Source organism: Equus quagga, chromosome 7, assembly GCF_021613505.1.
Source record: "Equus quagga isolate Etosha38 chromosome 7, UCLA_HA_Equagga_1.0, whole genome shotgun sequence".
In the NCBI taxonomy this organism is placed as follows: domain Eukaryota; kingdom Metazoa; phylum Chordata; class Mammalia; order Perissodactyla; family Equidae; genus Equus; species Equus quagga.
In genome coordinates, this window is record NC_060273.1 from 87,664,598 (window position 1) to 87,808,776 (window position 144,179).

General features: G+C 37.0%; 1 protein-coding gene across 1 annotated transcript; it reads right to left on the reverse strand.

The window, feature by feature from the left end:
• Positions 1-34,345: 34,345 nt before the first annotated feature.
• On the reverse strand, positions 34,346-93,511 carry SLC27A6 (solute carrier family 27 member 6). The gene is made up of 10 exons (XM_046668410.1): positions 92,136-93,511; positions 81,931-82,134; positions 73,423-73,581; positions 71,869-71,993; positions 54,290-54,484; positions 45,748-45,838; positions 41,230-41,428; positions 40,078-40,175; positions 38,778-38,908; positions 34,346-34,924 (listed from the first exon to the last, which is right to left on the reverse strand). Exons 1-10 carry the CDS (start codon positions 92,614-92,616, stop codon positions 34,748-34,750), a joined length of 1,860 nt encoding a protein of 619 aa, XP_046524366.1. The 5' UTR covers positions 92,617-93,511; the 3' UTR covers positions 34,346-34,747.
• Between the last annotated feature and the right edge of the window lie 50,668 nt (positions 93,512-144,179).

A 144,179-nucleotide genomic window follows, 5' to 3' on the forward strand; every position in this document is an offset into this window, starting at 1 on the left:
ATTATAATTATTTTCAAGTTGTTTTTATTGTGACTAATACATGTGGTTCACTGAAGTGATTTCTGGGGACAAATGTGTATTCCACACAGATAAAGAAAGACAAGCCACTGAACCTCTTGCAGTTCACCTTCCCTGCAGCTAAAGACAACAGAATCTAAACATGCTGCCAACTGTGAGGGATTTTCATACTGCTCATCCAGGCTTAAATATCTGCTAATTTAGATAATGGCTGCAGTCCATCAGTTAATAGTATTTACAACAAAAACATATGGCCAGTATTTGGAAGGCCAGTCGTTAGCTAATGTGAGTCATTTCCAGATGATATAGAGATAATTTGCATTGTCAGTGTGAATTCTGTTTGAATATGGCATCTACAAGGGGTGACCTTACCAGTAGACACTGGCGACTACCTATGTGTTGACGGTTGAGGGCCTCTGAAAAAGACTACTCACCTATCACAAATTAGGCGGTACAGACTGAAACAAGCACTGGAGCTTGAGGGAGGTAAGGGAGAGATGAGAGAAAAAGAAAGAGTCAGAAAAGGCTAGGAGGACGGATTGAGAAAATCAAAGTCTACATTAGTCAGAATAGGTATGCTAGGTTATGCTGCAATAACAAATAATCCCTGATAATAATGGCTTAACCCAATAAAATTTTCTTCTTGCTTACTTTACATGAGTCAGAGAGGGCTCTGCCCAATGTAGTTACTCAGAAGGCAGAAGCTTCTGTGATCACCAGGGCTTCTTCCCCAAACTGATATATAGCATTTCTGATCGTACTTGGTTGTCCACAGCAAATCCCATGGCCATCTATAACTTCCACAGGAACTGACGTACCTTCTGTGATATGCCTGGAAAGAAGTGAACTGGAGTATTTGGTAAGCAGCATCATGGTTATGACATGTTGGTTCAATTGGTTCACTCTATCCCACAAACAGAATATATCTGCCCCTACTCCAAGGAAGACAAGCCCTAAATCCCCCTCAGTCATGGCATTAAGCTCAATATCTTGGACCTCCACGTTATATGCATCAGTTTCTACCTCCACTTTGGATGTAGGTTCTTTTGAATGGAGGTCTAGCAACTAAAAAGACAAGTTAACAACTTCCAACACACAGACACACACACCCCCTATATGTTAGCGTAACAGAAACGGGTAACCGTGATAAGGCTGGAAGCAGTAGGAAGCCGGTTCACGAAGTTAAGAACTGCTGAAAACTGCTAGTTCAGTGATTTTTCTGTGAATCTTACCAATGAGCAGGGTCTGGAGGCTGTCTGGCATTTCATTCATCCTAAACTAGGCCTAGGGTGATACCTGGAAAAGAAACACACAATGAGCTTCTACTTTACTACACTCAGTACTTTGCCAAATTAGTGTGATGAAGTTAAAACCCTATGTAGCATATATAAAGATAGACAGGATGACAGTTTACTTTTATCCCAGGCATGTCTGTCAGTTTCTAGATCTGCAAAATTAAATTCCCTGTGGGCTGACTAAATTTAAACTCCAGGACTCCTCTAGCAAATGCATTTCTCTTCTATTTCCACCTCATTTTCTTCTCGCCTGTGTGGTCTGCAGCCCCTGAGCTCATTTGGACTGAAGTCTAATATCTGTGCTTCTGGCATCTAGTTTGTTTGGTCCCAACTGAGTCTTTCCCTTACAGAAGAGAGATCTATAAAAAGAAAGGGGATATTTTTTAGAAAGATGGAAAACTTTCATATTACAACTGTTTTCAGTAATTGATGGCACAATTGGCCGAGAAATCAATTATAAATGAGAGAGTATGAGGGTATCTTTTAGTATGTAGATTATACTTCAAGAGGAATAACACTAGGAAATAGTGAATCAGCCTGAGAAGACGTACAGAATACCAAACACCAAAGGGAATAAGCAACTGGAAAAAAAAAGGCCCAGGGAACTGTCAAGCAGGAGTCAGTGATGGAGGCTCACCTGCTGTCAAAGCATAATCTGTGCACTAGCAGCATGGCCATCATCTGGGAATTTGTTACAAATGCAGAATCTTGGTCCTGAGCCTTACAGAATCAGAGTCTGCATTCTAACTGCATCATCTAATGATTCATGTTTGTGTTAATATTGGCACTTCTCTAGATTGTAATGAAGTTATTTAAAAAATATTAAAAAATCATTGTTTGTATATTCTGGTATTCAGAAAGCAGCACTTAAAGTGTCTGATAACTAGGTGGTTATCAGTAACTATTATTAAAATCAAACTATACCTTCTGTACTGGAAACATTATTTTGCTGTGTAGAATATTATTGCTGAAAAAAAGAACATTATTGCTAAAGTTTATGTGGATGGCAAAGCAGTAAATATAAAATTTGAAAAAACAATTTAGGTAGAGTAATGTCTTACCTTTTAGATGTTTACATATTTATGTACATGTACACATACATAAATCATGTATACAAACATATAAAATGTAACATAAATAAAAAGTGTAACCTTTGTCACATAGGTGTCATTATAACATGATAAAGGATATTGAGGCACAGAAGAGTTAAGTGTATCCAAAGTCACAAAACTTGTAAGTGGCAGAATATTGAATAGCATCTAGTTCTGCATTGTATCTAATAACTTTGAGGCTTAAATATTTTTATCAAGGTTAATTACAGTAGGATTCCATGATGAATTTCAAACAAGAATCAAGTTAGAGCTTGAATGGGATGGGATTTATGTTCATGTTCTTCTGGAATTTTAAATTAATAAATGAAATTTTAATCTTGCAGTTAAAAAATATTTTTCATAATTTATATTCCTATACTTTTAAATGTTTATTTTATGATTATGGATTTACTCTTCTACTTTCTAAGTAAGATGGGGTAAATTTTTGTGTGTGTGTGTGTGTGTGTGAGGAAGATTGGCCCGGAGCTAACATCCGTTGCCAATTCTCTTTGTTTTTTTTTTTTTTTGGCTTCAGGAAGACTGGTCCTGAGCTAACATTCATGCCAATCCTCCTTTCTTTTGTATGTGGGTTGCTGCCACAGCATGGCTTGACGAGTGGTGTAGGTCCATGCCTGGGATCCAAACCCATGGACCTGGGCCACCAAAGTGGAGCATGCCAAACTTAACCACTTTACCCTGGGGCCGGCCCCAGACGGGGTAAATTTAGTTTAAACATTAAAGCTTTACTTCAGAAACTTTAATGTCACTAAAGTTTATCACAAAGTTTTAAATCTGAAAGTTTTTCTTACTCTTGATTTGTTTTAATCTATTCAGCTTTGATAATGGAAACCGTAAAGCATATAAAATGGTAAAAACTAATTTAGTATCTTCTATTTGTTATTCATTTATGCCACGCTTTTGCACCAGTAAAAGTTACTTCTCTTTAAAATATTAATATACATTAGCTCCAGCTTTTATTATGCATAAATAATACATTATTCATATCTATGAAGACTAAAAATAGAGAATGTAGAAAATTAAAACATGTTTATGTTAAAATAAAATAATCCAAAATTGCATGTATACCATGATTACAATGTAAAGATATGGGTGAAATACAAAACTAAGAAGTTTGTTTTAACATGGGGTTATAGATTTTTGTTATTCTAACACTTAATGTTGAATATTTGTTTCAATAAAAAGTAAGTGCTCCATGAGCACACACTCACAACAAATTTTTTCTGTGAATTGAGTTTTCATCTTCTTAATGATGAATTTAGGGAAACATAAGGACATAATTTCAACTGAATTAGAGATATTAGTCTTCCAGACTAATATCTTGTCTTGGTTCTGTTTTAATTTTTTCATATCCTGAGTTCATATTCTCTCATCTTCTAAAAATTTTGTTTTTACTTTCACATTTAGATTTGCAATCAATTTGTAATTGATTTTTGTTTGTGGCATGATCTTGAAATACATTTCATTATTTTCACATATGGACATCCAATTTTCACAACATTATATTTTGAAATCAATGTAATTTCCCCACCACTCTCCAGTGCCACTTTTGTCATAAGTCAAATCTCTATATGCCAACAGGTATGTTTCTGGATTCCCTATTCTCTTCCTTGTTCTATTTTTCTGTCTTTGTGACACTATGATAATATCTTAATTATTGACTGTATAATAAATCATTAAATCACAGATTGAATTTACTTAATACTTAGAAAAGTATTCAGATTTAACATTTCCTATTGTATGAGTTTAAGTAAGTGTAGTTGTCTAAAATACATTTAACTAAAGTCCCAGAAGAAAAAAAAGCGAAAAAGGGTGGGAAAGAAAGAATATTTGAAGAGATAACAGCTAAGAATTTCCCCACACAGATGAAAGGCTTCAATTCATAAGTTCAAGAAACTCAAACTCCAATCAAGGTAAAATTTGTTAGAGGCAGATAAATGGTAAAATGATTAAAGAAGTCACAAAAGTAGAAAAAGGAACAACAGAGTGGCAAAATATATAGAAACCAGGTATCAAGATTACAGGTTTCAACTCAAATACTATTGATACTAGTTATCAATTCAAATACCTGTTACATTAAATACAAATGTACTAAGTGCTAGGACTGGGATTTTTCAGAATCTCTCAGCTGCCTTAATAAGCTATTCTGCAGTCTCTGTAAGAGCTGATTCATTTGCAGTTTACCCTGACTCCTGGAGTGCAATCTTTTGAGCCCTAATGTAAGGGCATTGTGGGTTTACAAGGGTCCCCACCATCGGTGGGCTCTGGAGTAACGCTGTTGTCCTACGTCTCCAAAATTCTTTCAATAGTGCTGCTCAGCTTCCCTGCCACCACTTCTGGGTTAACCAAAGAACCCTGGGCCAAAGCAGCCCCAGAGGGATGCTGCATTTCTCTGCATTCCTGTCAAAATTCAATTCTCTGCATTTCTGTCTTCTCATCCAGTAATTCTGGACTACTTTGTTAGGATCCTGGTCACTTCAAGTAAATTTTTTGCAAACTATTTTATGCAGGTTTTCTAGTTGTTCTCAGTGGGAAGAGTGGTCTTAATTACCTAGTTTGCCACTATCAGTAAAGTTAATTCCCCTCTTATTATTATTTTTTACACGCATAAAGGTTGTCATTTCACTCTTTCTAAACTAGCTAAAATGGTTTCTTCATTTCTTAAACTTATCAAAAATTCAAGTTTTAAGAAAAACAGCATAAAAATCACATTAAAAGCAGAGAATCTCTGAATTCAATCATTAATATTATATTTAATATTTGTAAGTCAAGGGTTTCATGGATTCATTGTATTCATCGTCCTAGTACCCAATTTCATCAGTATTCAAATGGGCATCACTTTTATGCAAGCATGTTTAACATCAGTTTCCTTTAGCTTAGCTAACTCTAAGGAAAAACAGTAACAGATATAATATCAGGGATACGGGGCAAGTCAATTCCAAATATTTATAAGCTGGAAGACACAAGAGAGCCAGGAGCACTATGAAACTGAAAGGAAGGACAGAAATAAAAGTAGATATGTGCAGAAGACAAATTCCACTGTTTATCAATTTTCCTAGGATCTACTATGGCGCTATGGAGCCATTCACGAATAGCTGGCAGTTCTCCTAGTATGCAAATAATATTGAATTGGGGGTTCATGTGAATATTTCTCCCATTTCAGTTTCATGACTGTTATGCTTGGTTATTCTTGATAATGAAAACAAGGCCAGATGGTATGGCCAGTTAACAAGCTCTATGAGACAGCTACCAGAACTTAAATGGGAGTTCATCTTAAATAACTCAAAGTCTTTCAGTTGCTTTTCTTAGTATGAATGAGAAATGTGCAGTCGGTTGGCAAGAGATGGACTCAGTTACTTTAATACTTCAAGCTTTGTTTAATGCAGTTCTGTTCAGAAACTGCTTATGGAGTAGGAAAGATTTCCTGGTAAAGACAAAGTCTCTGATTACTGTTGAATAATGAGTATGAATTAGCAAGATAGAGAAGGTTATGGGAGAAGGGTAGTCAATGCAGGGAGATATTTAAGAGATATCTATTTATTTATTTATTTTTTGAGGAAGATTAGCCCTGAGCTAACTGCTGCCAACCCTCCTCTTTTTGCTGAGGAAGACTGGCCCTGAGCCAACATCCATGCCCATCTTCCTCTACTTCATACGTGGGACGCCTACCACAGCATGGCTTTTGCCAAGCGGTGCCATGTCTGCACCCGGGATCCAAAGTGGTGAACCCTGGGCCGCCAAGAAGCGGAACGTGCGAACTTAACTGCTGCGCCACCGGGCCGGCCCAAAAGAGATATATTTTAAGATCTTATGTGAGAAGCAAAGGAGCAATTTCTAACTCTGTAATCAGATAAAAGTTTCTGATGTGAATAATTGGGTGAGTGGATAATGGTACAGTTTACTGTGATCAGAAATACAGTAGGTTGAAATCCTGAGATGCATCAATATTTGAGAAATGACTTGAAAAAGAGGAAAAGCACTTTGAGATGAAATAGAGGAGAACTCAGAGAGGGTGAGTCTAAGGTGTCCTAGAAGTCAAGAGATTCAAGAGTTTCAAGAAGAAAGAAGTGTTCAAAGACGTCAAATAAAGCCTGCAAATCTAGGCAGAAAATACTGAAAAGCCATTGGATTTAACAACATCTTTTTTTTTTTTATTGGGTTATTGATAGGTTACAATCTTGTGAAATTTCAGTTGTACATTAATGTTTGTCAGTCATGTTGTAGGTGCACCACTTCACCCTTTGTGCCCACCCCCCACCCCACCTTTCCCCTGGTATCCACTAAACTGTTCTTGGTCCATAGTTTTAAATTCCTCATATGAGTGGAGTCATACACAGATTATCTTTCTCTTGCTGGCTTATTTCACTTAACATAATTCTCTCAAGGTCCATCCATGTTATTGCAAATGGAAGAATTTTGTTCTGTTTTGCAGCTGAGTAGTATTCCATTGTGTATATGTACCACATCTTCTTTATCCATTCGTCTGTTGATGGGCACGTAGGTTGCTTCCACGTCTTGGCTATTGTAAACAGTGCTGCAATGAACATTGGCGTGCACAGGACTTTTGGGATTGCTGACTTCAGGCTCTTTGGATAAATACCCAGTAGTGGGATGGCTGGATCGTATGGTAGTTCTATTTTTAGTTTTTTGAGGAATCTCCATACTGTTTTCCATAGTGGCTGCACCAGTTTGCATTCCCACCAGCAGTGTATGAGGGTTCCTTTTTCTCCGCAACCTCTCCAACATTCGTTGCTATTACTTTTAGATATTTTTGTCATTATAACGGGTGTAAGGTGATATCTTAGTGTAGTTTTGATTTGCATTTCCCTGATGATCAGCGATGATGAGCATCTTTTCATGTGCCTATTGGCCATCAGTATATCTTCTTTGAAGAAATGTCTGTTCATGTCTCCAGCCCATTTTTTGATTGGGTTGTTTGATGTTTTGTGGTTGAGTTGCGAGAGTTCTTTATATATTAAGGATATTAAGCCTTTGTCAGATATATGACTTGTAAATATTTTTTCCCAATTAGTGGGTTGTTTTTTTGTTTCAGTCCTGTTTTCATTTGCCTTGAAGAAGCTCCTTAATCTGATGAAGTCCCATTTGTTTATTCTTTCTATTGTTTCCCTTCTCTGAGAAGGCATGGTGTCCGAAAAGATCCTTTTAATACTGATGTCAAAGAGTGAACTGCCTACGTTTTCTTCCAGAAGCCTTATGGTTTCAGGTCTCACCTTTAGGTCTTTGATCCATTTTGAGTTTATTTTGGTGAATGGTGAAAAAGAATGGTCAATTTTCATTCTTTTACATGTGGCTTTCCAGTTTTCCCAGCACCATTTGTTGAAAAGACTTTCTTTTCTCCATTGTACGCCCTCAGCTCCTTTGTCAAAGATAAGCTGTCCATAGATGTGTGGTTTTATTTCTGGGCTTTCAATTCTGTTCCATTGATCTGTGCACCTGTTTTTGTACCAGTACCATGCTGTTTTGATTACTGTAGCTTTGTAGTATGTTTTGAAGTCAGGGATTGTGATGCCTCCCGTTTTGTTCTTTTTTCTCAGGATTGCTTTAGCAATTCGGGGTCTTTTGTTGCCCCATATGAATTTTAGGATTCTTTGTTCTAATTCTGTAAAGAATGTCATTGGGATTCTGATTGGGATGGCGTTGAATCTGTAGATTGCTTTAGGTAGAACGGACATTTTAACTATGTTTATTCTTCCAATCCATGTACATGGAATGTCTTTCCATCTCCTTATGTCGTCATCCAATTCTCTCAGAAAGGCCTTGTAATTTTCATTATATAGGTCCTTCACTTCCTTAGTTAAATTTACCCCAAGGTATTTTATTCTTTTTGTTGCGATTGTGAATGGTATTGTATTCTTGAGTTCTTTTTCTGTTAGTTCGTTACTAGAGTATAGAAATACTACTGATTTATGTAAATTGATTTTATAGTCTGCAACTTTGCTGTAGTTGTTGATTACTTCCAAAAGTTTTCCAATGGATTCTTTGGGGTTTTCTATATATAAGATCATGTCGTCTGCAAACAGCAAGAGTTTCACTTCTTCTCCCCCATTTGGATTCCTTTTATTCCTTTTTCTTGCCTGATTGCTGTGGCCAGGACCTCCAGTACTATGTTAAATAAGAGTGGTGATAGAGGGCATCCTTGTCTTGTTCCTGTTCTCAGGGGGATGGCGCTCAGTTTTTGCCCATTGAGAATGATGTTGGCTGTGGGTTTGTCACATATGGCCTTCATTATGTTGAGGTAGTTCCCTTCTATGCCTATTTTGTTCAGTTTTTATCATAAATGGCTGTTGGATCTTGTCAAATGCTTTCTCTGCATCTGTTGAGATGGTCATGTGGTTTTTATTCCTCAGCTTGTTGATGTGGTGTATCATGTTGATTGATTTGCGGATGTTGAACCATCCCTGTGTCCCTGGTATGAATCCCACCTGATCCTGATGTACGATTCTCCTGATGAATTGCTGAATTCTGGTTGCCAAAATTTTGTTTAGAATTTTTGCATCTATGTTCATCAGTGATATTGGACTGTAGTTCTCTTTTTTCGTGGTGTCCTTGTCAGGTTTTGGTATCAGTGTGATGTTGGCCTCATAGAATGTGTTAGGAAGTGCTCCATCTTCCCTAATTTTTTGGAATAGCTTGAAAAGGATAGGTATTAAATCCTCTCTGAAAGTTTGGTAGAATTCCCCAGGAAAGCCATCTGGTCCTGGGGTTTTATTCTTTGGGATGTTTTTGATTGCTGTTTCAATCTCTTTCCTTGTGATTGGTCTGTTCAAATTGTCTGCCTCTTCTTGAGTGAGCTTTGGGAGATTGTAGGAGTCCAAGAATTTATCCATTTCCTCTAGGTTATCCATTCTGTTGGCATATAGTTTTTTGTAGTATTCTCTTATAATCTGTTGTATTTCTGCAGAGTCTGTTGTTACTTCTCCTCGCTCATTTCTGATTTTGTTTATTTGAGCTTTCTCCCTTTTTTTCTTTGTAAGTCTGGCTAGTGGTTTGTCAATTTTATTTATCTTCTCAAAGAACCAGCTCTTTGTCTCATTGATCCTTTCTACTGCCTTTTTCGTTTCAGTAGTATTTATTTCTGCTCTGATTTTTATTATTTCTCTCCTTCTGCTGACTTTGGGCTTCATTTGTTCTTTTTTCTCTAGTTCAATTAGGTGTGCTTTAAGGTTGCTTATTTGGGATTTTTCTTGTTTGTTAAGATGTGCCTGTATTGCGATGAATTTTCCTCTTAATACAGCTTTTGCTGTATCCCATATGAGTTGGTATGGGATGCTATCATTTTCATTTGTTTCCAGGTATTTTTTTATTTCTTCTTTAATTTCTTCAATGATCCATTGCTTGTTCAGTAGTGTGTTGTTTAGTCTCCACATCTTTGTGCCTTTCTCAGCTTTTTTCTTGTAATTAATTTCTAGCCTTATAGCACTATGATCTGAGAAGATGCTTGTTATTATTTCAATTTTTTTAAATTTGTAGAGGCTTGCCTTGTTTCCCAACATATGGTCTATCCTAGAGAATGTTCCATGCGCACTTGAGAAAAATGTGTATTCAGCTCCTTCAGGGTGGAGTGATCTATATATGTCTATTAAGTCCAATTGTTTTAGTTTTTCATTCAGCTCCACTATTTCCTTGTTGATTTTCTGTCTGGATGATCTGTCCATTGATGTGAGTGGGGTGTTGAGGTCCCCTACTATTATTGTGTTGTTTTTAACATCTTCCTTTAGGTCTGTTAATAGTTGCTTTATGAATCTTGGTGCTCCTGTGTTGGGTGCATAGATATTTATAAGCGTTATTTCTTCTTGATGAAGTGTCCCTTTGATCATTATATATTGTCCCTCTGTGTCTCTCTTTACCTGTCTTATTTTGAAATCCACTTGGTCTGATATGAGAATTGCAACACCTGCCTTTTTTTCCTTGCTATTTGCTTGAAGTACTGTCCTCCACCCCTTCACCCTGAGTCTGTGTTTGTCCTTGGGGCTGAGGTGTGTTTCCTGGAGGCAACAAATTGTTGGATCTTGTTCTTTAATCCATTTTGCCACTCTGTGTCTTTTTATTGGAGAGTTCAATCCGTTCAAATTGAGAGTGATTATTGATGCATGTGGACTTAATGCTGTCAATCTGTCGCTCATTATCTTGTTTTCCTGTGTTTCTTTTCCTGTGTGCTTTAGACTACCCATTTAATACTGCAATTTCTTATGCTGGGTTTCTTAGATTTTTCATTATCTATGATTTGTGACTCTGTTCTGTACTTTATTTTAGTGTCTACCTTGAAGTTTGTATCTAGAATCTCGTGTATAATATAGTCTATTCTCTGGTGGTCTCTTACTTACTCGACCAATACTGATTTAGACCCTTTGCTCTTCCCCTCCTAAATAATTATTTTCATTTTTTATTCCAACTCGTCTTATTAATTTGTAGTTAGAGTGCTAAGATCGTCCTTGTTTTGGTAGTTTCCTTATTTTCACCCTAGTGCTATAGTTGAATATTTGCTATCCTGTTCTGGTTCTATCCATCCATCTTCCTAGTCTGTGGATTGTGTCCCCTTTCTCCCTTTTTTCTTTTTTCAAGTATGAGAGCCTTCTTGAGGATTTCTTGTAATGGAGGGCTTTTAGTTACAAATTCCCTTAACTTTTGTTTGTCTGGAAAAGATTTAATTTCTCCCTCATATCTGAAGGAAATTCTTGCTGGATAGAGTATTCTTGGCTGAAGGTTTTTATCCTTTAAAGCTTTGAATATATCACTCCATTCTCTCCTAGCTTGTAGGGTTTCTGTAGAGAAATCCGCTGACAGTCTGATAGGGGCTCCTTTATAGGTTATTCTCTTTTTTTTTCTTACTTCCCTGAGTATTCTTTCCTTATCATTCCTATTTGCCAACTTTACTATTATGTGCCTTGCGGTGGGTCTTTTTACATTGACAAATCTAGGAGATCTAAAACCCTCCTCTACACACATTTCTCTGTTGATCCCTAGATTTGGGAAGTTCTCTTCAAAAATTTCGTTAAGCACACTTTCTGCTCCATTTTCCTTTTCCACATTCTCGGGAATTCCTATGATCCTTATGTTCTTACTCCTCATTGAATCCATTATCTCTCGGAGATTTTCCTCATTTTTTTTAATTCTTAGTTCTCTTTCTTCCTCTGTCTGGCGCCATTCAGCCTGTCTGTCCTCGATTATGCTGATTTGCTCCTCTAAGTTGTCTACACAGGCATTCAGGGAATCCGTATTCTGTTTTATCTGGTCCATTGTATTTTTCATCTCAAGTAATTCTGTTTGATTCTTCTTTATGATTTCAATCTCTTTTGTGAAGTAACTCCAGAACTCGGCTTGTTTCTCTATCTTTCTCTCCACCTCATTGAGTTTTTTGATTATAGCTGCTCTGAATTCATTATCACTTAGTTTACCTAATTCCAAGTCCTCAGGACTTAATTCTGTGTTTTTATTGTTTTCCTTCTGGTCTGGGGCTTTTATAAATTGCTGGATGGTAGAGGAGCGGTTTTTTCTCATGGTGGTAGAATTCAGTTGCAGTTACAGCCTGTCGCCACTAGATGGGGGTCGAGAGCGGCGTGTTAGCTCTCCGCCTTCGGGGCAAGATGGCTGCGCCCACTGGCTTTGTTGGGGGGAGGGGCTGTTACTCACACGCACTGCTCTGGGTTCAGGTCAGTTCTGTTCTCTGGTCTCCCAAAGCCCTTGATTTATAGGGTCCCCGCGGACGGAAGCTTTCCCCCCGTCAGCGGGTCTCCACTGAATCAGTGGCAGCAGTCCTGGATGATTCCCAGGTCGCGTGGCCCCTCCCCCGCTCCTTCCCGACCCACGCCGCAGCGATCGCAGACTCCAGGGGAGGGAGCGATGTTCTCTCCTACCGTTCCAGCGCCTCCGAGGGTGTAAGCAAGGTTATGATCTCCGCCTTCTTGGTATTGTAGGTCTCTAACGAGCTGGCATTATGTTTATTCTCTGAAATTCAGTTCTTCCAATCTTTTGTTGTATTTTGGAGGGGAGAGAATCCCGGGTCAGCTCACCCCGCCATTTTGCTCCACCCACCCATCCTGGATTTAACAACATCTTGATCATTATAAGGAGCAATCATTAGAGAACAATTTTGACGTTGCTATGGTCCCCAAAATAAGATTTCAGCGAGTTAAGATGCAAAGGAAGTGGAAATAATAAGGGCAGAGTAGACTTTCAAGAATCTTGGCTATGAGGAGCTGGGATGATAGATATAAAGGGATGCAACGTTGAGGGAGCATCTCCCTTTTTTGTTTTCCCAGGAGTAAACTTAGCAACTGAGAAAGACCCAGGGGACCGGTAGGATAAATATAGTATAAAAAGTGCATAATTCATGGAGAAAATACCAAGTGAGAAAGGGGAGTCTTGATGGAAAGAAATGGGAAGCAGTTGGCCATAAAATGAAGGGAGGGTAGGCAAAAGTTGCACAATGAAGGTACAGATATGAATATGTTTGTAGAAGCTTAGCTGTGTAGATGGTGCATGATCAAATTCTACACTGTGCAAGATACATTGGTTAAGCTGCACTGGGAAAATTCGGTTGAAGTTGATTTTTAATACAAATGTTATAAATTGTCTTATTTCTCTTAATTATAATAGTCATCCACTTAATGAAGACTCTAAATAAGATAAATTGTATTGTGAACAAATCCAACAAGAAGATTTTAATAAAAGAATCTTGCACTCAAGACTGAGCTTGAAGGACAATTACAGAATGGAAATGAGTTGCTCATGTTCCACAAGGCTATGTTTTCATCAGTAAGACTGCCCTTAGACTTCAAGGACATCCAATCCATCAACTAAAGAAAATGCCAGTGGTCAGAATAGGGGGAATATTTGAGATGGCAGGAGTAAAAGAGGGGGACATGCCTAAAAATACGGGTTTTGAAACATTCACAATTTCTCACACCTTGTAATCTTCTATTTCTATTAGCCTGGTGGATTTAGATAGAGATCACACTTCCTCATTTTCCTGGTTTACATCTGTTGTCACAGTATCCTTTCCTGCTTCATGTTTATCATATGGTGATCCTAGATTTAGGCACACCTGCTTGAGCATTAAAACTAAGAAAGGTCATGCTGGATGTGAATGAATATGTCAAGTTAGGATAGCTAAGAAATATTAAAATCAGATTACTGTGTCCGTTGGTGTTTGCCCTAAGCCACTCCCAGCGAATGCATTTTGCTTTAATCTAATTTAATGTTGATATGCCTGATATTATAAGCTTAGCTGTTCAGACTACAGGAAATTAGCTAAGGCTGAACTATTGACCTGATGATAAAAATCTAACCACAGGGAAAATGCCTAAAAGGCTCATAACCCCCTAAAAGCTTTCTCATAGTCTCCTAGTGGTTCCTAGGTTAAGAACCAGTGCCCCAGAAAGAAATAGGTATTTGTAATATTATTTTTAAAAGGAAAAAAAGAAGAAGAAAGAAAAATCAAATTGTCTCCTTTTCCTATTAATTTTCTTTGCCTTCCTTCTTTTCCCTCCCTCTTTCCCTCCCATTCCTGGAAAACTAACATAATTTGAATATTGTTTCTTGAATACAGAGTCAAAGCAAAATGCTCCATAGGCAGATAAGGGATTTTATACTTTAGTTCAATGATTCTCACACTTTGGCATTGGAAATACCTGGAGGCCTTGTGAAAACACTGATTGCCAGGCCCTGCCTCCAGGGTTTGATTTCGTACATCTGGAGGGGAGCCAGAGAACTGCATTTCTAACAAGTTCCCAGGTGATGTTGATGCTGCTGGTCCAGCGCCACACCTGAGAACCACTGCCTATCTATAGGGAACTGTTGAAAATACACTCTTCCTCGTGTAACACTTGAGAAACTCTGATTCATTCTTCTCCCACCTCATTGCTTCCTAGATTCAATGAAGATTCAGGCCTGCATTGAAATCCCAGCTCACTCCTGATTAGTCACCTGCCTCAGGAGGCTATAGCCCTCAGGGGGCTCTTGTGAGTAGCAAGAATATATTAAGTTAAACGGCTACTAAGGTGCCTGATAACAAATCCAAAAGTTCACTGGTTACCAACACAATGCCTATAGTCATCAGACAAAAAGCCTAAATGAAAGCATCCTCCTTTGTCAAGTGTGTTCAACTGGGACACCTGAGCCTGAGCGGGCCAGAAGGGACTCATCTGCGGTCATTGAAACATCATCTTCTTTCGTATCTTCATATAATTGCAATATTGATGATTATTGGCCATTTTACAGATTTCTTAACAAAATTGAACAGTAAACCATGGTTCTAATTTAGTGGTTCTTAAACTTTTCAGGTCCTGGACTGACTTTGAGAAACTGAGGAAAGCTATGGACACTTCTCCCAGGTAAATACATTCAACTTGTCGGGGGAACAGTTAGCGGTCTCTTAAGGGATCTGTATTCTCCAAATTCAGAACCTCCTGCTCTACGTGCTTCAGTCGACCCCTTCCTGGTGATTGTGCGGTCTTGCCATCCTGTGATATGAAGGGCTGCTTCCAAGAGGATTTCACAGTCAGGATGGGATAGGCTCCTATTGACCTTACATAGTTTCTGTCTGTACCTCAATCTTCTTTTTTCCTAGAACTTGGCATCTATGTTAGTTTTAGCTGTTATGAGAAATTACCACAAACATTGTGGCTTAAAACAATGCAAACTTACTGTTTTACAGTTCTGGAGTTCGGAAATTCTAAAATCAGTGTCAGCAGACTGTGCTCCTTCCGGAGGCTCTAGGAGAGAATGGATTTTCTTGCCTTTTCCTGCTTCTAGAGCCCACTTGCATTCTTTGGTCTACGGCGACTGCCTCCATCCTCAAAGCCAACAGCCTAACTTTGTCAAATGTCTCTGCTGTCACCTTCCTATCTCCAGCTTTCACTCTGCCTCTTCTGCAGCCCTCTTTCCCTTTATAAGGGCTCCTGTGATTACACTGGGCCCGCTTGGATAAGCTAGGATAATCTTCCCATCCCAATGTACTTAACTCAATCATATCCGCTAAGTCCCTTTTGTATTTAAGGTAACATACTCGCAGGTTCTGGGAATTAGGACATAGACATCTTAGGGTGTGTGTGGGTGGGGGAATGGGACATTATTCTGTCTACACAGCATCCATTTATTGTCATCTCTCTAACACACACTAGTTCTTGGTTGATTATCATTACTGTCACCATCAGTCAAATAAAATTAATAACTGTGGACGTCAGTTAAGCAGTTTCAACTTCTAGCATTTGGTAGGACTCCAATAGCCACTCCATGAACTATGAAAAACTTCTGAAATTAGATATTTATACCCATTTAATAATGATGTTTCCAATCCTCTAATGTAAAACCTGCATACTATGGAAACATGGTCAAATGAGCCTGTATTTCGAGACCAACTGAAAAAAGATAGAAAAAGAATAAATTAGCTTACCTTAAAGGTACATTAAGTAATCCATCAAAAGTTCTTGCACTTAAGTGCAAAAAATCACCCTGAACACGCAATGAGAAAGACATAATGTTACAGACATAGTGTCAAAAAGAAAATCTTATGGCTTTTTACTTGACCCCATGTACAATATGAGTTTTTAAGGTAATGCAGTTTTAAGCTGCATTAATCGTAATATAATATTTAGAAAAGGAAATAACAGTCATTCACTCAAAAAAGATTGTTTTTAAAGCATCTGTGTGCCAGACAATGGAGATACTCTCGTTTTTGTGCTGTTACTGTGTCCTCATTTTTTCTAAATTTTAGGTTCATATAGCTTGCATAAAAAAATCCCATTATAGGTATAGGAAAAGACAAACTTTCAACTCGGTAAAATCTTTGTACCACAGTTTTTCTAAATCATTGTATCTGATTATGCAGATTTATTAGCCAAAACCACATTTAAAATTGTTTATTATCATGTCGGTCACACATGTTAAGGTTTTGAACCATCTGCTTTTCCAAATGTTCAAACATCACCATCAGCACATTTAAAAATTATTTCTTTTAATTTTGCTTATATTTCACCCAAACATCTCTCACTATGAACTATAATAATTATGGAATTTGTATTCTAATATTATTTTTCACCAAACTTTTAATATATTGCAATTTTAAACTGCAATAAAGCTAGTAATGGAGGTATAAAAAATAATTTTTAAGCAAATATTTATGGGCTCTAAATTGTCTCAACCTTTTCCAACAAATAGACTCCAATCCCTGTTTTGTTGTTATATTTCAGATATATACATATTCTCAAAATTCATAATGATACATAGGTAGGCAGAAGCTATTTGTGTTAAAAGGTTTGTGAGAAAGAAGTAATTAGTTCCTTTTCTTCAGCAAAATAAACCTAGAAGAAGATGGAAAAACATGGGCAGTGAGCGCTGAATGTATCAGGCCGCAAACTCAGATGCAAAGGAGGTGAATCCAGTCCTTGGTCACTTTGGTCACTTCATGATGGCATTTGCTGAGTTGTACATCATTCCATTAGCCCATCTGGTCTACAGATCAGACCAGTGGCCTATCAGTGGCAGCTGAGTCTTCGTCCTCCCCAGATTCAAAGCTTTTTGTTCCAATTCTTTTACTACTACAATGCACCTCTGGAAGGCTTAGAAAAATACTTGGCTGTGCTCCCAAGCCATGCTGGCATAAGAATTCTTTCAGGCTGTCTCAGATCCTTTTTGCCTAGATATTCAAGAGGCAATTCCTACCCACACCACACCATGTTGGATGGAGGCCCCTGAGGTCTTGCTGCCTCCCAGGACTTAACTTGAACTGGAGCTCAGATCCCCACCCACCACCACTGCTCTAATTACGGTTTCTAACATTCTTCTCTTTCCCGGTATTGGGCCCCAGATGTCAGCCAGGACACAAAGCCCATTCTTTGGGAATCACACCAGTATCTAACCCTTTTGTATCTGCCCTTCTTCCAGTCGCAATCTTGAATGTCATCTCCAGAGACAGCCAGCAGTGGCTCTGACTGTCTTTGAAGCTTAAACTTCTGAAGCTCAGAAGTGAAGTACTGACTTCTTTGTTCTGTGTTCTGCTATAATTAACAGTTCAAATTGGAGGTAATGGATGCCTCTTGCCCTAGCTGGTTAGGAGAGTAGTGAGGAGGGAATGAGAGGGCTGAAAGGGTCACTCTTGGGATAACTAGGAGGTGGATACAAGTGCAGAGTCTTAGTTTCAAACTCGTCTAGACAAGGAAAAGGACAAACATGAGAGTGAACATTTAGAGGGAAAGCTCTTAAACTGTGTGGAATTCTTGAAATTAGATGAATTGTGAAATGAAAATGTCTCTACTTGAGAGGGAATAGGATTAGAGAGTTAAATCCAGGCTAAAATAGAAGCATCTACTCAGGTGAGAGAGAGAAAATTGCTAGTTAATTACCCAGTTTTTTAATGAATGTATGATTTTATTTATTGTAATTTTTCTTGATCTAAGTTAAATTTTAGATTTTTTTTAATGCTTTGACGAATGAAACGTGCTGGGGCAGAAAGAATTCACTCACATTTTCATAGTCTGTTCTCTTCTGGTCATATGGTGGTAGCAAAATTTTATCTCAGGGACCGGCCTCTTGGCAGAGTGGTTACGCTTGCACGCTCTGCTTCAGTGGCCCAGGGTTTCGCTGGTTTGCATCCTGGGCGTGGACATGGCACCGCTCATCAGGCCATGCTGAGGCAGCGTCCCACATGCCACAACTAGAAGGACCTACAACTAGAATATACAACTATGTACTGGGGGGATTTGGGGAGAAAAATCAGAAAAAAAAAAAGAAGATTGGCAACGGTTGTTAGCTCAGGTGCCAATCTTAAAAAAAAAATTATCTCAGTAAAAAGTGAAATAAAGTACAGAGAACTCACCCTCATAATCCTCTCCCCTTCTTATTGTACACTTTTAATCCTAAACCTCAGATTCTGCCAAATATTATGAGAGGGGGTTCTATTTCTCTTTCTTTTTCTTAAATTTCTATTTTTATATTGTTGCTAAAGTAATACTTGTGTTTTGGCAAGACAATTATATTTTTGAAAGCACAATGTAAATTGTATTCTACATGGTAACAGGAAAAGTATCCAGGCACCAGCTCATAAGGGCATTATAGTTTCCTTGTATAAGTCAATAATCTGCTTAGTCCTATGGAGAGTGAAATGCTATGATTCTGTAAGAGGAGCAAGCTGAAACTGACAACCCGGGCATGCTTGCCTGGGCCACAGGCTGACCCCAGCAGATACTGGGCACTCGGGAACTAGGCACCCAGCTACTGATACCCAGAGAGCAGCAAAGCAATATAGAGATATCCTCAGCTGTGTAATCTATTTTGGCATTTGAAAGTTTATTTAATCCATCTTTTAAAGTACAACTTACCTAAGGTAATATGTAGCAAAATTTGTCCTTAGAAATGATCTCTTTACAATAATGGCCACTTCTTATTTTATTCTCCTTTTCCTCTTCTGGTTATGGCTTAGTACTGCTGATACTGTCAGGCTTTGTGCTTGACTTACCTATGAACTTGATTGAGCTGCTCTCCTGGAAGTCTCTGATGTGTTTCCTATGATAAGCTCATGAACATACTTTCTATGACAAGTAACAGGAACACTACTCAAACTAAAGGGAGTTTATTGCCTCCCAAAACTAAAAGTCTCGATGAAGAACAGACGCTGGAGTGGTCCAGTTAGAGATTTGCTTGGTTTCTCTGCAATGCTTTACTCTGCTTGTGTGTGTGTCAGCTTTTTCCTTATCTTGACCCCCTCGTGATTGTAACACAGCTGCCATCAACAATTAGGGCAACCCTGCTTCCTCATTCACATCTGGCTGCAGGGTCTGGCTTTCTGTTCTTCTCCATTAAAACTAAGGAAGGACTTTTCCAAGAAACACCCAGAGAAATTGCCCTTGTGCCTCATTAACCAGAATAGGCTTATTTCCATTCTTAACAAGTCTCTGGTAAAGGGAATTCCAAGACCAGCCAGTTCTGCCATGAGCTGAGGTCAATTACCCAAACCTTACTGTTCCTTATAAATGGAAGGAGGAGAAAATCATCATCATCCTGACCACCACGATCATCATCACTTCAGATAGGTTTAGGAAGTTAAACATATTGGCCTTCATTTATGGGCATTTTTTTTCCCATTAGAGACTGCCACCACTGCATCTTGCCAGTTACACTCCAGTGACCTATTTGCTCATCATGGAGCTTCAGGTGTTTCCGAACTTCTTATGTCCAACCCTTTCCTTCTCATGCACCTTGTGCAAACCTTCTGAATCAAGTACATTCCCTATTCTTGGGGTCTGCTAAATAAAAGTAAATGAATATACTGTATGCTGTTCATTCCTGTATTAACCTGCTGATCGATTGATATGCACTTTAGAAAGCTTCATGATGAATAACATGAAGGAATATCATTTATTAATGACGATAATTGATGCCATGTTTAAATTAATAAAGTTTGGGAATCCATCTCTTTAGGAATGTAACCGTCTACTGAGATCATGTTTCCATGAAAAATGAATTTATCTTTCATCATTTCCACTGCCATAAATTCATTTTTATTTGAATTAGTAAATGGTTCTAAATTTAAATATCAATTTTTCTAAATTAATGTGTCCATTCATTCATTCAATAGAAAAGGTAGTGCACAGTATAACCCTGAAGTTAGGAAATGGGCGCCTCTGTTTTTACAAAATGAAGGCGACACACAATTTTGTGTATTCTGTAGATGAATGCAACAAATATTTTTTTCTTTTTTTTATTGAGTGTACTCAAGACCTTCACATTTGTTGTTCATTTCACCTTCACAACATTTTTGTAAGGTAGATTTATAACTTCTATTTTACAGATGAAGAAAATAAGACTTAGAGAGGTGACTTGCCAAAGGTTACCCAGCTAGTTAAACGGCAAAGCTCTGAAAGGACAGAAAGCAGTAATCCTGACTCCAGTTTCCCCTATGAGTTCAAATAGGAAGTCATAATGGCTGGACGCCAGACAGAGCAAAGCCAAGGCGGCAGTGAATTTAATTTCCGGAAGTCATTTATTAAAAGAATATTTTGCCACATTTTAAACTTATGCATCTGCAGTTTGGGCCGATAGACAGATACTGTTGTTTGACCAGAAAAATTCTAAAGAAGTAAAAAATCACTACAGATGAATAATTAGGAGGGATTGCTCTTCTCTATTCTACAGAGTTTATAGAATATGTTAACCTGATATCTTTCCTAGACAAAGATAATTTTCCCAAAATTGCCCAATATGTAAGCAGCAGAAATTTAAAATTCCAATTATGGACATAAATGTCAACCCACAAAAACAGAAACCAGTTTAAGAGGCAAAGCGTTTATTGGGGATCAAAGAATTGCAATTCGGGGAGCACAAATTCCAGTAGAAACCCAAACAGTGTCCTGATTACAGGAGAGGGGCTTAGGGTTTTTATGGGAAAAAGGGAGGACAAGGTGAGTTGTATGAAAGAAGAGTTCACTGGTACTAGATAAGGGAAGGCTAGGTTTGGATTTCGTAGCTTGGCTCAAGGTTAGATCATCAGACAAAAGGCTAGACTTATACTTGATTGATTGATTAGCGATCCAGTCCTCAAGCAAAGCCCAGGTCCATCAGTTCTTACAGACAGCATATTCTTGTACCTTACTGACTTCTTGAAATATTGGTGGTTTGGTTCAGTTTGGAAGATTAAAAAAAAACAAGACATGAAAGGCAATTCCTCTGAAATGGCTGCTCTGGCTCTATTTTAGTACAGCTCCACTCATGTCATCTTTCACACAACTTTATACGTTAATGTCCATTTTTCACAAAAAGCATCTTGTAACTTTAGCTGTTTTAATTGAAGCCTCCTTGTTTTTACTGACCTTGATAGTTTTGAGGAGTGCTAGTCAAGTATTTTGTAGAGTGTTCTCAATTGGGATTTGTCTCATGTGTTTTCTCATGATAGGACTGAGGTTATCTACGGGTTATTGCCCACAGTCTTTTTCAGTACAATGTCAATGACTAAAGTCTAAGAAAAGCACATGAGAAATCTGAAATTACTGCTTTGCTCTTCTCATATACAGAAATTTCCCCATTCCCTGGAAAAAAATTGATTCATTTTACTACAAAACTCCACTTGATCTAAATGTCTTTTCGCAATTAGATCATAACAGCTTCAGATAATGTTCTCTTTTTGGATTTAAATAGGGACTGAAGTAATTAAATAGCAAAATCAGGTATTTTGATGCAGATCAAAAACAACTGACCATTCATAGACTTCCTTTTTAAGAATAATAACTTGGCTTGTTTATCAATCACCAAAATATTTGACTAATGCAGGATTTACAGGAGTAGGTTTGATCATTATCTTTGATATAAACCAATTAGTTCATATCTCTCCCATACGGGTTTCTTGGCAACATCAAAAAAGTATTGCTTTTTTGTTTGCTAAACTCAGTCTGGCAGAAATTTGTTCATTGTGTTATTGCCCTTTTGGCATAAGCTTTCATGTATCGTCTTCAACATTTTTAGCTTGTTTGCAGGAGAATACAATATCCAGTTTCAATACTGAAGCTCTTACTATATGGAGAATTTACTTTAATTTTCCATTATGTCATTGACAACTTATAAAACAGGTCTGTAAAAAATGGCATTTTTTCACTCAGATGCCCACTTATAGATAATAGTTCTTTTAAGAAATAGTGTGAAGAAGAGGCACAGTGAAAAAGATAGCAAATGCTTTACCTAACTATTTCAATTCCCAAATCTGGCAGCTCAGTGTCAGCATGTGTCTATCTTTGACCCACCCATTACCAATTGTATAGGTCCCTTGTTCCCATCCTTCGTGCACACTGAGATCAAAGCAATCTCTTAGCTGCTTTTCCTGTTCCAGCCCTAATTCACAAACAGGTAGAAAGAGGCAAAATATCTCTCAATTCTGAGTTCTGCCTTGTGACGCATACTAGAAGACCCCAAGAAGCACAACTGATGGACAATCCTTTGAATATTATCCGTGGAGATCCTTTTTTGCAATTTTTATTCTACGTCAAGAATTAAAAGTTAGGGAATTTAAATTTCAGTTCAAGCCAGAATTAATTTAATTTCCAGTTTGAAATACAAGATAGCAACACTTAATTTCAGGCAATTTTGGCTTCTCTTCCACCTATCATTTCCCTCCACTTTGGGTTTAAGTTCTTGCAAGTGTGCTAAGGACACTTGCAGAGGAGGAGGGCATTGTGTTACCTGCCATGCAGTTGTCTCTCAAACACTCATTGTTTCATTCGGTCTCCAGTAGAAGAGCCATGCAGTTAGCCTCTGAGACATCCCTTATTCTCAGCCATGAGGCCTCTGGAAGCCCAATGGCTTTCTTACTAATGTCCTGCTAAAACTGGAATCATGGCAACCATTCTATTTCTAAAATACTCTCTTTGCTTCTCTTATATCTCTGCTTCTCTAAGACCAGAAAATTTTCACTCTAGATGGAAGCCCCATTCTTCTTGAGCTTCTCTTTTCTACATTCTCCTAAGGACTTTAGTTTTTTAGAAATTAAAATCAGAAAACCTCCTTTTCCCCCCTGCTTTTGTCCTGACAGAATTGACTCTTGGTAGGAATTCCATTCCTCGTATTCTCCTCCCCGCCCTCATGACCCCCACCCCCCACTTTCATACCACTCAAGGATTATTCTGGGAGGCCAATTGGCATTTCTTCCTCTTGCTTCGCTCTCCCTGAAGAATTTCACTATAACCCCTTTTGGACTAGAGAGAGGCTGGGTCTCCATGAGGAAGGACTCTGCAATACTTGGGCAATTATGTACCTGAGTAATTTCCCGTTCCTCTAAGGGACCGATGACTGTTTTCTCAGGTAATCATACACTAGGGAGAGGGAATACCCAAACTTTTCTTAGACTGTAGAATAAAAGGTTCATTTTAATGTCCTGGGAACCTAGAATAAATCATGCCACACCCATTAGAATAGGAGTAAATAGGAATCAGGAATTAAAGAGACTATTGGTCCAAGTTCATCTCACAGTAGTTCTGTGGGGTTCACAAACACATACTGTGGTCATTTCCCTAGTTCTAGAATGTACAATAGGAATGGATATTTTAGGCAAGTGGTAGAACCAACATATTGGTTTCTTCACCTGTAGAGTAAGATCAACAATAGCAGGATAATGCAAATAAAAAACCTTGAATTCTACTCATTCAGGCTAAGATAGGATATCAAAATAAATAATAATAATGCATCCCGAGAGGTATGGCAGAGATTTGTGCCACCTTCAAAGACTTAAAAAGTGCAATGTGGTGTTTTCCATCATATCCCCAATCAATTTACCGGTTTGGCCCCTGCATAAACCAGATGGATCATGGTGGATGACAATAGCCCACTGGAAATTTAGCTTAACCCAACAGGATAATCAAAAAATGGCAAATATGTTGAAAGTCTGGATAAGATACATGCATTTAGAAGGTAGAAGGTAAATCCTACAAAGATTCAAGCACCTTAATATCAGTGAAATTTTTAGAGATAAAGTAGACAAGTCTTAAGGAATGTACTCTCCAAGGTACAGGACAAGTTATTCCCTCTTGTGTCTCCTACCACTGAGAAAATAACAGAACACATGATACATCTCCTAGGGTTTTGGAAGCAATATATTCCAGATTTGTGAAATTGCTTTGGCCCATTTATCAGATGACGCAAAGGCTTCTGGTTTTGTGTGGGGTCTACAGCAAAAAAGGATATTGCAGCAGACCTAGGATGTTGGTACAAGCAGTCCTGACACTTGCACTGTATCCAGCATGTCTTATGGTACCAAATATATCTTCAGTAGAAGACACCATATGGAGGCTTTTCCAAGCCCCAACAGGAAATTTAAAGTACAGACAACTAGAGTTCCTGAACAAGGCTAGGGAATTTGCAGCAGACAATTATTCACTAAGTGAAAAAACAGCTGCTGGCCTAAAATTGGGCCCCAGTGAGGACAAAGTCTCTGTCTAGAGGGCAAATGACCATGCAGCTAGGACTGTCAATCATAAATTAGGTACTGTCAGAGTCATAAGATTGGACAAGCCCAGCAGCAATTCATTGTAAATCTGCAATGGTATATCTGGGACCAGCCTTGAGCAGATCCAAAGGACGCAAGTAAGTTGCATGAATAGATAGCATGGGACCCATAACACACTCCACTTTTTTTTTAAATTAAGAGCTTTATTGAGGCATAATTCACATACCATAAATACATACTTTAAACGTGTACAATTCAGTCATTTTTAGTATATTCAGAGTTGTACAACGATTACCACTATCTAATTTTAGAACATTTTCATCACCCCAAAAGAAACTCCCATTCACAGTCACTCACCTTTCCCCCTTCTCATAACTCTGGCAACCACTTTCTATTTTCCATTTTTATAGATTTGCCCATTCCAGACATTTTATATGAATAGAATCCTGCAACATGTGGCCTTTTATGACTGACTTCTTGCACTTAATGTGATTTCAAGCTTTATCCATGTTGTAACATGTATCAGTACTTCATTCTTTTTATTGGCAAATCATCATGCCTCCTTTTCTGGAGAATCATTTTGCCCGTCTTGCTTAGGAAATCATGCACTCTCCTCAGGGCACCTCCAGATAATGACTGACTGACTTTGAGCACAGAAGGCCAGCCGTCAGTGGTAAATTCACCCACCAGAGGTCACCATGGGAACAAGCTGAATCCAGACTCTGAGACCACATCCTTGCTGAGCCTCTTTCCCTGCCCAGTCCTGCTTCCTGAATGCCCTTTCTTGTTAGAGTCCTCCACCAATAAATCATTTACAATTTGAGTGCCTGTCTTGGGCTCTGCCTTACAAAATCTGAGCTAAGACAGATGGAGAAAATCACATAATGATGCTGAATTGTCTCTAAACATTTGACCACTTTCCTTAAGAAGTTTCTCGAATCCCTGGCCTAATATATTTCTCGAATCAATTTACTCATCACATCTCGTTTCAACTCTCCGCTACACCTTCCTTTTCCTTACTCTCAGCCAATGATCTATTATTTTTTTCCTGAGAAAAATAGATGCAATAATCAGAGAACCTTTTGAATCTTCCCACCAATAAAGCTACCCTCGTTTTTTCATATGTTCCTATTCACTCGGCCTTTCTTTATGGACAGTGGACAAACAGTTCACACTCCTATGAGTCAAGGTTTTGTCAGGAAAATACAACCTCTCTAGAAATTCCAAGTAGAAAGGATTTTAATACAAATATAGGGTTAGGGAATTGTTGGAATAGTTTGGGCGTTAAAGGACAGGAAAGTCACCCCTGGAAGTAGATGACTAACAGGAGCCCACATAGAAGCTAGTGTGAGTCACGGTAATCTCAAGGAGGGTCATCACCTCCAATTTTAACAGCCTGCTTGATTTTTAAAGTTCACCATCTTGCCACACACCAGCCTGCAACTGTCTCCAGAGAAAAGTGGCTTCTCTTTCTCTTCTGCCTTCAAATCTGCCTGTCATTGACTGATTCTAATCCAGAAGTGGATTCTGGTACAGGTAGTTCCAGGCATCCTCTCTGTGTACAAAATTTTACCACGGCCTACAAGGTCCAGCTGATGGAGTCCTCTCTGTTCCCTTCCCTGCCACCCACCTCGTCCTCTTGCTTAGTCTTCCATCTACATAGGCTTTCTTGCTGTACTTTGAGCCATCATACTTCTTTCTTTCTCAGGAACTTTTCTAAATGTGTGCTGTTTCTACTACCTAGAAACCTAATCCCCAAAATGCCAGAAAGTGAGTTTCACCAACGCAGGGCTATTTTTCTATGTTTTATTCATATTTTGTAAGCACCCAAAATAATAGTTGGATATAGTAAGTGATCAAAAACTACTTATTGAATAAAGGCACAAACTCAGAACTTACTCCCTTTAGCTCATTCAGCTGTGTACAGAGTTCATTGATCCCCCCGCCTTCCAAAGACACTGGGCCTGGGCCCCACACAAACGAATGTGTCAAAAATGGCCACTTTGGCCTTGACTCTAAGGCAGAAGTTACAAAAAATACATCCTGTGTCATGTTCCTTGTCTGGGCTGGCCACTCCGATGGGCACCTGACAGGACTTTAGAAACATCCCATCCGTGGGAACAAAACAGATAAAAACACCCCATCCATGGGAACAAGAAGAAATAACTCAAAATATCCAAATATCTAAAACCCTGAGTCAGAACCCAGAGAAACCTTAGGATAAAAGGGAGTCACAGGCATAGAATAATTGGGAGTCTCACTGAGGAAAGGACGCTTTGCCTCAGACCTGGACAATCGGCACTCCCACCCCCCATACAAACTATTGGGACTTCCCCAGCTGATTGTGTTGTGGATGTTGTAAATACCGATTTGTTGTCCTCTTTATCCCTGATCCTTGTTCTGTTTCCCTTTATCGATAAACTTTGATTGCTTAAACAACCAAGTAGCCTCCTTGCCCTTTACGGCTGCAGGCAACAAGGTGTCAGATCAAATAACACTTCAGAGAGGTGTTCCCTTATTCACTGTCTCTAAAATGGCATACTAGTCACCCCAATGGCCTCTGTCCAACCCCTTTCTCTGCTTTGTTTGCTTCATAATACTTCTAGTTTCTAGGAATATAGAAATAAAACAGATAAAGTCCTGATCTTAGAGAATAGGAATAGACAGAAAACACTCGAATAGGTAAATATACCAGGTGATGATACATAACGTAAGGAAAACAAAGCATGCTAACAGAGCAGAGAGTGATGGTGAGTGGTAAAGAGAGAAGGCTAATTCTCTGAATTTGCTGTCCTGCTCTGTGTGAGCAGGGAATTTGTCTTGTTACTCTTCTGTCCTCGGTGATGAGAAAAGTGCCTGAAATACAATAGGTTCTCAATAAGCATATGTTGAATAAACTGGATGTCTTGTCACCTTCCTTCTTTAAGGCAACAGGCAGAAAATGAGCTATCTACTTAAATGGGAGAAAGGGAAAATAGGGAATTCCTGGGGAAGGAAAAGCATTGGTTAGTATTTCAAAAATGTGATCTCACTCTAACATCATTGGAGTTCCCAGCAAATGATGGAGTCAGATTAAATCCTTATGAATCCAGAACTAGGAAGTGAGTCTGGATGATCCACATATGTGAGGTCTACTAATCCTCTATCAGGTAATTTCAGCCAGAATTATTTAATTTATGTGTTTTTAAAAGAAATCCATTTCTCCTTGTTTACTCTATTCAGTTTACAGGGTAGTTGTTGAGTAGTTGATGGTTTTAATATCTCTGTGTCTATGTTCACTGTCATCACCAAAGCCCACCTTGTTTCTCTTGGTCTTTAAGAAAGTACTTATTTGCTAGTGAGTGAAAATAAACACCTGCTTTCTAGGAAGGGAGATAATCAATAATCTTAAATATGAGAGGAATCATAAGTTGTGTATGATGCTTCACATTATAATGCTCAGCATTAAAATAGCTGAAGTATTTTTGCAAATAAGTAATAGAATTTGGAATTTAACAATTTTTCATAACCTTTCCAATAATTTTTAACACTGTATTATTCACTTATTGACAAACATATATTAAACATTTGAAAAGCATATGCAAAGGCCATAGTATAGGAAAGAGTTTGGCATGTTGGATGAACAGAAAGGAGGCCAGTACTCTAGGTGGCTGGAGCATAGTGAATGCGGAGGAGAAAACTCTGAGTGGAGGTTGAACCTGTATGCAAAGTGTTTGGATTTTATCTCAAGTGTGATGAGAAACAATGGAAATAGTTTGATTATGGAAGAGACGCTATTAAAAGAATCAGACTGAGAAATGAGGCAAAAGTGGAAATGAGAAACCACTTAGAAAACTATGTGTTTTGATAGTCTTATGTGTCGACTTGGACAGGCTATCATGGGCAGTTGTTTGGGCAAACACTAGTCTAGATGTTGCTGGGGATGAATTTGATAGATGTGATTAGATTTACAATCAGCTGACATTAAGTAAAGAGATTACTCTCCATTACCCAACGGATGAATGGGTCTCATCCATTCAGGTGAAGACCATAAGAGAAAAAACGAAGTTTCCTAGAGAAGAAATTCTGCTTCCAGACTGTAATACAGAAATTCTGCTGAGTTTCCAGCCTGCCAGCCTGCCTACAGATTTCTGCCTTGTCAGCCCTTACAGTGATGTGAGACAATTCCTTTAACTTCTTGATAGATATGTAGATAGATAGATAAATGGACAGACAGATATAGATAAGATATGGAGGTATATAAACATACACATGCATATCTATATATCAATAATCATAGTCATAATCTAAGCATAATTAACTAGATTTAGGTATACATTGGATAAGGAGTTAAAGGATAGTGTATTATATCCTAGGTTTCTACTTAAACAACTGAGCAGATAGTGATTTTATTTATTGAAATAGAGGCAACTGGGAAAAAATAAGCATTTGGGTGGTGAGGGTAGTGGGAATTAGTTCCCTTTTGTCCAGGTTAATTTTGTGATATCCAAGTATATACGTAAAGTTGTGAATATGTGAATGTAGAGCTGAGTGGGTGGTTTAAGTTAAGATAAAATTATAGGATTGCCACATAAATATGATATTTAGAGTTAAGGAACTTGAGGAGAATTTCTAGTAGGAGAATGAAAGATGACTCATGACCAAGTCCAGAGAGCCTAGGACCACAGTGTGAAGAGAACCAACAGTTAGAGCTCAGGTGGAAGTGGAAACACAGGAGTGATGAGAGAAGGAAGAGGTAAATGCGTGCTATGGTGTCACAGACCTAGCAAGAGAATAGTCAATAGTGTGGAATGATTCAGATTTATCTAGCAAGATAAGGCTAGAAAAAAAAGCGTTACATGGGATTGGCAAAATGGATGTCATTAATGACCTCAGCAAGAGTAGTTTTTGACTGGTGGGGAGGCAGCAAGACAGATTCAGATAGGTTCAAGAGTGAATGGTAGGTAAGTGGAGACAGTACATGGAGATAATTCTTTTAGGAAATTTTGTATTAAACAGGGACAGAGAGAGCTTGAGGAGTATGTGGTGTCAAGAGAGAATTTAAATATTTTATTTATATTTTGTTTTAAAGAGACCAAACTTTTTAAAATAAAATAATATATAAATAAAACAAGATGAAAAGATATATTGGTAAGTCCTGATTTCATCCTGACTTTGTCTCTCACCCTTGATAAATAACCACTTTTATTCATTTCTTGTGAAAAGTTTCAGTGTTTCTTTATGAAGATATAGTAAACATGAATACATATTATTTCTGTGCCCATTTCAAGCATATAAAATGCTATTTTGTATCTGAAGTTTTCCATTTCATAATGTATTTGGGAGATCTTTCCAAATTAGTACAGGGAGCTACCTCATTTTCGTAGTAGTTTTGGACACTTATATCATGGTTTGTTTAAGCAGCCCCCTGTTAATGCACTCCTGGATTTTTTCCAGTATTGTGCTACTATAGACAATGCCCAAATCAATGACCTTGTAAATATTTCTTGCTGTCTATATCCAGGCGCATCAGTTGAATAAATTCCCAGAAATGAGATTGCTGGGTCAAAGATACATGCTTTTATATAGATATTGCTAAACTGATTTCTATGGGATTATGTAATTTTACATTCCCATCAGCAATGTATAAGATGGCCTGTTTCTCTAGTCCCCTACCAACTGTTGTGAAAATCTTGAATTTTGCCAGTCTCTTGCTGGAGGCTGGGGACTCAGGTAATAAAGGTTTCCTACAATAATGTGATGGGGAGGAGGAGCCGTCACTGTTTACAAGGTCAGGTGTGTTACTGGGAAATCCATTCACACTTTCAGCTCTTTCAGCTCACTGTTGAAATGTGACAGAGTACATAGATGGTAATCGTACAGCTACGCTCCTATCTCCAGAAGGATTTGACTCAAATAGTTACATAGATTAAATGTCAGTTAGATTAAATCAAGAAACCAAAATTCTGAATAAGGAAAAGACAATGAAAGCACAGCAAGAAGTTAATAAAGTAAACTCTACAGACATTTTTAGTACTGCATTTTAACTTTGATTTTTAACTTGGTGGAGACATTGCCCAGAGTTTCCTGGTCTGAAAACCACAGTCCCGGTAATAAACCCTTCACCAGTAAAAAAGCCAGAGATGTAACAGATACCTCAAATAAAGAAAGATCATGATAAATGTGGTTCAAATGTGGTTTTTGTTACATATATTTAAAAACCTACTTACAAATTTACTGAAATTTAGGCAGAACTAACAGCCAGAGTATTCTTCTTCAAGAAGTTAACACTCATGTATGAAGTTTATAGAAAATAGATGTTTTTTACTCTTGTCTTTAATGGTCTTAAAATGATTCATCTTAAATACATCAAGAGGTGGTGGAGTCTACAGGGATGTGAAATATATTGAGAGAGAGAATGACAACCTATAATTTATTTCTACTGAGAAATAGTTGAGTATCTTAAATTCCCTCCTGTAATGATACTTAATTCAATTCTCTGCCTTCTGTCTTATGCTTTCCTTAAAGGAGACAATTTATGTAACTTTTAAATTGTCTTAAAAGCATACATAAGCAGTGTACAGCAATTTTTCAATTCAAATGACAAAAGGGTATAGAGTAAAAATTAAAAACCCACCCGGTCCCCATCCAGCTCCACACTTCTTAATTATTTAACTAGTTAGGAATATTTGAAACTGTCCTTGCAAATGTTTATATTTCTCAAGTACATTTGTAACAAATAAATAATAAATACCCTTTCTAACCCCTTTTTTCTTAGTGACATAGTATGAATATTCTTCCATGTCGGTACATCCTGACTTATCAGTCACTCTTTGTAAATCATTGCAGAGCATGGCAAAATATGGATTCTACCAATATTTATTTAACTTTTTTCTATTTTAGATTGTCTTCAATTAATAACACTGCCCTGAGAAGAATAAATTTTGATATAAATCCTGGCTCACTATCAATAATAATTTTTTTATTTCTAGAAATAGAATTGCTGGGTCAAAGTTACATCAATTTTGTATGCTGATTGGCACTGTCCTCTAGGAAGCTGTGCCCATTTATAATCCCACCACCTATGCCTATAAGAGTTCTATTGCTAATACGTTGCCAACTCTAGACAGATCGAATCTTTTTAATTATTCAAATCTGATTAGCAAAAAAATCTCATTCTTATTTGAAGTTGCAATTTCCTAATTGCTAATGAATTTTAAGATTTTTTTCCCAGTGCTTCATAAGTATCTGTAATTTTTCCATTGAATTTCCCATTCTCTATGCGATGATTGTTATTTGTATTACATCTACATTAAGTATAAACCCACAAAACCAGTTATGAATTTTGCATTAAACAGTTATATGCATTATTTTCAAATTAAGAGAAAATAATCTTTTATATTTGCCCACATATTTACCATTTCCAATACTCTTCATCCCTACCTGATGGTTGGAGTTTCTGCCTACTGTTATTTTTCTTTGGTCTATGGAAGCTCCCTTAGCATTTCTTCTAACACAGGATTCCTGGCTATGAATTCTTTTAGATATACTTTACCTAAAACTGCCTTTATTTCACCCTCATCCTTAAAGAATACTTTTGCTGTATGTAGAATTCTGGGTTGACAATTGTTTATTTACCATTTTAAAGTTATTGTTCCATTTGCTTTTGGCTTCCATAGTTTTGGTGAGAAGTTAGCCATAATTCAAAGTGTTGGTTGTTTTTTTTAATGTAATGTGGTGTTTTTCTCTTACCTGCTATCAAGAATTCCTCTTTATGTTTAGTTTCCAACAATTTGATCATAATGTGCCTTGGTGTGGTGTTCTTTCTATTTTTCCAGTTTGAAGTTTGCTAGGTTTGTCATACGTATAGTGAAAATTTTTTACGTCTATTGCCAAGTTTGCTTTCCAAAATATCTGTACTGAGTTATAGTCTCAATAGTGGCACTAGGAAGTTAAAATTTCCCCACATCCTGGCCTGCCAAACCCAATAGTAATGTGTACAAATGTGTAATTATTGCTTGATGGGCAAAACCTGATGTCATTATTGTTTAAATTTTCATTTTCTTTAACAATAAGATTGACTATCTTTTTGTAGCAATTGTCACAGTTGCAACTCCACATTTCATTGTGTGGTTTTTTAATGGCTTCCTCTCCTCGCCTGTTGACCTGATTGTGCTTATCAGTGTATCCCTAGTACCCGTCTTTCTTTCTTTCTTGCACACACACATATATGGGGTTGCGTTAAATGATTGAATGAATTGAGTTTTTAATTTTTGCATTGTTAAATCACCTGTTCTCATATTTTTCCCATTAAAAATTACTTTGCCTTTGTATTTTTTTATTTGTAACTATTCTTTATATACTATACATATGAACAATTATCTTTCCCTGGTTTCTAGATATTTTCTCCTGGTTTCTAGCTCTTTAAAAACTTTAATCCTTACTGTCTTTGTCTTAAAGAAACTTTGAATTTCATGTGGTCTTATTTGCTATTTCTTTCATGTCATGAATTACTTTGTCTGCTGATGGAAGTTTTCTACAAGCAAGGGACAGGCAAGGCACCTCATGATCTCAATTTCCTATAATTAATTACCCTGATGATTACACAGAGGCCCCAGCTGGGTCTTTATATGTTTTCAATGTGGTTGGAGTTCCTTTCGCCTTTGAAGCAGTTTCCAGCTGCATCCGTGTGAAGCTTTGTTTCACCCCTTCCTCTATTGTTTCTTTGATAATCTGATTCCATCTGTTTTCTATTTTCCAGTAATTTCTCACAATGTTTCAACTATGGAAGACACACTCTCTCGGTTTTCCCCCATCTTTTAGTGGCTTATTCTCTTTGTAATACTTTGTCTTTTATTGTAATGGATTTGACAGGAAGGATGGGGAGGGGGTGAGATAGGTGTGCTTAGTTCACACCATCACGATCTAACTCCAAAGGTTTTAAAGAGCTAGGAATTAGTAGAAAAGAGTTCAGTCATATTTATAGCATTTAAAGGGCACCTATAAATTACAAATATATACATAAAGGCAAAACAATTTTTTAATGGGAAAGGTGAAAAACAGCCAAATCACCAATATAAAAATTAAATGTCAATTTGTTCATTTCATTTAATACTTTTTTATTACAGAAAATTAATCCATTCTCATAGATAGTGGGAGAATAGATATGCTTAGACTTATTTTTCTATTTATCATTTTTAATATTTCTCTTTTAAAATTCCTGGTTTTTGCAAAATTGATTACACTTTCTTGTTTATTCGCTCATTCTAAACTTTGACCTTTTATTTCTATGCTACTTATGGTTAACCTTTAATTTTAAAAAATGTTTTAACTTTATAACATGTTTTCCTAACAATGACAAAAAGGAACTATCTGCAGCTTCTCTTCGAACGAAAATAAGCTTTTTCACCTGGAGAGGAAACATGAGGCAAAGCCCCCTTTCCTTCTGGTTGTACAGGAGGTAGGTTTATGGGCAGCAGAGCTTCCTGCTGGGCCCTACGCCCCTTCTTAGTCCAGCCCCACAACCCAGCATACGGAGGACGCTCACTTTAAGAGAGTCATTCATGTGGTTCTAGCTTGAAGCAAACACTGGAGCCTGGTGCCTCCAGACTGAGGGACAACTGTGCTTATTGCATTGTCCTTGTCTTACATTTCCCAGTTAGCTGCTCACAAACCTGCTCACACTCAAAACCTTTTCTGCCTCTGATCTTGGGGTTAATACCTGGGTTCTATTCTAGTCTGTTCTTTTCTTGTATTATTAATGGTTTCTGCAGCTCTGTTGGATTTTATTGTCAATTTGATCCCATTTATATATCTTCCCAAAATTCCTAAATACTTTTAGCTTATCAGTTTTCCTGCTTTGCTGTTTCGTATTTTTATATTTCTTCTATCATCTTAATGTGCCTTTAAGCTAAGGGAGAGAGCACTGCATGCATTTGGTCAGTCAGTTTCTCTTGACTGGAAGTTTACAATTTAAAACATCAGAACAAAATCTCAAAACATATTAATGAAGATGGTTTTATTGAGTTATAGGACAGGGCACATAAAAATCAAATATTTGAGTAAAATTTAATGATTTATTCAAAACTAGAAACTTTAAATATTAAAAAGTTCATTTTTAGTAAGCGTCTAAACTCTTAACCACTGATTGATTATTTAAAATCTTTAAGATTAAGGCAAATACTTAGTTATGCACTGAATCTCCAAAAAGGTAAAAAGAATAGTCAACTAAAGGTTCTCAATTAAAACAAATTAAACTTCTCACTTAATTAAAGAAAAGCTTTGCATATTAAGGAAATAGAGCACACAATTAATGTCAGTTCCCTTTCCCCATTTCATATTAAAGAGTCACATACTATCACCTCTCCTAAGAAAGCATATGAAAATGCCATATATAAAAAATCTTAAAGTTTGATCTCCCCCAATATTATTTGATCATAAAGTTCTTTGGTCAATGGAACATAAGATTTTTTCAAGTTATCCATAAAGTAAAGTGGATCAGAAATTTTCAGTGGACTAAATCCTTCTTCTACCAGCTGAAACTTCTGTAGTTTGAATGTCTCTGTCGTTTTCATCTTTTCCTATAAAGCAATTACCAGGATTAGTGGAATCACTTAATATTATCTATAATATATAAATAAAACATTTAACAATGTAGATTGTAATATTTAATTCTAACACTTTTATATCCAATAACTATCTCTATATTTACTACCAATAATTTAACATTAGAAATAAAAAATGCCCCCTGGAACATTTAAGTCTTTAGCTTGATTTACCTGTGAATTCTATTCAACATATAAGAATTATGAATAAAGTCAATAACTGATTACAACTTATTACAAATATGTCTCAAAACACATAAGCTTATTGGTTCAATTCAGTGTCGATACAATATTATGTACAGAGAATGCTAGTAGATACCAAGAAGATAGAAGCTGTAAAAGATAGCAATCTATTCCATAAGGCAGAAAACTCTAAGAACCAGAGGGAGTAAAGAATGATCTGAAACTTGGGTTTCCAAACTATGCACTGAGGTACCTTGTGTAGTACCTCTGTGAATTTCCAGGGTCCCCATGGGATATTTTAAATATTCAAGGTAAACCTAGTGACATCCGTTGGTCACTACTCACAAACTACTAGCTCAAGGTAGGTCACAGTTTCAATATTAGTGATACATTCTTTTCAATGATCTCATTTCTTTGTGAAACAGGGTTTTCAGTGGTTGCTGTGATAAAAAGCAGGTACAGCCAAAAATCAATGTGGAACATGGAATTAGGCTGGGCCTGTTCAGTCCAATCTAATTCTAAATTTATAATCCAACTTATATCTCCTTAGTACTTGTGGTTATTTAAAAATGAAGTATGAGTATTTTTTCTTTCAATTTATATACATTATTTTTTCAAACGGAAACTAATTTGTTAGATCTAAATACTTATGAGTTTGTCTTGACCTAACTACTGAATAAAGGGATGTTTAGGTATTTGTTTTGGCCCAAGAGTGCCATGAAATAAGTTTGCTGTTGGTAGTGCTGTGGAGTGGATTCTGACTCCTAGTGACCCCATGTACAGCAGAGTGGAACCCTGCCCAGTCCTCTCACCTTCTGGTGCTACCTCAGACAATGCTCCACTGCTATTCACAGGGTTTTCAGAAGTGGGTGGCCAGGTCCTTCTTCCTAGTCTGTGTTACGTTGGGAAGCTACACTGAAACCAATCCACCACAGGTGACCCTGCTGGTATTTGAAATACTGGTAGCATAGCTTTCAGCATCACAGCAACGCACAGCCACCACAGTATGGCAATTAACAGACAGGTGATATGGTTCCCTGACCAGAAAACAAACCCGGGCTGTGGCAGTGAAAGCACAGAATGTTAACTACTGGACCACCAGGACTGGCTATGAAACAATTACTGAGACACTAAAGATGCCATGAATCTAGAAAGTTTAAGATTCTCTGCTTTAAGAGATTTAAAGGAGATAAGGTATATATCTTTGTGGCAGTTTTGAGTATGGAGAAGCAAACTTGTTTTAAATCAGATGAATGTAGAGGTTCATATAAGGTTCTGCGAGTAACTCGGCCATTTTTATTCATCCTTCTGGCCTGATTCAAGAATCAACTTCTCTTCGAAACTCCTTCCCTGATCTCATGCCTTCTCTCCCCTCCTCACCCAAAACTGTCATCACAGAATTAGATGTGACTGTGTAGAAACACATATTTTTTTTCTCTTTTTTAGAAAATTAGAAGCTTACTGTATTTATACCATTTGATATTTGCTTTTTTTAAAAAAACAATATTATACCAGGTATATTTCCCCAGGTTAGGTAATTTTCATTGAAACAGTACTTTTTAGTGGTTTCATAAGATCTCATCTAACTATAATATTTTAATTAACTTTACTCTTATTCTTGAACTTACAGAGAATATCGAAAATTATTACTACTACCAATACTTTGAAGAACATCTTTACATATAACATTTGTGCACCTTTGATTATTTACTAAGGATAAATTTCTGGAAATTAAATTATTAAGTCAAAATATATGAAATTCTGAGTCTGATCATATAGTTACCAATCGGTGTTCTAGAGAGGTTATGATAATTTGTGTTTCCACAGCAGATGAAAGGAACAATTTAATTTCATCCCAGCTATACTGAGTAATATCACATTTTAAAACTTTTTCTAAATTTATTGGCAAAAAGAATCTTTTTTTTAATTTGTGCTAAACAGATTTTTAATGAAATAGTTGTTTTATTCATTTTGTCAGAAGTAACTTACACTTTGCATTGCTTATATCAGATCATTTATTATAAATCATTTATTAAATAAATATTTTGAAGGCCAACTAAGTGTCATGCATTGTGCTAACTATAGCAAATATTGTAATAAACATAACAGTCATGGCCCAAGTTCTTTTAGGTGTTTAATGATGCTAAAATATTTTCTAAATTTGTACAAGACTGATTTAGTCTTCGAGTAGTCTTACGCCAAATATTTCTTCTGCTTAATGAAAGTGAATTTTAAGTTGCCCTGGGGAAGGAAAAATGTTTAAAATATTATTTGATCCATCAACTTTCTACTCTAATAAAATACATTATTTCTGGGGCAGGATGGGAAGGGGCGGAGCTGGTGTGGTTATAAAAGGGCAACATTAGGTATCCTTGTTGTGTTGAAAGTGTTCATATCTTGACTGCGATCATTGATGCATGAAGCTACACGGGTGATAAAAGTGTGTGGAACTTAATACACACACACACAAATGAATACAAGTAAAACAGAGGAAACTTTTAAAAGATAGGTGAATTGTATCAATGTCAATATCCTGGTTGTTATAGTTTTGAAAAATGTTACCTTTGGAGGAAACTGAGTAAAGGGTACACAGGATCTCTCTGTATTATTTCTTACCACTGCATGTGAATTTATAGTTATCTCAATAAAAATTTCAATTGAATATATGTTACTTCTGCTTCATATTTACTTCCTTTAGTATTTCAGAGGATCGCTATGAAATAATCTGAGACAATATCTATGAAAGCTCTTAAAAATAAAAAACAATCATGTAAATGAAGTATGTATTTATGACAGTTCAGATGATGTGCCCCATTTGCCAAGTAGTGACTGGGCCACAAGGATTGCTCAGCAAAAGCTTTGAAAATGAAATGTCTCCATCTGTTGCTCCATTAGGGATCTAACAGTGATATGACAAAAGTATCCAGAAAAATTCTGTGTGAATAGATGTTAAGAGATGATGAGTACTGGCTTTGGGAAATTACATTTGAGGCACAATATTAAATAAATGAATGGCTGAATAAATGAGCCAGTAAAGTTACGCAGTACCTGAGTAGATTTGTTTTCTTTTTACTGTACTTTATTCCAGTAACCTAAGAAGAGAGAGCCCGCCTCTCAAAACCAATGAATTCAGGATTCCCCCAAAATATAAAGTCTCAGAGGGAGGTTGGACAGAATGAGGAAACATTTTAAAAGCAGAATTTCTTAAAGCAAATTGCCTGTAAGTTCTGCACACATCCTGCAGACACCTTAACGTCAGCTTGGTGGGACCTAACTTTAGGTACATTGCACCAAAAGTCTTCACAAGGCATGTGTAAGATGTAGTTTGGGCCTTGCCACAATCACTGGGAGCATCATTTTTTCCCTAAGGTCTTGATTGAAGAGGAAAAGAGCAATTCTATAATTAGGACAAAAACATCCCAGCGTTTCATCATGCTCCCTTTCTATAATCAAGCTTCAAAAATGGCATAAATTAGCATCCCAACACTTTTAATTGTTCTTGAAATTTTCTAATATAAATAAAATGCACGTATTACGTAAGGGATAAAATACTATTTTGTGATTAAACCATTTCTTGAATTCCTGGTCTTAAATTTGATGGGTAAATAAAATTCTCTGAATTCTTAAAATTCAGACAGGAAATTACCTGAATTCTTAAAAATCGTGGGCAGGCATAAGCTGGTAGATATGTTACAACTTGTTCATAAACTTTTTCCAAGTCTAAAGACTTATTTGGTTTTAAAATAATAGAAGCCATTCCTGCTTTTCCTTCATAATCTGAAAAAAAAGTTTGAAACAGAGTCAATTTTGTAAGTACTAGTTAAATTTAAAAAATAATCCTATTAATTATATACTAATTGTTGCAAATAGAGACATTAAATCCACTGCAGCAATAATAATGCAACAGTAGCATAAATGAGCGGATCCTTCCCTGAGCATATGATTTACTCCCTAGAAATAATTTAGCAACCGAGAACGGCAGAGTATATCCCTAATTGTCTACACTATAAAAATGAAATAGATGGAATGGAAAACCCCATAAATGATCCATAATTTGCATCCTACCACCATTAATATAAAAATATGAAGAGGAAACACTTACTTAAAGGCAAATATATTCCAGAGAATTGTCCATGTTAAGCATTAATGCAAAAAATAAAGAGCATACTTTTAAGTTAAGAAACTAGAGACTGGTATTTCCATAACTAATTCCACAGATGGCTTACTTCTTATCATGCCACGTATGGATTTTTCCAGGGGATCAGAATCTCCTGTAGCATTTCTCCAGCACCAGTTGCTGTCTATTAGAGTGACCATCTCCTTCCTCTGCCCCCCTGTGAAAACCCCCCAGTGTCCCCTGCACCTACAAACATTAGCTGGAAAGTATTGTCATTTAAAAAAAAAAAAAAAAAAAAAAGACAGCAAAGGAGAACAGCTGTCTGTGATTTCACGTTGGTCACTTTTCTTTGCCATTTTCACCATCATAAGACAATCCTTATATGCATATTTACAAAGATAAATGAGGCCAAACAGAGTTTTGAATAACTTTTGAAAAAAATTCAACTTAACAACAAGTGTTACTAAACATTTAAATTAGAACACATTCCTGTTTAGTGGCGTGTATAAACTCCAATCATAAAGAGAAAAATAATAGACTATTGAAAAGCTGTAAACTATTTTCAAGCATGAGTCACTAAAGTGAGTTATTTTAAGCATGAGCTTTGCTTAAAAATACACACATACATTAAAATTTAGTGGGTACCTTTTCCCTGAGGTGACCATGAAGTTTGTTAGCTTGGTCTAGGGCATTACTTGCCAAGACAAGACTAGGATATTTATTTTAACATATAAAAAATAAAAGGTTGAATTAGTTAAGATTGCAAAACTAAAGAAAAGCAGTACGTACTATTCTGAGAATCCTTCCAAACCCTGAAATATACTCATACCTGGCACAGCTACACCATACGCGTTTGTTTCCTGTATGAAATCCAACATTCCAATAGCATCAGCAACTTCTGTGGTTGCAACATTCTCCCCTTTCCATCTAAATAAACACAAAGGTCCAGTGAGTGCACCTATATTTGAAGAACTAGGTACCCAGTTCTAGTTTTAGTGCCTTGCATTTGGCTCTGTGCGAGCACCTAGTAACCAACAACAACGGCAGTTTGCAGAACAAAAGGCATTTCTAAGGTAGCACTTTGTTGATAAGTCAACAAAGTCAACATCAGTATCTGTTTTTTAGTGAAAATTATTTTATCTATGTCTAATGTATATAAATTGCTTACTGTAAAACACAACATTTTTACAATGTGTTATAAAAAGTAAAATAATGATAAATCCCTCTTTATTTTGTAATATAACAACAGTTAAGTACATACTGTTCCATATCTCTAATGACAGACAGAAAAAACTGAAAAGAAAGCTACAGTAGTTGTCTTTCAGTGTACTGACTTCCCTTAATTTCTAGGGCTTAACCCCTTTGGCTCTTCAAATGCATATAAATGAATATTTTATTCTAATTAAAATAATTTTACATAAAGTGAGCTCATAACATGGTACAGGAAGGAGAGAAAGTAGGAAGTATAACTCGTTTACTCAGTCAATCATTTTTGAATGTGTACTGTCTGTCTTTCACTGTTCTATGTCATTGACTAGTAAAGCAACATAATTTCATAAGCCAAAAATAATCTTAAGGAACTAAAAAAGAACACATAAGAAAAGAAAGTTTTGCTGTTTCACTATTTTTATCATTAGGTCAAGAATTAGACTATATTTGATGAAATTGATTTTCTGTTTTAACCCTACTATTTAGATTTCATGTCTGCTTCCCTGTTTTAGATTCTAAAGAAAAGAAGCTCAGATTTGGACCAAAGTGATTCATTAAAATAATTATAAAAGTGGACATCAAACTTTAACTTATGTTTCAATCTAAAAACAGATGGCCAATGAATTTTTAAGTGGGGAGACATTATAGAGCGAAAAGGGCTCCGTCCGCCCTGAAGGTCAAGAGCACGTGGTCTGTAATGTTTCCACAGAGCCTTGCTGGGAGCATGGTTCACCGTCACAGAACGAGCAGCACAACTGATGGTCTTTCATACCTGAAAGTGTCTCCAATACGGTCCCAAAAGTAAAGGAAATCCTCCTGGTCTTGGACTATTAAGTCTCCTGTGTTAAAGTAAACGTCTCCCTTCTTAAAAACATCACAAAGCAATTTCTTTTCCGTGTGCTTCCTGTTCCCCACATAACCAAAGAAGGGATTCTGTGCATTCACTCGAGAAACGAGAAGTCCAGGTTCTCCTGTGAGAGAAGGCATTTTTCAGTGATCTCATTAACCACCATTGCACACACTATGCAGGTACCTAAATTATATCCGACCAACACAACCAGTGTTGCTTATCTTACTTTCCTTTGAACTTATTTTTATTCTATCCGATATCATTTACTCTGGGTGTCTACATTTAGCACATCCTTTCACAGATTGCCATAAACACAAATTACTTTGGAAAAACTAACGAAAAGGAAATCGAATGTAAAGAAGGTTACGTTAACTTTATTTTATATCCTGGGTGGGTGGACCAATGGCTCCTTGTTTTTTGGATTACATAGATTTTAACAGTGATAATAATGACAACTATATACGTAATAACCATAATAATAATTTTAATAAGATTATGAGAGTAGCAATATTTATTGGGCATTTGCTATATAGCAAGCCCCATACGCCCTTTGCAGCAGTCATCTTGTTTATTTTTCACAGAAATTCTTTGAAATTGAAAATTATAATCCCTGTTTCACAGGGAAGGAACCAGGGCCCAGAATGAAGTAAGTTATCAAAGTCCAATAGATAGAAACGAATGGACTTAGAACACAAATTCAAGTCTCTATGATTTTGTAACAAGGCTTCTGTACAATACTTTGATCTAATTAATATATTATTAGAAATTTAAGAAAATGTTTTATTTGGATGTTCATTTGGAAATCCTTTACAGGCAAGAGATGAGACATGAAATGTATTGGTTTTACCTATATTTAGACACTTTATCTGAAATAAATTTTCAATAGGATTTATCCAAATTAATCAAGATTTTGCCCAGCAATCTGCAAGGTAAAAATCTACTCCTAAGAGAAGGGTAGAAGACAGAGGGGAGCAGCAATCACTGCCCTACAAGATTTCAAGGCCATTGTTGACTTGGTCTGTCCCCTGCCCCCTGCCCCCTGCCCCCCTTCTCTTCTGGATGAAGGGCAGCAACATCCACAGGATGAGTTACACGGGGTTGAATTCCAGCAAACTGTAAAGCAATTTGTGTCATTTTAACATTCTCTATTCAATTCCCATTGCTCCCACTCCTTATAGACATTCTGGCTTCCAAGGGCACACATGTCACTGGCCAAAACAAGCCAGCTCTGCTATAGCAGAGGCCTCTCATTGTCATTGTCATCACCAACACCATCATCATCATCACAATCATTGCCATTGTTACACTTATTGGGCACTTTCTGGGTACCAGCCACTACTCTGAGTACTTTACCTATGTATCCCATCTGGTCCTCATCACAAACCTGTAGGACAGGCCCTTCTAGTATCTTCATTTTACAGGTGAAGAAACTGAGGAAGAAAACCTGATTTGCCCAATGTCACACAGCTGCCAAATGTTGGAGCTGGAGCTTTTTAACCAGGTCCATCCAACTCCAGAGCCTCTCCTTCATCACATATTCCATCAGTCCACATTCCCTGTACTTCAGAACTTTCCAAGCCCCTTATATTTCCCTTAAAATTTATGTCCTTTGTTTTTCTTCTTCAGGAGACAGGTGACAGGTTCTTCCCTGACAAATTAATGACTACAAATGCTTAAAAAGGTCACAGTCTATTCTTATCTTTCCCTTCTGGATATAATTTATGCAAGACAAAATACTTTAATGAAAAAAATAATATTGAGTAACCCAAAATGAGAATTGGAAAATAGTAAACTTGATATTTGGAGACAATCTGCTTTTTTTCTTTTATTGACGTATAATTGACATAGAATATCCTATTAGCTTCAAGTGTACATCACTGATTTGATACGTCTCTACATTATGAAATGATCACTACAATAAGTCCTGTTACCATGTCACCATACAAATTTATTTTAAATTATTGACCATATTCCTTATGCTGTACATTGCACCCCATGACTTATCAATTTTATAACTAGAAGTTTGTACCTCTTAATCCCCTTCACCTATGTCACCTGCCCCCTCAATTCCTCCCTACTCTGTTCACCACCAGTTTCCTGTATCTATGAGTCTATTTCTATTCTGTTTTGTTTGTTCACTTGTTTTGTTTTTTAGATTCTACACATAAGTGAATCATATGGTATTTGTCTTTCTCTATCTGACCTATTTTATTTAGCATAATACCCTCTAGGTCCCTCCACATTGTTGCAAATGACAAGATTTCATTCTCTTTTATGGCTAATATTCCACTGTATCTATATACCACATCTTCTTTATCCATTCATCTATCAATGGACACTTAGGCTGTTCCTATATCTTGGCTATTGTAAATAATGCGGTATTGAACATGGGGTTGCATATATCTATTCGATGTAGTGTTTTTGTTTTCTTCAGATAAATATCCAGAGTGGAATTGCTGGATCCTATGGTAGTCCTATTTTTAACATTTAAAGGAACCTCTCTACTGTTTTCCATAGTGGCTGTGCCAATTTACATTTCCACCAACAAAGTGTACAAAATTTCCCTTTTCTCTACATCTTTGCCAACACTTGTTATTTTTTTATCTTTTTGATAATAGCCATTCTAACAGGTGTAGGGTGATATCTCATTGTGATTTTGATTTGTACTTCCCTGATAATTAGTGAGGTTGAACATCTTTTCATGTGCCTGTTGCCCATCTACATGTCTTCTTTGGAAAAACATTCAAGTCCTCTGCCCATGTTTTAATCGGAGTGTTTGTTTTTTTGATATTAAGTAGTGTAAGTTCTTTATATATTTTGGATATTAACCCCTTCTCAGATGTACGATTTGCAAATATCTTCTCCTGTTCAGTTGGTTGCCTTTTTGTTTTGTTGATGGTTTCCTTTGCTGTGCCAAAGCTTTTTAGATTAATGTACTCCCATTTGTTTATTTTTGCTTTTATTGCCATTGTTTGAGGAAACTGGTGCAAAAAATACTAAGATTGATGTCAGAGAACTGACTGCATATGTTTCCTTCTAGTTTTATGGTTTCAGGTCTTACATTCAAGTCTTTAATCCGTTTTGAATTAGTTTTTGTGTGTATGGTATAAGATAGTGTCCAGTTTCATTCTTTTTCATGTGGCTGTCCAGTTTTCCCAACACCATTTATTGAAGAGACTGTCCGTTCCCCATCATATATTCTTACCTCCTTTGTTGTAAATTAAGTGACCATACACGAGTGGGTTTATTTCTGGCCTCTCTATCCTATTCCATTGATCTATGTGTCTGTTTTCATGCCAGTACCATACTGTTCCAATCTGCTTTTTAAGGAACCCTGAGGTTGCATAAGCAGTTCTGGGATTCAAGTTCCAATGTCAGATATTGTTGTAATTGTAATAAATAAAACACACTAGAAAAGTGTTTAAATAAAGTTCTTTGCAATCTCTTTAGAAATGCCTTTTATCTTAGATGCTGTCTATAGAGGTGAATTAGGGAAAGATATTTGAGAAATTCTCCTAGGCTTGAAATTCAGAGGATTGGGAAATTTGTTTTTTAATAGATAAGGCCTATATTTTCTCCAGTCTTTCAGCTACCAGAAAAAAAAAAAAAAACAGGTTTGCAACCTTTAGCTTCACATTTTAAATAAAGATTTAAAGAAAATCATCTCTGGAATGTAGTTTAAACATATTCTGAGGCTGTAAAAAGTATTTTTGGCCTGATTTATTCAGAGTGGATCTCTAAACAATTCTAAGTGCATGTTTCTACATTTAATTTTCTAGATTAATGATATGTAGCAGCAAATTAATTGGGGCACTTGCTTTCATTAAAATTTCTAACCAAAAATTATAAGAAAGTCTACCTTAGTGGAGGAGGGAGAGTGAGAGGGAGAAGAGAAGGGGAGGGAGGTAAGAAGGCACATGCCAGGCCCTCTGCAGGGCTTTGCACACATCATCTCATTTAATCGTCAATGATAACCTTACAAAATAAATATTGTCACTCTATTCTACATATGAAGAAAATAAGACTCAGGTTGAGTGAGCTGCCTAAAGCTGTACACTTTCTAAATGTGAAAGCCCAGATTGAAATCCAAGTCTGGCCAACTTTCCCCCAGACCTACAATGACAAATTAAGTCATTCATTTCTATAGCATATTTTGGTGATATCAAGCATTCCACATGTGCCACTGTTACAAACCAGAAGTGATAGATTAAGAAAAATATGAGCCTAATAGTAACCACTTTTAACTTTTAATAATGTGCCATCTGAGTGATCCTTTTGGGCCCCCTAACATCTAATAATTAAACCATTCTACCTGCATTGAAATCCCAAATAAGTTACACTATATATTAGAAATAACCATTCTTTCTTTTCTAAATACAGTAGTAATTAAATAAAAATCCAGAAACTTTGAGGAGAAATCTTCAAATACAAGAATCTTACCTTTTTTTACATTACTACACCAGCCCTGTTCATTTCTAATGGGCTCATCCTTCTGAAAATCATACTTTATCAAGTCAAAAGTGAAAAAAAGCTGTAAAAACAAAATCAAACAAAAACAAAACTTGTTATTTATTTGGGCAGTGACATCTACTGGTAGTAGATTTTATGCTCAGTCAATTGAAATAAAGAATTGGAACGTGGATTTATTAAAACCGGTAAACTTTACTGATGAAAAATTAAATAAACATTTGAAAATCAAAACTGAAGGTATTAGTAAACAGAACTTAGGTACTGACATTTACTTTCATTTCTTTTATGATGCACTAATTTTAATCTTGAATGAGTGATAGCAAGCAATCCCTGCACATAATGAAATATTCTACTAATGATAGGTAGGAGGACCATTTTCTTGCCTTCCCCTTTTTGCAATCATTCAAAACATCCCTTGAAACGGAAAGTCTTTATAGAACTAAAATGTAAGCATGTGAATGCAAGGATTTTGTTTTCTATTTTTAACTTCCAATCCTTTGAAAAGGGACCAGATGCCTAAAATGTACTTATTATTTGACACACATTGATCTTTCCCCAGGCCTTGCACTTGAGTGTCCCTGAAGGAACACTCAGTGCTTCTGCACACTGTTGTGCTGGGAGACGGCAAATCTGTGGGAACATCCTCATCACATTGGGAAACAAGTTAAGTGGACATCTCTCCTTGCCCCCAAATATATCTGGCTCCCCCGCTCCTGTAATGTCCATATTGCCATGTAACGCAGATTCACAGGTCCACTAAAATCTGACCCTGAGAGAGAATCGCAAATGGGTTCAATCCGACCCGCTCATTTTATATATAAGAAAATTGAGGTTTTCCTGATCATTAAACAAGCAATTTCATTAAGCTCAACTAAAAAAACTAAAATGGAGGTAATAAAATGAAGTGAGAAAAAATAAGGAAGGATGAAGAGAGGGAGGAGGGAGAGAGAAATGAACAAATATAGAACAAATAAATGGGAAAAGATGAATAAGATGGATGTAATAGTATTATTTATTATCAAAGACTGAACAGAAACATCTCTGGTTTTTAATCTCAGTAAACTCAGCATGTAACTAGAATCAGAATTCATTATTTGAATTGAAATATAAATGAGAGCAACTAATATTGATTGAGCACTTACTGCATGCCAGACACTGTGCTAAGAGCTTAAGAGCAGTATTTAATTTAATCATCAAAACACCCTATGGGGTAGAAATTAGTATAATCCTATTTTACAATGAGGGCCAATGAAAGAGGCAGCAAAGGAAAATGTATTGTTATTCTAGACATAAAGATTCCTCATTAAAATGCAAGCTTGCATCTTCTTGGTCTTTGTCTGTAATTGGGATAACAGGATGTTGGCCACTTGCCTAATGACTGGTCAAAAGAAAGATTCCAGAAGTTCCGGAACTGCATTTATCATTTAGGCCAAACAAGAACAGAGCCCAGTTCATTACCTATTCTTTTCTCTAGTGTTTTAACATGCTTTGTATCTTGAAAAATTTGCCCAGCAACTGGTGATATTATTATAACAGCTTTAGTGTTATTTCTTTTAGATTAATTTGGCAACCACATGCATGGGTGATTCATTCCACGCCCAATCACTGTTCCATATGCCTGTTATCAGATATAGGGATTCAATGGTCAAAAAGTGGGTAATTTTATAATACAAAGGAAATTTAAATATATCACAGCATCTTCTAGAAGTAGTCTGGGTCAGAGCAGTAAGTCTCAGCTAGAGGGGTTTCTATCTTTTTTCCCTGCATTCAACAGGTCCCACAAGATTACAAAAATGGCCATTATAATAACATAAAAAAATAGATGCCACACTTTAATATCTCCTAAATGTATATGTACCTGTACAGGTACAGGTAAAGGTATAGGTATAGGTATATATGTGCAGAGCACAGCGGAAGAGGCTCCCATTCATACCAGGTTAGGAGCACGGATCCCCCAGAACTGTGCTGTGCACGCCTGTGGCTGTACACACTGCCCCTTGGAGTTCCCTCACAGATGGATCTCTATGCCTTTGCATACTCAGATTTGTAAATTTAGAAGTTGGAAAGGGAACACAAGAATCATTTCTTCTATTAACACTTGAGGAGACTTTGAATCCAGAGGAAAGTTACTTGTCAAAGTCAAAAAGTCAGGTAGTGGCAGAGCTGAGATTAGAGTCCTTGGTACACTGATTCCAGTGTAGGATTTTTCCCCTCAACATTCTGCTACATTGCCTCGACCTTGACAGCAGAGGCTCATTTATTTGGCACCATAGGTAAAGGGCAGTTTCTCTGTTTTCTTAAACAGAAGACTCTTAAAAAAATACAAACACGCACAAATAAGTCGTCTACCTATTATAAATCTATATTTTTATATATTGTAATATATAATATTATATATAATTAGGGTATTATGAATACTTATTCTTAGAATGCATTGTTATGCAACAGTATAGTTCTGAATAGTTTTCAGAGTTAATTGTGTTTAAAAATTATCTAAAAAAAATCAAAGAAAAGAGAAAAATAAGAAGGAAATTAAAAATTTTCCCAAACCTGAACCAAAAGTAAGCCATTGTTAACACATTGGAACATATTCTTAACTCACCCAAAGTGATCCCATTAAAGCTAAAACAGATGCACTCAATCTTCTGCTCAAAATCTTTGCTCACTTTACTATCAGTACCGTGGTCTCATTGCTGTTCCTCAAACATGCCAGGCAGGTAACCACCTTAGAGCCTTTGCACGGGCTGTTCATTCCACTTTGAACAGCAGATAGCCTCATGAACTCATTGCCATATCCTTCAAGCCTTTCCCTAAATCTTGCTTTCTCAGTGGCCTTCCCTGGTCAACCGATCTAAAATTACAAAAAACCCTACCAAAACACACACACATACACACAATCTCCTTTCCCTATTTAATTTTCCTCTTTAGTGTTTATGAGTATGTAATATAGACTGTATTTAACTTATTTATCTTGCTTGTTTTCTGTCTTCTCCAATAGAATACAACCTGCACATGGGCAGGCATTTATGCCCATTTGTTCACTGCGTTCACAGGGCGAGGCATATTGAAAACTTTGAACAAATATATATAAAGAAATGCATTTGATGAGCATCATTATAAATATGTGTTTAAATTGATTGAGAGGAAGGTAGAAATGATTAATAAAATAATTTATGAAAAATGAAACTATACCATTTTAATAAATGCAATCAATTTAAATTTTCTTGAATTTAAACAAAAGGAAATGGAACTAAAGTTAAACTAAATTGTTTCTTGAGCATATCAGTCCCTGTGGGGTAAAGAATTTAACCTTAATTCAAAATTTAACCAGGGGTCTGGCTATTACTTTCAGCTTCTTGGAGACAATCTCTAAGTCCTTGCAAGGTCTCTATAGATAGGAGTGTATTTGATGCCCGAGGGCTACAGCAACCAGATAGTAATATGATGTAGAGTGGCGTCTCTGAGCCACATCAATAATGTGACGTAGGGTAGGGACTTTGAGTCACCCAGCTTGACTTCCTGGGGGGCTGGATTTGGAGGTCAGCCATGGAGGCAGCCAACTAGATTTACATGATTGAGTCACCCCTGCCCCCAAAAGGCTCTGGACATCAAGGCTTAATGAGCTTCCTTTATTGGCAATAGTCCATGTAAATCACCATACATAAATTCCAGGAGAGTAATGCCACTGTCCTGACTCCACAGGAGAGGACACTAGAAGCTTTGCATCTGGTACCCTCCTTGGTTCTGCCATAAGGCTTCTTCTCCTAGCTAATTTTAACCTGCATCCTCTAGATGTAATAAGCTGTAACTATGAGTCTAACAGTTTTCAGTGAGCTTTGTGAGTCCTATCGAATTACCAAACCTAAAGGTGGTCTTAGGGACTCTCAAACAGCAATTGATGGCAGGAGTAAGGGTGGTCTTGTATGGACTGTTCCCTAAATTTGCAGTTGGCTAAATTTCCTAGTCCCTAAAAGATGTCTAATTTTAAGACATTAAAAAAGTCTATAAAAATGTGAAGAAAATAAGCCTATTGATTAAACCCCATATTTTATCTTTACATTGTATCTATGGTTTTCTCACTATGAGAGATGAAAGAATTAGCACTTATATTTCCTCCCACCCAATTCCCATTTTTGTTAGTGTTATAATTATTTTTATATTGTCAGGATTTACACTTGCATTCCATCTATAAACAGAATTCAGAGCTGTTCAATCTTCTATATTTAAACAGATTCAATCAAACCTTTTAATTGAAGGTGATTCCTTCATTTTTTCTGCTTTATCTTCTGGTTGACCAGAAATTTCCACTCAGTGAATTTTATAAAGAAGCATTGCATTCCTGTAAATCCACAGGTATTATGTTCTCTGATTTCTTAAAATTTTGAGAACACTTCTTTGTTGCTTTTATACTTGAAGAACAACTTAGAACTAAAATTCTTCGGTGGAAACATTACTTTCCTTTCTTTCTGATATTTAATGTTTTATTCTTGTTTTGAGCAATGTCTAAGATGTTTCCCATCTTCATCCTACACTTTCTATGTTCTTTGTTTTTTCTGTCTCAGCGTCTCTTCATGGTTCTTTAATTTATGTTCAGTAATTTCACCAGGATATATTTTTCTGATGATCATTCTGCGTAATATTTTTTTTCCTGGAACGCAATGTGCTCTTTTGCTAAAGATTGGAGTCTTTATTTTAAGGAAGTTTTCTTCTATTAGGTTTGAAAAAATTGTTTTTCTCTTTGACTTGATTTTTTCTACAGTAACACCAATTAAGCACATGACAGATCATTGTCTATGTTTTCAAAATCTATCTTTCTAATTTACTTTATATTATAAGAATATTTGCTTATTCTTTTTATTCTTTGTGTGACTCCTTAATCCTATCCATCTTGTTCCCTAGGAATGTTTATATTCCTGTTTATTTTTAAGTCTTTTAATGTGCTGTTGTAAGTCTTTTAATGTAGTGTTCATCTCTGTAATATTTTCATTTTTTCCTTTATTTTTTTCTTTGAGCTGAGCATGCCTACTTTCCAACTCTTTTTGTTGATTTACATTTTCCTTGCACTTTCCTCTTCTTTGAGCTCTTATTTTTAAAGAGAATATTATCGCTATTTTTGAACTTGTGGGAAATTGTTTTTCTAAACATTTCCTGGCCACTTTGGAGGCCTTATTATTTTAATGTGCATCCATATTTTTTTCAGCTGTCTTTTATTGAGATTCATTTTCTCCCTTTTTTCAAGTTTTATTTCCTCTAGGGATTTCATGTTTCTTCCTTCCCTGTTATTATCCCTGGGTGTAGAAAAGGAGAAGACAGTCCGTAACTTACTTGGGTTTGTCTCTTCCATGCATTGTCACAAATTTTTTTATATTTTTTCCTATGGGGCACATCACCGTTCAGATTCATGCATTTAAATAGTATGTATAGCACAGAAGAAGGACATTTGGGTTACAAGAACTCTGTGTTGCTGCCTCATCTTTGTCCTTCAGTGTTAACATCCTACCTTCATTGAGAGGCTGTTTCCTCTCTGAGATGGTAAGTCTCCTTGGGTTTATATTTCTGAGAGACACACTTCTTAAATCTCCCCATGTAATTATGGAATAGTTATTTGCCCAAATTTTTCTGATTACCTGCTATGTAGCAAACAATATGTGAAGGGAATAATAAAAGAAACTAGAATTCATATGATATTGGGTATATTTTTAAAAATTTACTAACTGAAAAAAACCCTAACTAAATGGTGTTGAACATCAGAAGTTTTCCAAATAAATTGGAGACAATCATGACTTCCAGCATTGACATTATTACAATCTGACAGGGAATTTAAGACATTAGAAAACTGTAATGAAGTCAAGCCAGTAATAGAAAATACAAATCTTCTTCATTGTGCTCCAGTTGGATGATTACTTTGGAATGACTCAGGAGCTTTAATAGGAGTACCAAATTTTTAACAGAGCTAGTGCAATGAATTGGGAAAATCAACTGTAAGGAATGTAAAACTCAGTAATATCAGCATTTATTCTTCCCCAAGTTTCTTTTGTTCAGAATGCAGACATATTTCTGAGATGTCAATAAGACCTTCAAAATCCCAAAGAACGCATTATGAAAATAGTTTTCACCTTCTTGAGGTTCCAAACATTAGGACAATTGCACCAGCTTTGAATCAATTTCTTTACTTTTTAAAAATTATATTTTTATCTCTTGACACTCCTCAATAATGTTTCTATTCTATTTCTTCAATTTATGCTCTTTTTTATTTCCCTCCTTTTATTTTCTTTGAGTTTATTTTCGTGTTTTTTTTAAATTAACTTATACAAATGGACATTTAGTTCACTAATCTTCGGCTGTTCTGAGCCAGGCCCACAAGTTTTGAAATGTAGCATTTTCATTATGATTCAGCTCAAACTATTTTCTAATTCCTATTTTGATTTATTTGTTGACTCACAGAAATTTAAAGATGTTTTATTTCCAAATATATAGGAGATGATCTAGCTGTCATTTAAAAATTTTATTTCTAGCCTGTTAAGCTGATGTCAGAGAACATAATCCATATATATTCAATCCTTTGAAATTTGCTGGAATTCCATAAATGGTCCCATCATCCTTGTGAATGCTTCATAAGTGCTTGAAAAGAATAGATATTCTGCAGTTTTTAAATACAGAGTCCTATGTATGTCCATTAGTTCAAATAGTTTGTTTATTGTATCATTCAAATATTTGCTATCACTGAAGATTCTTTTGCTTATTCTGGCTAACACTGAAAGAGCTATAATAAAATATCCTACTATGATTCTGAATTTATTTCTCCTTGAGGTTACATAAATTTTGAGACTTATTTCTTTACTTTCACTTTTATTCTTCAAAAAATATTATTGTTGAGTATAAATTCTATTTTGACAACTGTTTTCTCCAAGCAAGTCGAAGATATCTGTCCACTATCTTTTGTTTCCCATGGTTGCCACAGAGAAATTAGCTGTAAGTCTTATTCCTAGGAAGGTGATTTTTTCTCTGCTTTTAAGATTTTAGTGGCATCTTGATATAGTTTTTTATAAAAACATATATTAGGGGCCAGCGTGGTGGCATAGTGGTTAAGTTCATGCACTCCACTTCAGCAGCCTGGGGTTCTTGGGTTCCAATCCTGGGTGCAGACCTATACACTGCTCACCAACCCATGCTGTGGCAGCGTGCCACATACCAAAAATAGAGGAAGATGGGCACAGATGTTAGCTATGGGACAATCTTCCTCAAGCAAAACGAGGAAGATTGGTAACAAATGGTAGCTCAGGGCCAATCTTCCTCACCAAAAACAAAAAAAAAGAAAAAGAGGGGCTGGCCCAGTGGCACAGCAGTTAAATTCACACGTTCCACTTCTCGGCAGCCCTGGGTTTGCCGGTTCGGATCCCAGGTGCGGACATGGCACCGCTTGGCAAAAGCCATGCTGTGGTAGGCGTCCCATGTATAAAGTAGAGGAAGATGGGCATGGATGTTAGCTCAGGGACAGTCTTCCTCAGCAAAAAGAGGAGGATTGGCAGTAGTTAGCTCAGGGCTAATCTTCCTCCAAAAAAAAGAAAAAGAAAAAGAAACCATATATTAGAAGCCTATAAAATAATCTCACCTTATCTGCAGTTTCAGTTACCTGTGGTCAACCACAGTCTGAAAATATTAAATGGAAAATTCCAGAAATAAACAATTCATAAGTTTTAAACTGCACACTGTTAGTCACTTAGTACCTGTCTCGATTATCTGATCTGATTATCCGACTGTTGTGGGATTGCAGTGCTTGTGTTCAAGTAACCCTTATTTTACTTAACAATTCGAATACGCCAAAGAGAGGCTGTAAAGTGCTTCCTTTAAGTGAAAAAATGAAAGTTCTTGGTTTAATAAGGAAAAAAAAATCATATGCTGGGGTTGCTAAGATCTATGATAACTTTTATTACAGTATATTGTTATAATTATTCTATTTTATTATTAGTTGTTGTTAATCTCTTACTGTGCCTAATTTATAAATCCAACTTTACCTAGGTATGTATGTATAGGAAAAAACATAGTATATATAGGGTTTGGTACTACCTGCAGTTCAGGCATCCACTGGGGGTCTTAGAAAGTATCCCCCGCAGATAAGGGAGGACCCCTGTATATAATTTTTGAGTTATATAAAAATTAAAGGTACATAGAAATAGTGGATTGAAAATACTCAAGGAAAGTGGAAATAGTTAAATTAATATATATCAGGACTTATGCTTGCTGTTTATATGTTATATCATAAAATTTGAAAACTGAACAAAAGAATTAGGTATCATTATCTCCATGTTACAGAGGGAAAACATGGGAGATGTTTGCAGTTTTCATAACCCACAGCACCACAGTTCGTCTAGAGGCCACTGCTTTATTTATGGAAGTTCTCACCTTAAAAAAAGAAGTTGATAATATTTACCGTAATTTACAAGCACAAAGTCTAGAAGAGAGATTAGGAGACCTCAATGTATTTCTTTTGTAAAGAAAATATTGTACTTACTTTGTAAAAGAAATTTGTTCTCCCTATTGATCCAATTTTCCCAGTGTGATTCATGAAACAAATGTTTCCTTCAGTAGCTCCATAAAGCTCACACATCTTAATATTTCCAAATCTGTCTAGAAATTCTCTCCATACATCACTTCGTATGCCATTTCCAACTGCCAAACGCACCTGATGATCCTTTTCTTCTTCTCTCTGTTAGAAGAAAAGATTTTATTTGTAATTTATTAATTCTGGTTCCCAATTCTTTCTTTCAGCTGTTACTTAAATGGCAACATCTAGGGGTAAGTTGCATATGTGCAATAATGGAGAGGAAGTAAAAAGAAATCATGTAAGTCTGTTGCAGAATGGTGTCCAACAGCTAATGAAACAAACACTAGCCCAGAGTAACATAGCTTTTATTTCCCCACATCTGGGAAGAGCTCTTCCTAAATTCCAGATTACTGAAGCCTTATTTTGGTAGAGATCAAGTAAGGAGAAAGCATGTATCAGGAAAAAAGCATTACTTTAAAAAATTATAAAATAATACTTGAGTTTGTATTCTCACTCTATTATTTATTATCTATATAACTTTGAAGAAGAGGTTGAATACTATTCTGATCTCGGTTTATTCATCTGCAAAAACTGATAATAATACCTGTCTCGCTTACATACTGCAGTATACAATTCACTCAGTTCCCAGCATACAGTAAACCATAGATTGAGCTCATCTAATCACGGTAATATTTGGCTTGAAAACATTATGAAACCTATTTGTAACTATTATTTTTGAATGTACAATATCTTCATATTTTTACTTCTAGTTCATATCTTAGAATTAAAGGAAAAATAGAACTATATTTTATTCTATATTCAATAAGCACTATGTTAATTAACATGAATTATACAGGGATCAAAAATTGGAACCTCAGTAGAATGGCTATTATCAGAAGACAAGAAATAACAAATGTAGGCTTGGATGTAGAGAAAAGGGAACCCTTGCACACTGCCCATGGGAATGCAAACCAGTGCAGCCACTATGGAAAACAGTATGGAGATTCCTCAAAAAATTAAAAATAGAACTACCATATGATTCAGCAATTCCACTTCTGGGTATTTACCCAAATAAAATGAAAACACTAATTCAAAAAGATATTTGTACCCCCATGTTCATTGCAGCATTATTTACAATAGCCAAAATATGAAAACAACCTAAATGTCTATCAATGGATGAATGGATAAAGGAAATGTAGTATATACACACAATGGAATATTATTCAGCCATAAAAACAAATGAAATCTTGCCATTTGCGACAACATGGATGGATCTTAAGGGCATTATGCTAAGTGAAATAAGTCAGACAGAGAAAGACAAATACCGTATGATCTCACTTAAATATGGAATCTAAAGAACCCACAAAACTTCAAGCTCATAGGTACAGATTGGTAGCTGCCAGAGGCAAGGGGTGGGTGTGGATGGAATGGGTGAAGAGGGTCAAAAGGTACAAATTTTCAGTTATAAAGTAAAAAAGTTATGAAGATTTAATGTACATCATAGTGACTATAGTTAATAACACTGTATTGCATGTCTGAAAGTTGCTAAGAGTAGGCCTCAAAAGTTCTCATCATAAGAAAAAACATTTGTAACCACGTATGGTGTCAGATGTCAGCTAGACTTATTTTGGTGATCAGTTTGCAATATACACAAATATAAAGTCATTACATTGCACACCTGAAACTAATACAATATTCTATGTCAATTATACCTCAATAAAAACAATTAGAGTAAGAATATATTATCAGTATAGTCATGGTAAATCCATTGATTCCTTCCGAGCTACTTTCATCCCCGCCAAAAGTAATACAAAATAACAAGAACTAATAATAAATCAACAACAATAACAAAATACAGAAATCAGTGACCCTTACACTTGCAATTAAAAATGATTAACTGATCACATTCTTTATCTCAGTTCCTTCTCAGTCTTAAAGGAAAGATTTTAATATATTAACTCTCAAAAACAAAGAGAATGTGAACGAAAAGTAATTTTGGAAACTGAAAAGTGAATAGATAAGAGGCATGTGACTAGGCAGAGTGAATAATGCTGAACTCTAAGCCTGCAGGTGGGAACACAACAAGTGCTCCTGAGAGTGTCAAAGAAGCATCAAAAAGAATGAGTGGGAGCTGGCCCTGTGGCCTAATGGTTAACTTCAGCGTGCTCCACTTCAGTGCCCTGAATTTGCAGATTCAGATCCTGGGAAGGAATCTACACCACTCATCAAGCCATGCTATGACAGTGACCCACATACAAACTAGAGGAAGATTGGCACAGATGTTAGCTCAGGGCGAATCTTCCTCAGGAACAAAAAAAACGCATGAGGAAGTCTGCCTTGGAAATTTGTTTAAGAAGTATTTGCACCCCTAGATACCCTAATGTAGATGATGCATCTGGGAGTCTGCTTTTGCTACACTTCGGCCAAATACTGGAGACTTACTCTCTGGAGAAGTCCAACCAGACAGCTGCCAGTTTGGGTTGAGGAAATCTACTGGAAATAGTAGAGTTAAATGAAAGTCTGAATACCAGTTGGTGAGATCACTAAATTGTTCTGCTCTGATCTCAGAGCAAAACTAATCTATACTGAGAGAAACCAGAATATTGTTCACATTTGGTAGGACAATGACTGATTCTTGAAGATATCCAGGGCAAATGTCTTCAAGAAAAAAATAAATAAAATTGAGTAAAAATACTTGAAGTGTTTGTTAAATCGTACTGAGAAATTTCAGCTATGATGGAGCGTTTGAGAAGGATTAGTGACAGGCATTTAGAAAGCTAGATAAAAGAAGGCAATTATTATCAGGAATAAAAAGTGGAAAAAAAACAAATTGTAATTATATTTGCAATACATTATGTATATTAGCTATGAATAAAATTATATATTATAATTTCTTTATAATGCTAAAAACGGATAATCAAAATATTTGCAAATTTTCATAATTATATTGGTGCCTTAGAGGGAGAAGAAATATGTGTGAATATGAGTAGGAAGCCAGGTAAGTGATAGTTAAAACTGAAAAATTGAGAATTAGTAACATATATATTCTATTGAGAAATATAGAAGTAAATGATAACCAAAAATATCTTAAAATAATTAAAAATGTTGACCTCTAGAGATTAAGTATTGATAACAGGAGGGTACTGTTTATCTTGAGAGTACTGTTTTATTTTTGAAAGTCATAAAAGTACCAAATTGATAAAATAAAAACTATATTAAAACAAATAAGAGACAGGGGGCTAGCCCAGTGGCATAGCGGTTAAGTTTGCATGCTCCACTCCAGTGGCCCGGGGTTCTCTGGTCTGGATCCTGGGCGCAGACCTGCACACTGCTTATCAAGCCATGCTGAGGCAGGCGCCCCACATATAAAATGGAGGAAGATGGGTACAGATGTTAGCTCAGGGCCAATTTTCCTCAGCAAAAAGAGGAGGATGTTAGCTCAGGGCTAATCTTACTCAAAATAAACAAAAAAAATTAAGAGACAGCTAAGACTGTGGATACATCAGAAATGACACTCTGCCTTGCTGATTACCTTAGGCCCACATCAATAGGGTTTAAGGTAAATACTCTGCAGATACAGAAAAGAAGTCACTCAGATAAGAGCAGCTCCTTCCCAAACAGGATTCTTTTCTACCACTAAATATAACCCTGGGCAGTTCTGCCCCGGTTCTCACCTGTGGGCATGTCAGATATTGCCTACCTGGTATGGAACTAGCTCTTGGAAATTCCACTGCCATTCTCCTATATAAAACAGTAGCGCCGCAAATCTTAGGATTTATTGTGCTTGAACAGAGCACACTCTTTTCTATTGCAAAATTCTTGGATGCTTTTCAGGTGAGAGATGAGTTTTAGCAAGTATCACTGTTTACAAAATGTGTTGGCACATTCCAGAAACCAGTAGGAAGCTGGTTTATAAACTAAATTCCATAGACTTTAACTTGTGTGGGCTATAGCTGTACAAGCTTACTGAATAAGAATAAATATTCATCCAAAATGATTCCATTGATATAGAACATCAAATTATCAAAACTAGGATAAGGTTTCTGTTTAGAAATATCAAATTCATTATTTAACTCTCAAGATATCTTTACTCTGTCTTCTTTTCCTTTGAAAGAAAACTCAGAAGATCATGCTTTGAGGAGTACGAGGAAAAAGAGAATGTCTGTTTCTTCTGATGTTGAAATGCATGCACATGCTGGAAAATTTAGAAAGTATAAAAAAATAAAAAAAGAAATAAAAATAACCTGTAATCCTGTGACATCAACATTACTATTTTTATATATCTATATATATATACATGAAAAGTTAGTTATAATGAAAAGTCACACTTTGTATAGAACTATATATTCTAGTTTATTAATATATTATATTCTGAACATGGTTCTGACCTATTAGCGCTTATCTTTCAAAAATATGATTTTTCATGTTTATATAATTATTGTACAATTATACCACAATTTATTTGCTATCACCTATTTTTGGATAGCCACATTGTTTTTAGAGATTTTTAAAGAAAAAGATCATTTAAAGATTCATTGTTTTAACGTTAATGTGCAACTGAAATTTCACAAGATTGTAACCTATCATTAACTCAATTTAAAAAAAAAAGATTCATTGTTTTAAAGATTCAAGTGAATATCTTATCTATAAATCTTTGCATCTCATTAGGACAGATTCCTGGAAGAAGCCAATAGTTGTAAATATTTTTATGACTGTTGCCAAATTGTTGTATAAAAAGGACATCCTATTTACATTATACCTCCTCACTGCACTAGAACTAAGGATTTTCATTTAATTTAAAATATTGTCAACTTGATAAAGAAAATCTGGCTTATTTGTTCTTTGTATTTAGTTTGTTTTTCTTTGATTTTAGGCAAGTTGAATGCTTGTCATATAGTAATATATTAATAAGATTAACACTTTGTTTCAATAGTATTTGTTTCAATTTAATTTTTATTTTTAATATTTTTATTCAATGTCTTAATTTTTATAATTAAATATATTATTCTCTTCTCTTGTTAATATTTCTACTTAATTTATGATAAAAAATCTCTGTACCCATCCATAGCCAAAAAAATTGAAAGATTATTTTCTTCTTTACATTTAACTACTATATTCATCTAGAATTTACTTGTGAGAAAGGTATAACGTTCTAAATTTCATATAATGATTTGTCTCACTCATGGCCAATTTAGACTTCATGAAAATTTAATTTTAAATTTATTCAACTGTACTTATCCAAAGCCTTGCAAATAGAAGCTCCTCAATTAATAAATGTCTAAAATTTTAATCTGATTCAGTAAGCACATGAACACAAAATACTTTTAAACAATTCTTTAAAATTTTCCTTTAAAACATAACTGAGAATCTAAAAATAAGAGTAAAACATAAAGAGAGAACTGAAATAAGTGATATAAATTAGTTATTTTACAGTTTATTGAGATAATTATCAAAGCTACCAATGACATCATTCAGATTTTTGTTTGCTGATTCAAATCATGAGCATGAAAACAATATGATTTATTTATAATAATAATGTAAAAATTATATGAAGTCCTGTAGCAAGCCCAAAAGATATAGTTATTTTTGCCATGCACACACACACTCACATATATATACATATATGAAGAGAGAGAAAAATATAAACAAACAGAAGCTTAAAAATCTAGTATGCACAGGAATGAAAATTTTACCTAAAAGAGATCTACAATAAGTATTAGCATAAAGTCTAAATTGAGGGTTAGCAAACTACATCTTGCAGGGGTCAAATCCAGCCTATCTCCTGTTCTTGTAAATAAAGTTTTATTAGAACACAGCCACACCCATTTATATGGATTGTCTATTGCTGCTTTTGCAATACAGAGGCAGAATGAAGTAGCTGTGATAGAGACAGTATGATCCACAAAGCCTAAAATATTTACTAATCTAGTGCTTTACAGAAAAAGCTTGCTGACCCTGTCCTAAATTATAAATAAAGTCAAAAAAGCAACAACTTCTTAATGTTAACACAAGTCAAGCACCATCTGGTTAGTTGGACAATACATTGGTGCCACAAATATTGGTTCATTAAGCTACCTCATCCGGATTCCCATGTATGTTCATTTTATGTTTCTTTCTTAGGAAGGGCTTTATGTCATTGGAAATAACTGGGAGTTGGTTTTATTTGTAAAGTGAGAGAATAGCTTCTGATGCACATTAAGCATATTGGTAGGTGAGTAAAATATTGGTCAGATGAGCCTTCTTAAAAAGCCTATCCTGCTACTGATGTTGTGTAGCTCTCGGTGACCCCGAAAAATGACTGGAAACCAAGGGAGGGCATCGAGCAGAGCCTGACGTAATAACATTAACCCGGCACCAACTGGCAGGTTGGTAGGGGTCAAGGATAGCAGGTGAAGTGGTCCAGATAAAAGATGATGACGGAAGAACGCATCTTGTGGTCAGGGAAATAGAAAAGGAGGGTCAGCAGAATGACAACTGTGAGGAAGAAAAAATCGTCAGGATTAGCAAAGGGAGGCTTAAAAAGTGACCCTGGAATATACAGAAATTGAGAGGAGGGTCTGGGGTTGCTAATTATATTTGGTTTTATATGTGTCCCTTTTGAAGCTGCTGTGAAACTAGCAGTATATCATCTAAAATACAACCAAATCTTCCTAATGCCCATCTATAAGTTAAAAAATCCCCTTCTCCGTCCATAAGTCCCCTCAAGGCTTCTTTAGAACAAATTCCTGTTCCTTTTCATTCTTTCTGAGACATGAGGTTACTACCTAAATATCACTGGATATCTAAGCTATGTTGGAAAAAGAAGAGGCGAGCATGTGCAAATACAAGTACAATCAAATGAATGAATATGTAACACCTACCTATATACATACACAAGAGAAAGACATAGAGTGGCTGAGACTAAGAGACAGAGAAAGACAAAGAGATGGAGAGAGTCAGAAAGCACGAGAGACAGACAGACAGATAGAAAGCGGGAAAGACAGAGAGTGGAAGTGAAAGAAAGTGAGAGACCTACAGAGAAAGAAAGCAAGAGAAACACAGAGCAAGAGAAGAGAGAGAGAGAGAGACAGGGAGAGTGAGACAGAGAACAAGACAGAGAGCCAGGGAAGGGGTTGGGGGGAGAATATCAGCAAAATAGAGAAAGAGGCAGAGTGAAACAGAGATAGATAGAAACATAGAGTGACATATGCAGAGACAGAGAGAGACCCACACTGCGAGACGAACACAGAGAAATGCAGAGAGACACACACACTCACACAGGGATGCAAAGTGACACACACTCACACAGACATAGAGACTTGCACGCTGAGAGTGAGATACAAAGACACGTGCACACAGAGAGACTGTCTCCGTCTCCCTCTCTCTCTCTCACACACACATACAGATACACACACACGCCGAAAGAAAGGCAAAAAAAGACATAAACTAGACACAGGGAGGCATACTCAAAAAATGAGGGGGCGCACACATAGAGACACAAATACAGAGACACTGTTGCACACAGAGACACAGGTATTGAGACCCTCAAAAAGAGAGAACATGCAAATAGAGACATACAAACAGGAACCAAGGTAGAGAGAGACTGAGAAAGGGGGCAAATATGGAAACCCAGAGAGTGCTGGATGGGAACAAGAGACACATTTGCAGCCAAATCAGGAGAAGCGAAGGGAGTAAATATGTTTGAGCCCCATGTCCAGGTTATGGTGTTATCTCATTTTAATCACCATGATAATTCTATAAAATAAGAAACATTATCCTCATCTCATTTTGCACCTTGCGGTAATCAAGTTCAGGTCCAATGTCACATACTAAATAGACAGAATTCGAACTCATTAAAATGTACATGCTATGTGGGCAGAGACTGCTGCCTGTTCTGCCTCTGCTGTACCCCATTGCCTAGGATAGTGCCTGGTGCATAAGAGATGTTCACAACACATTGGTGGAAAGAAGAAAGAAAGGGAGGAAAGGCAGGTTGAAGGAAGATAGAGAAAGAAGGAGGGAAGGGAGGAGAGAGGGAAGAAAAGAAGCCAAGAAGGAGAGGAGGGAGAAAACCAGCTCCAAAACCCCTCAAAAGCCCATGCTCTATTTTTCCAAGCCTCTCCCCATGATTTCAGTCATAGGAAGCAATCAAAACATGAGTTTCTAATTCAGTAGTTAGTGCTTAAATGTTTACACACTCACGCACACACACACAGAGTAAGCCATTTTATGATATACAGAAAGTACTCATTTCATCTTCAGCCGTAAAATCTCATTCAAAATTTAAAAGAGAATTTGCTGAATGGGTCAGTGCTTTTAATATAGAGATCCCAAGATCTTGGATTTCAGTGGACCAGTCTCCCCCTGGCTTTCAGCGGCACGCATCAAATTGGCGTGATGATATCAGTAAAGAAGTCACATCAAGTTGAAAAAGGCTCTTGTTTCTTCAAAAGGTTCTTCGGGAGCTATTTTCCAGCAGTGTCTGGTGAACTGCCATATGCCAGGCAGTGGTTGAACTAGGGTTACCTCCTACCAAGTCACAGATTTATTCATTCATTTTCTGAAATAGGCAGGCCTCTAACAATGCCCTCCTAGAAAAAAAGGCTCTTTCTTCCAGAACATGTGCTTAATCCTACTCAGAGAATCTAAAATACACCCAGGCTGAATAGCCTCTTTATACCATATGAAATGTGAAACTCTGGAGTTTCTGTTTAAATACAGGTAATTTTTTACCAACCTTGATTTCTCAGGACACAAAGACTGTTGATCAATGGAGAGACAGAATAAAACAGAAATTCATAATGAAAACAAAGGGGCAAATCATTTCTGCCTTAAGCCCTGGATAATTGGTTGCTTTAGGTACAAAACAAAAATCTGGTCTAATTCCTAAAGCATCACCTAAAATATTTAACAAGACATTTTAGGGATTATGATTCTTCCATCTTGATTCAATTTAACATAAGACCTCTTCTTCCTAAAACCCACTGATAATTACACATGCACACGTGTCACACCAGCATACCCCATGTAATAATAAGAATAATTACAGATTCCAACAGTTTGTTTCCTTCACAAGCGCTCCAATATTATACACGGAAAAAATATGTGCAGCAAGTCAAGTGGGTATTACAGAACAGGTACAAAGTAACACTAAATGCAAACAGGATGTCAGAGAATCCTCGGGCAGAAAAGCAGACAGAGCTTCTTGCACTGAAGCAGGAAAGGAATGGTCGGGGGGCGGTGGGGGCCTCTTTTGAGAAAAGACGGGAGAGTATTTGAAAGAAGAGGCCTGCAAAGCTGAGACAGTCCAGCTGCCCCTAAAAGCCTTTGTCATGTTGCCTCTCCAGCCTGAGTCTGCGCAGGCCATAGTTTTAGAGATGACAGCCGTCAGTTCAAAAAACCATTTTCAGTCATAAATAATAGCTTGAAAAGACCTCTGTGATGTCAAGTGTGACAGCAGAAAGGAACCACATTGTGGGCTTATTTCAAACTCATTTTCTAGATATCACAGGAATAGGGATTGCCATTTACAAACCACGCAGTCTAAGTAGGTGCTTTCCATCCTGGCAGCGCTTGAGAGAACTGACAGTGGAAGGAAAGCAATGCTTCAGAGCAGACACTTCAAAGTCGCCCTGCGGAGAAAGATCAGCTCCAAGAGTCTGCAAGACCGGCCTCTAACCTGAACGACTGTGTTCACTCGCCTGAAAAAAAGGCTGCGTAGATGTGAAGGGAGGTTGACCTTCCCTGGAAGCCCAGAAAAAGGGTCACCTGAGCCGTGACGACTACAATTCATCAACTCAGTGTTCTGAAAAGTGCAAGGGCCCGATGGCAAGATCATTTCTGCTGTGAGGTGGATGCAGCAACGGCCTGAATCCTTCCACGCCATGATGTGAACCTTTGATTTATCCACACTCCCTCAATGGACTCTGTCCTCCCCAGGAACTCTGACTTTCTGATTATAATTCAGCTTCCTTGCAGGTCGGGGACCAGGCAAAGATTGTGCTGGTCATGAGCACAGAAGTGTCCCAACAACTGGGTCAGGAAGACTGAGGAAGATCTAGCAATGGAAACAAGTGAAAGCTATAAACTGGCATTCTTGAGCCTGGCTTATGCGAGTCTAACCTAAAGACTTGTACTGACAAATGGGGCTCTGAACCTAACAGGCTGGAGACTAGATCTTCAATGTTGGCATAGTCACTATGATAACAAAAACCATCTTGTAAGGCCCCTTGGGAGAAGACTTAAGTCTCCTTTTCTAGAGAGCACCCAACATTGTGGTCAATCTGTTTCCATTTGAATTTCTACACTTAACTAATTAATCCTTATATGAACTCTAGATGTAATTGTTATTATACTCATTTTATAAATGAAAAACTGGGGTGAGGGCTGCTCAGAAAAGCAAGATAATTTGCTCAAGATCACAGAGTTTATAAGACATGGAAGTAAGGTTTGAATTTTCAAGCTCCCAGACTCCGAGGGGCAAACAAATTAAGTGACTTGGCTGATGTCACATGGTGAATTCATGGAAAAGCTCGAATTAGATCCTTGATCTTTTTCATCTAAATTCACTATTTTTTTTCCATTGGGAATAAAATGATCTACTGGAAAATTCTAGTCATTAATCATTTGCTGGAAATTCTCGTATTTGCTAGTAAGCGCTCACTGCAGAGTAAAGAGTGACAAGACTGACCATTTCTGACATTGACTTTATGTGTCCAAAGCAAGGATGTCAGGAACAGACTATTAAAGGAATAGGCAATGTGAAAAATAGCAAATCAATGATAAAATAAGTAATTTTGGATGTAAATTTTAAAATGTTAAATCAATTTGGAATGTAGGAAAACCTTACTAACATACTACATTTATAGTAACAACAGTATATTACCCAAGAGGAAACAGGCATAATATTTTCAGGGTTTCTAATTTCATATGTTTATTTCTAGTGTTTTAATTTGTGATAAGTATAATATCATAAAATTGTTAATATTTTAATATGATTAAAATTCTATTTTAAAATTATCATGATATATTTAAGTGGACTTTTGCAATCAATGTAAGATTTTTATTAGTCAAAGACCAATTATTTTTCAACACTCACAAAAATTACACTAATTTTATAATGACATTGGTGGAAAACATTAGTACATTCCCTTTAAAAATAAAATCCTTCCATTTGCATTGGGATTCCCAGTTTCACATTTTTTTACTCATAACTAGATTGTGAGAATCAAAGGCCAAATTAGGAGAAGTAGGTATTGTTACCTATTTTTTATAAAGACAGGAACTATGGCTCAAAGAGGAGAAGTGACCAGCAGAAAGCCATTCAACAAGAACTTGAAACTGAGCCCATGTCTTTTGATTCCACAGCCAATGCACTCTCTGATGACTTTCTATGTAAAGCTAAATTTGTTGGGAAATTTAATAAATAAGGGATATGTGTGTTCTTAATGGAAATGACAGCATGAATGGTATAAGCAGAGAGACAGAAAAAGATGTATATTTTATATGCACCACTACCCATGAACTATAAATCAAGTACCAAAATTAGCACTTATTAAAAGCCTTTAATATATACACAGTTCTAAAACATTCCAAAATATTCATTAATTCCATTCTAATTCTATTAGCATTAGGCTGCTAATAGATATTTCTTATTTTAGTCCCTCATATTTCTATATTTGTTGTTTCTAAGCAGAAAAGGAGGTTCTGGTCCCTTGCCAACTTTTCTAATTGCTTTCATATCTAGTATGAGAATATTAAACATATTTTTGGTTTATTTAAGAAAAACCTGGTTTTAAAAAAGAGGCGATTTTTCAACCATATAATAATATGCTTCTAATGTTTGGGGAAAAGAAATAATAAAAAATGTATAAATATCTTGAAACAACTAGGCTTTAGAGATAAAATCAATTGTTTTGAGCGTTGCAGAGAAGAAAATGGCAATGAAACTAAATCAGAATATATTAATAACAATTAAAGTTCACATTAATTTAAAAATGTCATTCTTTAGAGGTTACTAAGCATGATGAGAAAAGTTTCCAAAGCTTAATGCTTTGATAAACTGCATCTTTTACAAGATGTGGAATGGGGAAAACACAACAATAAAACACTTGAAGTTATATAGAAACTAAGAAAATGAAAACATGATAAAAGAACAAATTTTTATATATCTAGTTTCAATAGGACAAAAAGAATAAACAGCAATGCACTGAACCAGGGACAAGGTAATGCCAATGCATTTAGCCTGTGACCGTCTTCAGACTCATTCAAAACATAACTGGTAAAACAAACAAGCTCAGGAGATGCTGATCAAGTCAGCATCATTTAGCCTCCCCACTGCAATCTTATTCTCTGGTACCGCTGCACCTTCCTCATCCTCACATCTTCTCTAAATATGACAAGGGAAACTCTTAAAGCTTGAAAGAAATGATGGGCTTTCTTTGGAGAAAGCAAAGTAGGTGCACTTTCAAACTGAGGTCTTAAAAAAAATCTCACAGCACCATCATTTCATTATTGTCATTCAACATTTTCATTTTGTTACCTTCAAAAAAGAACCCAGCAGGGGGCTGGCCCCCGTGGTGGAGTGGTTAAGTTCTCGCACTCCACTTGGGCAGCCCCGGGTTTCGCCCCTTCGGATCCTGGGCACGGACATGGCACTGCTCATCAAGCCATGGTGAGGTGGCATCCCACATGCTACAACTAGAAGGACCCAGAACTAAAACAATATATACAACTATGTACCAGGGGGCTTTGGGGAGAAAAAGGAAAAATGAAAAAAATCTTAAAAATAAAAAAAGGAACCCAGCAAACACCTAGGCATTCACTGCTGGATTATCTAAACATTACTAGGGAATAATTTAGTACAACTTGTATAGCTTTTAATGAAAAATATTTAATAAATATTTATCAAATATCCAGGTACTTTAAAATGTTTCTCTTTTCATAAAGGGAGTTGAGTAAACCCATTTTGTCAAAGTTTTAATATACTTTAACAAAAGTGTACAAAATCATAAGAATACTATCTGGCTCCTAGTGAATTTCTTAGCTTTTAAGAAAACAGAATAAAGAAAAGGGATATGATATACAGAAAATATATATACTGAAATACATATATTAAAAAGTATAGGCTATGCCTTGAGAATGTCAAAATGTAGGTATTCCACATTGAGAGCTATAGACAAACTATATAGCCTAAATGATAAACCATAATATTAACTTGAAAAATAGTATCATACATGTGTATGATAACACAGGTCTTTGCTTTGTTAATTAGGTCCCAACCTCTGTACACTTTGGGCTCCAGAATCCTATGTCCAGCTGCTTATTTTACTTCTTCACCTGGATGCCTAATTAACGCACCAAACTTAACAAGTCCTAAAGAAATTTAATTTTCATTCTTCAAATCTCAGTTTTCCTTATCTCTGCAAATGCTTCACAATTTTACCTAGATGTTTGAACCAAAAACCTGTGACTCATCCTTGATTCTATCTGATCCTTTACTCCCTATCCCTCAGTTAGTAAGGCTTATTATCTTTGCTTCAAAATAGATCCCAAACTGGTATCGTTTTTCCAGTTTGTCTTCATCTTTTTCCAAATGCTTTGATGGGAACAAAATCCAAACTTCTCCTCCATGGTCTACTGAGCCGTACAAGATCTGGCCCATGGATGGCCCAGCCACACTCTCCTTCTCTTCAAACATTCAGGCTGTGTCCTCTAGGGGCTTCTTCATTTTCAGTTTATTCTGTTGCAACTGCAATCCCCTCAGCTTTTCCACGCCTGGATCCCACTTGTATCAGTTCCTCAGCTCATAAGTCACCATTTCAGTGAAGTCTTCCCTGACCACTCAGTCTAATTAGCAACGTCCCACTCACCACCCCTCACTCTCCATCACCTCAATCTGTTTTGTTTCTTCATAGTACTAGTCATTGCCTGTAATTACTTTTCTTCACGTGTTTGCTGGTTTATTTTCTCTCTCTCTAAACTAGAGTGTAAGTTCCATAGAAAAAAAGTCTTGTTTATCTTGTGTGTCCCTGTATACCCAAATCTACAATATCACTTGAATGAATAAATGAGTGAATGAATGAGTGACATATAAGATCCTATCCCCAGATATATCCCTTGGTACAGCTAATTATCAAGTGCCCTAGGCAGAGTTATTTAAACAAAATAAACTGTGCAGCAGGAGTCCCCCAGAGGATCAGTGACATCTAGAGTTCCGCTACATTCCTCCTCTATCAGCATTAAATGCAGCATTAACATGAGAAGAATACAGAGCTAGACCCAATCAGAATGAAAGACAACTTGGAAGACTGGAAAGTGAGGAAGAGCTGCTGGGAAGAGATTAATGACCCCATCCCTCTGCGACTGAAAGGAGCCAGAACTTCCACTTTTTTTTAAGGATAGTGCTGTTGCCAGCAGTTTGAGGCACATCCAAAGTTTACGCCAAAGGAACTTTTGTAACTGGAGTTTTGCGAAAGAGAAAAAGACTGGGTTGGGTGGGGTGTCGATAAATGCTTCGAGTCAGGGAAAAAGCCAACCCTAGAGCGTTTTTATGCAACCACATGTAAGCACTCAACACAAACTGAAACTTTTGCCTGCAGGTAAATCTGCACCAAATCTGCATACATTTAGAGAATATGTGGTTTTGCTTTCACTTAAGGATTTATTTTAAATAAATGTCTATGGGGCTTCAAACCATGGCTTATGAGTCATTCAATTTTAATTCTTTAGGGTGTGGACCACATCACTTGTTCACTCTCTGGCCCTACCTGAATCCACTGCTGTGCTGGCTGCACAGCAGCCACTGCCCGTTTCTTTCAGCAGTTCACTGAAAGGAATGAATATTGAACAGCAAAAAAGCAACATCTCCTTGAAGGGATAAGAAGTGATAACAGAATGACTTTCTCCTTTTCCTAATCTTTAATGCCAAGAGCTGCTTGAACTCATTCTGTGTGAAGGGGATTAGGTAATACAATGCATGTCTGCTCAAAAAAATTATTAAGTTTTCCTTTGGGAAAAACTGTATTTATTTCCCTCTTCCTCAATTTGCCTTCAGGCAAGTGCTTAGAGATTATTTCACAAACACTATCTTTTCTTCAAAGAGCTTTAGTTAAGTATTAAAATATTTAATTAACTAAAAGCAATCAGCAACTCTGCTTTCAATTCCCAGCGCTCTCAAATTCTTTGCAGCTATAGTATTTTCCCAAAATTAGGGCATTACAAATTGAGAGGTGAAAAGGATATTTCACTTTACAAAAAGAAAATTCAAAGGGAAACATCTTGAGAAAAGATTTGTAGCAAATATGACAAACTATTAATACCTTTATTATATGAAATGATAGCTCAAATGGATAAGATAAAACATGTGCCAAATAAATAAATGAGTAAAAGACTCAGGAGAGACATTTTAAAAGGGAAATACAGCTAAAAAAGTATCCCACCTTGCCAGTACTCTTAACAAAGAAATTAAAAAAAGGTTTTTTTCTGGTCTATAAAATTATATGTAAAATTACATAATCCTTTTCCCATTTTTCTTTTTTAAAAAACAAGACTTTCTTTGTTCAAACACAATATTATTAAGAAGCCCAAGCAAATGGGGTTTCATCCACCATATCTGAAAGGGTGGGCCATGAAGACTGGCTTATTCCCGAGTTCTTCATCCTTTAGGGAATTTTCAGGAAGCTTGAAGGAGCATCTAGTTCTCCATGAAGCACAACTGAAAGGCCACTATTTTTAATACCACCCGGGACTGATAAGAGACTGTGCGATAGGCACACTCTCACATTGCTGATGAGATTCTAAGCAGGCCAATCACTCTGAACAGCAATTTGGAAATATGCCATGAAAATCACCAAAACATCCATGACCTTTGACTACTTCACTTGTGAGACCCTATACTGTGGCTTTATTGCATGAAGATACTAATTGCAGCATTATTTCAGACGGTAAAACTTTAGAAAAAAAAAATGTATGTCTTCAACCATTCAATAAATACTTACTGAGCAAATGACCTTGAAAAGCTAACGTTGCTGTTAAAGGATGAGAGGCAATAGGAATGGCTGGGGTCACAGTTTAGAAAGGCCGTGAAGAAGGTAGCGCCTACTACGTGCTTTACTGAAGGTGCTTTTATCTTATTGGAGGGCGTTAATTCCTTAAATTAACGTAGTCCAGTTAGCACACTACCAAAGAATACAATGAAAACCAGAAGAGAAAATACGTCAAGTCGTGGCATTATAATTGTTCTACAGGGATGCTTCAGGTAAGACCACAATCCGACACTGGCAAAGTCTCCCTAAGAGAATAAAGGTCAAAAACCTAAAACATTTCTCTGGGATGCCCTGTCTTAGCCATGGATCTAGGGAAAATATAGTAATTTGAAGCACTCCTGACCAAAAAAAGAGTAAGCCTGGCTTCTGCCACAAAGAAGTGGGTCTTCTTCCACAAGAAGTGCCACAAGGAAAGAGGTCTCTCCATCACAAACTCCAAGCTTAAAACGAATAAAAGCATTTTGTAAATATGATCATCCAGTTTCACATTCTTTTCTGTGTTTATCTCCTTTGTGCAATCCCATGTCTTTAATAAAGTCTTATTTAAATGCCTCCAACCTAGTCTCAGCTGTGCTCTGTGTAAAGGAAGGATTACATGTCCATATTGTAGCCAACCAGAGAAGATATCCCAGCCCACCGTCCATGCCTTAAGCTGGTGTGACGATGGCAAAGGTGATGAGTGAGAGATGCCCTAGCCTAGGAAAGTGTTTCTCAAAGATCAAGGGCAGGCCACCAGGCTCTGCTGCCCCACCTCACAGAGGGAGGCATTCTCTATCGCCATTCTTCAAAGGGCTGATGTTGATTTGATTACGGAAAGAGTCACTTCTTTGTAGCCTCAAGAATGTTTAGAAAATCAGACATTGAAAAAATAAGCATCTTGAGATACAAATGAGACTGGGAAAAGGAAAATAACTTGTGAGAGCAAAAAAGTAAACAAACTAATAAAAAACAAACGTCAGGCCCTTGCAACTCTCTCTGCTTGCCTGTTTTCAGAAGGGGGCGATTTATCACAAGTATGTGGAAATGATTGCTTCAGGTGGGGAGACAAATCAAATCAAAGCAACCCCCCCCCCCAAAATATTCTAATATAATCACTGATTCAAAAAAAAATGATAGAAAAACAACTATAATGAATGTCATTAGTTTTGGGTTTTTTTTAAAGAACAGGATTTAAAAAAATTATCTAATTCAACCTTGGAATAATTGCTTTCTGTAAACACAGCAGGCATCTAATTTAATAAGTGGATGCACGCTATGTTTACAGAAATTTTAATCATTTAAACATGAAGTGGACTGGATTGAGGGTCTGTCCTATCCTGCCACAATATAAAACACATTAGTCCATTCCTGGATTTCTCTGACTTGTTTTATATTCATTTTATCTTGAGGTATTGCATACATCTTTGTAAGGCAGCTAAACTATGTTCTGACAGAAGGTGGAGAATAAACAAGCAAAAAATCCTTTTCCCTCAACACTTTTTCATTCTGAAATTCCTCTTCCTCTCTGAGGATTACTCTTACCTTGGGTTGTTTGCAAAGGTACCGACAAAGTTCTCCAATATACTGAAACACAGTCACGTTATACTTTCTGCAGTCGTTCCAAAACTGGCTTGCTGAGAATTTCTTCTTTAACACACAAGTAGCACCTATGAGAAAAGGCAAAAAGAGGCACTAGGGAAACAATTCAAGGGCAGAATTAACATAAAATACAAATGATGTTGCACTTTTGCTCACTTTCAAGGCTTTTATAATCCATCAGAGGCCATTTATATCAAGCTCATTTGCAAACATTAATCATACAGTCCCAAAAATCTTTTTAAAATATTTATGTTGTAATTCTATATTTTGACAGCGTATATACCTTTTGCAATACATGGGATGAAAGAATCAGTCAAAATAAGTAGGAGAGGGGTCAACTCCGTGGCCTAGTGGTTAAGTGTGGCACACTCCACTTCAGTGCCCTGGGTTCGCAAGTCCGGATCCCTGGCAAGGACCTATACCACTCGTCAGCCATGCTGTGGTGACAACCCACATATAACATAGAGGAAGACTGATATGAATGTTAGCTCAGGGCTAATCTTCCTCAGCAAAAAAAAAATGTAAGAGAGTTACAAGTATCAGAACGTGACTTCAAAGAGACCAAGAATATTAACTTACTTTTGACCTTAACCTTAAAGCAGCCTCAAAATAGCTTGAAGTCAAGAGTTAGTAAGATAGAGTTGGTAAGACAACACTAAGAAAAAAGTTCATTGATGACTACAGAACCTCATTTTAACAATATATGTCACATGAATATTTTCCAAGGAAAATGCTAATGTCTCAACCCTCATCTTTATTTATTGTGGACATTGATCATATTCTAAATATACTATTCTTTAAAATTACTTTATAGTATTTTAGACACACACAAATAGTATTGAAAGATTTCTATTTATATATTATTTCAGGACTAGCTAGTAACAGACAGAACCTCAGCCTGTTTCCGAATGGAATCTACTGAGCTACAAGCTTTACCAACTGACTTATTGGGTGCAAACAAGGTACACTGTTTGCAAAGATAGCCTCAATAATTCCTTCTATGCACTCACCTTTGCAATGTGAATTTGCCATTCCTCCCTTCAAGAGATGGGGTCTATATCCCTGTCCCTCAAATCTTGAATCCGGACTGGCTTGTGATTCACTTTGATCAACAAAATGCAGGTGAAATGATCTGCACGACTTCCGAGACTAAGCCTTAAGAGCTATGCAGCTTCCAAATTCACCCTGTTGGAAGGCTCCAACCATCACTTAAGGAGGCGAAGGTAGATCACTAAAGGAGGAGCAATCACATGGAGAGGGAAGCCCAGGGTACAGCCAGCTCCATCCACATGGCAGAATTCCTAAGGCACTGCTCTTTCTACCTCAGGAATACATGGAGTATGTCATGCAATTATGTCCTTTTAATAAATATGATGTTATAATTATATAATAAGCACACAGTCACCCTGATTTCTGACAGCATTTCAAACTTTAGCAAACACAAGTTCTAATTATTAGGCATTTTGAAAACTTATCAAACAGAAAGTTAAAACTTACCTAATTCAATACATCCACCAATTCCCAGGAGAGATCCTGAACTGTGGTACAGAGGAAGGGGTATATAAACGATGTCATCAGCAGTACAACCAAAAGCCCACAATGCAGCAGAACCCTTTAAAGCCTGCAGCTGACTAATCACAGCTGCTTTTGGTAGACCTGGAAGAAAACAAGGAAAAAATCTATATGTAATAGAAAGCAAGTCTGTGCTGGTATCAACTACAACAGCAATTGAGACAAAATACATCAAAGAGTTCTAGATGCTTTATAAAAGAGGCCATGCAGGGACTGGCCCGGTGGTGTGGTGGTTAAGTTTGCATGCTCTGCTTTGGTGGCCAGGGGTTCGCCAGTTCAGATCCCAAGTGCAGACATACACACTGCTCATCAAACCATGCTGTGGTGGTGCCCCACACACAACATAGAGGAAGACGGGCACAGATGTTAGCTCAGTGCCAACGTCCCTCCCCAAGAAAAAAAAGTGGGGGGGCCTTGCAAATGTGTGTTACTGCTTTAATTAATTTCTATCACCTTAGATCTACCCAGAAGGATCAAAACCATAAAATTACATTTGAGACACTGTAAGCTTCAAAGAGCCATATCAGCTACAAGAATGGCAAAAATGCCAAAAATCTGAAAGCGTACACCCAAAACGAGGCAAAATATAAATCTAAATTATACTTAAAGTAGAAATTTTCTAGTGAACAATGCCAATTCCAAATAAGAGTCTGTCTCAATTATGAGCCAATGATTTCGTTATGTTTAATATGTTCTGGAAAAAGATCATTAGAGAATATCAGATTCCATGATCCATGCTGTTGAAATAGTTCTATACTTTCATGATACAAAGGTAAATAGTTTTCTTTTTTTCTTCCAGTCTCCTTCTATGTACAATGGGTTTCTTGTAAAAAATTGTGGTTGTGATTAGTGTATAAAAAGTTTTACATACTGCTTTTGTTACGTGATATTTTTAGCCTATTTTCCATATTGTTATATCTTCTGTATTATGTCAGCATAATAAATTCACCTAGTTAATATGTAATATAATATGAAATTGCCATATCTATGGTTGAACATCAGTAATTTTATATGTCAACCTATATTTCCTTACCAAGGAACACAACTTGTTTTCACAGCGATAAGTATCATCTCTTGAATTAATGTGTTAGATTAAACTGTATTATAGTCATAGGCCGTCCGTCAGTTCAGAGTCCTAATATTTTTAGAATGTCTTGATGTAAAGGGCCCCATCCCAAATCTACCTCATCAATAAAGTTCCTTTGCTTCATAAAGCGCAGTGTAACAAGGAGAATCCATAGTTTTCCCAGAGGCAAGCAGAGACCAGTGGCAGAGAAGCCACAGGAAGCATGCAAATGGCAGGATCAGGAGTGAAGAGGAGCAGACAGCAAAGCTTTAAACGTGGTCCTTGACTGCACTGCACGGACTTACACAGGCCTGCTTAGCCATTTGTCAAAGGAGAGTTACTAACTTCAGTGGCTCTGCAAACTTATTCTGCACCTGATTTGACTTTATTTCCCAATTCTAGAAATTGAGTTCTAAACTTGACAACGTGTTTCCCAGAGCGAAGTACTTCCTTGCTGTTGTCTAATTGTCCAAGACTAGAGTCTAACATTCAAATACATTCTCATGTCTGATGTCCCAATTTTTATAGCCAAAATTTCCTACTGCCTACTATGTGCTTCTCTGGGTGTGCCCTGGCCACATGTAATGCCCTGTGGCTGGTATTTCTTCCTGGATCTCCTTGCCACTGATCATTTACATGTCTTGGCTCAGCCTCCTTGATATGATGCTCTATCTTCTAACTGGCACTTGACCCAAACTTGCTGCTCTTTTTATCTCCCAACATATATCCCACTCAGACAACCAGATCTATGTATTCCATACAAACTAAACCCCAATTTGCTCTTGTAGGCCTTCTCTGGTATCACAATATATTCTGTGGTCTGTAGTAACCAGAACTACTTAACACACTGCACAGTCAGCTGGGGCACTGTCTTACTCAGAATAGGACATCAATCTTTCCCTTATGAAAGCCAAAGTTTTCATAGGGTTTCTGGTTACAGCAGCACATGGAGCTATGAACCATGGTCTACAGTGACTTCTGGACACTCTTACTAGGCTAAGCCTCAAGTCCACCTTGTGGCTACATCTGCTTTGACATTTTCTGACAGGCACTGTACTCCATTTCTGCTAACTGGACGAGACTTGATCTCATATGCAAGTTGGCATTATCTTACCTATTACCCTAACTAAAATTCAGTTATTAATTTTTTCAAAAGAAATCTCTGCAGCTCTTCCCAATAGCTTGGCATCTCACGAACTGAAAGAGATTCTTGTCATCCACATGCATAGAGAATCTCTCCAAATTTTCTAGTCAGAGCCATGTACAAAGATTTTGAGTGAGACTAACTCCAGGCTTGATTCTAAATAATGCAATGCCTTTCTCTTCTTCATCCAGAGGACCAAATATTTATGTTTTATGCTTCCAAGAAGTTCTCACCTATGGCTCTTCAGTCATCATATTTCCTACTTCCCACACTGTTCGTGATCTGATGGCAGCCCAGCTTTAAAAAAAAATAACTTTTCATTTGGAGGTGTGTCAAAAAATGAAGGATGATTTTATCTAGTTATTTTCCACCTGTACGCTTATGTTACTCCTTCAAAGCACTTTAGTAAACTAATTAGCCATGCCTTCCTTCCTAATTTGGTTAGCTTTAAGTGAATAATGATCTCATTAATTTATTATAAACTATCCAAGGTACACAGTTAAATTTTTTGATAAAGGAGACAACAGATATGAGCTTGTCCAACAAATGAAAGTGATCAAAGGTCGATGGAGTTTAAAGTTTGAAAGAAGGAAAAAACCAGGAAAATAAACGAAATTTGTTAAAACTGCATTTTAGAGTCCCCTCTTAAAAGAATTAGAAAGAGAGGATGGCCCTGTGGCCTAGTAGTGAAGTTTGGTGCACTCTGCATCAGTGGCCTGGGTTCACAGGTTTGGATCCCAGGCACAGATCTACACCACTTGTCAGCCATGCTGTGGTAGCAACGCACATATAAAATAGTAGAAGATAGGCACAGATCTTAGCTCAGGGCTAATCTTCTCAAGCGAAAAAAGAGGAAGATTGGCACAGATGTTAGCTCAGAGCTAATCTTCCTCAGCAAAAAAAGAAAAAAAAGAATTAGAAAGCACATTAACATATTAAAGCCCTTGAGAAGCCCAGTAGTATAGAAACCTAGGCATTTTTATTAATGGTGTTTCCCAAACTTATGTGGTCACTAAAGCCCTTTTTCAACTTTTATTTCATTTCTTTGAAGACATGAAGGGATATGCTGTAACACACATTTTGAGAAATGCTCCCTTAGATTGTCTCTAAAGTCCTTTGCTCTTCTAATGTTCTATGAATTCCTGGCATTGAAACTCTTCTAATATCCCTAGATGTGAGTAGACCATTGGGATGAAGTCTAAAGCATAAAGGTGGGAATGAGACAATGTCCAATGAATTAGGGATTAGGAGAAAGAGGTGATGTCAAGAGACAACCAATTCAAAGGCAGGGATAAATAATTTGGGAAATTCAAGGATAATTTTGGCAAAAAGAAAAAATCCATAAGGTTAAGGAGAGGGAGAGACAAAAAGAGAGATTTAGATGGTGACAGCAACAGGCTCCCAGGTGCAGCACAGCAGGCAGTTAACCTTGTTTTCCTCCTCCCACTACCTTATAGGAGTGGTTGAATGCATGGCTGCTCTGTCCAGGCTTAAACAGCCTTTTCCAGAGAGTCTTAAGGCTACTTGACCAAGTCCAATGAGCCATAACAGGACTAGAAGTAGACTGAACAGATACCTAGACCCTCAAGACAAAAAGAATGGACTCAGAAATGACAGCAACAAAATTTTAGAAAAGCAGATGGACAACCGAGGTGACTTATGCAGCAGACCCAAGAAGCTGAAACCTAAGGTGAAGCCTTGAAGAAAGCTGATTTGTGCCCACAGAACCCCTGAAAGGCTCAGAAATTTGATTACCAGGTATCTCATAGGATGACAAGGATGGAACTATAATCACGGAGCTTTATGGAAGTCCTGATTAAGAAGTAACTACATCAAGATCATAGATAAGGGAATCTATATAACTCTCACTCTTTGCTCATCTAGATATCACATAATCTCGTAGGTCAAAGAGACATGAATGGTACAAAAACTGACTTCAATCCTTTTCTTACTCAGAGATGCTTTAAGTTCATTCTTAGGTACAGGAATACAATATTTTGGTGACATTGGGCAAACAGGATTGGGCAGTAGTAAGAAGGGCTAGGAAATGTTCACTATCATCAAAAAGGCTCCCTTATAACCTGTTGAAAGGCCTCTGAGCAGACTCTACTCCAATCATTTAACTTTTCAAAGACTCATTTCCATGTATCACGTCCTAACTTGCACCAACACCTTCATTATTAACATCGTAAGATGTTTTTGTGGGTGAGAATCAAGTGATTTCTATATTAGGTGGCAGACCAATATAAATTCTCATATTTATTACCATTATAATCACTGGGTTTTGAGTTGCAAAACATCAGTTTTTATTACTGAGAAAGAAAGAGAGAGATGTCTTTTATTAAAAATGTCAATTAAAGATTTAATGAGCCTCAGTGTGATTTTGTTACATTCTTCAATAGCTTTATATTCATAAAGCAACACATCTACTGCATGCCCAATTCTGAATGATGCTGTGCTCTGCCATCTACAAGACCCCACATTGCTCAGGACTGTAAGCTAAAAGGAGATGATATTTGCATAACTTTCCCTATGTAAGATCATTCACAAACCAATTTTGGAAGAAAGCCAACAAATGCTTTTGGTATTTGTTTTAAAATGCAAAAAATAAAGTAAAACAAAACTACAGCCCCAGATTGCTTCTTCCACACTGGTAGAAGATCTGAGGTTTATTTTCTGTAAAAGATGAGCCTCTGGAAACACCAGGAAGAAGAGAGATTGAATAAATAGGGGGAATAAGAGAAAGTCTGCATACTCCTCCAGCTCCCTTTTAACATTTTAGTCTTACCCTTCAAGCTCCTTGTCTGAGGAATCCAAATAGCCCACAGGTAAAAACTGAGAGACACTGACAGTCATGAATCCCTAAACACAACCTCCTGGACACTGAAACCAACCAGTCCACAAGTCCCACTCAGGCACACAGAGCTTCTAGTCAGGATTTGGTTTGTTTTTGCTGTGTTTTCATGTCTGCACTTCAAATATAAACTGACTGCCAAAGGTCACCAGATACTTGAGGAAATCCTCTAGGAAAAAAGACAAGAGACCAACATAAACCAAAAGAGAAAGGATGTTGGAGAAAATATAGACAAGATAGAAGAAATTTTCAAAAAATTATCATTAATATTCTGAGAGAAATGAGACAAGAAAGTATCAATAATACAAAAATAACATCTTACAAAAAGAGGAATATTCAGAGAACAAAAAGGTTAGAAGATAAATCTCCTCAAAAGTTAATCAAAAGGTAAATGAAGGGGCTGACCCCATGGCATGTAGAGGTTGGGTTTGGCACACTTCACTTTGGCGGCCCGGGTTCATGGGTTCAGATCCTGAGCGTGGATGTGCACCACTTGTCAACCATGCTGTGGCAGTGACCCACATATAAAGTGGAGGAAGACTGGCATGGATGTTTGCTCAAGGCTAATCTTCCTCAGCAGAAAAGAAGATAAAAGAAGGAAAATGGAATAGGAAAGATTAGAAGATTAATAATTCAGTCCAGGAGGGCTAACCTTCAAAAAGTTAGAGTTCCACAGATAAAAGAATGAACAAACAAGTGTAATAGAGAGATGGAATGGGCAGAAAGAACATAAATAAAGAAGAGGATGTAGAAAACAATTTCTGTTAATTTTCGAGTACCTAAAATTGCACAATATGAATTTCTAGACTGAAAAGGCCTATAAATTTCCCAGAAAAATGGATAAATAAGACCAGTCTCAATAAAAGTCATCATGATGTTATAGACTACTGAAGACTCATAGAAGGTTCTAAAAATCCCCAAAAAACATAAAGAGAAAAACAACACCAGGTTGCACATAAAGGATAAGAAATCAGAAAGAAAAAGACTTCTCAATATGGATAGTGGAAGTCAGAAGATAATACAGCAATGCCTTCAAACCTCCGCATAAAATAATTTCTAACCCAGAATCCTATACAAACAACTGTAAGGGTAGAAAAAGACATTTTCAGATATGTAAAGACTTAAAAAAACTCACCTCCCAAATTCTCTTTTATCAGACAGCTATTGAGAGCAGTGCTGAGATAAAACGAAAAGTAAACCAAGGAAACTAATTTAGGAGCTAGGAATCAGGGGATCAGAACAAAAAAAAAGTTGAAGGGAATTCCCAGGAAATGGTGAAGAATGAACCCAGGACAATAGAACAACTGGTCAAGACTGAAATAACAGGGAGGAAGACTCTGGAAAAGAGGTGGCCAAGAACATGGGCTTGACAGAATACAGACTATCTTTTCAATGTCAAAAGTGAGTTACCTTCTTTACAAAGGGGTGGGTATGAATCAGTTATAGATGTATAGAAAACTAAGCAAGGAAACAAACAAAAACAATGATTAATTCCAGGTTGGAGGTATTTTTACATGAAAGGAAATAAATATAATTTAGTTATACTATTGAGCTCAGCTAGCAACAGTGTTTACTAAGTTATGATGCTGACACCAATCAAGCCAATCAAGCTGGGGAGAGAAAGTGTCTGCATCAGAGAGAAAGAAATGAGTGGAGAGAGAGAGTGATGATAAAAGAAGACAAAATCATCTTCCATCAGAGGAAATCAGCAGATACTTTTTAGTAAGTAGCTGTTAAGTATCTAGGAGTATACTCATTCTATTAAGAGACATGGAAGTGATTATAAAAAGAAAGATCTAAAAATACTGAATGTTGATGGTTTGGGGAAGGAGAAATAGGAGGGTCAGCAGGATACTTTTCTCTCAAATTTCTAAAACTATTAGAATTTTTCATCTCTGTGCAGTATAATTTTAATACCAATAAATATCAAATGAAAAAAATTAGTAGTGCTTTTGCTTTCAGCCTGTTGTACAAATGTATGAAACACTCTGGTTTAAGCTTGAAGAAGAAAAGCCGTTAATGGTCTGCTCCAGCTTGTTCTCTCCGAGCTGCTGCGGAGACGGGTGGCCAGGAGGGGGGAGTAGTGAAGATTGTTTTGAATGCCAGAGTCAGGTTCTATTTTTCATAAGAAAACAGCCATAAAGTCAACTTGGTTAAGTACCTTCTGTTGAAAGTTTTCAAAGCACATCATTTCTAAAATTTTACAGTCTCTTTCAAAGTCTGAAGTCAGACTGAATTTTTGTTGACAACTTGATACATATTAGCATTTTCCAACTCACTTATCAAAACGCTATGCTACATGTAAGTTAAAGATATAGTCTATGGGGCCAGCCCAGGGGCGCAGAGCTTAAGTTTGCACACTCCGCAACAGTGGCCCTGAGGTTCGCAGGTTTGGATCCGGGCGTGGACCTACACACCCTGTATCAAGCCATTCTGTAGCAGGCGTCCCACATATAAAATAGAGGAAGATGGGCACAGATGTTAGCTCAAGGCCAATCTTCCTCAGCAAAAAGAGGACGATTGGCAGCAGATGTTAGCTCAGGGCTAATCTTCCTCAAAAAAAAAGTCTACTCTCCAGTCTAAAAGAGATCACTGTAAGACTCCAAATAGTAAAAAAGAAAAAACAGTAAGAAAACTTTACTTATACAGTAGTAGTTTTGCTTACAATACTACCTGTGCACAGGAAATTAGTAATAGAATATTTTTAATGTCTAATTCAAACTCCTAGTCATCTTCAAACTAATTACCAAAGCTTATTTAGCCTACCATAAATACCATTCAGTTTTTCCTAAGAATCAATTAAGTTTAACATTTCTTTTGAATTTTCAGGCAGTTTCATTATTCTTCGTGCATGTGTGTTTTTGTTGCTTACCTAAGAAAAGGAAAGTTTAGTTACTTGATTCTATTTGGTACCTTCTCCCAAACCTACAATGCCTTCAAGACCCTGTTTGTCACATGTTTCACACTCTGAGCAACTGGGCTGGATCAAGGTCTTCAAACATTCCAGTGCCCTTTCTATCACCAAACTTGAATAAAATCTTTTCCAAGTGAGACAATGGCCAAGTGAACCCGTGAGCACTGTTGGCTGGGTTAAAGTCTTCAGACATTCCAGTGCCCTTTGTATCACCAAATTTGAAGAAAATCTTTTCCAAATGAGACACTGGCCCAGTGAACATGTGACTTGCCAAGTTAAAGCAATTAACTTTTTCATCTAAGTTTCAGAATTCCAAGATCTAAGTAACTCAGGTTTACTTGGATGCAAGCTTTCTCAGGTGTTTGGTGACTCGGCACGGCAGAAAGTTCCCCAAACAATGTTGTTTTGCAAATATGTTGCAAGCTTTTTAAGTCTTAAGAAGACATGGATCATACCTGTGGTTCCAGAAGTAAAAATGTAAAGATAAGGAGATTTGAGGCTTGAGGCAACATGGTGGCTGCGTGGCACTGGCCTGTCAGATGCTGTGCTCAGTTTGTCTTTGAGGGAAAGTACACCTTGTGGGACAGAATCTTTCATGCCCCAAACACTGATATCTTCTGGGAGGCTTGGAAGGATTTCTTCTATAGTTCCAAGCAAATCTAAAAAACAAAGAATTAGGAATAGGTAAACAAAACATAAATCTCAAACCATTCACCTGTGTTCTCTTTTGTTGTTGGAATACGGATAAAATCTAAATACAATGCTGATTTCCTTTTCATGTTGGATGAGTAATGTCATAACCATTTTATGATTCTGTTTTAACAGGACCAACTGAAAGGGACATCTGGTTACCACCTGATTTAATCAATGAAAATAGATAAATTCTAATTGAATTTTGGAGACTCCATTATCCAGATTATGGTTTTTCCCAATTTTTAAATAAAACTCCATTTTTATGCTCTGTTTTAAATCTAAATTCAGGATACTGCACTAAACGTTTTCCTTGAAATACAACTCAGTAGCTCATTATTCGAAAAAGCCATCTGTTTTTCACTATTGTGATGGTGACATTATAGTTTAACTATAATTTAGTACATTAAGGAGAATCCCCTGACCACTCTGGAATCATAAGATCATTATGGCTTAGAGACCACTTCAGAGCCAAAAGTTAAGTGGGGAGATTTATGGATGTCCTTTTCCCTTGATCAGAATAATTAAAGGTAAAAGTTTTTGAAAGGAAAAGGAGAAAAAGAATGCCTTCCAGAAATGGCAATAAGATCCACAGTGCAGAGCAGGGTACAACAATAGCAGGTGAGAGTGGACTGATGAGAGCAGGACCTCCGCCAGCAGCACTGGGATGCAAGGCCCAGCTAGAACTGTAACTGAAGTCAAGGGATTCCCTCTCTTGGTGGGTGTGGAGCCGAAAAGCACAACCAAGGCTGAAGTGGGTGAAGAACAGGTTTATTGCTCACACAAGCAATAGAGAACACTGAGGATAGCTCCCAAAGCAGTCTCTCCCCTAACTGAGTGCCAGTGGAGACTTTATACGCAAGAGTGAAGAGGATCTGTTACAACTGTGTAACAGCTGTGCTCAGTCAGGGCACATGTGCAGCAGGTAAGCAGGCCATTGCATAACGAGTTCAATGTAACCTGCCATTACATAACAAGTCCATGGTAACTTTTGGACAATTGGAACCGGAGCAATTTGCTGGAATCTTGCTGTACCAGTGTAAGTTTCACTGCAGGATGGCAACATCTGCAGAAACCAGGACGTGGACTTCTGAAAAACAGAACATTTAGCTTCTCCTTATCTGGAAAACATTGACAGCCCACGTTAGTTGCCGATGAGATTCTTGGTAATCCTTTCCTTGCCTGGTTCCAGGTCACAGAACGAATGTCAGGCAAAAAAGAAGGCAGGGGAATAAAAAAGCCTGAAACATTGGTGTCCTCAGGCCTGAAGAACTTAGGGGTCCTCACAAGACCAAGGGTCTGGGTGGAGATTCAGGCTTTAGAAAGTGAAAGGGAGACTTCTCTCAGGACGCATCTACTGTCCAGATAGCAAAAGGGCAACTGGAGGTGAGACGAAACAGAGTTAATCTGGGAGGTTGAACTAGACCTTCTTAATTTGGTCATCAATGTAGGAGAAAATGTCATTTGAGTAGTGGTAGAGAAAAACAGAGAGCAAAGGGGGGTGTGGGTCCTTGAGGAGGAGATATTAAGTATTAAGGTATCTGGCACTCTATGGGATGCCAAAGGAGCAGAGCATCATCACTCCTGAGGAGTCTTTTGTATAAATGAGTGAGGCATCTTTTTTTTTTGTTTCTTCCAGAGTACAGAGATAAACAGTTACTTACATTCTTTCCGTTCTTTTAAAATTTAACATTCCTTTACTTTAACGTGGATCTCTAACAGTAAGGTCAACTTTTATACTCTACATGCATGTCCCAGTTTTATTTTCATATTCCTATAATATGTCCTACTTTTCTAAGATTTCAGGGACTTCTGAGTGCTATGTTATTATCTTAAAATCTATATTAACATCCTTGGGGATATTAAGCAATAATACCCCTCTGGCTTTTTAGAGATAATGGAAGGAATACCCAAGATTACCAGCAACCCTGAAGCTAGGAAGAGGCAAGGAAGGATTCTTTCTTAGATGCTTCAGAGGGAGCATGGCCCTGCAGACATTTTTATTTTGGACTTTCAGTCCCCAGAACTGTAAGAGAATAAATTTCCGTTGTTTTAAGCTACCCAGATTGTGACTTTATTATAGCAGCCCTAGGAAGCGAATACAACAGAGTCACAAGTTGGCGGACAGTAGAATTGTTACTCTAACCCAAATCTAATTAACTCTAAAATCTATACATTACCTTATAAAAAAATGTTATTAAATGTAAAATATACCCTGGTCAGAATGCTCAAGTACATGTAAATATAGACATTTCCATCTAAACAATTATATTTTTTTCTAATTTTTTAACAAAACTTTAAAAATAATCACAAGATATATTCTGCTTTGAAGCTAAATTCAGGGCAGTGCATTAAACATTTCCCTGGAAATGTAAATCAGTGTCTGGTTACCTCAAAAAGCCATCTGTCAGCCACTGTTTAGTTCTACTAAATACAATACGTTTGAGAAAAACTCATGATTTACTTCCTCAAAATCTATAACCCAGACTGATCACAAAGAAGCAGCTAGAGAAATATGTCAAACAGGACTAGGCAGCTGACAAATAAAACCTGCAAGGAAACTAAGGAAACACAAACAATGATGAGGAGTTGATAAGTTGGGGTTGGGGAGGCAGATTGGGACTTGAAATTTTTTGAATTAATTTTTATTTTTATAAAAAATCCAAATAAAGTAAGCGTAGAGGAAATATCTAGTTCCACTGAGCATACACAGCATGCTGCTGTATACAGATTGCTTTGGTTAAGAAGAAGTGAAAAATCACAAGGAATGCTGGGGAAGGACAAGTCGGAAACAGATGAAAATGCAGAACAAGCAAATGATCTAGATTTTCTATTTTCTTTTAAATTTTTAGTACCGGATTTTGTTGTAAGGACTCTGTCTGGCATTTCGAATGTATAAGTACAAGTCTCTGAACTGACTCCATTTCATTACCTTAATTTCAAATCTCTCATCTGGAATTATAAATTAACAGCACAAACTTTAATATGTATGTATGTCTAAACTGGCAAAATAAATGCAAAGAAAGTTACAATATGATTGACTGTGGCCCCAAATGTTTGTTGGAATTGTAGAGTCTAAAAAAACACTGAGTATTTACAAAGAGTGATGACTTTTACAAGAAAAGGGAAATGAGTAGAGTCCTAGGAATCAGAGGAGATACAATTTAATTTCCTTCATATATTAAAATTAAATTGACAAACTAAGACATTTAGAATTCTCAAATAAAATTTTATCTAACCAAATTTTTTTTCCATTAGCAGTAGGAAATGTGGGTGAGGACAGTGAAAATTGAAATAAAAATTTGAAAAGTCTTGTAGGGGATAAAAATCATTGTTTACTTATCCCTGTCAATCTTTGTTAATAAAATGAAAAGTTTTAGTGTCATTTTGAAAGTAAATTCTGAATATGAAGCCCTGACACAAAATAGCATTTGTTTAAATACCTCACGGAATCTTGGTTGTATTTCACGAAGATTTACTCTTTAGTAAGTGTTCTACCATTGAAACCTGTAGAATCGTAAGTACCTCAAAGGAATGATGTGTGTCCTACTCCATCCTTCAGCTGACTGTGCCTGGCACACACGAGGTGCTGGGTAGATATCTGGTTACATAACTGAGCTCTGCCCATGGGATCCACTGTAGACACAGCTCAGGACAGTAACTACTATAAGAAAAGGAGACAGCTAAATGCTCGATGATCTTAACAAAGTCTACATTACAGGAGAAGGCTCAATCTCTCTTTTCAAAGCAATAGTTTCTCCCAAGAAATACTGTTTCTCTTACATGCAAGGCTCTGCATTAGGTGGGGTTGCAAGCATAAAAACAGATAATTTATGATCTCTGTTTATGATCCTTTAGCACTTTTTGTACAAATTACTTGCTTGTTTCTGCATCATTATTATATCTCTTATTCACATTTCTGAAACTAAAAAATCAATAAGTAAAGATTTACTATATCCCTCTAATATGCCATTAGTGTGAATTAGATATTCATAATGCATTAAAAACTCTTTAAATTATCTTATTCTACATAAAACAAGCTAATATTTTCAAAGGTACTCAATACTTTGGCAAACATTTAAACTTTAAACTTTTTTTTTTTTTAAAGATTTTATTTTTTCCTTTTTCTCCCCAAAGCCCCCCGGTACATAGTTGTGTATTCTTCGTTGTGGGTTCTTCTAGTTGTGGCATGTGGGACGCTGCCTCAGCGTGGTCTGATGAGCAGTGCCATGTCCGCGCCCAGGATTCGAACTAACGAAACACTGGGCCGCGTGCAGCGGAGCGCGCGAACTTAACCACTCAGCCACGGGGCCAGCCCCTAAACTTTAAACTTTTATGTATTAATAAAACTAACATGAAATTCAACTACAAATGGTTAACTTGAGCTTCCCATAGTGAAATTATAAATCTCACCATATGCTTATAACTACCATCCCACTACTGAGAGCACCTCAACAGGTTTTCCATAGAATTCATGGGCAGGCTATTCTTTCTAAGAAAATTGATGCTTAAGTAAGCAACGTCCTAAAGCAATTCATGACATGATGATTTTTGCTCCTGCCTGTGTTCAAGCATCATTCCCTTACAGTAAACACATGTTCCACAGACACTCTAAGTAAGAACTCCAGGGCCATGGTCAGTACAGAAAAAGCCATGCATGCACCAGGGCTTAGAACACTGCCTTTTCCCCCTAGTGAACTCTGAAACCAATTAATATTGAAATCAGGTACTTTCTTTTGGAATGGATGTAATTCTTGACCTAAAAGTCTAAAATGGTAAAAAAAAAAAAAAAAAAAAAGATAAAAAAAGCAAAACATTCATTCATTCTACTAACTCCAAGTAAAACTATAGAAATGCCCTGAAAATAGATATTTATGAGAATATCATAGTACACGGATAAACTAATAAAAGTTCACATGAGCCATGTCTTATCTTTCTGAATACATATTACTTTGTATAAAACTTAAAGAGTCTTTATTTTTCCTCTAACTCTTCCTCTTGGTCTGTAAAAAGCAGCTGGCTTTAGAGTTGAAAGTCATTTGGGGAATTACAATGGCTCGATTGTTAACTGGAACATTTGCCCTGCACAGTCTGAACGCAACAGTTCATGAAAACTAACAGGGTAAGGCTGCACACATTATCGACAGTTTACAGAGCCGACACAGGATTTTTACTTCTTGTGAACAGAAACACAAAACCCTTCCAAACGTGTTAAGACACAAAATACTATTGAGTTTAAAGTAAAAGAGTTCAGGATAATATCAGTATATATTTTTTGGTTGTCCACTTATAACGATTACAATGATTTAATATGTGGTATATTGAGAAAGCAGAGAGTGCAAAAACTACAAGTAGATTGAAATCTCGTGGATGCTTAGTGTGTCTAGAATACTTTAGACTTTTGGGGAGTTATGATTCTAATACTTAGCAACATGGATATAAAATGACACAACAAAGAAATTCTGTTGATAGATCTACTGTCAAATTCAGTTACCAAACAGACAGAAGAGGGTCAGTTTATTAGCAAAAATATGCAAGGAAATAAAAAGTTACTGAATGCCCATATGTACTGCATACTTTTTTTATTAGGTCATTCATTCATTTACTCATTCATCCAGGTAATAAATATTTATTGAGCATCTCCTTTGTGATAAGTGCTGAGAATTTAGCAGTGAACAAAACAAACTTCCTCAGCTCAAAGAGTTTCATCCAAGTTCTTGGCCTGTTCTCAAAGGCACGAACATACCTATTTGCGAATTAGCAAACAGAGCTTTGCCATTCTATTGGGTCGCTATGAATAGCAATAGCACACTTGAAGCAGGAGGATTTAATGGAAAGGAGGGGGAGTGAAGAGGAAAGGAAGGGAAAAGATGGAGATGAGGGAATGAACAGTAGCAGAAAGGAAGACAAAGACAAAGCTGTCCCCAACAGGCTTTTATCATTTAGCATCAGAAAATCCAGGTCCAGTCCCCACATTGCCTCTCCCAGATGTATAAGCTTGAGGAGATTACTTGCCAACTCTAAACAATGCTGTCCTCACCTTTTTTTTTTTTTTTTTTTTGCTGAGGAAGATTAGCCCTGAGCTAACATTGGTGCCAATCTTCCTCTGTTTTGTTTGGCATCTGCCACAACATGGCTGATGAGTGGTGTAGGTCAGCACCCAGATCCAAACCCCCGAACGCAGCCGCCAAAGCAGAGCACACCGAACTTAACCACTTCACCACAGGGCCAGCCCCTTTCTTCATCTTTAAAAAAGGCCATGGCTGTGGTGAAGATCATATAAAATAATATGTGTAAAAACACTTTGTAATTTAAAGTACTTTAAAAATGGGAGGGATTATGATTATGATTACGATTAACATTATTATTATGGCTAAATATGTCAAAGGATATAATTAAATAGACTTTTAAAAATGATGTACAAGCATCTCAACATTTTTCTGTTTGTTCTAAGAGAAAAGCATATATAGGTAGATGATAATCTGGGCAGCAGGCACTATTAGAAATATCAGAGTTGAAATATTGGGAGGAAAGGGCTATAAATTTAATCTAAGACGATTTAATTTTCAGTAAGTGCTGAAATTTTCCAGGGAAATTTGAGATGCTGCTTGACACATCTTCTAAACCAATTACACAGATATAAAACTTCTTTGCCATCATTTTTGAGTCTTCAGACTATGAGAGAAAGGAATAATAGTTTTATAAACATTGTAATATTTTTATAGATATTCGTGTATGAAAAACCTGATGTCTTAATAATGGCACTTTTTATTTTACTATTTTTATATACTGGACTGCATATTTTTTTCATAGTTATATCAAAAGGGGATTGGCAGCCCCAGAAACAACTGGACTATATAGTACATAGATTCTTATATCAGAGACCAGGTTTTGCGTCTTTGCTCTGCAACCTGCTATGTTGTGACACGATAGACACCCCACATGAATTTCTTTCCCCCTCGGTTTCCAAAAAATCACTCAGTACCTGCCTTTCAGAATCATTGGAGGTAACTTTTCCATGGTCAGCCTTGAGTAAATGGCAACTGTTGATATTTTTGTTAATGACCATAACAGCTAGAAGAACATTTGCCTGGTGGCTTAGTTGATTTCTTTTCCTTTGACTTGTTCCTGGAGACAGAATTATTAGACACCTGCCATAATTGAAATTTCATCTATCGCCATGGATGTTATCTGGCTTGCCTGTAAAATCTGTTTGAAACTGGTTCTATATAACTTCTGAAAAATAAAATTTTGCTAAAACATAAAAGCGTTCAAGATCCTATTCCAAATAAATGACTTTCTTATAGCTAACACCAAATTAGGTTGTAGCAGCAAAATCCACATGAGATCCCTTATTAAATGCTTCAGATGTCTCTATAATAATAATAGCAATTATTTCAATTCACCAAGGATCTAATTAGTACATACCAAGAACGCAGCTAGCCGCTTTACAAAAGCTACCTCATTTAATCCTCAGAATTACACTGTGACTTAGGTGGTATTAGCACCATTTTACAACTAAGTAAAGTGAGACCCAGGGTAATTGATCTTATCTTCGTCACACAGCTAAGAAGTGGCAGACTATAAACGAAATCCAGATCTGTCTGCCTTCTCCTGTCTAAAGACCACTTGAGCGGTCTTGCCACTTCAATACACTCTCCCTGGGGATATAATGATTTAATAGTACATATCTGTCAGAAACACCCAACGAGAAGCTAAGAGCTCTGAAGTTTAAAGTTCTAAAAACTATACATATATATTATTCACTGATAAGACTCAAGATGCCAAGAATACAGTATTTCAGGGTAAGAGCTTCAAATACAGAAAAGCGGCTATGATCTAAGCCATGTCTTACTAAACAAATATAGTAATTAATTCAAACAGAATGGTCTCATCTTTGAAAAACAGATGTAATTCATGTATTTTAGAGGTATGCTAAAAAGAACTGCTAGTAAGATTTAAGGTTGATTTCTCCAGCTGCCTTCAACTTACTGAGCAAATTGACTAAACGGTTTTGGCCTAAAACTCCAGCATCCCAACATGGCTTTTATATACAAAAACTGACTGTTGGTGTTAAAAACAAGGAAACAGTGCAATTAGTTATTGGCAAGCAAAGCAAAAGCTGGCATAAGTAAAACTGCAAAATTAATTGGTCATAATGAGGCAACAACTCAGTCAACAGCAGAGTTTGAATGCTCTGTTTGGGGAGGTAACCAGCCCTATGCACTTTAAGAGGAATCCCTCAGAAGATCAGCTAGGGCATGTTTCTCAGGTTGCCTTCAACATCATGGGCACGGAAATCTTTTCAGGGCTACTGGGGCCTTCTTAGTGTGCTCCTTGAAAGAGAATTTATGGCTTTCTCAATTTTTACCACAATTTCAGGTTTATATTTGCTCTAGAAACTGCAATCTACATTAGACCGAGCAATAATATGGAAGTAGAATAAAAGGTCAGAGTATATCCAGAGATGAACCGTGATGTTTTTTCCTGCCACGTTCATGTTATCACTTGCCCCTACACAGGTGGTAAACCTTGTTTCACCATGTTATCAAAATTCTTTGTGACTCATTTATTTTGCTTACTGCTATAGTTCAGAGAAATTTCATGGCACTAGTTAACCTCTTTCCAAGGTGAGAGGTTGAATTTCAATTTTGGAGGTTATGACTGTTGAATGAAAAAAAAAAAATAAACAAAAAATACACAAGAGAGGCTTTCTGGCTTCTTCACTCTATAGCTTAAATAAGATAAAATCAATGCTTGAGAGTAAATATTTTGGTACTTTATCAGGTCACAAATTGAGCTAGAAGAAGAAAACAAGCAAAAGTGAAAGCCTTGAATAACCAACCTTTTTACTGTATATTGCCTACTCACTTCTGTGTGATGTGCAATTATTAAATGATCAAGGTGACCTGGAAAGTTCTATACTTTAGAGATCACAGGTGTATAAATGTAGATTATTTTTCCATACTGCTCTGTGAATCTCAAAACTCTATATGTGGTGTCAGTATGTATCTATTAATCTAAAATACCTAAATATTTTCACTAATGTCTTTGCCATGGGTCCTTCTCATTTTCCACCTTCCTACCCCCATGCAAGAAGAATAGGCATAAACCACTTAGACTATACCAAATAAGTATCACTTTACATACTTCAATTCCACTTTGTTATGCCACCCACCTTCCTAGGTTCCTTGGTAAGTAGGCACTCAACCAAAGACTTCTCTTTGTAGTTCACTGTCAAAAATGTGTATCCAAAGCCTAACTCGAAGGGGAGGGCTAGAAGGCTAGAAGTTACTGAAAGAAAGAAAATTTTGCACAGATGGAGGTGGAGGAAGAGAAAGAAAGAGGCCTAAAGTCTGCCAAGAGCCCGCCCACTGGCTGGCAGGTGGGAGCCCAACTTTGCTAGGCAAATCCTAGCTTGCTGCAGGCAGTGCAAAACAAGAGCAGATAGGAAGACAGGAATTCATGCCCTGTGCATTAAACATATGTGTTCTGCAAACGTAGCCAGCCTTCAGAGTGTTACTATAAGAGGCAGGTAGGTATTCCACAATGGAATCAAGGTAACTTCCCTACTCATCAAATAATTCTGTCAGATCTGACAAAATGTAGGACTTACCAAGTTCTGTCTCTGTTCTTGCACTCAGCGAAGTATCAGCAACAGTAAAACTGCACCCCCCCCAAAAACACAAAAACTCCCCGCCCCCCCCCCGAAGAGTAAGAAGCAGAGATTTCAGGAAAGTTTTCTGAAGCAGTCTTGGTATTTATTAATCTGCCACAGAATAAGTAATTGAAGTAGGAGAGGGGTTATTAAACCACCAGGCATAGAACTGCAAAATTATTTTGTACCTTTAACATGGACACTCCATCACACACTCAAAGTATTAGTCGTGGACTGTCCTAACAAAAAAGGAGGGCGGCGGCAAGGGCAGGGTCGCCATTCTGCACCAGCAGACCACACCCCATACTCTACCTGCGCCCACTACGAGGGCCCTGGGCTCGCAGCTACGGATGCAATGCAGGAGGGAGTTGGAACGAACGTTGGAGTTGAGGAAGGCCACCACGCAGCCCAGCTTGGCCAGGCCGAACCACACGTGGACAAAGTCTGGCTCATTGCTCATCAGCAGGGCCACGGTGTCCCCCCTTTTCAGCGTGGAATGGTTCAGGAAGACATGGGCCACTCTGCTACTCATTTTATCCACATCCTCATAGGTGTAGGTGTCTCCCTCGTAGATGATGAAAGGTTTCTGGGGCTGCTTCTTGGCATGACTCAGAAATTTATCCAGGACAGTGACAAGCTCCCCTTTCAGTCTGCACATCTCCAGCCAAATTCCATAGCGTACCACCTTCAGCAAGTACCAAAAGTCATGCCAGAAGTAAGGGAAGAGAAGTTTCTGCAGGAAGTGCAGGAAGACCACTCCAGCCCCTAGTCCTGTTAACCATGGCAGAAGCATGGGGGCCCTGGGACCAGAAGGCAGCTCGGGTCCCAGCCGTATCAGTCTCCTTTTCTTCTCGGCGCAGCTCTCTGTGGAGACCGCTGGTCCTCAGCCCTCAATGGTTGGCACCTGTAGTGTGCCAGCCTTTCCGGGGGAGGAGCGGGGCGGGGGATCTTAAGAAACAGAAGCGGAAGGTCGCACAGAGGAGGCTGCCCCAGGGGCTGGGTGGTGGAGATAAGGCTTGGCACACCTGGCGGATGAGCAGAGAGCGCGCGAGAGGAACGCAGGCACCGCCAGGGTCCCGGAATCTACAGCCCAGCGCAGCGCCCTCGCCTCGGGGCCCCGACGGAGGCTCGCGCCCTGTCGGGTTCTCTCGCACTTTCCAGCCCTCTCCTGGCGAGATGGGTCAGTCCTCGGCGCCTCTGTGGCCCTGAGCAAACCCCACCAGCGTCAGGAGAAGTAGGCCCAGGGGTATACGCTCTCCTTCTCGGAGTCGTCCTTCCGGCGGCTGCAATTTGGGGGCTGAATGGAGCCGAGAGAAGCTGGGGCAGCGAAAGCTAAGAGATGCAGAAGCTCCCCGTCGTGACCTGCCAGAAACCGCGCTGGGGCTCGGCGCCACGCCTCAGCCTGATGTGTCCCCAGGACCCGTGAGATCCGGGCCCCTCAACGCCGCCGCCACTCCGAGCCCCAGCCAAACTCCTAGGAGCTCCCCTCGGACACACCGGGTCCCCGCGAACTGCTCCCGGGTGACTGCTGCGCCCGCTGGAAGCAGCTCCTCCCCCGAGTGTCTTTGGGGCTGCTCTCTCCTCCGAGCCACCCCAGAGGCGCCCTCCGCCCACCTCCCGCCTCCAGGCTTTAGGCCAACCTCAGCTCCCACCGCCGCTCTGAAGCAGCTCGGGCCCCTCCCTCTGTGCGCGTCCCGCCACCTCGGCAAGTGTGTCGCGACCCGACCCACTGGTGGAGCACAGGACAGTCTCATGCAGAGACAGCCAGGGATCGTGGAAGAAATGGCATGGGGTCAAGGGGAACCAGACTGCTGAAACTGGGTGGGAGGCGTACCTTCACAGAATCGGAAACCAATTAAAGGGAACTAAACTAGAGGCTGGAGAGGCGAGGGGAAGAATTAAAGAAAAAAAAACACCCAAAAACGGAGGGGGAGAGAGAGAGAAGGAGGAGGAGGAGGGAAAGAACAGAAAAAAAGATATTTATGAATGGGACAGATCAAGGAATATTTGAACTCTGTTCACAAAATTGACTTGCTGTTTTACAAAAACTATTTTTGAAAACTTATAATAGGTAGGTATTGACATTTATATTGGAATTCTATCTTTAGAGTGCCTAAGCAGTGTTTTTTACAAAATTTTCCAAAACTATGTATTGATGTGGAAGCTTAAGTCCATATCTACAACTTTTTTTTTTAAAAAGTATAAAATGCTGACTATTCTCCGTCCTTAAAAATGAGAAAAAGTTTTTTCAGTTAGATCCTTTAAAGAATATCGGGACTTCAAACTAAGAATTCTAAACGGGCGAGAAGGAATTGGAGAGGAAACAAGTAAATGCAAAGAATAACGATAAAATTTTGTACAATGATGAAATTTTACTGATGATAATAAACTGACGGGCATTTAGTGACACATTTTTTCTTGCAGACACCATCCTCCCAGCTTTCTGCTGTTAAGAAGTGTGTATAAATGGTTAAGGACACATATTGAAATGGTTAAGTATTTCCTCACATTGTCAGGCTTTTCCTCCTTTTTCTGTCTTACATTCTATAGCTGGGTTCTAGCTAACCTCAGATTTCCTAATAAAGAAAAAAACTGATCACTCAGAAGACAGACTGATTTATTACTCCGAAAATTATTACTTTGAAGTCACAGTGAACAGCCCAGAAGTAAGACAGGCTCTTAAAAGCCTTTTGGGTAGATGAAGAAAATGCTTTCTAAATTTGCTCAGAAGCTCTGGCCTTTTGAATTCAGAAACATCTTTTCAGTCAAAAAAAAAAGTGCTATTATTGAATAGTTTGCAACTGGAAACACCAGCTTACAACTGGAAAAACGTCTTTGTAATTCTGTCCTTTTGTCTCCTGGTTTTAGTCTGATTCAGTCACCTCCCAGAAAACAACATTTGAAGCAGAGAATATATAGAACATTGGTCACAGACTTTTGGATTTCCAATAGGAGTAAAATCTGTCCTCCTCTAGTGGAAAAAAATGAGTAAAGAAACAAGAAACTATTTTGTTAAATTAGGAACACTAAGCACACATTAAAACAATTACCATCTGTCACCATTGTTTCGTAAAGGAGGGATTTATTTCAACATTAAAAATAAGGAGGAGGATACCATTATTAAGGACAGTCAAAATACATAAAATTAACATCATGAAAAACTCGTGTTACACTTCTTGTCATGGACCTGCTAATATCATCCCAAGGAGTGGGACTTAATTTTTAGCAACTACTGATATAAGTGAGTCGAGAATATATTTGGCACCATAAATGTGAGACAGTTTGATATATTAAGAGAACTACAAGCATATGTTGCCAAAATTTATATTGCCCAAGACCAATTCCATGCCTGAAATCTCACCATGAAAGAAGGAATCATGAAAATCTGGAGATTGTGTGCATTCCTACATCAGCCCATGTTTCTGTTCTTATTTCTCCCAGAAATTTTGTATTCACTTTCAAATAATGTCAAAGACAGCTAAGTAAAACAGATGTAATTATTAATTATAATTTTTAATCACTGTAAAATGGGGGAAAGACAATCAGAGGTAGTTGTAAATGAGTAAATTTATTGTTTAACTAAAGAGAAACACATGCAAATAGTCTAGACATTGTTAATATTACTTTTGATCAGGGACAACGCAATATTTCTCAGGTTCCCCTTTAGAAAATAGAGAAATTTTGTGTTTTTCTTTAATGTTATTTGAAAATAAATGTTGTAACTAAATGCAAAATCAATGCAAAAAGAAAAATCTTTATTTTTCAATCTAAATATGCGCTCCTCTACCCCTTCCTCATTTCTGATTTGACTTTTCTCTCTAACCAGCTCCCCTCTGCACCCTCAGTTCTGTTGAAGATGAGTTGTTTAGTGAGTAGATCCAAGTAAGACTGAACAAATAGCATCATGTGATGGACCCTGACTCATCTTATGCCCACAGAACTTTATCACTGAGACTTAAGAACCCTGACTTTGTGCAGACAAATTACGTGTGCCCATAAGTCTTCTGATGAAATTCTACAGCAATCACAGTTTGGATTGTGGGAGGTATGGGTGAAACGGCAGAGATTCAGAAAGGATTCAAATTATGCTATGTTGGTACCTGACACACCGAGGGGTGTTTGAAATGGGTCAGGAAGCTCTGAGTACCTAGAGTGCAGCTGGGACTTGGGGAAGGGCATAAGGGTGAAATGGATATGTGAGGGAGATGGATGGCTCTAAAAGTGAGGGGGAGAATGCTGAATGTAATACATCCACTTTACGATTCCGTCCAGTATCAGGGTACTGCTTAAGTTTTAATCACTGCCTTAGTCTCTGATTACAGCTTAGTTTTTGATGGGAAGCATACTCTTCCTACAACCTGTTTGTATTAATGAACAATCATTGCCAAGAATATTACTCCTCACAAGGACTCATGAAGCAAACTCAACATTAAAGATGAGGAGTTGTTAGAGGGTTGGGAGGCATTAACATTACTACATGTCTTCGACACATCAAACACTCCTTGAATTATAAAATTTTTATAGCGCCAATAAGTGATCCTGTAATAATGTCCTTGGGAAAAATTCCCAAACAAATTAAATATTTAACTATCATTTTTGCCATCAACTACAAACTATGCCCAGAAATTAATGCTATCAGGATCCTGCCAAGAAGATATTTGACACATGTGTCCTAGTCATGGTTTTTAAAAATAGCTTTCTTACATCCAGATACTTCTGTTCATGATAACTTCCCCTTCTTCAGGGTTGGTGAAACGTACTATTTGGAAAAGATATTTATGTAAAGTTTTATCACTGACTCTGAGTCCTCAGGGCAGCTTCATTTCCATTTTATAAGCCACCTACATGGAGGCAGGTCATCTGATCACTAGTGAGACAAATCAAAGAAACTTTTTGGCAACTTTTATTAGGAATTAACAATGTCCCCAATATTGCAGTGAATTGTTCCACAGACTCCTACTTCTGCATGTCCCAAAAGGTCTAAGATTTAGTCTCGAAGGTGTGGGAGGGGAGAGTGAGACTTCAGAGGTTCAGAGTGTGTGTTTTGTTTCTTGACACAACCTGCAAATTTACAACACTTAAAATTAAATTTTTTCCAACAGCATAATTATGATAATTATTTCTCCCTGCGTAGGCAGGGTCCAGTGCTGGTAGACGGATGGCCCAAGGCTGGCACGACTCTGCTGACTTCAACCTGTGGCTCCTACTTATGGAGTCAGGGCAGCTGCTTCAGTGCATTCCTGCTCCCAGGCATCGAGAGGGAGAAAGGAAGTACCAGGGAAGGCACATCAATTGTTGTTTGTTTGTTTCAGTTTTATTTTTTAGCTTTTTATTAAATGAAAAGTTTCAAACATATATAAAGATAGGAATAATAAAATGACACCCCCCACCATATACTCATCACTAGATTTTATGATTTTTAACATTCTGCCCAATTTGTTTCAACCATTTTTTTCTGAAGTATTTTAATTACAGACAACATAGCATTTCTACCCTAAATACCTCTGGGGGCATCTCTGAAAATAGGACATCTCTCTAACTAATCATACCATGATCACATCTGATAAAATTAACCCTAATTCCCTAAAACTATCTAATATTTAGTCCATATTTAACTCCCTCCAAATGTCTTTTGGAGTTGGTTAGTCTAAAACCAGAATCGATTCAAGTTCTAACGTCTAAGTTCTCTTTTAAACTGGAATAGTCCTCATCACAACCTCTTTATCTTTTCCCAAGACATTTCCTTGTTAAAGACAACAGACCGGTGGTGGTGTTGCGTCCCACCTCCCGCATTGGTCTGGTTGCTTCCCCGTGTCTCTTCAACACATGCCTTTGTTCCCATATTTCGTGTAAACTGGTCATTAGACTTAAAGACATGATGAGACTCAGATTAAACATTTTTGGCAAGAATACTCCACAGGTGATGGTATGTACTTTATGGTGTATTACATCAAGATAAACATAATATCTACCAGTTGTGCATTACATGTGCACATCACTATTGATGAAACATAGCTAGGTGTATATGCTGATATGCACCTAGCGTTTTTCACCTCATGTATCCTGATGATCACAATCTGTCATTATGCAGAAATCCTCCTCATTTTCTCTATGGTTGCATGTATACTCCATCATGTGGCGATATCATAAATTAACTTGTTCTCTACTGATGGGCTTGTTTTTAATCTTTTGCCATTACAAGTAGTGTTACAATTAATGAGTCTGTGCACATGGTACATACCTTTGCCAGACTAACTTCAGGATAGCCTCCTAGAAATGGGATTACTGCATCAAAGAGTAAACATATCTATGATTTTTCTGGATATTGTCAACTTCCCCTCCACATCAGTTGTATCATTGGCATTCCCACCTTCAGTGTATGAGAGTATTTGGGAAGTGCAAAAGAAGTCTCTAATAAGACTACTCCTGCTAAATTGGAAATATATAATTGGATTATATATAATGTTCCCACAAACATGTAAAAGTTAACTCGTGTTAGTTATTGAATAGGTTTTGGTTCTGTGTTCTAACACCATTATTGAAGTAATTCATGCCTATGGAATGTAAATTTTTCTTTTCTTTTACACGAAACTATATAATTTGAAATCCACATCTGTTTTATGATTTTGCAATACTAAATTTCCAGTCTGTATTAGTAGTAAATTAGAAAAACATATTCAAAACACAAGCTAAACTAAATTAACAGATCTTTTCAGACATGAGAAATATGGCAGCCACATGGCCTCAAAATCCAGACCACACACTTCAAAGAGATATTGTTCTCCAAATTATTGTAAGAATGTGTGTTCTGATTTGCTACAGGAGGCACATGCAAATTTTGGCTCATTTAATTAATGATACCCATAACATAATATCAAATGAAAACCCTAAAGGTTAAAGACAAGGAATTTCTGATGCATGCCAACAGCAAAAACTTGTCAACTCTAAAATTGGCTTTTGAACCCAGAGAAAGATTCCAGAAGTCCTAATATGGACCTTTCTCAATGTGGAAATTTTATGAAAAGAACTAAAAATTTGTTAATGCATTCTTTTGCCAATGAAAGACACCCAAAACCAGATAGAGAAAGCCTGCTTCTCCATCACAACCATGGATTTCCAATAGAGTCAAGGCCAGATTCTGTGGCCCTGTTCCAATAAACTGAGAACCAGAACAAACACGGTGATTGACACTCATCTTTAGAGATTTGAGTACAAGGGACCGACTTCCAGCAATAACATGCTGGTAGAACCTTGGGCTAGAGGATTTACCTTGGGGAGGTTAGAAGCACAGTTAGGCGTAGTCGCTGTCATTTGGCCACATAATTCATCAAAGCTTAGGCACAGGAATGCCTCATGCAACTCAGGACCATCTTTGACAAGGCTGTAGAGGGACTGTTAACTAATTAAGTTGTCTCTCCCCAGGGAAGCTTATGCTTGGCACTTTACTTATGCTCTAGCATAATACTAGTGGGTCACCAGCAATATAAAGCATATAGAATTTGGGCTTTTGCATCGTCTTGTGATGCCCACTTGATATAGTGACCCATACTTTATAGAATACATTCATCTAGACCAGATGGACCAAAGAGTTTTCTGTACCTGCTCTTGAGCCCCAAGCAGCGTGGGTTCTGGTCTCAATGGACCTGAATATTGGTCCACGTGCTTTATTAGCCAAGGTTGCCTAATTCATCCCCTTGATACGAATCATCCTTGGATATCCATACCCAGGTCTTTTTGTCCTCTGGCTTCCAAGATCACATGTTATATGACTAAAGAACTCTAATTCATATCCTACTCTTGGTGGACCCTTTTCAAAAATTCCGGGCACTTCTATAGTTCTGTTTAGTACCCGTTCCCATGCCCGTAATAGATGCAGAAAAGACTCTAAGCTGAGGAGTACCTCCAGTGCTGCATCACCTAGTGCGTCACTCGTGTCTGTGGGACAAAATTGACATGCTATAATTCTTTCCAGGCATTTAATCGGTAGAGAGTCTTCATTATAACGGCTTTTGTCTCTCTCACTGTTATTGCAGCTATTCAAATAGCAGGCCGGGATTTAAAGAAACTGCATGACAAATAAAAGGCCTCAAAGTAGGTAAATCAGAGACAGAAAACCACAGCCAGCAAGGCCTACATTCCTCAGGTTCATACATTTTAGGGAGCCTTGGTAGGCATGAGCTATAGCTCTCACCTCTCCGGAATCATTCTACTTGGATTTTCCATTAAATAAAAAAGAGGTTCCTTGGCTAATGCTCAGGGATCAAGCTAATACCCCAGGAAAACTTCTGCCTGAAGCTTCTTTTCCCTTCTCCCAAGAGTTGAACTCTGGCCTCCGCCATTCTCTCCTATGACTAGCCCATAGCATTCTACCTGGTTGCACCTCAGCCTCAGTATTAAGAGTAGAGGATTGGGATATATGACATGATAATCCTGTACTCACATAACCACAATGGTCAGTTGTAGTATCAGGTGAAATGGAAGGGATATAGACCCACCTCAAGCATACTGTATTTCCTTGGTTCTGTTTATTCAGCAGAACACCAAGCGACCCAGCCTGCCCTCATTTAACAGAGAGCATCTACTGGAAGACTGATGAGTAATGTTGCCTGATACTTGAAGGGCCTTCAACTCACATGTGAGAGAAGTATCATTGCTGGGACCTGTTCCTGGACGTTTCCACTAGAAGTGCTGTAGGCTGTAACGTCAGCAGGTTGACAGGTGGGTCTTTCAAATTCACAACTGGCTATCACCCACTGATTCTCATGGTGATTGATCCTTAAATTACCAATGAACCAAAGACCAGTCTAATAAGTGACACATTAACTAAAATTTAATTCACTAAAAGATAATTTGCTGAATTATTGAGAATTTCTTTAATGTTTTAGAAGTTTTTTTTAGTTTTATTTAGCATTTTCTTCTATTGCTACCAATGCCTCAAGCCTGCCCTTGTTCCTTCCAGAGGCTGTCAGACAAATACTGGAATCTGTCTAAGACAATTAATGGAGCAGTATTGCCACCAGAGGCAGGGAAGGGGCAGACTCAACTGAAGGAACAGGATGCCATTGAGCTGCAGATGGAGAGTTTAAGGGTCAATTGATCCTTTCAATATAAAATAGGAGGGTCAGCATAGGGTCAAGCATAGACGGCAGAGCAGAAGAAGATGTAGGAGGAAGCAGTGACTTCATTTAGCAAAATGGAAACTTTCTGAACAGTCCGTTTTTCTTCCCAGGCATGATGTTCAGTATATTTACTCACAATGGATTAGGAGAAGAGTGGAGTAAATCTACAGATTATTGGAGACTCATTATGGAGCTACAATGAGGAAGGGATTGGCTAATCTTTTTTTTTTTTCCTTCGTTCTTTATTTTTGGTGTCATAATAGTTTATAACAGTGTGAAATTTCAGTTATAATCATTATTTGTCAGTCACCATATATATGTGCTCCTTTACCCCCTTTACCCCTTATGTCCACCCCCCAACCCTCTTCCTCTCGGGTAACTATTAATCTGTTCTCTTTGTCCATTGTTTTTTAATCCTCCACATATGAGTGAAATCATATGGTGTTTGTCTTTCTCTGTCTAGTTTATCTCACTTAACATAATACCCTCAAGTTCCATCCATATTGTTGCAAATGGGATGATTTTGTCTTATTTATGGCTGAGTATTATTCCATTGTGTATATATACCACATCTTCTTTACCCAATTATCAGTTGATGGGTATTTGGGTTGCTTCCACATCTTGGCTATTGTGAATAATGCTGCAATGAACATACGGGTGCACAAGTCTCTTTGACTTGTTGATTTCAAGTTCTTTGGATAAATACTCAGTAGTGGAATAGCTGGGCTGTATAGTATTTTGATTTTTAAATTTTTGAGAAATTTCCAAACTGTTTTCCATAGTGGCTGCACCAGTTTGCATTCCTACTAGAAGTGTATGAGAGTTTCCTTTTCTCCACATCTTCTCCAACATTTGTTGTTTTTTGTCTTGGTAATTATAGTCATTCTAACAAGTATAAGGTGATATCTCATTGTAGTTTTGGTTTGCATTTTCCTGATGATTAGTGATGTTGAACATCTTTTCACCTGTCTGTTGGCCATCTGTATATCTTCTTTGAAAAAATGTCTGTTCATATCCTCTGCCCATTTTTTGATCGGGTTGTTCAATTTTTGTTATTGAGTTGTATGTTTTCGTTATATTTTTCGAGATTAACCTGTTGTTGCATATATGATTTGCAAATATTTTCTCCCAGTTGATGTGTTGTCTTTTCATTTTGTTCTTGGTTTCCTTTGCCTTCCAGAAGCTCTTTAGTCTGATGAAGTCCTATTTGTTTATTTTTTTCTTTTGTTTCCCTTACCCAAGTAGATATGGTATTCAAAAAGATCCTTCCAAGACCAATATCAAAGAGTATACTGCCCATATTTTCCTCTAGGAGTTTTATGGTTTCACATCTTACCTTCAAGTCTTTGATACGTTTTGAATTACTTCTTGTGTATGGTGAAAGATAATAGTCTGCTTTCATACCTTGTGTGTAGCTGGCAAGTTTTCCCAACGCCATTTATTGAAGAGACTTTCCTTTCTCTGTTGTATATTCTTAGCTCCTTTGTCAAAGATCAGCTGTTCATAGATGTGTGGTTTTATTTCTGGGCTTTCCATTCTGTTCCATTGATCTGTGTGTCTGTTGTTGTACCAGTACCATGCTGTTTTAGTATATATGGCATATACTATAGCTTTGTAGCATATTTTGAAGTCAGGGATTGTGATGCCTCCAGCTTTGTTTTACTTTTCTCAGGATTGCTTTCGCTATTTGGGGTCTTTTGTTGTCTCATATGAATTTTAGGATTCTTTGTTCTATTTCTGTGAAGAATGTCATTGGGATTCTGATTGGAATTGCATTGAATCTGTAGATTGCTTTAGGTAGTATGGATATTTTACCTATGTTTATTCTTCCAATTCCTATGCATGGAATATTTTTCCATTTCTTTATGTCATCCTTTATTTCTTTCAATAATGTCTTATATTTTTCGTTGCATAGGTCTTTCACATCTTTGGTTAAATTTATTCCTAGATATTTTTTTGTTGTTCTTGCAGTTGTAAATGGAATTGTATTCTTGAGTTCTCTTTCTATTAGTTTGTTATTAGAGTATAGAAATGCAACTGGCTATTGTAAGTTGATTTTGTACCCTGTGGCTTTGCCATCGTTCTTGATTATTTCTAATAGTTTTCTGATGGATTCTTTAGGGTTTTCTATATATAAAATCATATCATCTGCAAAGAGCAAGAGTTTTACTTCCTCCTTGCCAATTTATATATCATTTATTTGTTTTTCTTGCCTAAATGCTCTGGCCAAAATCTCCAGTACTATGTTGAATAAGAGTAGTGAGAGTGGGCACCCTTATCTTGTTCCTGTTCTCAGAGGGATGGCTTTCAGTTTTCCCCCACTGAGTATGATGTTGGCTGTGGGTTTGTCATATATGGTCTTTATTATGTTGAGGTAATTTCCTTCTATACCCATTTTATTGAATTTTTTTTTACCATAAATGGATGTTGGATCTTGTCAAATGCTTTTTCAACATCTATTGATATGATCATGCGATTTTTTTTTTAATTGAGGCTTGGGAGGTTATTTAATTCAAGAGACCCTGAAGTCCTGAGAGTTTTCCATGTGGCTCTGGTATGTCTCCTTTGCCTGAAGTTGTTCCTCTAGTTCCTTCTTGTGCAGGATCTTAGCCCCTAACTGTTCCTCCCATCCATTTTTTTTTTTTTTTAAAGATTGGCACCTACCTGAGCTAACATCTGTCACCAATCTTTTCTTTCCTTGTTCTTCTTCTCCCAAAAGCCCCCCAGTACATGGTTGTATATTTTAGTTGTGAGTGCCTCTGGTTGTGCTATGTGGGATGCCACCTCAGCATGGCCTGATGAGTGATACCATGTCTGCGCCCAGGATCCATACTGGTGAAACCCTGTGCTGTCAAAGTGGAGCACGTAAACTTAACCACTCACCTATGGGGCCGGCCCTGATCATGTGATTTTTATTCCTGATTTTGTTAATGTGGTGTATCACATTGATTGATTTGCAGATGTTGAACTATCCCTGTGTCCCTGAATAAATCCCACTTGGTCATAGTGTATGATCCTTTTGATGTATTGCTGAATTCAGTTTGCCAATATTTTGTTGAGGATTTTTGCATCTATGTTCACCAGCAATATTGGCCTGTAAATTTTCCTTCTTTGTGTTATCCTTGTCTGGCTTTTGGATCAGGGTGACATTGGCCTTGTAAAATGTCTTAGGAAGGTTCCATCTTATTCAATTTTTTGGAATAGTTTGAGCAGGATGGGTACTAAATATTCTTTGAATGTTTGGTAAAATTCTCCAGAGAAGCCATCTGGTCCTGGACTTTTATTTTCTGGGAGGTTTTTGATTGCTGTTTCCATCTCTTTACTTGTGATTGGTCTATTCAGATCTTCTATTTCTTCTTGATTCAGTTTTGGGAGGTTGTATGGGTCTAAGAATTTATCCATTTCTTCTAGATTGTCCAATTTGTTGGCATATAGTTTTTCATAGTATTCTCTTATAATCCTTTATATTTTGGTACTATATGCTGTAATTTCTCCTCTTTCATTTCTAATTTTATTTATTCAAGCCTTATCTCTTTTTTTGTTAGTGAGTCTGGCTAAGGGTTTGTCAATTTTGTTTGTCTTCTCAAAGAAACAGCTCTTAGTTTCATTGATCCTTTCTACTATTTTTTGGTTTCAATTTCTATCTGCTCTAATTTTTATTATTTCCCCTCTTCTGCTGACTTTAGGCTTTGTTTGTTCTTCTTTTTCTAGTTTTGTTAGATGTAGTTTAAGATTGCTTATTTGAGATTTTTCTTGTTTGTTAAAGTGGGCCTGTATTGCTATGAATTTCCCTCCTGGGACCACTTTTGCTGCATCCCATATGAGTTGGTATGGTGTGTTTTCATCTTCATTTGTCTTGAGATAGTCTTTGATTTCTCCTTTAATTTCTTCAATGATCCATTGTTGATTAAGTAGCACATTGTTTAGTGTCCACATGTTTGTTCCATTCCAAGCTTTTTTCTTGTAGTTGATTTCTAGTTTCATAGAATTATGGTTGGAAAAGATGCTTGATATGATTTCAATCTTCTTAAATTTATTGAGGCTTGCCTTGTTTCCCAACATATGGTCTATCTTTGAGAATGTTCTGTGTGCACTTGAGAATAATGTGTATTCTGCTGATCTGGGTTGGAGTGTTCTCTATATAGCTATTATGTCCATCTGGTCTAGTTTTTCCTGTAGTTTCCTGTTGACTTTCTGTCTGGTTGGTTTATCCACTGATGACAGTGAGGCGTTAAGGTCCCCTACTATTGTTGTGTTTCTGTTAAAGTCTCCTTATAAGTCAACTAATGGTTGTTTTATGTGCTTTGGTGCTTCTGTGTTAAGTGTAGATGTATTTATAAGTGTTATGTCCTCTTGGTGGAGTGCCCTTTTATCATTATATACTGCCCTTCTTTGTCTCTTATTGTCTTTTTTATCTTGAAGTCTATTTTGTATGATATAAATATGGCAATACCTGCTTCCTTTCATTTGCGGATTGGTGAATCTTAATGAGGACTTTTTTTTCTTAAAGCCTCTTAATTATTTGAAAATACATTTGAGGGCTATAAGACAGATTCAACAGGTTTTAGAAGATAGAATAAAAGGATTAGAGTATATAAAGCAATCCTTTAGATTTTTTGCTAGGGACTATGATTTATTTAAAGTACCAGGCTAAGGCTAACCCACCCATTTACTATTCCACTTGCTTCAGCAGCTCTTCTTCTGCTTTTTAGCAAAGCTAGTCAATTGTTTTCTGATATGCTCTAATAAGCTGGTTGACTTCTGTGTACACTTGGATTGTGGAATGTTTTGCAAAAAAAAAAATGCATGAGGGTTCACTGTACTAAAAATAGAGCTTCATCAACATGCATATAGAGAAGCATCTACTACTGAGGCATTCACAGTAGAATATGAGTTCTTTTTGTTTTAACTTCACAACAAGGTAAATAACTCAGAATTAGCTTAATTATATGTGTGTATGCATGTATGTATATTCTTTCACTAATATCTAATAATAAGTATTATTATTAGTGAAATTTATGTTCTTTAGGTGACTAAGTGAATTTCTTGTGAATGTCTTGCTTTTGAAACAACTTTATTGTTAGTATAAAAACTGTACATATTTATTTATTTATTTTTGAAGAAGAAGAAGACCAGCTCTGAGCTAACATCTGTTGCCAATCCTCCTCTTTTTGCTGAGGAAGACTGACCCTGAGCTAACATCCGTGTCCATCTTCCTCTGCTTTATATGTGGGACGCCTCTCACAGCATGGCTTAACAAGGTGGTGTGTAAGTCTGCACCTGGGATCCGAACTGGTGAACTCCAGGCTGCCAAAGCAGAACATACAAACTTAACTGCTGCACCACCAGCTGGCCCCCAAAACTGTACATATTTAAAGCGTACAATTTAATAAATCTTGACATATGGATATACCTATGAAATCATCACCACAATCAAGATAATGAAGATATCCATCAACCTTCAAAGTGCTTTCACTTTGAAATCCCTTCTTCCTGCCACTCCCTACCATCCCTGCCCCACCCCTGTCCCCAGCCAGTCCTGACAGTGCTTTCTATCGTTATAGATTGGTTTGCCTCTTCCAGTAGTCCATGTAAATAAATCATACAATATGCACTTTTAATTTTCTTTGTTTTTGTTGTTTTTTAGTTTAGTCTGGCTTCTTTCACTCAGCATAATTATTTTTAGATTAACCTATGTTGATGCATGTAGAAATGGTTTATTTTTTATATTGATAAGTAGTATTGCATTGAACGGATATGCCATAATTTGTTTATCCATTCAGTTTTTAATTAACATGTGAATTGTTTCCCAGTCTTTAGCTGTTACAAATAAAGCTGCTATGAACATTATTGCACAAATATTTGCCAGGACATATGCTTTCAGTTTTCTTGAATAAATACCTACGGGTAGAATGAATGGATCATAGGGTAAGGATCTATTTAACTTTCAAAGAAATGGTCAAAATAACTTCCAAAGTGCCTGGACAAGTTTTTATTCTCATTACAGTGAATAAGAGTTTCAGTTGTTCCATAGCCTGATGCACACTTAGTAATTTTAAACATTCTAAAACTCTGTAGTGATAGCTCATTATGGTTTTAATTTTCATTTCCCTAATGAGTAATGATGTTGAGCTACTTTTCAAGGGCTTATTTGCCATCATATAACTTCCCCGTCTGTTCAAATTATTTTCCTATTTTCATACTGATTTTTTTGTTTTCTTGTAGAGTTTTGAGAATCTTAACAATACTGATTTTCCGATCCAGGAACACGGTATATCTCTTCATTTATTCAGTCTTCTTTAACTTCTATCAACAATTTTTTTAGCTCTTGGTGAACAGGTATTGCACAACTTCTGTCAGATTTATATAAGTATTTCATATTCTTGACTAATATATATAGTATTTAAAATTTTTTAAATATATAATTTTTCATTGCTAGTATAAGGAAATACAATTGATTTCTGCATGTTAGTCTTGTATCCTGGAACTGTTACTAAACTTATTTACTAACTATGTTAACTTTTTTTCACGTTCCATTGGATTTTCTATGTAGACGATGACTTCATCAGTGAATAAATTGAATAAATGCAGATTTACTTCTTCTTTTCCAACCTGCATGCCTTTATCATGTTTTTGGTTTTATCTTATTGTGCTAGCAAGAACCTCCAGGTCAATGCTGAATAGAAGTAGTGAAAGGACACCCTTGCCTTGTTCCTAATATTAGGAAGACAAGAGTCAGTTTTTTACCATTAAATATGATGTTGACTGTAGATTTTTGATTGACACCCTTCATCAAGTTGAGGAAATTCTCATCTATATCTAGTCTGGTGCGAGTTTTTTATCAAGGAGGGATGTTGGATTTTGTCAAGTGCTTTTTCTGCATCTATTGAGATGATCATATGGCATTTCTGTTTTAGTCTACTGTCATTGATTTTTTAATGTAAAAACCAAACTTGTTTTCCTGGGATAAACCTCACTTGGTCATGATACATTATCCTTTTTATATACTGCTGGATTTGATTTGCTAACATTTTGTAAGAATTTTTTTACCTTTGTCTATGAGCAATACTAGTCTCTACCTTTCTTTCTTTCCTTGTAGTGTCTTTGTCTGATTTTGGTATCAGGATAATACTTTCCTCATAGAATGAGTTAGGAAGTATTCTTTCCTCTTCAATTTTCTGGAAGAGTTTATGTGGAACTGGTATTATTATTTTTTTTCTTAAATGCTTGGTGGAATTTTTCAGTGAAATGATCTTGGCCTGAAAGTTTCTTTGTGAGAAGTTTTGCAGCTACATATACAATGCTTTTAGTAGATATAGTGTTACTTAGATTAATCTATCTGTTTTGCATTCAGCGTGCTTTGGTAGTTTGTTTTTTTTAAATGAATTTCATCTAAGTTGTCTAATTTGTTGATGTAGAGTTGTTCATAGTACTACCTACTGTAGTAGGTGGAATAATGGCCTACCAAAGGTATCGAGTCCCAACACTCAAAGCCTGTGAATGTGCTATCTGACATGGCAAAGGGACTTTGCAGATGTGACTCAATTAAGGGTCTTGAGATGGAGGAGATTATCCTGGATTATCCATGTGAGGCCAATGTGATCACACTGGTCCTTATAAGTGACGGAGGGATGCATGAGTCAGAATCAGAGAGAGATTTGAATATGGTATGCCACTAACTTTAAAGGTGGAGAAAGGCACTCAGGAATTCAGTGATTTCTAGAACCTGGAAAAGTTAAGGGGACAGATTCTCCTCTTAAGCCTCCAGAAAGAGTGCAGTACTGCAAACATTTTAATTTTCGCACAGTGAAACCCATTTCAGACTTCTGACCTCAAGACATGTAAGAGAATAAATTTCTGTTGTTTCAAGCCACTAAGTTCGTGGCAATAGGAAAATAATACACCTATCATCCCTCTTAAAGTTTGTAGAATCTGTATTGATGTTTCTGTTCCCATTGTTAATATTAGTAACTCATGTCTTCCATATCTTTTTCCTGGTAAGTCTGTCTAGAGGTTTATCAATTTTATTGATCTCTTCAAAGAACCAATGCTATTTTTTTCTGTTTTCTATTTCATTGAATTCCTCTCTGATGCTTATCATTCCTTTCATTCTGCTTATTTTGGGCTTAATTTGGTCTTCTTTTTGTAGTTTCTTAAGATGGGACTCAAGGGCCTTGACTTTCTCCTAAGTACTGCTTTAGCACATCTCACAAATTCTGAAGTGTGTTTTTAATTTCACTCTGTTTAAAATACTTTCTGATCCCTTTTGATTTCTTCTTTGACTTATAGGTTATTTATAAAGTTGTTTAGTTTCTAAATATTTGCAGATCTTCCAGATGCTTTTCCCTTATTGATTTCAAATTTAATTTCACTGTAGTCAGAGAACACATTTAGTATGATTTAAATTATTTTAAAGTTATTGAGACTTGTTTTATAGCTCAGAATATGGCCTATAAATGTTCCAAGGAAACTTGAAAATAACGTGTTCTCTGCTTTTGGTAGGTGGAATGCTCTATAAATGCCAACTAGGTTAAGCTGATTGACAGTGTTGTTCAAATCTAAGGCAATACTGATTTTCTGACTAATTGTTTTATAAATTGTTGAAGAAAGGATGTTGAAATCTTTATATTTATGTACTTTTCTATTTCTCCTTGTAATTCTATCAATTTTTGCTTCATGTATTTTAAATCTCTGTTATTAGATGCATAAACATTGAGGATTGTTTTTTCCTTTTGATGAATTGATACTTTTATCATTATTAAATGACCTTGATAATATTCTTTCCTCTTAAACCTAGTTTGTCTCATATTAATATAAACATTAATAATATTTATAAATTCCATGCTTATATTTAACATGCTCAATCAATCTTGGTTTCTTGAACATAAGGAATACAATTATACTTATTGTTTAACTGTCCTAGTAATACTGTCACATATGTAATTTATGTATCAATTTCGTTTTTTTTTTTTTGAGGAACATTTGCGCTGAGCTAACTACTGCCAGTCCTCCTCTTTTTGTTGAGGAAGCCTGGCCCTGAGCTAACATCCGTGTCCATCTTCCTCTACTTTATATGTGATGTGGAATGCCTACCACAGCATGGCGTGCCAAGCAGTGCCATGTCCACACCCGGGATTCCAACCAGCTAACCCTGGGCCGCTGAGAAGTGGAATGTGCAAACTTAACCCCTGCACCACTGGGCTGGACCCCTATGTATCAATTTCAATGGATTGATAAATCTCCTCAAGATGGGTCATATTTTCCTTCTTCTTTATATATCTGGTAAATTTTTATTGGATGCTAGACATTGTGAATTTAACTTAGTGCTGGATATTTTTGTATCCCTTTAAGTATTGACCTATTTTTCTAGGATACTGTTTAATTGGATCCTTTTGAAACTTCTTTTTATGCTTTGTTAAAGTGATGATTAGTGTAGTGCTCATTTTGTCCCACTACTGACGTAAACTCTTTCTTACTACTCTACCCAATGCCCTGTGAATAATGAGGTTTTTCTACTCTAGACGGTTGGAACAAGAAGTATTGCTGGTCCTGTGTGAGCTTTGAGGATTGTCCCCTCTTATCCTTTTGGTTGACTCTTTCCCCAGCCTTGAGTACTTTACTTGCATCAGTTTCACTGATCTGAACTCACCTGAAGACTTAAGTAGTACTCTCTACAGATTTAGGGTTTTCTTCGGGTAGCTCTCTCCTCAATGAGGCCTTGCAACCTCTGACCATGTCCATCTCCCAGGATTCCAAGCTTCATCTCCTTAACTCAGAGAGACTGCCAGATTCCACCTAGTTCTCTCTTCTCTTGCTGTGTCCTGGAATTCTTTCAAGTCTGTAAGCTGGGACAACCATAGAGCCCACCTCACTTTCTCCTCATCTCTCAGGGATCACTGTACTTCACTGGCCGATGTCCAATGTCTCGAAAAACATTTTTTCTTATATTTTGTTCAGTTTCTAAGTTGTTTCAGACATGATATTTAATCTAAGCCTATTAGCCTGTCTTAACCAGAAACAGAATTCTTCTGCATAAGATTTCCTTATCACTAAAAATTAGATATAGTCTTATCTTTCCCTCTTAAAATAATTTTTATTTGCTTTCAAGAAATACCCACCATTCTGTGTTCTCTAGCAAATTCTTGAAACAAAAGGTGAATGATTATCTGATAAGTTTTTGATCTACAAGATTAGTACTTATAGCATAATTCCAAAAGATTATCAGTAATCTTTTCTTCCAGAATGAACAGAGTATTATAATTAGGAATTCGGCTTTGAATGAATAGAAACCTATTAAAAAGCTATTCCAAAAAATTACACAATTAAATTCTTATTATTGAGTGTTGTGTAACAAGATTATTTTAATAACTACCTACAGTTAGTTCTGCTCATTTTTGAAATATAATTATTTAGCAAATATGGTAAAAGTTATTTCTTTTGTCACTTTTTTGAAATATAATTTTATGAAAATTCTCCTTTTTTAGGTTTTTAAGAATATTAACATGATACTGTATCATATTTGTTGACTTTATTCGATGGAAAGTTAGTTAAATATATAAAGTATAAATCTAACCTCACTGAATCTCTCTGTTCTTTTCTGATAACTAAGAATAAAACTTCCACAGGAGGAGGTTGTAGCGTTTTAAGGAATTAATGTGTAAGAACATACTTTGTAAAATGTAAAGCGTTTGGTGAAGGATCAGAAATATTGTTATATGACAGCAAAAGTAAAGGCAACAAAGCGAAATAAACAAGTGAGACTGTCTCAAACTAAGAAGCTTCTGCACAGCAAAGGAAATCATCAACGAAATGAAAAGGTAACCTAATGAAAGGGAGAAAATATTTGCAAATCATAGATCTGATAAGGGGTTAATATCCAAAGTACATAAAGAACTCATACAAGTCAATAGCAAAGAAACAAACAGTCCGATTAAAATATGGGCAAAGGATCTGAATAGACATTTTCCCAAAGAAGACTACAGATGGCCAGCAGGTATATGAAAAGATGCTCAACATCACTAATCATCAAGGAAATACAAATCAAAACCACACTGAGATACCACCTCCCACCTGTTAGAATGACTGTTATAAAAAAGACAGGAGATAACAAATCCTGGTGAAGATGAGGAGACAAGGGAACCCTCATACACTGTTGGTGGGGATGTAAATTGGTGCAGCCACTATGGAAAACAGTAAGGAGCTTCCTCAAAAAATTAATAATAGAACTACCATATGATTCAGAAATTCCACTTCTGGGCATTTATTCGAAGAAAACGAAAACTCTAACTCAAAAAGATATCTGCACCTCCGTGTTCTTTGCAGCATTATTTACAATAGCCAAGATATGGAAGCAACCTAAATGTCCATCAATGGAAGAATGGACATAGAAGATGTGGTGTATATATACACAGTGGAATATTATTCATCTATAAAAAAAAAGAGTGAAATCTTGCCATTTGGAACAACACGAATGGACCCTGGGGAATGATGCTAAAAAGTACAAATAGACAAATACTGTATGATCTCACTTACATGCGGAATCTAAAAAACAAAAAACAAAAAACATGCTCATAGATACAGAGAACAGATTGTTGGTTGTCAGAAGCTGGCAGTGGGTGAAATGGGTGAAGGGAGTCAAAAGGTACAAATTTCCAGTGATAAAATAAACAAGCCATGGGAATGAAATGTACAGTATTGCTACTATAGTTAATAATAGTCTATTGCATATTTGAAAGCTGCTAAGGGAGTAAATCTTAAAAGATCTCATCACAAGAAAAGAAATTCTGTAACTATGCATGGTGACAGATGTTAACTAGATTTATTGTGGTGAGCATTTTGCAATATATACAAATATCGAACAGTATGTTATATACCTAAAACTAATATAATATCGATTATACCCTAAAAAAACAGATCTAAATATAACTATGGCTTAAAAAGGAAAAATTATTAATGAACTTAAAAGCCCATTAGCTTTTTCATATTGTTTAAAGATATTTATTACATATGAATATCTTGAATCAATGAAAGGCTTAGGTTTGTCATTATGTTACCTTTTTTCTTTTTCTTTCCTAAATAGTTCCAAATATATTAATAAGCAACATGAATTACCATGCCATTAATTTGTTTATTATGTATTGTTTAACTTCTCACCTAAATATGATTGTTCTTAATATGTATATTTATAAATATGTTATCATTATAAAGTGATTTAATTAAACATTACTATTTTATCCACCCTAGTGGTAATTTTGTGAGCACCAGCCCTTTAGCTGTAGCAGGAAAATTGTATGCTTCACGCAGAAGCATTTCCCCATATATTGAGGGAAGATTTGCTCTTCTTGGAGAAGATACGAAAGAGGATAAATTCTAAAAGAATTAACAAGGGACACTTGACATTGGTGGACCATTTTGTTCAGTAAGAGGAGAATTTCCAAATACATATTTTATCCTGTGTGAGAAAGAAGTCTACACCTATCAGGATGAAGGCACAGGGGCAACCCGGTTAACCATGTCTTGCTGGGCCAGGCAGCTCATCAGAAGAGAGACATTGCTTTGCTGCTGAGCCATACATCAGATTTCGTTCATGTACGGTTTGAACTGGTCAAGTTGGATCATGTAGTAGCACTCCTCATACTGGCTCAATCCAACTCCTGCCTGCACTGTCCTCACCAAAGCAGAGCCACATTATTGGTATTGAGTGATGTTAAGTCTTCTTTTATTTATAATGATAGTCAACCTACTGGCTTTTATTTCTATAGAGAATGTTAAACGTGCCATTCATTTATTTAATGAATATGTACTTAGTACCTATTCTGTAGCAGATATTGATCGATTTGGGGATACAACATGAAATATCACAGTCTCCCCTCTCAGGAGAGGGAAGTGGATGTAGGGCAACCAGTGTGCTTGTTTATATAATGGATGAATGAACAAAATGTATTGAGGGGCAGAAGGAAAGAATTCTTGAGTTGCTTGGGAGAGTCAGAGGAATCTTTCGAAAGGAAGTGATACTTGAAATGAGCTTTCTGAATTTCCTCATCCCATAGAGCAGCCATGCTCCAGGCACAGGCTCAAGAGTGAGACTACCTGGGTTTCACCGGAGCTTCGTGTGTTATGGTGAAGTTACTTGGCCTCTTTGTATTTTACTCTAACCATCTACCACCAGGGCCTACTGTGGACATTAACTGAGATAACATAGAAAAAGAACACTGAGTAGCATGTAGTAAGTTTCTAGTAAATATGATACATTTTTGCTTCTTTTGCATTATCAGATGTTTAGTCATATCAGTTATTAGGGTGACACTATCTGGTTCAGGACACACAGATGAGGAAAAGCAGACCTAGAGAAGCTGGTCAGCCACAGCCACGCAGGTAATTAATCTCCTGAAATAATTCCCCAAATTAATTTATGACTTTTTTGGAGGTATAATTTGCTTCGTTTTCATTTTTCTTGACTCCAAACACACTTAGATTCTGAGCTTATCATTCCTAAAGTAGCACTTAGAAATTTATGATAAAATGATTAAGATTTTAAAATCTTCCCATTGTTTTAACTGTGATAATCCTTCAATTATTTTTTAATCAATTGGATCAAAGATTAAAACTATTTGTTCTTACCTTAAAAATTTAAACTATTCTCCTTCTCATGGTTGATTATGTGAATATTTGTGAAGATGAGCTTATCTGTCAGCCTCTGGAAGCTAACTTTAGCATTTGGCTCATGAGCAAGAATTATCCTTTCCCACACATTAATACTTTATTGGATAAACTAGATGATGCCCTCAAAGAGCCTGTTCCTTCACATCTCAGAACTGTAGCAACTGTAGGCAGCCCAGCCTTAATCATACTCAAGTCTGAAACCACAGGTGGTACCTCTTCATCATTTATTCGTAATGTTCAAAATCTCTATTGCACAAGAAGTCATAGGAACAATATCCATGCCCTACATCTATATCTCATTGTCACAATGCAAGTGAAGGAAAGAAAAGTTCTAAGGAAAGAAAAATTTCTGAGAAAATAAATATTTCTAAGACTTTCTTTCTTTTTTTTTTTTGGTGAGGAAGATTGGCCCTGAGCTACCATCTGTTGCCAATCTTCCTCCATTTTGTATGTGGAATGTCTCCACAGAACGGCTTGATGAGCCATGTGTAGGTCTTCGCCCAGGATGTGAACCTGCGAGCCCTGGGCCATGAAGCAGAGCACGTGAACTTAACCACCACACCACCAGCTGGCCCCTCTAAGCCTATTTTTTACATGGAAATTCATGAAATTGGTGCCAATAAATACAACCTTTCCAAAATTTTTTAAATATTAAAATTGATATTTTGATATTGAAACAATATTTATATTATATCTACATATCCACTGTCTAAGATAAATTAGTCAAAGTTTAAATGAAATTATTTGTTACATCTTCCTTTTTTTTTGCATTTTTGTCATTAGTATGTCATGTTTGTTTCATTAGATATTTCACAAGTGTTTATTTGATACAAGAACACATTTGTCTTCATTTGCCATAGAAGCAGGCATAAGGAGTCATCATATTTACGCATGTGCCTTAATCCAGCACAGATTTAGTAGGCTGGTGACATTTTGGGGGTGAATTAAAAAGTTTTCAACATATCTGCACTGGATTTATATACAAAACATTTGTTCTGAAATCTCTTATGCAGTGAATATGGTTGAAATGTCAAAACATTATGTTTCAAAGAGGAAAGCAACAATGGAATTTAGTGAGTGTTTGCCCCAACAAATCTGTACCTTTTCTTGGGTATTCCTTATTCCAATCCTATTAACTAGAAACTATAAAGAAATTGAAGTACCATCTGGATGAATCAATCAGCAGAATTTACACTGGTTATCTAGCCCTTAACTGGGAAGAATTAAACTGGATCTCACAGTCTGGGGATCAAAATAATAATAATGATAATAACAATGTTTACTTTCAGATAACTGCTCCTGAGTAGTGGATGTGTTTCAGTTTCACATATAGTTCTCTGCTCGTATATACTCAGGGCTGGCCTCCTGCATGTGAGGCTATTTCAGGGAGTGACCATAATGGCTTGCTTTTATTTCCCAGTGCTGCACCTAGGGCTCCTTTACCTTTTATTGCATATGACTGCTTCCATTTTCTTCCCATGGAATCTTGGTCTTTTGGTACCCCTTGGAATTTTTGATGGAAAGAAGAGAAATAATGAGGAAGCTAGTTGAGAAAAGAAAGTGGGGAAACTCCAGGGCAGATTGGATCAATATGGTGGAGTAGGAAGAGCCTTAGCTCACCTCCTACTGTGGCCAAGCCAAAACTACAACTACACATAGAACGACTACCACCAAGAATGACCTGAAGACTAGAAGAACAGATTTTCCACAACTAAGAATATGAATAAAAAGTCACATTGAGATGAGTAGGAGGGGTGGAGACACAGTCTAGTCAGGACCAACAGTCCAGCATGGTGACCCACAAGCAGGAGGAATATCACAACCACAGAGGTCCTCCCAGGTGAGCGAGAGGCTTGAACCCCACATCAGGCTCCCTGACCTGGGGGATCTTCACCAGGAAGACAAGCCCTCATAACATCTGACTTTGAAAACCAGCAGGGCTTACATCTGGGAGAGCCAGAGGGCTATACGAAACTGAGACTCTGCTCTTAAACGGTATACGTACAAACTCAGTTGCTTTGAATCTGAGCACAGAGGCAGCAGTTTGAAAAGTACCTGGGTTATACATGAAGGAGATGCATTGACTAATTTTAGGGCATGTGCTGGAGGGGCAAAATATCTGTTGGAACTTTCTCTAAGGATTGAAGCACTGGCAGGTGACTTTTTTTTTTTATTCTCCTTCTACCTAGCTGGCCCGGGCCTGGTGGGCACCATTTCTCACATTCTCCATCTACCTTTCTAGAACCACTCAACCTGCCCTGGCATTCCCTTGTAGACTCAATGCTGGCTGCTGCCTCTACGAAGTGGCTCCTACACCAGAGGGCCAGCCCTGCATACCAGCACTCCTGCTGTAGTCATGGCTCAGGCATAACAGGAGGGTGCACACAGCCTATATAGGGGACACACCTGGAGCATCTGGCTCTAGTGACCAAGGGGGATTGCACTACCAGGCCCCACAGGACATCTTCTACATAAGGCTACCCCTTCAAGACCAGGAGACATAGTTGATCTACCTAGCACATAGAAACAAACACAGAGAGTTAGGCAAAATGAGGAGACAAAGGAATATGTTCCAAACAAAAGAATAAGACAAAATGTTAGACAAAAAAATCTGTAAAAAAAATTTGAGACAAGCAATTTACCAGATAAAGATTCAAAGTAATGGTCATAAAGATGATCACTGAACTCAGGAGAAGAATGGATGAACACAGTCAGAACTTTAACAAAAAGACAGAAAATTTATAAAAATTAACCAATCAGAGCTGAAGTATACACTAACTGAGATGAAAAATACACTAGATGGGGGGCCAGCCCCATGGCCTAGTGGTTAGGTTTGGCACACTCCACTTCAGTGGCCAGGTTCATGAGTTCAGATGCCAGGCTCAGACCTAAACCACTCATCAGCCATGCTGTGGCAGTGACCCACATATAAAGCAGAGGAAGATTGGCACAGATATTAGCTCAGGGCTAATCTTCCTCAACAACAACAACAACAAAATACACTAGAAGGAATCAACAAGAGATGAGATAATGCAGAAGAATGGATAAGTGATCTGGAAGACAGGGTAGTGCAAATCACCCCAGTCAAAACAACAAAAAGAAAAAAATTAAAATTAAATCAGCTTAAGGGATCTATGGGGCAACATCATGTGCACTAATATTCACATTATAAGGGTCTCAGAAGGAGAGTAGAGAGAGAAAGGGACAGAAAACTTATTTGAAGAAATAATGGTTGAAAACTTCCCCAAGCTGATGAAGGAAATAGACACTCAGGTCCAGGAAGCACAGAAAGTCCCAACTAAGGTGAACTCAAAGAGACTCGCCCTAAACACATTACAATTAAAATGTCAAAAGTTGAAGATAAAGAGAGAATTTTAAAAGCAGCAAGAGAAAAACAACTAGTTATGTACAAGGGAACCCCCATAAGTCTATTAGCTAATTTTTCAGCAGAAACTTAACAGGCCAGAGAGGAATGGCACAATATATTCAAATGTGCTTAATGTGTTTAATGGAAAAAACTTACAACCAAGAATACTCTACTTAGCAAGGTTATCATTCAGAATTGAAGGAGAGATAAAGAGCTTCCTAGACAAGCAATAGGTAAAGGAGTTCATTACCAGTAAACCAGCCTTATAAGAAATGTTAAAGGAATTTCCTTAAATGGAAAAGAAAGGCCATAACTAGAAATAAGAAAATTATGGAAGAAAAGATCTCACTGGTAATGGCAAACATATAGGAAAGGTAGCGGTCAACCATCTTTTAGCTAGTTTGAAGGTTCAAAGAAAAAAGTAGTAAAATCATCTATATCCACAATAATTAGTTAAAGAATATATAAAATAAAAATATGACATCAAAAACATAAAATATGGTGGGAGTAAAAATGTAGTGCTTTTAGAATTTGCTCAAACTTATGCAACTATCAACTTAATATAGACTGCTATAAACATATATGTTATATATGAACCTCATAGTAACCACAAACCAAACACCTATAATAGATATACAAAAAAATAAAGAGAATGGAATACGAACATAACACTAAAGAAAGTCATCAAATCACAAGGGAAAAGAGCAAGAGAAGAAAAAAGAAACAGAGAGGAATTACTAAAACTCCCAGAAAAAAGTAGCAAAAATGACATCAGTACATACTTATCAATAGCTACTTTAAATGTCAATGGACTAAATGCTCCAACCAAAACACATAGGGTGGCTGAATGGATAAAAAACCAAGACTCATATATATGCTGCATACCAGAGGCGTACTTCAGATCTAAAGACACTCACAAACTGAAAGTGAAGGGATGGAAAAAGATACTCCATGCAAATGGCAAAGAATAGAAAGCAGAGGTAGCAATACTTATATCATACAAAATAGACTTTAAAACAAAAAATTGTAACAAGAGAGAAAGAAGGGCACTACATAATGACAAAGGGAACAAGCCAACAAGAGGACACAATACTTGTAAATATCTATGCACCCAAGAAAGGACCACCTAAATACATAAAGCAAATATTAACAGACATAAAGGAAGAAATTGACAGTAATACATTAATAGTAGGGGACTTTAACACCCCACTTACATCAATGGATATATCATCTCAACAGAAAATCAACAGGGAACCATTTGCCTTAAATGATGCATTAGACCAGATGGACTTCACAGATTTATACAAAATATTTTATCCCAACACAGCAGAATACACTTTATTTTCAAGTGCACATGGAACACACTCCAGGATACATCAAATGTTAGGCCACAAAACAAGTCTTAATAAATTTAAGATTGAAATCATATCAAGCATCTTTTCCAATCACAATGATGTAAAACTAGAAATCAATCATAAGTAGAAAACTGAAAGAAACATAAATACGTGGAGGCTAAGCAACGTGCTACTAAACAACCAATGAGTCAACAAAGAAATCAAAGAGAAAATAAAAAAATACCTTGAGACAAATGAAAATGGAAATGCAATGTTCCAAAATCTATGGGATGCAGGAAAAGCAGTTCTAAGAGGGAAGTTTATAGCAATATAGGCTTACCACAGAAAGCAAGAAAAATCTCAAATAAACGGTCTGAACATACACCTATAGAAACTAGAAACAGAAGAACAAACAAAGCCCAAAGTTAGTAGAAGAAGGAAATAATAAAGATCAGAATGGAAATAAATGAAATAGAGACTAAAAAACAACAGAAAAGATCAATGAAACTGAGTTGGTTCTTCAAAAAATACACAAAATTGATAAACCTTTAGCTAGAAAATCTGAACAGACCAATTACTAATAATGAAATTGAATCAGTAATCAAAAACCTAAAGCAAACAAAAGTCTAGGACTAGACGACTTCACAGTTGAATTCTACCAAACATTTAAAGAAGAGTTAATACCTCTCCTCTCAAACTATTCCAAAAAGTTAAAGAAGAAGGAATGCTTGAAAACTCATTCTATGAGGCCATCATTATCCTGAAACCAAAAACAAAGTCACTACAAAAAAAGGAAAATTACAGGCCAATATCTTTGATAAACATACATGCAAAAATCCTTAACAAAATATTACCAAACTAAATTCAACAATACATTAAAGAATCATACACCATGATCAGGTGTGATTTATCTCAGGGGTGCAAAGCTGGCTCAGCATCCACAAATCAATCAAAATGATACATCACATTAACAAAATGAAGGATAAAAATCATATGATCATCTCGATAGATGCAGAAAAACATTCAAAACAATTCATTATCAGTTTATGATAAAAACTCTCAACAAAGTGGTTACAGAGGGAATGTACCTCAACATAATAAAGGCCATGTATGACAAACTCACAGCTAACATCATACTCAACAGTGAAAAGCTGAAAACCTTTCCTTTAAGATCAGGAACAAGACAAGGATGCTCACTCTCACGGCTTTTATCCAACATAGTATTGGAAGTCCTAGCCACAGCAATCAGACAAAAAAAGGAAATAAAAGCCATTCAAATTGGAAAGGAAGAAGTGAATCTGTCACTATTTTCAGATGCCATGATACAATATATAGAAAACCCTAAAAACTCCACCAAAAAATATTAAAACTAATAAATGAATTCAGTAAAGTTGCAGGATACAAAATGAATATACAGAAATCTGTTGTGTTTCTATACACTAATAACAAGCTATCAGAAAGAGAAATTAGCAAAATAATTCCATTTACAGTAGCATCAACAAGAAAAAAAAACCTAGGAATAAATTTAGTCAAGAGGTGAAAGACATACTCTGAAAACGGTAAGACATGATGAAAGAAATTGAAGATGACACAAATTAATTGTAAGATATTCCATGCTCATGGGTTGGAAGAATTAATATTGCTAAAATGTCCACGCTATTCAAAGCAATCTACAGATTCAAGGCAATCTCTATCAAAATATCAATGGCATGTTTTACACAACTAGAACAAATAATCCTAAAATTTTTATGGAACCACAAAAGACTGAATAGCAAAAGCAACTTTGAGAAAGAATAAACAAAGCTAGAGGTATCACACTCTTTGATTTCAAACTATACTATAAAGCTATAGTAATCAAAATAGTATGGTACTGGCGTACAAACAGATGCATAGATCAATGGAACAGAACAGAGACCCAGAAATAAACCCATGCTTATATGTCAATTAATCTATGGCAAAGGAGGCAAGAACATACAATGGTGAAAGGACAGTCTCTTCAGTAAATGGTGTTGGAACACTGGACAGATACATGGAAAAGAATGAAACTAGACCACTTTCTTACGGCATATACAAAAATAAACTCAAAATGGATTAAAGACTTAAATGTAAGACATGAAACCATAAAACTCCTAGAAGAAAACACAGTCAGTCAGCTCTTTGGCATTGGTCTCAGCAATATTTTTATGCATCTGTCTCCTCAGTCAAAGGAAACAAAAACAAAAATAAACAAATGAGACTACATCAAACTAAAAAGCTTTTGCACAGTGAAGGACACCATCAACAAAACAAAAAGGCAACCTACTGAATGGGAAAAGATATTTGCAAATTATATACCCAATAAAGGGTTAATATCTAAAATATAAAAAGAACTCATAAACTCAATATGAAAAAAATCTGATTAAAAAATAGGCAGAAGACCTGAATAGACATTTTTCCAAAGAAGACGTACAGATGGCCAACAGACACATGACAAAATGCTCAAAATCACTAATCATCAGGGAAGTGCAAATCAAAACAACAATGAGATATAACCTCACACCTGTCAGAATGGCTATTATCAGAGGTAATAATTGTTGGCGAAGATGTGGAGAAAAGGGAATCCTCATACACTCTTGATAGGAATATAAATTGGTGCAACCACTACGGAAAACAGTACGGAAATTCCGCGAAAAATTAAAAATGGAACTACTATATGATCCAGCAATTCCGTTTCCAGGTATTTATCTGAAGAAAATGGAAACACTAATTTGAAAAAGTATATGCACCCCTGTGTTCACTGTAGCAGTGTTTACAATAGCCAAGATATGAAAGCAACCTAAGTGTCCATCAGTAGATGAATGGATAAAGAACATGTGGTATATATATAATACACAGCAGAATTTTATTTAGCAGTAAAAAATAACGAAATCTTGCCATTTGCAACAACATGGATGGACCTAGAGGTTACTTGCTAAGTGAAATGTCAGACAGAGAAAGAACAATACCATGTGGTTTCACTTATATGTGGACTCTAAAAAGCAAAACAAATGAGCAAACAAAACTAAACCGGAACAAACTCATAGATACAAGGAACAAATTGTTGGTTGCCAGGGGAGGAAGATAGGGGGATGGGAAAAAGAGATGAAAGGGATTAAGAGGTACAGATTCCTAGTTATAAAATAAATAAGTCACGGGGATGTAATGTACAGCATATGGAATATAGTCAATAATATTATGATAACTTTGGTGACAGATGGTTACTATGCTTGCCATGGTGACCATTTCGTAACGTATATAAATGTCAAATCACTATGTAGTACACCTGAAAATAATATAATATTGTATGTCAAAGACATATCAATTAAAAAAAACCCTGCAAGATGAGTTCTTCTACTTACTGTCTCACCAACAAGCCCTATTCTCAAACTCCCAAACTTTCACCTCTCGGAGTTCTCCATCCTTCTCTTCATTGGACTTCCAATGCAGATTTTGCAAGGAATTACCAAGACAGTCATCTTTTGCATAAAGCAGAGCCAAAGTCTCTAATGTTTAACTAAACCTTAGGGAAATTTACTGCAACTGATTGCAAACAAGAGAAACTAATTTACACTATGCATACTTAAACAGAAAGAATTGCCAGAAAGGCTGGAAAATCTGACACAGACAAGGCAAGAATTAAAGAAGTCTGGACACTATGATTCCAGCTAAAAGCACACCACCAAACACCACGTGGATGCAGACACTGCTATCCTTCCAGCTGGATATTGAGCACAGCATCTGTCACCCAAGTCCATTTGGCTCTAGACAGTGTACACTGTAGCACCACAGTGACTGCAGCCAATAGTAATTTATGCTCCCAGATGAATTCTTGCTCCAGACCAAGGTCTTGGAAGGTAGTACCCATCCTTACTTGTTCAACTCATCCTTTGGAGCTTCAACACCTAAACAGCCAAAGTAAACTAAATGTCTAGTAGAGTGACATTTTTGAAATGACTCGAAATTTTGTTAAATTTCTCTTGTGAGTTTTAAGTCATTTTTAAAAAATTTTAGTATTAAAAAAATTTTTAAACTTCCAAATAAGAGTTCTTCAAACTGTGGGATGTAACCTGTAAATTAGACATGTGACTAACATTTTTTTCATAGACTACAATGGAACAGAAATTATCAATGTGCATATCACACAGTATGATGAGTTTTGTTCCATAAAACTTCCATTTCAGTTATTTATATGTAGGTATACGTTTATTTAATTATGATATAAAATGCTTTTATTACTGTGAGTCATAGTCAAAGATATTTTGAAAACCACTGCTCCAAAGGTCTGTACACCTTGATTCAGAGACTCGGAAACTAGAGAGTAACTTTAGCTTTTCGTGTCAGTGGCCTGGGAGAGGAGACAAACTGGGCAGAACGGAAAGGTTGGGGTAGTAGAATTGGAAATATGTTGGCCACTTTCAGGGCCCTATAAGAAATGTAATTAGGAGTAGATGCAGAACAAAGGACTTCTGAGGACTCCTCGTTCTCTTCCTATTGTCCTTTACCCAAGCCCCAGATGACTGGGTCTCTTTATCTGGGTCCCAGTAATCATTCTCAGAGATTGAGGAGAGAGTGTCAGAAAGGTAATAGCAGTGGAACATGGTCCCTGTCCTCCCAAGCTAGAATCCATGATGAATTTCCCCTGAGAGAGCATGGAGTGCAACACTGAAGTCCATGGTGTTGTTACCACTATATTCAGGCACATCATGAGTTATGGAAGCAACATGTATAATATTATTTCTATAGGAAGTAGGTTCAATTTCTAAAGAACTGACACAATTTTCTAATGACTTGGTAACTTCCTCTAGTAGTTCTAAGTAGAAGTGGGGGCTGGTAAAAAATCATGTGGACAAGAGAGGAAGTATCTCTCAGTATAAACATCTGAACAGGCAGTAGAAGCCATGTAGAAAATGCTTTGTCATTTTTTTCATAGTTCAAAAATTCTTTTTAAAAAGCTTGTAAAGTTTAATTTGGCATTTGCACAAATTGCGGTAATAGACATTTTTAATGTTTTCATACTCTACCATTACTCATTTTCAAGTCTCCTTAAAACTGGGTTATCATTAACTTGAAGATAGAGCGAATCTGTTTTTCCTCTTTGTGGGGGAAAAATTTCGTGATATTACCACGTTAATCTTCTCATGCACCATGCCAGGTCATCTCCTCTTGGCATTGGAGAGTGCACGGAATTGCACAATTTATCTGCTGAGTAAACATTGTTCTGTAACTCAGACTTGCGTGGTGTGGTTCGGAGGACAGGGGACTACAGAGAGAATCATCACCAAGATTGCAAACACATTTCTCTCGCAGAGCACTAGGCTGTAAACTTCTAGAGAGTAAGGAATGTGATTTATTTAACTCTGTGTTCCCAGGTTGAATATAGAGCCAAATACACAACTGACACTCAACAAGTCATTCTGGAATGTGATAGCTACATTTCTCTGTAACATTTACTCTTACATGCTTTACTAATTAATCTTCTCCAAAACCCTGTGAACTGGTTTTTATCACTGTTTACATTTCCTCAAATGAGGAAACTGAGAAAGGCTAAATAATTACTCAAAGTCACACAGCTCAGGAGAGGCCTAGCTGGGATCTTAACCATGTGGTCTGAATCAAGAGTCCACACCCCGAATCACTGAGCTCAATCGCCTGTCTTAATGCCGAAGTACTGTTGGAAGGAAAGAGGACCACAAGGAAGATTACCACAGGATTTACAGAAATTGTCAAATTGAGAATAAAGGTAAAATTATAAAATCCCCCAGGAGAGTGCTATTTCTTTTGCTAGAGTAGCTTTCCTTTCTGCCTCCATTTAGTGAAACTCTCGAAGACCTGTAGTATCAGGATCTGTCTCAGCTATATAGACCAGAATACATCTGAATAATAAGGGCTTACAGAAAATAGTTTATTTTATTCTCATATAAAATAAACCTGGAGGTAAGAAGTCCATCCTATGTTTTCATCAGAAACTCAACTCCTCTCTTTCTGTTCTACCAGCCTAACACAAGGTTTTCGTCTTTAAGTCACCTTGTAGCTCAGGATGGTCTGTGGAACTCTAGCCATTATACAGGAGTTGTGGTGCAGAAGACAGACAAAACTCAGGATGGTAAAGAGATTTCTTCCTGAAAGGCAGCTACCTTTAAGCAATAGGCACAGAAATCACACATAACCCTTTTGCTGACATCTCATTGGCCAGGGCTTAGTCACACGACTGCACCTAATCTTAAGGGAAGCTGGAAAATGTAGTCTTTCTTTCCAAGTGTCAACATGCTCAGCTAAGATGTAAGATTCTGGACTAAGAAGAAGGGGGACCATGGATATCCAGGTAGACAACCAACAGTTCCTGTGACAGTGTCTAATATGTCACCTATTCCATGAAATCTTTTCTTTAACTTCTGGTCTGATATCATCTCTGCTTACTTTGAATCCTACAGCATGTTGTGTGTGCTTCTAATCGCAGGTTTTATTATCTGTTCTACATTGTACTCTTGCCTTATCCTTAAAATTTGATTGTCAGATTCTTGAAGTCAGACACACTGTCTCAGTCCTCCATGCATCCCATGTAGCACCAAGAACATAGTCTTGCATTGAGTAGATATTCAATGAAAGTGCAAACGGAATCTTCTTTTTTAGGTACATTTTAGGGAAACAAAAGAATGATAATTAATGGTGTTAATATTAACACGTAACACGTAGACGATTTCTAATATGTCAATAAGAGTATAGGTTTTCGAGCAGATAGAATTATTTGAAGATCTACTTTGACCTAAGTATAGTGTTAAGTAATAGAGATATTTTTACTGCATCATGCAAACATGTTTGAATAGCACAGAATATGTGAATGACGAGCTTATAATCATTACCATTATTCCTGCCTTCAGGGAGATTCTAAACAAACAAGGAGTTAACTAGTATATAAATAAATATGAGCCATATAAGCAAATTCCCAGTATAATCTAAAATAGAAAATCAACACTTTGTAAAGAGAAAATACCACCAGAATGATGGAGAAGCTTTCAGTTAATCTGTGATGTCTTAGAAGACATCTTTCTTATGATTGCCTTCTTATGCATTTATATGCAAAATTAATATGAACAACAGAAAAAAATTTACATCAAAAAGAGCCTAGAGAATTGAATAATATACAATGAAATCGTTATCATGAAAACAATCAGATATCTTTATTATTAATTATGTCCTCAAGCCTTTCCCACTATCACTATATTAAAATCACCTTTCAATTTGCTCCGTCACATAGCCTGTTTTGCTATATGGCAACTAGAAATTTAGCCCAAGATTTAGGAGAAACCTGCTTATATTTGATTACTGGCAAGGCATTTATAATTTTTGAATAAAAAATATGAACCTTCTCCTGTGAATTTCAAATTCATCTTATGATTTAGTGCTTTTTGATTTAAGTGGGATATGGATATTTCTTCTAGTTGTCTAATTGCCCTTCTCTCTGACTGGTGTCTATTTCTACATACCTCAAATAATTTCCAATTACATATAATAGCAAATATTCAAAAATCATTATTTTGCATCACCCATTTAGTGCCATTTCCCACAATAATTTTTGCATGTGGAAATTTAAAAGTTGACATTTTTGTTAAAAAACTCATAAATATTTTCATTTATACAATGAACCAAAATTGAATTAATTTTGGGAAAAGAAATGACCATCACAAGCAGAGGAAAAGGTAAAAGCATGAGAAGGACAAGAAAAATACGAAAACATTTCTAGCAGTTTGTTAAAAGGAAAGCTCAAGTTAGAAAATCAACCCAGAGAAAAAAAGACAAATGGAAATTTTCTGAGGCACTGACAGTGAAGGGCTCCTTCCAGCTCATGTCACGCACACGGAAAACTGAAGAACACAGCAGTTACATTGCTATACAACTGGCATTTTGTTAAAATGTCAGGCCATAAAATTAGAATTGTATTATCAATCAACTGGACGTTTGCGCAATTGTTCTAAATAAAAGCTTTTACAAATGGATTCATTGAATATCACTATTATCAACCATACAGCTTCATACACGCCTCCTTGCTAATCGTGAGAGAGTAAATTTGGCCAATTATCCACCAGAGGCCAAGGAGTGTTGAAGAATGGCACATCCTATCTTGAGGCCATTTGACCTCACAACTAAGAGTCTCATTTCAAAGTCTGAGAGTAACTTTGAGACGTACAAAGTCACAGTGTTCTGAGCTCATCCTCAGATTGTCCCCCATTATCACCAAGAGACAGAGTTTTCCACAGGAAAGTAACTAACAAGACACAAGTATTCTGCTTACCATAGCCACACAAAGACTAAGTAAAAATTCATTCTGAGAAAGACTTTCATTTTCTGCCAAAGAATCATTGAGTATTAATTTTAAGACCTCAGAAGCCACTAAACAAAGTCAGTACAATACTGTTTGAATCTCATTTATAACCTACGATTAACACGGAAGCATATTTTACAGCTTTTATAAAATCCTCAACACAAACTGTGCTTCTAGTATCTTGTCCTCACTAGTGTTCCTTTTCATTCTTTTATTTATTTAATTTTTAACACTGTTTGACTATATGCCACGTAAAAATGTTACAACCTTTTCCGAAGAAAAGAAAGATCACCAAGTAGGCCTGGCACTGGCCTGAGACTTGGAAGAAATTTCTTGACCTGTTTAGTCCACTTAAAATGTTTGGGGTTTATAGATCCACAGAGGGAAATATATTTGCCTTCATCTACACAACACCACCGGCGCTGTGGGACATCCCATTGTCTTCTCGGAGATAAATGTCAGCACGCTTTTGTGTAGACCGGCTGCCCAAGCCTGCCTGTGGAGATTCAGCTTGATTCAGATTTCGTTCAGTGTTTGCCAAAATAACCATGATTTTACCAAATAGTGTTTTTACTTCATTTAGTGTGACAATCCTTTCACCTTCTTGATATTTGGTATAAAAAAGAATGGACAATTCGGAGATGATCATGGATGGTATATCAAGGCCAAACAGGATATAAAATGGCTTTCTTTCCAGTACACCATAGTTGATTGCCTCAGATGAAAGAAATAATACTAAAATATTACTGTGGCAATGATGACGTCAACTTAAAGCTGGAAAATACAGTAAAAATATCAATGCTAGACAGGCAAAAACAAAGCAAAACTAAAAGCAAAATATTTTCCTTCCTGTAGTGGTTTGAACAGTAGCCCCCAAAAGATATGTCTACGCCCTCGTCCCTGGAACCTGTGAATGTTATCTTATTTGGAAAAAGTCTTTGAAATGTAATTAAATGAAGGATCTTGAGATGAGGAGATCATCTTGGATTATCTGGGTGGACTCAAAATCCAATGACAAATATCTTTATAAGCGACACACAGAAGAGAGGACAGACATACAGAGGAGAAGGCAATTTGAAGACAGTAGCAGAGATTGAAGCGATGTGACCGCTACCTGGAAGCTGGAAAAAGCATGAAACAAATTTTCCCCTAGAGTTTTTATAGGGAGTGAGGCCATGCCAATACCTTGATTTTGGACTCTGGCCACCAGAACTGTGAGGGAATCAATTTCTATGGTTCCAAGCCACCAAGATTGTGGTAATGTTATGTCAGCCATAGGAAACTAATACACATTCCAAACTACAAACACACACACAAATTTGTGTGTATACATATATCCACACATATGGTTGTGTGCATGCATATATGTTATACACAAATACATGTGTGTGCACACATGGTTCTGTGTATTATATGCATTAGACATAGGTTTATGTATACATATTCATAATATATTCATTACATAGCTTCTGCTAACCACATCTTAACAACTTGAAATATCCTGTGATGTTTGGCAAATATCCCTGAGGGCCTGCTATGAACTAATGTCTGTATCTCCCCAAATTCATATGTTGAAATTCTAACCCCCAATGTGGTGATATTAGGAAGTGGGGCCTTTGGGATGTAACTGGGTCATGAGGGTAGAGCCCTCATTAATTAAACTATTGCCCTTATAAAAAGAGACATGGGAAAACTTGCTGCCTTTCTCTCCCTGCCACGGGAGGATACCACGAGAGGTGACCATCTGTAACCAGGAAGAGGGCCTTTACCAAGAACCTGACCATGCTGGCACCCTGATCTTGGATTTTCAGCCTGCGGAACTGTGAGCAATCAATGTTTGTTGTTTAAGCCTCCCAGTCTATGGTATTTTTGTTATAGCAGCCCAAACTAACTGTGACAGTCCCCCAAGGTCATCAGTTTTTCCTCGCGGATATTATCATGAATGATAGAATCATGTGGTAAGAGAAACTTAGGATTTTCTATTATCCTTCCCCTTGCTTTCAGAATGCTTTCTACCTCCATGCCAGATCCTGTTACAGCTACAGTCCTTAGATATGACCTGCTTTCTAAATGAGATGCTTCCATTAGAAGGAGCCTATCCCTAAGGGATCGTGTGAGGTTGTACTGAGGCTATGTAATGTGTGAACCAACTGGTTTTCTGTCTTTGGCAATCTTATTAATAAATTCAGGATTACCTGTAATCCTACATTTTAGTGCAATTTAAACAAGGGATATTTACTGCCAATATATAGTGACAATGAGTCCTCTAAGAATAATGAGAGAAATGCATTTCCAAACTATCCACATGTAGGTGCCTCTATCATGAATGAATAAAAGAGCAAAGGAAATTTTTCTTTCCTTTTGTCTCTCAGAAGAGGTTGCCTTTTTAAACCCCAAGTGATTCCAAACAACCCCTTCCTAGGCTATGATAGAAATGAACAGGCTACTAAAAACAAACTCTAAACAAGGTAGTATTAAAGGAGATCAGCATTGGAATTTGGGGTCCCTGCTCCTGATGGCTCAAGATGGGTTTCTGTACTCAGGAACCAAGTGGGTGATACATTCAGGTAATGTATTTTCTGCAAAAGTGCAGAGGTGAGGCTCAGTCACTGAAGAAATGCTCAGAGACAACTTACAGAAATAATGATATCATGCTCCTTCTGAAAATTATATTCAACATATGCTGAAGCCTAACATTAAAACGTAATCTTTCTATATGCGGGAAGCTGAGATCCCAGTCACGTGGTTGTCTCTTGGTTGTGATCACCATGTAATTAGGTTCTTTTGCATTTCCCTGTCTTTCCCTTTGTGTTAACTTGCAATCAGGCACTATTTGCACTATAAATGCACAATAGCGAATACTATTCTTATAGTGAGTTGGTACAAACTCTTGATAGTTTGAGTATGATGTGTTCAAAATCACTGGGAATAGCCAACTCATTTATGTGTTTTAAGGTATAGTTTTCAAACTGGAATTCAAATACTTTAGGGACTAACAGGGCACCTCTTCGATGAAAGCTATCTTACTTATTTCCTTCTCTGTCTGTAGGCACAATCTTCTCCATTGATTAGATTTGCCTCTTAATCTTTGCTTTTCATTGTCTTGAAGCTACTGGGCGTCTTCCTGACCCTCGCTGATATTGGTATCTTTTTCCCCCCTTCAATTTAAATCTTAGATATCTGGATTGCAATTTTATTGGAAATGTGAGGTTCTGTTTTTATTTTTAGAGTTTAAATAAAAAGCGATCTGTCTCTTCCTTTTAATAATATTTTTCTCAAGGAGAGAAATTAGGCTAAAGCAAAATTTGGTTGAGGTTATACATGTTTTTACTTTCTGGAAATTAATAAATTTTAGAATTTCAATGTATAGTGTGTGAGTATATACAAATAAAATAACTTGTTTGAAAGAAAATCTTCCAACTTTTTCACAAAAAGGAACTTATTTTCTGTGCACTATATATTTAATTAGATATAAAGGAGAACGTATTTCAACCATGGAGGTTTCTGAGGTCACTTGCACACCAGATTTTTTCAGAGAGGCTAATGTATATGGAGTGAGATTAAAAGATATGATGCAATTTTGGTTTCAGAATTTGGTTAATTTTTTAAACCTGAACATAAATTTACCAGAGGGATGGAAATTCAAAGACCTCTAAAGAGAGAAAGTAGTAATCTAGCTAAGAAGTAGAATTCTTCTAAATGAGAAATTAGAACTACTGTTTCTTCTTTATATTTGCAATTATTATTCAATGTCAACTTTCTGTATTTACTACTCATAATAAATTTTGCAAAGGTATAAGCATGTTTTTCTTAAAGCTTCAGTACATTAGCTCAAGGATAGTCATTAAGACCTTACTTTGCTAATTCTATATGAAATTTAACACAACACCATGAATACAGATACGCTTAATACTAAATGTTTTGATTGTGTTTGTTTTTTTCAGTTGACTTGGTTGTGAAAGCAATAAAATTTGAAATTCCAATTGCATGAAATTTAAAGAAGTATTCCATCCAGTTGATAACTTAAAAATGAATTTTAAACCGTATTAAACATCCAGCAACAATTGTAATTATCAACTATTGATCTGAGGCTCCAAAGGGCCGATAGGAATGGTGATAGTGGTTCTTACCGATCTCAAGAGCTGGATGAGGAAAGACTTTATGAGCATGTTGTGAGGTTCCTCCTGAGTTGAGTCATGGCAAGAAAAGAGATACCACTTCCAAAAAATATACTTGTTTTTTGTTAAATGGCTCCTGACTCCATTCCTCTGAATGGAGCCTAAGAAACTACAGAAGCAAGAGTCCATCTGGGGATACTGAAGACTGTCATGAGTCAGTGTGAGGACTGAGTGAGGCAGTGGTGGTACGGAGGCAGCAGTGGCTGAAGGTTAAAGTGAAAGGATAATTTGGAGGAAAGCTATAAATTCTGTTCTTACCTTTCACCACATTGCCTAGGGAAAATTATCGCCTTCCCCATGACTGAAGAAATTCTCAGCAAGTGCGGGCTGTTAGGATCAGTAGGGTATATAAGGGCCATAGCCTCCCAACATCTGCTCAGAGATTTATGAAAAGACAAGCACAAGGATGTCCTCTGCAGCCTCATGTGAGCACAGGGAGGACTGGTAGTCTCTGGGAGTGAAGGAAAAGCACCTTATGAGGTACTACACAGCAGTTAGTGTCTGCTTTTTACCAAAACATAAAACCTTGTGTAAAGAAAGATCTAAGATTAGACCAGCAAGTGGTTGGAAAAGGAACTATAGATATTTTCATTAACTCTGAGGTCAGAAAATATGAGTAGTGATGTGTTTCAGCTACTAGGTGTGTCTGACCATGGGAAACATTTCTGTGCACTTTGGAAAAAGAGCTTTCTAAAACAGATAAATGACCCAAAGAAATGAGGTAATTCAGAGTCATCAATATAAATTATTAATACCAGTAATTTCAGTCTTTTCCCATTCCCCATGTTCTCATATCTGTCAATCCATGGAAGCATGGCCATGATTGTGAGTCTTTCCTCATGTACAATAATAAGTTTATAAAGTTATCTTACTTGTCATGCAATCCAATATGGTTGTCCTTGAGTCTGAGTCCACAACTGAACTACATAAGTGACATGTTTTAAAAGGCAGACATGGAACCCAGGATGCTCCAACATCATCATTAATCTCCTGTTTTCTAAAGAATGTCTGATAATTCAATCCCAACTGTCTTCTGAAAGAGAGTCTCTATTACTCCTGCACCTCATATCAGCAGGCAGGCTTCAGACCCGTCTAACCTGTGTTAGATAACTTAGCCTCATTTTCCTAGTTTTTGATTTGGTAAAGACTATAAAAGAGGGCTAAAAAAAAACCTTTGCTATGTTAGAAAAGCAATACTGAAAGAGATATTACACACTTTCAAAATTTTATTAACTGGAATTTTTTAGGAAATTGTGACAATACCACCAACTTTGAAATGTTTGCAAGGAGCTCTAACAACAAAGGCATTTAATCCAGATGTCATCTCTGGACCACTTTATTATTTGGAAATCCAACTTTCCTTTAACAAAGGAAACCTATATGAATATCACTTCTGACTATGTCCAGTTATAACTGAGATCGTGACATTTTTCCAAGAACATGGGAATAATTCTGAGAATCTGAAAAAAGACTATGATTTTAATGGTTATCTGACAGTTTTTCTAGTTGGCATGGCTGTACCTCACATCCTTTTCTTTTTTATTTCTTACCAAAAAGTATCATTTTTAATTTGATCATGAATCTTGAGTTATGAAAATAATAGGGTTTAATGAAAACATTATTTACCAAGAAGGCAATGGTAAGTCTAAGGATTTTAGAGGGGCTGGCCCAGTGACATAGTGGTTAAGTTCACATGCTCTGCTTCAACGGCCTGGGCTTTGCGAGTTCAGATCCTGGGCACAGGACTTAGCACCGCTCATCAACCTATGCTGTGGTGGCATCCCACGGGAAATAGAGGAAGACTGGCACAAATGTTAGCTCAGTGATAATCTTCCTCAAGCAAAAAGAGAAAGATTGGCAACAGATGTTAACTCAGGGCCAATCTTCCTCACACACACACAAAAAGAAAAATTCTTATTAAAAATTAGTATATTAATTTCATAGTATATAAATCACCATGAGCTCTTTTTAATAAATTAAGTTAATGAACAGAGACAAGTCCTTTTTAAATTTACCTTTTTAATAATCAAGATAAGAAGTTGACAAAATCTTCTATGGTATCGGCCCAAAAGTCAGAGGATGGTCAGAATCCACAATTTTTAAAAAACTACCTGTGCTAAAGACATCTTGTGTAGGTGCAGAAAACATCTATGTATGCTTTGACTAACAATGAGACAAAGCTAAACATGCACAGTCACTGTTGTAGAGGTTCACTTGGTTGAATCAAACAAAGGCATTTGATCATTTCAGCAACAGTCTCAGTCTCTTGTTTGGAATTCTTTTATATATAATTTCTTTCTGCTCCCATGCACTTAGAATTCTGCAGCCATATTATTACTATTATTATTAGTATTAATTTGCTGAGGAAGATTTGCCCTGAGCTAACATCCACTGCCAATCTTCCTCTTTTTGTATGTGAGCTGCCACCACAGCACAGCCACTGACAGACGACTGGTGTAGGTCTACAGCCAAGAACCGAACCCAGGCTCAGTAGTGGAGCACAGCAAACTTAACCACTAGGCCACCAGGTCTGGCTCCATATTAATACTTTTAAAACACCAATTCCAGGTCATTATTTCCCTCAAAAATTCTCAGCCATCCTCTATGTTTTGTAAGACAGTGCTCAAATCTCCCTTCCTGGCTACATCATGCTTCTAATCTACACCTCTTCCCCAACTGTTCAACCAGATCTCCCATGCATTCTTAATACTGCTCTTTGCCTCAAACTGCCCATTTCCAGCATCAAGCCTACCTTGTGTTTTTTGTGCCACTTGCCCTTTCTCAAACTATTAGCTATGTATCACGAGACCAATTTCTTTTAAGAAGATTTCAATATCTTTAGCATTCATGTATCCAAATTCTTGTAGCACTTATTGTCTCATCTGCTTATTTTAGCGTCTAATTATATACTTCCATATCTTGTTAATTATTATTTCAAAATTTAATCAGGTTCCTATAATTAGGCATTTAAATAATAATTACTGCTGTGTATGAGACCTTACTGTTTTCTAGCTAGCAAAATGTTTTGCTCAAATCAGACCTTTTTTATCTGTTGAATGAATGAATGTTGAGAGAGAAAGTTCAGGTGCATTGATCTAGCAAAATCAAAAGTAACGTTAGGTCTCTTGGTTACATAAATCCAAAAAATATACAATATATAATAGCAACTAATTTCTCATCTGTGACAACATCAGGCAATGTATGCCAGCAGGAAATAACTTGTATATGTGGTCAAGATGTCTTCAGTACCTCAATAAAGATTCTGACGAGACTGCTTTTCCAAGTCTCTATTGTTTTTAGTAGTCTTCCCTTGACATTGCAGAATATCTAATGGTGTCTATTATCTCACTTTGATTGGAAAAAAACTAGATTGTTCTAAGATGTGCCTGAAATAGTGCCCCCAAATTTAAAAAAATTTAATAGCAGATTTTATACTTCCAAATAAAGTATTTTATTGTGTGTGTCAAAATAAACCTTACATTATCACCACAGCTCATTTCCAAATAATACCCACCTTATTCACTAAATTTAGCTCCAAACTGAATTAACTTCTTTTTGAGTGAGACGGGAAGCCATTGGTGTTTGGGAACAAATGAGTGATACGATCACATTTATATTTGGACAAGGTTATCCTGGGTGTTGGGTTAAAAATAGACTAATAGGACGAGAGCAGAACTGGCAGACCAGTTAGGAAGCTACTGTACTAATCTACTCTAGGAATGAGAGTATCTTGGACCCGGCTGACAGTAGCGAAGATGAAGAGTGGCCAGAGTTTGGATATATTAAGGCAATGGAGCTGACAGTGTATGCTGATGAATTGGAGGCTAGGATGTGAGCGAGAGAAGGAGGCAAAGACAGACCCAAGTTTTTTGACCTGAATCATCAGAAAAGAAAGAATTGCCAGGAGTTCAGTTTCGGGCAGACTAGGTTTGAGAAGCCTGTGAGACCTTCAAATAGAGAGATTGAGTGGGCACTGAGGTCTGCAGTGGAGGGAGGAAGTCCTGTCTAGAGATATAAATTTGGGAGTCATCAAGATGGTTTGAAGTTTCACATCTATGTCGGTATAAACACGAATGAGAACTTCTCCCTTTCTGGTCTTAGATTAGGCCTCTTTCATTTACGACACTTGTCCTGCCTAAATGCATCTACCATCTCGCTGTAATTATTTAAGCCAGCCTCCACGGCGATACACTCAGCACATGTTTATTAAACCCCCAGCACGTGCAGGAACTGTTCTCAGGGCTGAGGATACAACAGTGAACAAAACTGACAGAATCCTGTCTGTTGTGGAGCTTATACCTTATTAGGGAAGAACACAAATAAACATAAACAGGCAAACGTATGGTTGGTTGATGATAAATGTTGTAGATTTTAACAATAAATCAGCATAAGCGGGGAAAAGAATACCGGGGTAGAAGGGGCATCATTGTGTCATGACTTTTTACAAGGTAGTCTTGGAAAGACTCATTGATCTGAACTGAGCAGAGACCTACAGAAATGAGAGAGAGTCATGTCGAATCCGGAGGAAGAACTTCTCAGAGGGAAGAGCAATTTGAAGTGATTTCCCCCTAAGTCAGTAAATCAGAAAAGAGGTCAAATAAGATTTGTGAGTAAGGATATGTTTTCTACCACTGGCTTAAAAGTAAATAGAGTTTTCACCAGGTAGCTTAATTTATAAAAGAACAAATTTTAATCTGATATTATGGGATGAAAAAATATACATTGCTCTTGAACTTAAGAACATAAACAACAACAATAAAATAAGCAATAACGTAAACTGGTTACATTCTAGAAGGTGGAAGTAAGCCTTTGAATCATCCTTTACAGGTCCAAAAGCCAAAGGCTGCATTGACTCTACACTAACACAAATATTACTGTAAATAAGCACCCTTGCGTGTGCTGCCATCCTGTGGCACAACAAAAAACTGTTGTTAAATGACTACATTTATGCTACTCCTGGTTCTTTTAGTTGTTCAAATATGTGTCCTGGGAAAGAAAGGTATACTTTATAATGGACCTTTGAGATAAAATATCTTTGAATTAAATTAACATTGAATAAAACAACTGATAAAGTGACATTTATAAAAACTGAGACTTCATCAGCTTGCCTAAAAAAAAATTGCATCGTCAAATTATTTCCCATACAAAAGATTTTTTCTCAATACGCAACTACACCATTTTAAGATTAATTTTATTATTCTGTAATCCCCAAATCAACCTCTTTCTCCATTTACTCAGATCATGTCTTTCAATCTTTGATGAATTGCTTTCTGTATATGTTAAATAATACATACAAGGGTAATTTCCATTCTTCCCCAGGTCTGTGACTGTTGTCCTTTTTAGCTGTAAGTGACTTGAACAGACCAGTTGCCTGGGTATTTATGAGCACTGTGCTTGGAGGAATAGGATTCCTTGGGTGGGGCGGGGGGCCACCTGAGGAAGTGAATTAATGTGTCATGAAGAGTAACTCCTTGCCTCCTGGTGAGTTAAAGAACATGAGACGTCACTGATGGTATGTTATTGTGAACTCATTTGCCCTAAGAGCAAAAGTATTTGAGACATGGCTCTGTTGTAACACCAACTCACAGGTCTGACCTTTGCCTCCATCTGAGGCTATTCGTCCATACAATGTGCTGGGGTCCTGCTCATGCCTGATTGCACATCCGTCACTTTTATCTCATAGCGCATTGCTGCTTGGTGGGTCTCACAGACCTCTTTCACCTCCCCTGCCAGGTAGTGTTTTTACATTGTCAAAATGTATGTCACTTACATGTGGTTTATAGTAGTAACTCCCACATCGTTTAAGCTCGGTTCCATGTTTAAACGAATGCAATGTTGTGGCAGAGGCAGCTAGTAGTCCTCCTGTATCTACCCTCCACCTTGTCCATTGTCAGTAGCAGGAACTTTGATTTTCACCTGCACACTTGATTGTCCAGAATGAAAAGCTCATTTCCCAGCCTTCTCGCTATCTGACTAAGTTCTAGCAGAAGTGCTGAGTGACTCCTTCCAGAAGTCTTTTTTTAAATGACAGCTAGTGTCCTACATATTAATTTAAAAAAAATCAATTTCAGGAAGTAGCATGGAAGGTGGAGGAATCTAGACACATTCTATAAGGTGGGAAATGAACCCTACAAAATTTCAGGAGTACGTCACATCAGTTAAGATTTCAGCAGTCCAATAGCATGGAGCATGCCCAGACATCTCCTCTAAAATAAAAGACAAATGATTACGTCTTGAAGCCTGGCTCCACTGTGGGACGACCTTGAACGGCCACCCAAGCTCTAAACTCTCTGCTGGAGCTCTGAGACCTCTGTTGCAACTTCTGTCTGCCCAATTTTGCTTTTCCTACTTCTTTATAGGTGAAAGGAGAGGAGCACAACCCCACCACCCCCTAATTAAACTCGTCCACACAAAATCCCATTCTGAATGCTTTTCCAGGGATTCCAACCTAAGACTCCTTTCAGTGCCTGCTCCATCTCCACTCAGACCTGTCTGACTTACATGTTCTTCTGAACCCCACAGGGTCTGCTGTTAAGTGTGTTTAATGCTGAATTCTAACTCCTTCCTATCCATTTAGGTGTAGTACATACAGTTATACACAATATACAATATGATCCTATACATACATATGCAGATTTTTAAAATACTGGACAAATGTCATGAAATGTATACAGAATTAGCTCTAGATTGCAGATAACTTTTTTTTTTTTTAAGATACAGCCATTCCTTTTTTGGTTTTTAAGTTCTTTTGGTGCAGAAGACTGGCCCTGAGTTAACGTCTGTTGCCAATCTTCCTCATTTTTTCTTCCCCAAAGCCCCAGTACATAGTTGTATATCCTAGCTGTAAGTCCATCTAGTTCCTCTAGGTGGAAGGTCATCATAGCCTGACTTGATGAGGGGTGGTTGTGCGTCTACGCCTAGGATCTGAAGTAGCAAACCCTGGGGCCGCCACAGTGGAGCATGCAAACTTAACCACTATGCCACCAGGCTGGCCTTTGTGGATAACTTTTAGTGTTCTCTTTTTACTGATTTTTTTTTTTCCTAAAAAGAAAATTTACTACTTTTATAATGAAAAATTTTTATATAAAGCAAAAAAATTCCTTTCACATCTAACAATAATTACCAATTAGAAATACCACTTACGATTATCCCAAATGCACCAAATATACCAAACAAACGTGATGGATTTGTAACACACACCCCATTTGTGGTGACTAATAAGTACAGAAATGATCCCAAGTCTACCTCTTTCTCTGCATTCCACGTAGAGTAGTGAGATAAACTTTGCAGTTCGGGCTAGAAATATTTCAACACTCAAAAATTTTTAAAAAAAATCAAGGTGTTATTTCTGCAGTCTCTAACTGTCAAGCGATGTCTCTGCCACAGCCTGCTTTGTGTCAAGTAAAGGATAAATATAATAAACGTGTGGAGTGAGAACACTTTATAACACATAAACTTAGCATTTTCCAGGTTAATCAGCGTGGATGATCTTTGAGAATTTATCGGGAGGGCATTTCTGGTGGTATTATTATTAGAACTTCCAGAATGAATTGCTAGTTCACCTTTTGCTAACACTTGAGATCCTGGCTTTCGATCTTAACTCTCTTGAGGTATAATTCATTTAGTTGGGTCTCTCTTCTTTTACCTTCTAGTCCTATCCTACACTGTTTTCCAACTTTTGTTGCATTTCTTAGGGAAAAAAAAATCTCATAATTCTTTACAGGTTTAAAGCTAATGTTTATTAGGAGAGAGTGCATCTCTTTCTCTGGAGCTATTAACTACATAGAGGTGGACCAATTGTTTCTCAATGCAGATAACGTTGGCTTTTTCAAGTGCTTATTTTTGACGCTATCATTTTTTGCATTTGGGATAATCATAAGTCAAAGTCACAGTGGACACACCTATAATTTGCTCTATGTTTGTGTGTGTGTGTGTGTTTGACTTGTGTGAGAAGTCTCTAGGACTTCATGTGTCTGGCATACAAGTGGCTCTATTTCTTATGACAATACATTTGTTCTTTCAGATCTGTAAACCCAACTATATTAACACCACATTTTACAAATCACTTCTTCTTCTCTCTAAAGTTATAAAAGGCTTTAATTTTAAGGATAAATGAAATGTTTTAAAATAAAAACATTAACTAGTCCTAACATTTTGTGGTCAATTATTAAATTACGTTACCAAAGCTGAATGCCTTTGAAAATCAACAATGAAGTAAATAAAATGTTAAATGAAATTGATAATTAGGTATTAATATTAAATTATTTTAATAAATAGTTTTCTGCAATCATAAGCATGCCTGCACATACTTTTTAGTGGGCATTGGGGCGTCAATTTCCTTATGGAAACACTTCCTTTTCTTTTCGATTCTTGTTTGAGCATGAGTATCTTCTCAATAGATTCTTAGCTCTTTAAGGGTTGGAGTTTTGGGTTCATATTTTTACTCCATGGCAATTAGCATAGTGCCAGTGTCTCGTGCATAGATGATGCTAATGGTTGTTTGTCTAACTGATTGATAGGCAAGAAATTAATATAGTGATGCAACTCACTATATAAATTAGTGTTACCAGCTTTGAGCAAAGATAAACAGTTGATACTATTTGGTTTAGCAGCAAGTGAACAGCTGTGTATATATATTCCAATGTTATCTTGAGTCCCTTGTTACCATATGTGGCTTATTAAAGATGGTCACAAGTTCTTTGACATTTCTTCCATTGAAACTGAGCACAACGTCCGTTCCCTCTGAATCCAGGCTAGCCTTTGACTGCTGTGGCCACTGGAACACTGCAGAAGTGAACTATGCTAGTTCTAAGTCTAGCCTAAGGAGGATTGACAACTTTCACCTTGGTTTCTAGGAGTCCTGTGCCACCGTATAAGAATTCTGACTACCCTGAGGGACAGAACACTTGGAGAAGCCCTGAGATTACCAGGGAGAAGGAGAAGGAGTGACAGCCCATTCTTCCAGCTGTTCCTGCAAGGCAATAGGCATGTGAGTGAATCCATCTTGCACTCTCCGAAACCAGACCAGCTGCCAGTTGAATACCACGAAGTGACCCCAGTTGATGCCATATGGAACAGAGAAATCATCCAGTTCAACTCTGCCTGAATTCCTGACTCACAAAATCATGAGCTATCATCAAAGGAGTGTTTTAAGCCACTAATTTTTGGGGTAGTTTCATACATAGTAATTAATAACCAGAAAATTCCACACGCTGGTTTGCCCAGGATGGTCCCAGTTTCTGCCAGTTGTCCAGGTACCCTGTCATGATTTACATTTGTTCTGAATTCCTGGATTTTTAATTTTTCACAAAGTATTGTTAACCATTGTGTTAGAATAAGCCAATTTCCATTTGATAGTTTCTGTCATGGTCTCATTTAGAAGAGTGTGAAAATTATGTGGAATGCATAGTTTTAACTGAAAGATAACCAACGTAACTCTTTCTCCTTTCCTAAAACCCTCAGACTGAAGAAAACTAACATTCCCCTTTCAAGGCCAGCATGCAGGGTGCCTGCTGATAAAGTTGTGGTCCTGGGACACAAGCTACAAAATACAGCCATCTCCTTCTGGTCTCAGGTAGTGGTGGAGGAACATTCTACACTGCTGCTGTAGCTAACCACTTGGCCACCTAGCCAGTGGTGTCTTGGCCCTGCCTTGGTCTATGAGATAGACAAATTTGCCAGGCTACCAGTCCTTCGTGAAGACTCTGTTCATGATAGGTCTGGGTGAGAGACCTCAGGGGGAAACATGGGAATTTATAGGTTAAAGGTACATGATTAACGTGTAGGAAATAGAACTGGAGCTGTCCTTCAATAGAGTGAATAGAGAGCAGTCAGCACTCTTGATGTAGTGGTATTGTAATTATTGTATCATGTAATCATTTTTCATTGTTTCTCAAATTTCAGAATTTTGCAATAAATGTTCAGAATCAATGAGCTAAAAATAAAAGTGCATATTTCAGGAAAGGCAAATATTAAATTTTCCTTTCTTGAGAAAGTAGATGATAAAAAGTAATTTGCACACGTTTTTCATCATTTCTCATCCACTATGACATCTATACTGTATCACTAACACGTGAAATCTAGAAGACATAAATCTGCTAAAGAAGTATCAGTATCTACCCCAAAAATTAATCATTTTGAGAAGAGTGTGCCTAAAGAAAACATTGGGAAGAAGAATTAATTAACCAAACATTCAAATTAGTACCAATCCTTGGCAAACTCTTTTAAAAAGTTGAAGAGGAGGGAACACTTCCATATTCATTTTACAAGGCCAGCATTATACTGATACCAAAACCAGACAAGGATGACACAAGAAAAAAAAATTACAGGCTAATATCTCTGATGAACATAGGTCCAAAAATCCTCAACAAAATTGTTTTTGGAAAGTCACCCTGGAGAGAAAACTGAAAACTGGATAAGAAGAACTCCACAACAGGGACAGTCCTGACTGAGGTGGAAGAAGCAGAAATTCCTTCCGGAGGGAAAAAAAGCCATCTTCGTGAGCTGTGGAGATTCATAGCTGGCCGAGTGGGAGCCACCCTAAGGTACACAGCCCTCCCTAGAGGAGTTGGGTCCCAAGCGATGGCATGCTACTGCTATAAGCATCCTCCAGACTCAGCACAACTGAGACAAGTGTCCTACTATCTGGCTTCACTGGCTATTAACTGCAGCAGAGAATACCCCCAGAAAAGCTATCAGACAAAAGCTGAAACAACCCAGCTCTTAAAGGACCCATGTACAAATTCACCCATCTCAGAGAGCAACATAAAATCACCAGAAAGAAAGCCACACACAGTCCTTTGGTGAAAAGAGACTCACCTGGTAGCCTCTGGGTGCATCTTGGCGAGAGATGAGATCTCTCCAGAGACTGAGATATTGGTGGCAGACGTTGTTGTGACCTAGTACAGGTGTTCTGACACAGATGCTGGCAGATGCCATTGAAGCTCTTCCTCTGGCTTGTTAGCCCAGGGGTCTGCCACACCCACTAGAGCACAGATTTAATTCAGTTCAGCCAGGGTAGGCAGCTGGCCCTAGAGACCAGTCCCACCTGAAAGTAAGCCTGCAGGCTACTTGTCGGCTTGCATAGACGGAGTACCTTTATCCTCTACAGGCAGGCAAGTGTGTCCATCTCTGTGGGGCAGGGCCTGTGTGAAGACCAGGTGGAAGGGAGGAGGGAAAAAGGGGTGATTAGGCACATGTGCGTGGTGATGGATTGTAATTAGCCTTTGGGTGGTGAACATGATGTAATCTACACAGAATTTGAAATATATTACGATATACACCTCAAAGTTATATAATTTTATAATGTAATTTTACCGCAATAAAAAATAAAAATAAAGAAAGAAAGAAAAGAAAAGAAATGAAACTGAGAGAATAATTCACTTGGAATTGGTGGAGGCGAACACGTAATTCATAACTGAATCCAAACAAGTGTCAAGGTTCTACTAATTGAAACCAAACATGTTAATTGCCCAAATTTATGATTTGGAAATATTATTACATATTCAGAATTAGATTAACTGGTCTAACATTTTTTGCAATGAAGGTGATTTTTAATATTTAAAAAATCACTTCAGCAATGCTGCAGGTACTTCATTAATTGAATATCACCTGAAGATTCGATATATTTGAGTCTTTGAAGAACCACTTTGTAAAACAACCGAAGTGTTCTGTGAGTGGCATGGAAGGTTTCTGTAAGTTAGTCCTTTAAAGTTTAGAAGAAGTTTCTTTAAAATTAGCTGGAAATTTTTAATCAAAATGTTCCACAAGTTGGGCATTAAAAATCTTTGAGGTATTTGCATATCACAGCAACTAGAAAGTGTTGCTTGCAGAATGGAAGACACTGAAAATCATCCTTACGAAAGCTAAAGAGGAACTGAACAAATTAGATGTGAACTCAAAGCATGTACAAGACTTCAGTTTGATGTTCTGTAATTGAAATTGGAAAAGTCTCAATTTGCAGGAAGAATCTTTAAGGGAGCTCCTTTTAAAAATAAATTTATATTCCATGCTGCAATGGAATAAAATTGAGAAGGCCTACAGTTTTCTAACATTTAAGCTTAGTAAAACATTGAAAAGAATCATACATAGAATTTTTTGATAAATTTTGTCTCGGAGTAATATTTGTCAAAGACAGTTTCCTGAATGGAGACAAAAAATATCAGAAATATTAAGCTAAAAATTTCAGTTTAATAAAAAATTTTAAATTGAGAAAGTCTTCTATTAGCAGAACTTGCTGTGGATTATTAAGGATGTTGACACGTTTAGGGCAAGCACTTTATCAAGGAAAACTATCATTGTCTATAGACAAGTCCTTTTCAAATTCAGTATCATAAAAGACAATTTTCAAAAAGATTGC

Bases quoted from the DNA above. Each gene is read 5' to 3' on its own strand.
- SLC27A6 (XM_046668410.1), bottom strand. From the start codon at position 92,616: ATGCTTCTGCCATGGTTAACAGGACTAGGGGCTGGAGTGGTCTTCCTG. The intron at 73,582-81,930 runs GTATGATCCATG...GTTTTCTTCCAG, and splicing joins TTTTACTTCTGGAACCACAG to GTCTACCAAAAGCAGCTGTG. The intron at 54,485-71,868 runs GTAAGAGTAATC...TTCTTCTAACAG, and splicing joins ACCTTTGCAAACAACCCAAG to AGAGAAGAAGAAAAGGATCA.